The 101540-nt window shown below is 44.7% G+C and overlaps 2 protein-coding genes and 2 long non-coding RNA genes across 23 annotated transcripts; 1 reads left to right on the forward strand and 3 right to left on the reverse strand.

Annotated features, from left to right (window-relative positions):
• Positions 1-22621: 22621 nt before the first annotated feature.
• Positions 22622-46567, reverse strand: LOC144735501 (uncharacterized). Its single transcript, XR_013588643.1, has 2 exons — positions 42457-46567; positions 22622-40142 (listed from the first exon to the last, which is right to left on the reverse strand). It is a non-coding gene; the product is annotated as an uncharacterized LOC144735501 (long non-coding RNA).
• On the forward strand, positions 30908-69845 carry LOC144735499 (uncharacterized). Of its 20 annotated transcripts, none has more exons than XR_013588627.1 (9): positions 30929-31108; positions 32480-32594; positions 39553-39709; positions 40878-42140; positions 42481-44570; positions 50261-50415; positions 61414-61490; positions 62071-62355; positions 63622-69845. It is a non-coding gene; the product is annotated as an uncharacterized LOC144735499 (long non-coding RNA). The 20 variants fall into 20 exon arrangements; XR_013588633.1 differs by lacking the exons at positions 30929-31108; positions 32480-32594 and adding exons at positions 55660-55749; positions 58341-58399 and having other exon boundaries at positions 35165-39709; XR_013588630.1 differs by lacking the exons at positions 30929-31108; positions 32480-32594 and adding exons at positions 56011-56230; positions 58341-58399 and having other exon boundaries at positions 35165-39709.
• Positions 69846-72998: 3153 nt separating this feature from the next.
• On the reverse strand, positions 72999-86018 carry LOC144735498 (uncharacterized). The gene is made up of 4 exons (XM_078617896.1): positions 85895-86018; positions 83444-83612; positions 77711-81759; positions 72999-75372 (listed from the first exon to the last, which is right to left on the reverse strand). The coding sequence occupies exon 3, from the start codon at positions 81750-81752 to the stop codon at positions 81252-81254; it is 501 nt and encodes a 166-aa protein (XP_078474022.1). The 5' UTR covers positions 81753-81759; positions 83444-83612; positions 85895-86018; the 3' UTR covers positions 72999-75372; positions 77711-81251.
• Positions 86019-90690: 4672 nt separating this feature from the next.
• Positions 90691-99457, reverse strand: LOC144735497 (tripartite motif-containing protein 14-like). Its single transcript, XM_078617895.1, has 6 exons — positions 98632-99457; positions 97507-97602; positions 96763-96996; positions 95114-95136; positions 93819-94213; positions 90691-91736 (listed from the first exon to the last, which is right to left on the reverse strand). Exons 1-6 carry the CDS (start codon positions 99043-99045, stop codon positions 91132-91134), a joined length of 1767 nt encoding a protein of 588 aa, XP_078474021.1. The 5' UTR covers positions 99046-99457; the 3' UTR covers positions 90691-91131.
• Between the last annotated feature and the right edge of the window lie 2083 nt (positions 99458-101540).

Raw genomic sequence — 101540 nt, forward strand, 5'->3', positions numbered from 1 at the left:
ATATACATATGGCAGTGAATGCTCTCCTCCAGTGTTTCTTAACCTGGGGGGCACACACCCCCTGGGAGTGCAATATGCCCTTTCTGGGAGTGCGAGATATGACCAGATTTTTTAAAAAGGTAAATAATCGAAAACACAAATTAAGAACGGGCACGTAAGTAACAATTTAATTTGTTTAATTAAACCGTCATGTGTTTATTAATATTTTTTTAATGATTGAGAACCAAAGGGGTGCAAGGCTCCAGTAATGGTTAAATATATTGCATTACACCAAGGCCGTAATTATAATAGATATTGGGGGGACACTCCCCCCCCCCCAATATTCAAATATGCTCAAAAGTCCCCCCCCCCCCAATATATTGCTATAAAAATATAGCAAAAATTAATAATAATTGCTATGCTAAGTAAATAAAAACAACAATTTGCTGAACCTTGGCCACAATATCTGGACTTGTCTTCATATAAATCAATGCATAGATTTCTGTTTATGTGATTGTGGTTATGGTTGTACTTTATTAATCCCTAATCTCTGCCATTACATACAATAAAACAAGAAATGGTAAAAAAGTAAAAACAGAGCAATGTAATACAATAAACCATTAGACATTATTGTAAAAAATATTACCCCACGAGTTAGTGAATTTTGTTATATTTTAGGCAGGAAATGAGTTAAAAATTTAGATATTTTTCTGGGTTGGGACCCCCAGACATCCTGGAAGATTTGGTCTCCCCCAATGTTGACTCTATGGCTACGGCCTTGCGTTACACCATAACAAGTCGAAGGGTTTCACTTCGCATCACCTTCCTTAAACATCGTGAGTTGGTGTAGCTTAGCACGTACCCACTGGGCAGTGATGCATAAGGTCAGTTTCACAATCTGCATTTAGTTTCTTTCGTGGTGATTGATCGACCATTATATTTATCTGGATGCTGTAAGCATATTTATGATTTGAGCGGTGAAAACAAGAGATTGACGATGAGTAAAAACCATCACTCGAACACCGGTCATCATTCTCGCTGCATCGTGCACTTTCAGATGCTATATACACTACACGATACACTACAATATACACGTCACTATTCACAACTCTACACTATACATTACACTTTTGGCTGGCCATCGAACAAAGATGGTCACCGCATCGCGCGCTTTCAGATGCACTTCTATGGTCGTCTGGAACGCTCTTCCGATATTAGGAATCCACTGGAGCTTTTCACTTTTAAATCATATCGATTGACAAACTCATTTCTTTAGAACAGTTTTTTGCATTTGGTTTGTTGTCCTTCCGCTGCACCTGCGATTAGTACGGTTGGCTATATACGGTGCGAAAGATGTTCAATGTACATACAGTGAGGGAAAAAAGTATTTGATCCCCTGCTGATTTTGTACGTTTGCCTACTGACAAAGACATCATCAGTCTATACTTTTAATGGTAGGTTTATTTGAACAGCTAGAGACAGAATAACAACAACGAAATCAAGAAAAACGCATGTCAAAAATGTTAGGCAAGAAAGGAGTGGCTCAAGAAGAAGCACATTAAGGTCCTGGAGTGGCCTAGCCAGTCTCCAGACCTTAATCCCATAGAAAATCTGTGGAGGGAGTTGAAGGTTCGAGTTGCCAAACGTCAGCCTCGAAACCTTAATGACTTGGAGAAGATCTGCAAAGAGGAGTGGGACAAAAACCCTCCTGAGATGTGTGCAAACCTGGTGGCCAACTACAAGAAACGTCTGACCTCTGTGATTGCCAACAAGGGTTTTGCCACCAAGTACTAAGTCAGGTTTTGCAGAGGGGTCAAATACTTATTTCCCTCATTAAAATGCAAATCAATTTATAACATTTTTGACATGCGTTTTTCTGGATTTTTGTGTTGTTATTCTGTCTCTCACTGTTCAAATAAACCTACCATTAAAATTATAGACTGATCATTTCTTTGTCAGTGGGCAAACATACAAAATCAGCAGGGGATCAAATACTTTTTTTCCTCACTGTACATATGTACGAGCCTATAGAAATTCATGACGCGAAAATTAAATAATGTTGACAGAGAGGAAGGGTACGGGGAGCAAAGTAAACAGCATTCGCTACAAGTCTGCTGCAGGCGATTGCATGCAGATGTAGATGTCACACGACAGCTCATGGACTCGTTGGCATGTTGTATTTCCTGTGGTTAAAAATAATAAAATTACCATGGTCCAGTCCATCCGTCACCATCCCTCTCCCTGCCATACGGCATCGCACCCACCCATCACCCTTCATCCTGCGGATGTTGGGCCAACAGGACGGTTCCACGTAGCCATTTCGGGCTGGGCGCGACCGGGTTCCATGGGGGGGGGGGGTCACCCGGCCACCAGGTGCTTGCTGGCGAACACCACCCCCAGGCCTAGCTCCAGGGGTGTGTCCCCGTATACCTTGTCCGGGCGAGGTTCTCTGATTGTGCTATTTTTTAACCATTCATGAGGGGCTTTATTTTGGACCGTTACTTCTCTGGAACCTTCCCCAATACCTATTCGCCAATGGAATCCCTACCAGGAGTAGAAGACTCCAGTCGACATAGCTCTGAGGGTCATTGGAACACACGAACCGCACCACCACGATAAGGTTATGATGCTTCAGTTGTGGTCGTGGAACAATGGACCAGCTCTTTTCCCTCTCAGAGATGTTTGAGGGGTCATGGGAGTACTCTTCTCCAGTCGACCTCTGTTTTGTAGACTTGGAGAAGGAATATGACAGTGTTCCCCACAATGTTATGTGGGAGGTGCTGTGGGAGCATGATATTATAGACTGATACTGCCTTTGTATGCTAACCAGGACAAGGGAAGTCTGGACTGCCCTACTCAATATTCTGATGCTGAGACCCTCACTAGGACAAGCTGATTTAGAAACGAGCAAACGAATGATGAAGCAAAAAAGATAAGCTTTTGTAACACAAACTTCATGGCGGTAATGAGGAACGGGGCCACCGTAGTACATTCGCAAGTCATTGTGGTAGGAGAAATGGTCCTTTGGGTTTCCGTCTTGGTGTCTCTGCCGCCTGATTTTCTCTCCGTTTCTTTGGACTTCTGTCAGTGCGAGCGTTGAGATCGCCACATTCCTCGACGTCGCACGCAAAGCTAAACGTTAAAGTCGCGCCAGTTTCTGCATGTGGGGCAATGGCGCCACCATGTGGGCCGCGTGCATGGAGCGAAATGACAGTAGAGGAGGCGCTCTTGGTGGAACACGAGGTGCAGTCGGTGTCGTGCCTGTTTAGTCGCCTCTATCCTGCTTATGTTTGGTCGGATAGAGGGGGCTATGGAGGAGGCTTGTAAAGAACGCTACTGGACAGTTGGAGGCAGTCACTCTTCAACAGCAATGGAGGGCAAAGGAGCGACGCTCGCAACAACGAGCGGAGCGCCGGGCGGCAAAAATGCAGCAAGTTGGCACAGTAGAGGGCACAACTGGTGCATCTTCCAATCATCTCGGTCAACCCATGGCACGTGGGTCTATCCCGTAACCTCCTGCCAGCGAGCCTCCGACATTTCACGTGGCCTCAAAGTGCACCTGGCAGAGGCGAAGTGGGGACGTCACCGCCACTTCGTAGCAAATGGCGGCAGCTGTTGCGTGAGTTTCTTTGAGTGGAGGTGCCCTGCTGTGTCACGCCTCTGTGTGTTGGGACGCTGGCAAGTGCAGTTGTTTAGAAGTGGGCTTCGCTGGCATGTTCATGTTTATTGAACTTCTTTCGCACCGTACGTAGAAAACCGCCGTAATAGGGGGTGCGGGGGGAAGGACAACAAACTAAACACAACAGCAAGCAATTCTAAAGTATAATAGAGTTTTTGGATTAGATCGCGTAAATATATGAAAGTGTCGTTAAACCCACCACCACTCGACACAGCCAATTAGTAAGGGGTTTGTCACGTAAACAGAACGTGCCAATTCGTTACTAGTTATCTCGGCCTCGCTGTGCGCTGCGTTGCACCGCTAGTCGAGTAGATAACCTTGCGTTCAATAAACCCTCAGAGCCAGGATGAACGTCCAACTCCAATCGTCATGTATTGATTGTAACAAGGTAAAACTGGTGAGAAAACACAGATACAGCATCTGTTATAATCCGGAAACACCAACACAATGAACACCACAGCATCAGAACATTGTCTTAGATAACAATAGATCCTGGAAGGACCAGGCCCCTACATTACCCCTGAACAACTAGACAAGAGCACAAGCCGGTGCGTTGCATACAGGCACATCGTGTATTCATCCCACTGCACCCCAAATGTACAGCATTACACATAACACTAAACTGTGGATGAGATACTTCGTCATCTTTACTCTTAGGATCGCAACATAGGCACAAGTCTGACGCGACCTACTAAATCACAAGTAACATCCACAATAAGGAAAGTCGCAGGCTTCGTTACTAACTAGGCCTCGTATTTACTACTACAACTTAACGGCACCATAAAGGCATTTACATCACTATAACGGTCATTCCAACATTACAACAGCATTGCCAATATTATAGAAATATAAACAAACTTACAGACAATGCTTCTTAAGCTCCCACAATGGACAAGTGCGGCTGTGGTCTCACTGAGATGCGATGCGTGCCGTCATCTTGAATTATGAGTAAGATGGCCGAAGCCCGCGTGGTTTACTGTAAATCTAACATCGTGACTTCCTGGTCACGTGACCAAAATTAGCATAAAAAAACAGGAACTTCCTATGAACGTACGCTCCACATCTGCCGTGAGGCAAGACACTAGTCCAGCACTAACCGGTGTGTGGGAGAGCCAAGCCACAACATTTACAATCTTGAGTACGAAGTTTCGCCAGTAATTACATCTAGCTTCATCAGGCGACATCCAGATTTGTGGAGAAATCTTTCTGTTCCGTTCCTTAAATAGAGGCAGAGATTTCGATTTAAAGCTTTTGTGACTGCAGGGATTAATCTTCTTGGTTCTTTCGGTAAAGTCACGTAGAAGGTAAATGATAAAAGAATAACAATAAAACATAATAAAATAATTCTCACGACGTTTCGGCCACAACGCAAGCAGCCGTCCTCAGGTGAAGAACAGGTCTTTCGGAAAGACAGTGTCTGAATAACCCAAACGGCAAAGGTCAGACACTGTCTTTCCCACAGACCTGGTCTTCACCTGAGGACGGCTGCTTGCGTTGTGGCCGAAACGTCGTGAGAATTATTTTATTATGTTTTTAATTTTATTTTATTATTTCCCTTCTACCTGACTTTACCGAAAGAACCAAGAAGAAGAAGCAGATATGTGATGACGTTACTTGTGTGCCTTCTTGTGCTTAATGAATGCATCTAAATGACAATGGGTACCCATTGCCGTTTGGGTTATTTATATGGACAGCACCCTCTATCCCATTCTTTGCAATGCCTCGATCCCACATGGTGGCTGATGATTATATAACATGACTGCATCAACCAAGCAGGTATGTGCTCCATTGACGTTGCAGGGGCGGATACGCACCGAGTCAAACGAGCTTTCCGCCTAATGATGCTGGTTGTAATTACTGGCAAAACGTCGTACTCAGATTGGAAATGTTGTGGACGTTGCTCTCCAACACACAACCGGTTAGTGCTGTACTAGTAACGAATGGGCCACGTTCTGTTCACGTGACAAACCTAATTGGCTGTGTTGGGTGTTTGTGGGTTTAACGACACATTGACATTGACGCGATCTAACCCCAAAAAAAACCTATGTTATGGATGATATTGGTCGCGAAAGGCTCCGTGTTAAACTGACTGACCTCAATCGACTGATTAGGCTGCCTGCAATTGGCTGCAGAGGTGCTGCTGGTGTGGTCAAGGTATGCAGTGTATTTATATAACACCACCAATGGTCGTGACAGCGTTCTATTCAGACACAGGCTGGGAGCGCTGCACGGTGAGTAGTCCACTGGTCTCTCTAAGCAGTTGTTCAGTTTATTTTGAATGGCCCTTTGAGAAATTCAGGACTTACTGTACATCGGTGGTTCATCAACAACAAAAAACCACAACGACGCCGCTGCAATGAGTCACCGTAAAATAAATCAATGACAGATAAGCGAAAATATACAATAGATAGCAAATAATCAGAATAATTTTTTTTTAAAGAACATTTAAAGTTAAATATTGATTATTATCACATAGCACGCATGTATCTCTAGATAAAACAGGTCCATCGCATTTCTGTCAGCGGCTCACTGAATGGCAGGGGCGACGTCTCGTTGATGAATTAGCCAGAGGTTAGATTTAGATGGTATTCATTTCAGCAGCAAGGGGCGCAATGAGCTGCTCGGCTCTGTTACTTCACGGGGGCACCGCGACGTGGCAGATTCACGGTGCATACCTTGGGTTTGTAGATGTGTCCATTCGCGTGCTAGTGATGTCACGAAGCCAACAGAAGTGATTTGCGCACCTCTCACGCTTAGGACTCTCCGCTCAGAACCTCTGAAATGGGGCACGGTGGTGTTTGCCGAGGAGGTTTGGTGATGATCAGTAGGCGTCTCTCTGTGTGTTTGTGTGTAAAGGAAAACAACTGAAGATTCAACTCGGCAGTCACGCATCAGGTACGTGGATGGGGTAACTGGTCAATCACCATGGGTCGAAAACCTCAAAAGATTTGGTTGCATTTGTTCACGTAGCGATATGTCACAAACTTAACGTTTCCCAACTATGCGCTGTGATCAATATTTGGTATTTAGTTTGCAGGTGTACCCTTAAATATATTAATTCAGTTCATGAATATTCGTTATCACGTTCGTCATAAGTTAACTTTGCTTCGAATAACGTCTCGTTTGCTTCATTATTACGTTTTTGTTACTCTACGTTACCTTATTTCAAAAGACCGACAGTAAATGCAAGTTCTGTCGTGTTGTCCGTGCGTGCATTTTACATGGTTCCAGGATGCGCGCCTGGCTGCAGCGTTGCATAGCATCACCACCTCACCTACTGCCCACCGCTCACCCTCCCACTCACCCCTCCACCCTCACCACCTCACATGATCTGCACTACAGTTTCTAGTTAGTAAACTACAGTGGGCAGTATTTATTTTTTATTACCTGTCTAGTTATCATCCTCCATGAGTGTGCGTGAAAATATCTGGGTTTTGTTGAAAAGCTTTATTTTAGTAGGTTTCGGGTTCGAAAAAAATTGTTTAGGATCGCATCTTAGGTTATATAATGCGACCTTACGGGAAAATGTTTTGATACACGATTTCCACTTAACGCTGAGGTTTTAAAGTGAATGCCTGGATGATTGTAAACGTGTTTATGCCTTGATCATTGCAGTGGCGACGTGCCAATATTTTATCCCTATCGTGTTGTGTTGAGCTAAGGAGAAGCAAGCGTTCCGCCATGGCGGGTCAAGCACCCACGAACGCAGTCGTCAAGGGCAGCACAGTTTATGCGGTTTTGGCGGGGATGAAAACAAATATCAAGATTGCTGTGGAAATATGCAACGAATCAACGTACAAACTTAGTAAATGGAGGTGAGTATGGCTTATATTGAATAAGCATTGTCCCTTTGTCAATATTTTCAGTGTCAAACATGTGTTGTGTTGTGAATGACGACGCTGAGGCAGGTCTTCAGGTAAGAGCTTGCGCCGGTTTATTAACAAGGGTTGGGTAACAGCTTCCACCAGAGGTAGGTGTCCTACACTCGGTCCTTCACGTGGACCCTCGGCTCTGTCTGTCCCTAGCCTCGGCTCTGTTTCTTGGGCTCTCTCACTCGAGTCGTGTCGGGGTTCAGCCAACACCGACCGCCCGAGGAGAGCAGCACCTTTCATAACTACCGCCGGCTCCTACAGACGTCTTCAGCTCTACCCCTGGCTGTCTCTTCAAACGCTCTCCATCCTGGGCTCTCACAACAACCCCGCTTTCGTCACGGGGCTCCCCTTAAGCTTTCCCAGGTTACATGATGTCATCGCACCTCACAGCGCGTATGACGTCACGTCCCCATAATACTCCTCTACACTTGTGTGTACTATGTTTAACACGTAGGCTTTCACGACCACTATCCATAATACAAAACACACCGGTGTGCTGTACTCGACGTACTGACAGCACTGTAACTCGTGCCTTCGGATGATAGCTGCCAGCGGCCTAACATAGACATTGAATAAAAGTGGAGATAAGGCTGACCCCTGAGGAATACCATAAGGGGAGGGTCCGGCAGGGGACACATGGGAACCCAAGGCCACCTGCTGGGTCCTGCCCTGCAGAAAAGATTCAATCCACTGCAAGGCGGTGCCTCTGATTCTTGCCAGGTCCCGTAGGCACCACAATAAAACCCCAGGATCTATTGTACCAAAGGCCGCTGACAGGTCTACCATAACAGGGGCTGAAATACAGCCCCTGTCCATCACCATGAGAAGATCGGGTGCCACGCCAATTAAGCCAGACTCAGCTCCATGAAGCCTGATTGAGTGACATCATAGAAGAATTCGGCCTCAAGACATGACTCCAACTGGGAGGAAACAACCCTTTGTATTATCTTCCCTAGAATATTGGAGATCGGGCGATAGTTAGCCAGGATATCAACATCCAGTACCGTTTTATTTTTAAGTGGTCGCACTAAAGCCCTTTTCAGAGGTCTTGGGAACACCCCTTCTGAAAGTGAAGAGTTGACTAATTCAGTCACCATCGGGATCACCGGCTCAAAGGCCTCCTTAAGAAGCCAAGAGGGACAGGGATCTAAATCACAAGTGGTCAATTTCATCCATACAGTAGTCTGGATGAGGTCTGTAGGCAGGATCGGTAAAAAAAACCCTTAAAGATGAAAGGAGCCCTTGTGTGCAAGCTAGGATCAGGAATAATTGCTGGGCAGATACCCTCTCTACGGTGGTTGGCAAGACTAAGAGGGGGTTACGTTCCACGGCTGTGGTTGACACTCTCAATGAAGCCTAACTACGCATCCTATGGGTTCAGTGAACTTGAGAAATATGTACACTGTTATCGAACAAAAATACATTTTGGTAGTAATAGTAAACAAACATACATTCACAGTTCATCATCGGTTATCTGGCTTCCAACATTATCCGGCAGTCCCAGGCCAATCCGACGAATACCGGCAAAACCGCTCCAAAGGCGATCGACAGCACGATGTGCATGACAAAAAAGTATCTATGCTTGATTTCAGTGTCAAATATTATATACAGTACATTATACATGACAAACAATTTAAACAATAAAAATACTGCACGAATATACACTTATAACTATAAAAATAAAGATATACAGTGCGATACGTCAAACAGTGCGTTGTGTAATTCGGCGTTCACTGGACCATCACTCCAAAGGCTGTAACCAAGCCGGCGATCGCCAAGCACAAGGTGCTGAAACAAGAGCATAACAGTGCTACTACATCATCCCATGCAGAGTCTTAGAGATTAGAGTGGTAAATACGGTACAGTAAATAGGTAGCTTTGTATAGTAGGATATGGCTATTTGTTCGCTTACTTATAAAAAAATTCTGATGGTGATGAAATGTAAAAAACATATATATATAACACCTTAAACATGTCATGCAATAATGTGCAAAAATAAGCTATTTAAATCCTTTATATTAAGTTCGCTTGCTTGCTTGCTTGCGTGCTTGCTTGCTTAGGACCGTGCAAATCTTTCGCTCGTTTTTTAACCCACTTCCCGTGATCCAATCGAGCTGACATTTTCCACACAGACTCGTTGTGCGAGACAATTAATGTTCGTGGAAAAAAAATTCAAAAATTTTACATTTTTTAGGCAAAAAAAAATATTTTACATTTATTCAAATACAACTCATTCATGGCTTTGGCTGAACGTCACAGTGTAGGAGCCCAGAGCGTAACCCCTCCACAGGCCGTGGCGGAGTAGCGCAGTTGGTAGCGCCCTCGCTTCCCATGCCAAAGGTCGCGGGATCGATCCCCGCGTCCTCCACAGGCGAATATATTTTTTAATCCTTTATATTAAGTTCGCTGCCACGCATATAAAGGATTTATAGTGAAAAACTTTGTTTTTACGGGTTATACTTATTTTATAATTATTAAGTGATTATCCTGCGTTTTTTTTTTATTCCGGCGCCCCCTTCCCAGTGAAGCAGTCGGATAATCGATAATCTCCTGTATTTACCTGTAATATTGATAGTGACGTTAAGATAACGTTGACAATGACGATGATGATGATGTCGATGATGGTGATGTTCGGGGGTGGGGGTGGGGGACTTGCTCACACATCCGAGATGCTGTCTTACCAACACCACATTCAGCGGGGAACACCAAACCGTGGTTACGCAAAACTATATACCGTGGTTGGTTAATACGGTATACGTAATATTATGCTTGGAACCGTGGTTAGCGAGGGATGACTGGATTGTCAAGTTTGTGAACACTTTTAATGTCTGCCGGCCTTAGTTTGGGAAGTATGATTTGAGCTTTGCAAAGGTCCACCCCTTTGCCATGCGCCCTTCACGAGTCGATCACACAAAAGCAAATGTAGGTCTCTGCGAGCAGATCCGTTAAATGTGTAAAGTGGCCCTACATCTGCCCGGCGCATAGCTGTATAAGCCTACTTGTGGAACAACATGCAAGCAAACGTGCTCTGATAATTACGTACGATTTGTCTTTGAAACTGATTGGCCTACACCAGGACAGCCTTCTTCATGGCCTTATCTCAACATCAGTGTGAGATCAGGGAAAGCCAAATGACGAACAGTACCAAGGTCATGCCGACTTGATGCCTTACAATCGGCATCCAGATGGTGTTTAAACATCTTAACATCGCCCTTCTTTATTTCCAGAAAGGGTAAAGTCTATTCTTATTTCTTAAACATTGTTATATTGACAAAGGTCCCATAGATATGTATAAAATTCACATATTTAGAAAAAAAATATTCACGTGCTAAAATTAAGCCTGTTTTAAATGTATGTAATGCACAAAGTCTGCATACGGGGCTGACAAACACACACACAGCCCTCACTTCTTCATCTGTGCTGGTTACCCTAAAGTTTGGAGTTTAGATGAACGTAATGTTTGTATTGACATTTGCAACTAAAATCTACTTTCAGATATGCCTGATATATCATGTTTTATATCAGCTTTGTGCTGTTTTGATGAATGTGGGTATTTTAACACTACTGACTATAACATATATTCTAGGTTATATCTGGTCTCCGGAGTGGATGAATATCAACCACACCAAGAAATCAACCCTGGAGAAAAGCGCACTTGTGGCTTTCGCAAGCATCTGCTTGGCCCGTTCGGGTGTTATGGAGTGCTGTGTTATTCCATTCAGAACCAAAACACACGACTGAATATCATGTTCAGCAATCCGTATATTTCCATGATTAATACAAGACGAATGGCCATACAGCTACAGACCACCGACTATGACACAGTACCAGCCACACTCCTGACCGAGATGTACAAATCCGAAGAGTCATCAGAGTCTTTTCAAAAGATGAATGCTGGACCGATCACTGTCACAGTCACCGACGATGAATTGAAACTCAAAGTGACGGCCAAAATGATGAACGACGAAAGTTCCATCATCCGTGTACATCTGACTAATATTTGGGGGCCGACGTCCACCGCGTCCGCTCCCTCCTCCACTCCCTCGTCCACTCCCTCCTCCAATCCCTCCTCCAATCCGTCCTCCACTCCCTCCTCCACTCCCTCTTCCACTCCCTCCTTCAATCCCTCCTCCGCTCCCTCCTGCGCTCCCTCCTCCGCTCCCTCCTCCACTCCCTCCTCCACTCCCTCCAATCCGTCCTCCACTCCCTCCTCCAATCCCTCCTCTACTCCCTCCTACAATCCCTCCTACAATCTTTCCTCAATCCGTTCTCCACTCCCTCCACTCCCTCCTCCACTCCCTCCTCCACTCCCTCCTAAATTCCCTCCTCCAATTCCTCCTTTACTCCCTCCTACAATCCCTCCTACAATCTTTCCTCAATCCGTCCTCCACTCCCTTCTCCACTCCCTCCTCCACTCCCTCCTCCACTCCCTCCTCCACTCCCTCCTCCACTCCCTCCTAAATTCCCTCCTCCACTCCCTCCTCCAATCCCTCCTCCACTCCCTCCTCCAATCCGTCCTCCACTCCCTCCTCCACTCCCTCCTCCACTGCCTCCTCAATCCGTCCTCCACTCCCTCCACTCGCTCCTCCAATCCCTCCTCCACTCACTCCTCCAATCACTCCTCCACTTCTTCCTCCACTCCCTCCTCCAACCCCTCCTCCAATCCCTCCTCCACTCCCTCCTCCAATCCCTCCTCCACTCCCTCCTTTACTCCCTCCTCCAATCCCTCCTCAATCCGTCCACCACTCACTCCAATCCTTCCTCCACTCACTCCTCCAATCACTCCTCCACTCCCTCCTTTACTCCCTCCTCCAATCCCTCCTCCAATCCCTCCTCAATCCCCTCCTCCACTCGCTCCTCCAATCCCTCCTCCACTCCCTCCTCCAATCCCTCCTCCACTCCCTTCTCCACTCCCTCATCCACCCCGTCGAGCGGCCGCCGCAATGCCCCCGCCGACTGGGTGATCGCCCCCTCTGTGGGACATCGCTAGATCGCTGCCTCTCAGCGGCGCGGGGTTATTCCACACACGCGCACACACCAACGCTAATGGTACAGCAGCTGCGCTCCTGCGGGCGTTCCTGCCGTCAATTCTAAGACACGCACACCCCCACGGCGAACTCGACAGCGACTGCGCGAACACGTGCGCGCTGGAAGCTGGTTGTGCGCTGGAAGCTGGTTGTGCGCTGCCCCGCACCCGCACTAAGAAGCGCTCTAAAACGGCTGCGTGAACACTCGCGCGTCGGTGGGCGGTTGTATTACAAACCGCGTCCACACAAAGACCAACACTATAGTGGCAGCGCGAACGCGATTACTTTAACGAGCACTCGTGCTGCGGCTCTGTCCTCGCCGCTTGTCCGCCCACGCAGCTGCTCCACACACACAAATCACACTGCACCGATACTCTGTGCTAACGTTTATTCACGGCGCAAAATCCTGCACTTTCTGGAGGAAATATTCCGTGAGCAGAACCTATCCTATCACTTCCCAATTCCCCCAAACACTTACGCGCCCTGTTACGTACCTCGCAGCCGTTCTCACGGCATCGCTAGGACGCGGGTATAGGCGGAGGGACGGAGATCGGAGAGAACCTTGCCTATCTCTGTCTCGTGGCGGCACTCGCTGGCGTCTCACGGACGCTGCGAGCGGCTCGAAGAGGCAGGGAGTTGGTCTGGGCCACCGCACGGCTGGAGATCAGAAGACCCTTGAACCGTTTCGGGTTCCCCTTTTTATGCCCTGAGATTTAGAAAATCTAGGGTTACATTACATCATCCTGCTCAGCCAATCGTGTTTTTTCAAACGTTTCACTGCTGTTACCTAGGGCATTACGTTACGCTATCGCCTGGCCCATTGTCTCCGCGCCCGCATTCCTTACCCCTGACTCAGCCATTTTACCCAGAGCGGCCACCCGGCTGCCGAATACAAACCCGTGGATGTGCACAGGGATTTCCCTCCCACCTCCTCGTCTTTGCTGCTCGCGTAATATTTCACCCTGGCCCTCCCCGGTGCCGTGAGCCTCTCATTGCAGTTAGCCCGGTGAGCTTCTGTACGCCCATACCATTTTAAGCCAATTTAGGGGCACCGCAATGTAATTTTTCTTGTGGGGGCCGGCCTATCTCCTGGCACCGGGGAGCCGTGGGACTTCCCCTCTCGGGGTCATTCGGATGAAAACCCGTGGTGCCAGGTAATCCCCCGCCGGGACACTACGTGTGTGGGTGTGTGTTTAGTTGTGGGCGCCGGGAGGGGAGTGCGGTGTTTGCAGAGTTGCTCTGTGGTCGTGGCACCACATATTACGGACTCTGCTCAGTTGTTGAAGCCGGTCCTACATGAGTAGTAGATGTGTAATGTAGCTCTCAGAGACGCTGTCTTGTCTTCTGTATATTTATTAAGAATAAAGTCCAATGACAACTCAACACGTAACCGCGAGTGACTCCGTACACTTGGGTATTGACACAACTCTATTCTGAGACAACATAGCTTCCAGTCTCTTGATAACTCTTGCAGACGATGGAAACGACCCAATCCAAGGCGACAACGACGGCAGATCCCCACACCAAGCAGCCCCATTCAAATTAGCACAATCCAGCGTGTTTCAAAATGATGGATCCGATTTGAAATCGTTATATCTCTGCAACCATGAACCACCCATGAATTAAACTCTTACCACTTGAAATGGCGAGGCATCGAGTTTCAACTGATTACCGCTCGATGCCTCTCCCAGCGCACAAACAGCCCCTAGCCTCGGTCATTCGCAAGACGGCGACCCCGCAACACAAGGCGTTTTGCGTTCTGCAGTTCGGCAAGACTGAATCCGTAATTGCGGTGCAGTGTGCGTTTCATCACACCCTGCTACTTTTTCTTGTGGGGATATGTCAAAGACTGTGTTTTTGTGCCACCATTAGTGACTAATCTGGAAGACCTCAAAAGCAGAATCACGGCAACGATGACTTCAGTGGAAGAAGACACTTTGAGAGGCGTTTATGACGAATTGAACTATCGTCTCGATACTCTTAGGTTTTTTCGGTAAAGTCACGTAGGAAAAAAGATAAATAAATAATGAAAATAATACAAATAATAGAAACAAATAAATAATAAAATATAAGAAATATAAGAAATACTCTAATAAATAATAATGAAACAGTAAATTTAGCTGTGACGGTCCCACCTGATGACGGAGACTTGTGTTGCCTCCGAAACGTCGTGATTTATTATATTTCTATTATTATTTATATTATTTTTATTATTTATTTATATTTTACCTACGTGACTTTACCGAAAACACATAAGAGTATGAATCCTTGCAGTCACGAAAGCTTCAAATCTATCGTCTCGATGTCCGTACAGCAGGTGGAGGGCACATAGAGCATTTATAAAATGGTTAGTAAAACTTGATAACTCATTAAACCGTTTGTAACTTTTCGTGTAATTGTAACATGTTGCCATACACATAGCCCAGATCTGTCCCTCTGTCATTCTGTGACTGTGATTAACGCTCCCGGATTGGTTGAAATGTGTCACGTGACCTCGCGCCCCCGGATTGGTTGAAGTGCGTCACGTGACCGCGAGCTGCCCACTTCGTGTTGTGGTGCACCCCGGCACCTCGGAGGCCCAAGAAGCAGCAACATCACGGTCACAGCGCCGGAGACGCAGCCACGGAAAGCTGACGGTCGATCCACTCACACACGGCTCACTCATACACACAGCTCACTCACACTCACACACAATCGCATGCAGCTCAGAGGAGACGGGTGAGTGAGAGTGAGGCAGAGCCGTGCTCCGTCCACTGCTGCTCTGAGGGAGAGCCGTGCTCTGTCCATTACATTAGTACTCGAGTTTTTTTGGTGCTTAAATCCACTGCTGGATGAAGGCCCACCGCACGCTGTGCGAGTGGATCGTAAGGATTTACTTGACCAGTCTGTTGGGGGCCGCCGCAGGCTGTGGTTGTTGGGGGCGCCGCAGGCTGTGGTTGTTTGGGGCCGCCGCACGCTGTGGTTGTTGGGGGGCGCCACACGCTGTGGTTGTTGGGGGCTGCCGCACGCTGTGGTTGTTTGATATGTTTGATCAGGCATTGCATCGCACACACAAGGATGAGTGTGCCAGGAAAGGTTTTTTTTTGCTGCATGAAATTTAAATTACCAATAACTTGAAAAATGTGCAGCATAAAAAATATATGAAATTATATTTTAGATGTGTTGGTGTTCGGAACACATGATAGGAGCAGGAATGGCAATGAACTGTAAAAATGGCCACATTAGAAATAAACATAAGCTGGAACCATGCTTAAGGTTCTGTTGTTCGTTTGTATGTTGATGGTTGTTATTGACAATTTCCCAATTGTACTCCAAGAGCGTTTGCATTTGTTTAGTATCTACTCAAAGACGAATGTCCACTGCTTACCGGTGCAATAGTTACACACTGGACTTAAATCCAGAGGTTACTGATTCGATTCCATCTCCCTGCATGGCGATTGAAAAAGGTAGGAATTTTTCTTAAATCCCCCCCTCCCTTGTCCCCCACTACCAGAGGTGGGACAAAGTCATTGTTATGCAAGTCCAAGTCGAGTCGCAAGTCATCAAATTCATGACTCGAGTCTGACTCGAGTCCAAGTCACATGACTCGAGTCCACATCTCATAGGTGGGACAAAGTCATTGTTATGCAAGTCCAAGTCGAGTCGCAAGTCATCAAATTCATGACTCGAGTCTGACTCGAGTCCAAGTCACATGACTCGAGTCCACACCTCTGCCCACTACTGCCTACCCAGCAGTATAAATTGTGTAAACATCTGGCTTGACATGCGTATGATGGGGTAAAGTGTTGGTACTCTACCCTTTTTAAAACATCTCTTTCTAGAGCTTTGTACCATTATATAAAAGACACTTCACAATAGTTATGGATGGTTCCAGCGATCCTGATCACATATTAAATTTGGCAAGACGATTTCCTACACTGGTCTCCTTTATACACGCTTTCATTTAACTCACTATGTCTGTTGTTTTGTCGTTGTTGTTGTATCCTCAAATCTTGTAACTAAATTTTAACCCACTTCCCAATGTGGTATCGACTGCAAACTTGGTATACTTACGTCATAATTGATGACAATACTATATTCTATCATAAAAAATATATTTTTAAACATTATTTTTATATGTTATGTTTCGGCTTGGGTCTAATTGTCCACGGTAAACTGACGTTGGCTGTAATTGCCCACGGTCGCTTACGTTATGGCAAGCTTCGGGGCCACTTCCTGGAGTCGTGGAGTTCTTCCATTACCAGTACATTTAATAAAAGCGTGTTTTTAAAAAGTGTGTTTTTAATATTACTTATTTATTTGCAACAAGAAGCCACGTGAATACAAAAGGAGAGGCTGTCTGCTCCCATTGATCATTTAAAAGTTTTACGGCTGTGAATTTTTCAACTTTACACCACCCTGCAGCCAACCACTTTTGAAACATAAACTTGGGCAGTTTCTCTCATTTAATATCTTGATACTGGCAAAAGGGTCGCCGAGTTTTACTTTGGGCAAAAACAAACGAGGCATGACTGGTTCTTAAGCTTTTACAGATGTTGCCACTAGGTGGCAGCAGATGCACGTGTCCTTAAAAACCATGTAACTGTTCTTTGGTTCTTTCGGTAAAGTCACGTATAAAGATAAAAAAAATAGAGCAATTCCTGCAGTCACGAAAGCTCCAAAATTAAGACATGTAACTGTTACGTGAAATATTGCAACCGGTGCAGGAGGCCTTTCCCTGGACACGAGAAGAGTACCGGCCGTCCAATGGGTGCTGTCCATTCTTAGCCATTTTAACGGTACATCTTGCCTTGCTGAGCCTAGCTTTTTTAGTATCGTTGAGAAGCTGAAGCCATTTTCAGCTGTTTTTGTATGTTTACAATGCGTTCCTCAGACATTGCTTGTGTTTTGTTCTTCCCCTGCACCTCCGATTAGCACGGATGGCTACGTACGGTGTGAAAAGTTAAATATACATAAATGTTCAATTCACCTAAAAAGCTAGGCTGTGAATAAAACGTTTGAAAATAATGTTTTACTAAGTATAATTTTTATTCTAAAAGTAATGGTATCAATTATGGAATTAAGGGACCGTCCATAAATGACGTCACGCACCTAGGGGGGGGTCAGACATTTTTGACGATGTGTGACGAGGGGGGGGGAGTTTGAGAAATGTGACGTCACATCAAAATGCGCAACTTTAAATAAATACAGACAACACGTTCTACTTCATGAAATATTATTTGTAATATATGTTTTCTCCTACAACATCAGAGTGCAGCGCCACATTAAATACGCACTACAATTACAACAGTTTAAAGCGATTTGAAGCATGTTATATTTTGGGGGAGGGGGGGCAAAGCTTCGTGATGTCATATTTAAGGGGGAGGGCTGACTTTTTGTGACGCCGTGTGACGAAGGGGGGGGGGGGAGGTCAAAATCGTCCAAAATCGCGTGACGTCATTTATGGACGGCCCCTAAGATAAAATTGAGGAACAATCGAACCGGTTAGAGTATATAACTAACAGCCTTTTTGGCACTCAAAGTTTGGAAGAAGGCCTCACCACACTGCTTGTTGTTGTGTTTAGTTTGTTGTCCTTCCCCCCGCACCTCCTATTAGCGCGGTTGGCTACGTATGGTGCGAAAGAAGTTCAACAAACATGAACATGCCAGCGAAGCCCACTCCTAAACAACTGCACTTCCCAGCGTCCCCAACACACAGAGGGCGTTACACAGCAGGGCACCTCCGCGCTCAGCCCACGAGGTGGCGCTGCTGCTCCACTCAACAGCTGCCGCCAATCGATACGAAATGGCGGTGACGTACCCACTGCGCCTCTGCAAGGCCAGGTAAATGACGTCACGCGATTTTAGACAATATTGACCCCCCCCCCACTTCGTCACACGGCGTCACAAAAATCAGAACCCCCCCCCTCAAATACAACGTCACAAAGTTCTGCCCTCCCCCCCGCCCCAAAAAAACATGCTTGATGTTGTAGGAGAAAACATTTATTAAAACGTCTATTTCATTAAGTAGAACGTGTTGTCTATATTTATTTAAAGTTGCGCATTTTGATGTGACGTCACATTTCTCAACCCCCCCCCCCCCATCGTCACACATCGTCACAAATGTCTGACCCCCACCCCCCAGGTGCGTGACGTCATTTATGGACGGTCCCTTTGAGGCTACGTGAAATGACGGAGGCTCGCTGGCAGGAGGTCACAGGATAGACCCAGGTGCTATGGGTTGCCCGAGATCCTTGGCAGATGCACCAGTTGTGCCCTCTACTGTGCCAACTTGCTGCATTTTTGCCACCCGGCGCTCCGCTCGTAGTTGTGAGCGTCGCTCCTCTGCCCTCCATTGTTGGTGAAGAGTGACTGCCTCCAACTGTCCAGTAGCGTTTTTCACGAGTCTCCTCCATAGCCCCCTCTAACCAGCCGAACATAAGCAGGATAGAGGCGACTAAGCCGGCACAACAACGACTGCACCACGTGTTCTAAAGAGCACCTACTCTGTCATTTCGCTCCACGCACGCGGCCCACATGGTGGCGCCATTGCCCCACATGCAGAAACTCGCGCGACGTTAACGCTTCGCTTTGCATGCGGCGTCGAGAAATGCGGCTCTCCCAGATTACAGAGCTCCTCACCTGATCACGGAAAGTGAGCCTGGCAACCCTGCGGAGAAACTTCATTTCGGCCCCTTGTACCGGCGATCTCATCCTTTCGGTCATTACCAAAAGCTAATGGCCATCATAGGTGAGGGTGGGAACGGAGATCGATCTGTAAACCAAGAGCTTTGTTTGAGAACTCGGCTCCCTCTTCACTACCATGCAACGCTACAGTGCCCACATCACTGAGGATGCCGCACCGATCGGCTGGCTGATCGCCCGCTCCTACTCACCATCACTCGCGAAAGAGATCCCGAGGTACTTAAACTCCTCAATGAAGGGCAGCTGTTCACCCCTCACCAGGAGAGCACAGTCCACCATCTCCCAAGAGTCAACCATGACCTCAGATTTGGAGGTGTTGATCCTCATCCCAGCTGTGTCACAAACCGTTCAAGTGCACGCTGGAGATCATTGACTGGCAAGGCAAAGAGGACATCATCTTCAAAAAGCAGCGACGCCACCTCCATTGCCCCGTACGGGAAACTCTCCATACCTCGACCGCGCTTTGACATCCTATCCATTAAAATAACAAACCGGAGTGGAGACAAGACATTTGGCGGAGTCCAACACCGACAGTGAACGACACCAAGAATAAGGAACACCTCTCACTCTGGGAATAGAGGGACCGCACACAAAGGCGGCATCAGCCCATAATACTCCCACATCACCTCTTACAAGACATTGCGGGGAATACAGTCATATGCCTTCTCCAAGTCTACAAAACAGAGGTCGCCAGGATAAGCGTACTCCCATGACCCCTCCAACATCTGAGAGAGAAACGAACTGGTCCATTGTTCCATGACCACGACCAAAGGATCGTAACCGTATCGTGGTGGTGGGATTTGTGTATTCCAATGACCCTCAGAGCTATGTCGGTTGGAGTCTTGTACTCCTGGTAGGGATTCCGTTGGCGAACAGGTCTTGGGGGAGGTTCCAGAGAAGTAACGGTCCAAAATAAAGCCCCTCATGAATGGTAAAAAAATACCACAATCAGATAACCTCGCCTGGACAAGGTATACCGGGACACACCCCTGGAGCCAGGCCTGGGGGTGGTGTTCGCCCGCAAGCGCGCGATACAATGGGTGACTTTTCCAATTACCTGGCGATCAGGTTTTACTCCCACTTTCTGTGGTTTGTTATCATCTCCTGTCGTATCACACCTCAATGCAGTTATATTTTTACGTTCTATAGGTGTGTTAATTACTGGAGTGATGCTTGTGTTGTGTAATTAATGACGATATGGAGGCAGGTCTTCATGTAAGGGCTTGCGCTGCATGACGTCAAGTCCCCATACTACTTTTCTACATTTGCGTTCTACACCACATTATCAGAATTGATACTGGACGCATTTAGAGTTTCCCAATCATTGCTACCTTTCTGGTTTGCCTTGTCACTCGCAGCCTGCTTGTATTTTCCAAGGGGGCTGTGATTTTGCAGTAATTCAGCGGGCAGTGCTGTCACTGGCAGCTCATTCTCAATTCATGTGGGTGAGTCACCACGTGTTTGTGCCACATTTTGTAAATCAGTTGGGCCCATATTTGTTTCCTTATTTCCTGTTTCTCTACTCGCTGCTGGTATAGCCGGTGGGGGTATCAATGAGGAATGGGCAGGTTGTGTTTGACCTTGAGTGGGTTGTGGCATGGGGTGCTGGTATGATTCAGCTCTTGGCCTTCACACCCTGCGATCCCCATAATTACCTGTCTTTGTGCGCTTTGATCGCCTCAGATTTGTTTGCCAGTCTCTCGCTGGATTGTTACCTTGCCAGCTGTGTGTGGAATTATGTTGGTGGTTCGTGAGTGATTGGTCCTCTCTGTATTGTGGGGCTTGGTGTATTATATGGCTCACATGTGGAGTGCTGTAGCAGCTCACGTGATTTTACTTCCCTCTGGATGGCTGGGTTCATTTCTCTCTCCCTGTGTGTTTTACCCGAATTATGGCTCCGAATTCTATATAGCTATGCCGTGTGAGCCCTATTCTCGATGTTTTGTATGGAGGCCGTCTCTCTTAACTAACCAACTTTCTAAAATACTTCTAAACGACCATATTATGCAGCTCAATGGACCTAACAATGCTTTTCACAATCAGCTAATAGTTAACACACCACCTTAGGATGGTCCTTTTCGAAACAAAGATAACTATTGAAGCAATCTTATTAGTCCCAAAATGTGTGTTATGTGTATGTGGGTGTAATGTCTTCGTGATCAACTCTTTGAGTTAAGCGGGCGCCGAGGTGGGGCTTTCCTTGGACCGAGAATACCTCGGTTCCCTGCTGGGCGATGAGTCGTGTGTGGGCATGTCTTACACACGGCTCTCTCTCTTGGTGGCAGCTCAAGGCTTCTCCACTGCTGGATGAGTGTTGAGTAGGCAGGATGATCGCCTTCGGCAGTACCCAATAGCGCTCGCAGCTTGTCCGCTGGTCGCCAGCGCTGACACTCTTTCTTGGTTGCTGGTCACGCTCTCTCCCTTGGTGGGCAGCTACCAGCTTCGCGCAGGCACCCAGTGGTGCCTCACCCGCCCTTCCTTCAGGGCTGTGCTGGTTCAGGCTCTTTCCACTGCTCCGTGCTCTCTCCCTTGGCGTGCAGCTGACAGCTTCGTGCGCACTCAATGTAGAATAAACTTTTAGCGATACTCTGTCGGACCATGCCGAACTCAGCTCTTAACAATACATCGTCTCTTTCCCCTGCGAGACACGACACCTATGGTTGATCTCGAGGCCATGCCCTGGAGCCTGCCCCTCACAATACTAAATTGCGTGTTCTGTGTCCTTGCTTGGATCTGAAAAACCTCTCCCATCTGCGCATCTCTCGCGGAAGAAATATAACAGAATCCCTATGATTTCGTTCTCCTCCTGTGGTTGCAACTGCTTGGTTGTCCCCCCCTTCCCGAGTAGAACGACTGGATTTCCAATTTGCTGCCTTAATCAATCTGGAAGCGGGGGGGGGGAAGGGGGTTCCTTTTACCTTTGTCCACTTGCTTTTCCATCACCATGTTTATGTTTTGGTTTGCGTTTCCCCCGATCTTCACTCATGGCTGGAAATCCGTCCTGGTGTTTGCTATCTCATGGGGAGGCACCCTCCCTGGGTACGTAATTTATTGCTACCATGTGTTGTGTCCGCTTGCTGGAAGATAAAGGCGGTATGGAGGCTCTGATCCTATGGAATACATATTATCTTGGTCGTGTGTGATTGACCTATTTTGCCTTTTATCTCTTCTGAAAGACCCTAGGTCTAATATTTCATAATTATTATTTGGTTTATATTTAACCAAGATTTGTGATATACCATAGTTGTTACCACAGGTATTCCAAGGGTTTAATTAACTTTTATTCCCCGTCTGTGTTGCCAGGGATCCGTGCTTATTATTCTCAAGTTATATCTTTATGTTGCACACTCGAAATGAAGGACGTGGGCAGGTGCTCCAAATCGAGGACAAACACATTTATTGTGGTTAATCTGTAAAATGCAACAGCACGTGTTTCACACACAGCAATCCTTCAACCGAGTCGCCATTAACCATGTGACTGGTGTACAAGTGCGGTTATACTGGTAGGAACGAAGTGGACCAGCCTACAATAGATTATATCGTCCGTCCGTCCGTGTAGCAACATCGCCCCCTACTGCAAACACTTGGCATGACCCTACAAAAACCTTTAGACTCAGTGACGCTTTCCTGGCTAAACAAGTGTAACATTCCCTTATAATTCCCTGAGATAGCTTTTAATTAAAACTTTCAAATTAAAATTTAACTCACAGCGGCCTAAAGCCTACAGCTAGACCTAAAGCCTCGAGCAACGCCTCAAACTCTCCCTTCGTATCGTTCCCCCGCGTGTGTGCAAGGGAGTTAATGTTTAACAATGTTACATTCCCTGATGCTTTTAAATATAAACATTTAAATTTAAAGCTTTTACATCAATAATTAAAACATTTAAATTAAAAATTAACTCACGGCGGCCTAAAGCCTACAGCTAGGCCTAAAGCCTAGCACTAGGCCTCAAACTCTCCCTTCGTATCGTACCCCCGCGTGTGTGAAAGGGAGTTAATGTTTAACAATGTTACATTCCCTGATGTTTTTAAATAGAAACATTTACATTTAAAGCTTTTACATAAATAATTATAACATTTAAATTAACAATTAACGCACAGCCGCCTAAAGCCTACAGCTAGGCCTAAAGCCTAGAACTAGGCCTCACACTCTCCCTTCGTATCGTCCGATTAGGTGTAGCAACATCGCCCATTACTGCAAACACTTGGCAGGACCCTACAAAAATCTTTAGACTCAGTGGGGCTTTCCTGGCTAAACAAGTGTAATAATACATTATGTTTATATTCTTTGGTTATTCGTTCCTACCAGCCCACCCCGCAGGGTCCTGTTTTAATAACCCTGCCAGCCACCTACAGATCCAACTTAGTCATCATATGCTGATGTACACTCATGCATTGATGCACTGCACAGCACATCAGGACATTCAAAGAACCACACTTTATTTCCTTGCTTCACAAGGACATAATTGAAAGAGTGGTCCGTTCCTAATGTGCCACATTTATTTCCTGAGGTTGAAGATATAACTAAGTTTTGACTTAAACTTTCGTGGCTGCCGGAATTCAGATTCTTTGGTTCTTTCAGTAAAGTCAATAAGACCGAAGAAAAATATTATAAGGGGAATAAAAGTAAAATTTAAGTAATAATAAAAGGCACTAATGTGGACTGCAGCCTGGTTCTTAAACTGAGTGAGTGTACTGGCAGTATATAATGTCGACTTATTTTTATCGCTAAGTTTCGGACTTTTGCCCCTGCTGTTTGATCTTGTTTAATGGCGGCCTTGGCCCTGGTGGAGATTTACCAGAGTCCCATTAGCCTCCCTTTGTACAGAGGTTTTATGATTTTATGGCTTCTATCTACAGCTGCATTCTTGTGTCGTGCGGCAAGAGGTTGCGGGGTGAGGGGTGAGGTGTGACCCCCTTCCACGCCCCTGCACTACATACAGAAACATATTTTGGGCAGAATCACAATGATCGGTGGTCGATTGGCCACGGGTTATTTTTAAACAAAATAAATGCCTATTTCCATTATGAACCAATAATTGTTATCCTTAAGTCTCGGCTGCTATTTTCCTTACAACGCGGGCGTACTCATCACGAACTTAGCATGGTTACATTTGAAATAAGCAAAAAAATTATCAAGGCAACATGTTACATAGGTTCTTATCATTCTTTGTTTTTTTCGGTAAAGTCACGAATAAAGATAAAATAATTAATTAAATAATAGCATACGACGTTTCGATTGCAACACAAGCAATCATCATCATGTATAGTGAAATAGCGACATAAAATCTAACCAGAAAACTATAGACAGACATATAAGCAGACAGATATCACCAAGATACATAGATCGAGCAACACAGGTACAGAGAGGGGTGATCGTCTCTGTGGGGTGGCCTTAAATAGACAGAGGGGGGCGGAGGCAGAGAGAGGGAGGGGGTTAGAGAAAAAATGTACATGTCAATGAGTACGAAGGCTTAGGGGTAGAAAGAACACACTAAATTAAATAACCTAGCAAAGTATCGAAATGTTATGTAAAACGACACAGAGAGTCGGTCAACACACAATTAACGTTTACCTTTTTCTCTCTCTCTGGGTTTTTTGTTCGCTCTCTGCCTGTATATTTAGTGTAATCTTTTCAGCGTTTTCCCCCATCTTCACTCATGGTTGGAATTTCTTCCCGGTGTTTGCTATCTCATGGAGAGGCACCCTCCCTGCGTACGTAATTTATTGCTACCATGTGTTGTGTCAGCTTGCTGGAAGATAAAGGCGGTATGGAGGCTCTGATCCTATGGAATACATATTATCTTGGTCGTGTGTGATTTACCTATTTTGCCTTTTATCTCTTCTGAAAGACCCTAGGTCTAATATTTCATAATTATTATTTGGTTTATGTTTAACCAAGATTTGTGATATACCATAGTTGTTACCACAGGTATTCCAAGGGTTTAATTAACATTTTTTCCCCGTCTGTGTCGCCAGGGATCCGTGCTTCTTATTCTCAAGTTATATTTTTATGTTGCACACTCGAAATGAAGGACGTGGGCAGGTGCTCCAAATCGAGGACAAACACATTTATTGTGGTTAATCTGTAAAATGCAACAGCACGTGTTTCACACACAGCAAGCCTTCAACCGAGTCGCCATTAACCATGTGACTGGTGTACAAGTGCGGTTATACTGGTAGGAACGAAGTGGACCAGCCTACAATAGATTATATCGTCCGTCCGTCCGTGTAGCAACATCGCCCCCTACTGCAAACACTTGGCATGACCCTACAAAAACCTTTAGACTCAGTGACGCTTTCCTGGCTAAACAAGTGTAACATTCCCTTATAATTCCCTCAGATAGGTTTTAATTAAAACATTTAAATTAATGAGGCTTTCCTGGCTAAACAAGTGTAACATTCCCTTATAATTCCCTGAGATAGCTTTTAATTAAAACTTTCAAATTAAAATTTAACTCACAGCGGCCTAAAGCCTACAGCTAGGCCTAAAGCCTCGAGCAACGCCTCAAACTCTCCCTTCGTATCGTTCCCCCGCGTGTGTGCAAGGGAGTTAATGTTTAACAATGTTACATTCCCTGATGCTTTTAAATATAAACATTTAAATTTAAAGCTTTTACATCAATAATAAACACATTTAAATTAAAAATGAACTCACGGCGGCCTAAAGCCTACAGCTAGGCCTAAAGCCTAGCACTAGGCCTCAAACTCTCCCTTCGTATCGTACCCCCGCGTGTGTGAAAGGGAGTTAATGTTTAACAATGTTACATTCCCTGATGTTTTTAAATAGAAACATTTACATTTAAAGCTTTTACATAAATAATTAAAACATTTAAATTAACAATTAACTCACAGCCGCCTAAAGCCTACAGCTAGGCCTAAAGCCTAGAACTAGGCCTCACACTCTCCCTTCGTATCGTCCGATTAGGTGTAGCAACATCGCCCATTACTGCAAACATTTGGCAGGACCCTACAAAAATCTTTAGACTCAGTGGGGCTTTCCTGGCTAAACAAGTGTAATAATACATTATGTTTATATTCTTTGGTTATTCGTTCCTACCAGCCCACCCCGCAGGGTCCTGTTTTAATAACCCTGCCAGCCACCTACAGACCCAACTTAGTCATCCCGTGCTGATGTACACTCATGCATTGATGCACTGCACAGCACATCAGGACATTCAAAGAACCACACTTTAATTCCTTGCTTCACAAGGACATAATTGAAAGAGTGGTCCGTTCCTAATGTGCCACATTTATTTCCTGAGGTTGAAGATATAACTAAGTTTTGACTGAAACTTTCGTGGCTGCCGGAATTCAGATTCTTTGGTTCTTTCAGTAAAGTCAATAAGACCGAAGAAAAATATTATAAGGGGAATAAAAGTTAAATTTAAGTAATAATAAAAGGCACTAATGTGGACTGCAGCCTGGTTTTTAAACTGAGTGAGTGTACTGGCAGTCTATAATGTCGACTTATTTGTATCGCTAAGTTTCGAACTTTTGCCCCTGCTGTTTGATCTTGTTTTATGGCGGCCTTGGCCCTGGTGGAGATTTACCAGAGTCCCATTAGCCTCCCTTTGTACCGAGGTTTTATGATTTTATGGCTTCTATCTACAGCTGCATTCTTGTGTCGTGAGGCAAGAGGCTGCGGGGGTGAGGGGTGAGGTGTGACTCCCTTCCACGCCCCTGCACTACATACAGAAACATATTTTGGGCAGAATCACAATGATCGGTGGTCGATTGGCCACGGGTTCTTTTTAAACAAAATAAATGCCTATTTCCATTATGAACCAATAATTGTTATCCTTAAGTCTCGGCTGCTATTTTCCTTACAACGCGGGCGTACTCATCACGAACTTAGCATGGTTACATTTGAAATAAGCAAAAAAATTATCAAGGCAACATGTTACATAGGTTCTTATCATTCTTTGTTTTTTTCGGTAAAGTCACGTATAAAGATAAAATAATAAATTAAATAATAGCATACGACGTTGCAACACAAGCAATCATCATCAGGTATAGTGAAATAGCAACATAAAATCTAACCAGAAAACTATAGACAGACATATAAGCAGACAGATATCACCAAGATACATAGATCGAGCAACACAGGTACAGAGAGGGGTGATCGTCTCTGTGGGGTGGCCTTAAATAGACAGAGGGGGGCGGAGGCAGAGAGAGGGAGGGGGTTAGAGAAAAAATGTACATGTCAATGAGTACGAAGGCTTAGGGGTAGAAAGAACACACTAAATTAAATAACCTAGCAAAGTATCGAAATGTTATGTAAAACGACACAGAGAGTCGGTCAACACACAATTAACGTTTACCTTTTTCTCTCTCTCTGGGTTTTTTGTTCGCTCTCTGCCTGTATATTTAGTGTAATTTTTTCAGCGTTTTCCCCCATCTTCACTCATGGTTGGAATTTCTTCCCGGTGTTTGCTATCTCATGGAGAGGCACCCTCCCTGCGTACGTAATTTATTGCTACCATGTGTTGTGTCAGCTTGCTGGAAGATAAAGGCGGTATGGAGCCTCTGATCCTATGGAATACATATTATCTTATTCGTGTGTGATTTACCTATTTTGCCTTTTATCTCTTCTGAAAGACCCTAGGTCTAATATTTCATAATTATTATTTGGTTTATGTTTAACCAAGATTTGTGATATACCATAGTTGTTACCACAGGTATTCCAAGGGTTTAATTAACCTTTTTTCCCCGTCTGTGTCGCCAGGGATCCGTGCTTCTTATTCTCAAGTTATATTTTTATGTTGCACACTCGAAATGAAGGACGTGGGCAGGTGCTCCAAATCGAGGACAAACACATTTATTGTGGTTAATCTGTAAAATGCAACAGCACGTGTTTCACACACAGCAAGCCTTCAACCGAGTCGCCATTAACCATGTGACTGGTGTACAAGTGCGGTTATACTGGTAGGAACGAAGTGGACCAGCGTACAATAGATTATATCGTCCGTCCGTCCGTCCGTGTAGCAACATCGCCCCCTACTGCAAACACTTGGCATGACCCTACAAAAACCTTTAGACTCAGTGACGCTTTCCTGGCTAAACAAGTGTAACATTCCCTTATAATTCCCTCAGATAGGTTTTAATTAAAACATTTAAAATAATGAGGCTTTCCTGGCTAAACAAGTGTAACATTCCCTTATAATTCCCTGAGATAGCTTTTAATTAAAACTTTCAAATTAAAATTTAACTCACAGCGGCCTAAAGCCTACAGCTAGGCCTAAAGCCTCGAGCAACGCCTCAAACTCTCCCTTCGTATCGTTCCCCCGCGTGTGTGCAAGGGAGTTAATGTTTAACAATGTTACATTCCCTGATGCTTTTAAATATAAACATTTAAATTTAAAGCTTTTACATCAATAATTAAAACATTTAAATTAAAAATTAACTCACGGCGGCCTAAAGCCTACAGCTAGGCCTAAAGCCTAGCACTAGGCGTCAAACTCTCCCTTCGTATCGTACCCCCGCGTGTGTGAAAGGGAGTTAATGTTTAACAATGTTACATTCCCTGATGTTTTTAAATAGAAACATTTACATTTAAAGCTTTTACATAAATAATTAAAACATTTAAATTAACAATTAACTCACAGCCGCCTAAAGCCTACAGCTAGGCCTAAAGCCTAGAACTAGGCCTCACACTCTCCCTTCGTATCGTCCGATTAGGTGTAGCAACATCGCCCATTACTGCAAACACTTGGCAGGACCCTACAAAAATCTTTAGACTCAGTGGGGCTTTCCTGGCTAAACAAGTGTAATAATACATTATGTTTATATTCTTTGGTTATTCGTTCCTACCAGCCCACCCCGCAGGGTCCTGTTTTAATAACCCTGCCAGCCACCTACAGACCCAACTTAGTCATCACATGCTGCTGTACACTCATGCATTGATGCACTGCACAGCACATCAGGACATTCACAGAACCACACTTTAATCCCTTGCTTCACAAGGAAATAATTGAAAGAGTTGTCCATTCCTAATGTGCCACATTTATATCCTGAGGTTGAAGATATAACTAAGTGTTAACTTAAACTTTCGTGGCTGCCGGAATTCATTTTCTTTGGTTCTTTCAGTAAAGTCAATTAGACCGAAGAAAAAGATTATAAGGGGAATAAAAATAAAATTTAAGTAATAATAAAAGCCACTAATGGGGACTGCAGCCTGGTTCTTAAACTGAGTGAGTGTACTGGCAGTCTATAATGTCGACTTATTTTTATCGCTAAGTTTCGAACTTTTGCCCCTGCTGTTTGATCTTGTTTTATGGCGGCCTTGGCCCTGGTGGAGATTTACCAGTCCCATTAGCCTCCCTTTGTACCGAGGTTTTATGATTTTATGGCTTCTATCTACAGCTGCATTCTTGTGTCGTGAGGCAAGAGGCTGCGGGGTGAGGGGTGAGGTGTGACCCCCTTCCACGCCCCTGCACTACATACAGAAACATATTTTGGGCAGAATCACAATGATCGGTGGTCGATTGGCCACGGGTTATTTTTAAACAAAATAAATGCCTTTTTCCATTATGAACCAATAATTGTTATCCTTAAGTCTCGGCTGCTATTTTCCTTACAACGCGGGCGTACTCATCACGAACTTAGCATGGTTACATTTGAAATAAGCAAAAAAATCATCAAGGCAACATGTTACATAGGTTCTTATCAATTATAGTTACTGTGATGTTTTTTTTAGTTTTAGCTCCTGTGAAACACCAGGCAGCGTTTCGAACACGGTTGTGCATTGCCTTTTTTATGTTACCTCCCTGCAGTATATTTACCGAGTTACGAGTGTCTGCTGCTTTGCCACTTTTGGTTATGAGTGTTGCCTGCTTAGGATCCTTCTTTCACTCCTCTGTGGATTTAATTTGACATGCTAATTTCTACGCAATGTCTTTCAGATTTGGTTCTGTTTTGGTATTTTCATAATCATTATCAATAGTCTCATGGCCAGGCACGTTAGAGTAACCTATTGTCTATTTACACAATATCATAACATCATCCTCTTGGTTCATCGTTTCTATGGCTTTGATCAATTGCCCACGGTTGACTGGTTCGTTTTGTATTTTATGTCACTCTCTTTCCATGTAGAACTGTGTGGCGTGAAGTTGTGTTGCACATAACCAGAATCGGCGCACACCACGATTTTTCGTAATCGACTATGTCGGTTGCCATCCCCGGGGCAATATGGCATTTGTCGACTCGATGAGTCGATTCGATTCCGTGTCCCTATAGGTCCTCCTTTTTGTGCTTTTGAGTGTGCTGGGTTTCAACACATTTCCCGATCCATTATAAAACTTCCCTTCCTCCATTTCAACACTCTGATCTACATCCATTCTCAATATGTCAATTCACAATTTTTCATCCAAAGGCCGATGCTTGCATTCCTCAGGGCATGTCCCTGTATCACGTTCCTCTGCCCCATCCATAGTACAATCATGCAAATCCGCGAGACAATGGGCGACTTTTCCAATTACCTGGCGATCAGGTTTTACTCCCACTTTCTGTGGTTTGTTATCATCTCCTGTCGGATCACACCTCAATGCAGTTATTTTTTTACGTTCGATAGGTGTGTTAATTACTGGAGTGATGCTTGTGTTGTGTAATTAATGACGATGCGGAGGCAGGTCTTCATGTAAGGGCTTGCGCTGCATGACGTCACGTCCCTATACTACTTTTCTACGTTTGCGTTCTACACCACATTATCAGACTTGATACTCGACACATTTAGAGTTTCCCAATCATTGCTACCCTTCTGGTTTGCCTTGCCACGAGCAGCCTGCTTGTATTCTCCAAGGGGGCTGTGATTTTGCAGTAATTCAGCGGGCAGTGCTGTCACTGGCAGCTCATTCTCAATTAATGTGGGTGAGTCACCACGTGTTTGTGCCACACTTTGTATCTCAGTTGAGCTCATTTTTGTTTCCTTATTTCCTGTTTCTCTACTCCCTCCTGGTATAACCGGTGGGGATATCAATGGGGAATGGGCAGGTTGTGTTTGACTTTGAGTGGGTTGTGGCATGGGGTGCTGGTATGATTCCGCTCTTGGCCTCCAAACAATGCGATTCCCATAATTACCTGTCTTTGTGCGCTTTGATCGCCTCGGATCTGTTTGCCAGTCTCTCGCTGGATTGTTACCTTGCCAGCTGTGTGTTGAATTATGTTGGTGGTTCGTGGGTGCTTGCTCATCTTTGTATTGTGGGGCTTGGTGTATTATATGGCTCACATGTGGAGTGCTGTAGCCGCTCACGTAATTTTACTTCCTTATGGATGGCTGGGTTCATTATCTCTCTCCTGTGTGTTGTACCAGAATTATGGCTCCGAATTCTGTTTCGCCATGCCGTGTGAGCCCTATTCTTTATGTTGTGTAAGGAGGCAGTCTCTGGGTCCAAAACCATTTCCACAATTTTTTTCATCTCTGGACTCAAGGATTCAAAAAACATAATCTTGAACATTTTGTCGCCTTCGTGGTATTGATCAACATCACCTGCGTAATACGCTATTTTAAATCATAGGAGAAAATCTTGATTTGAATCTTTCGTGACTGCAGGAATCCATACTCTTGATTGTTTCGGTAAAGTCACGTAGGTATAAAATAAATCAATCACGGCGTTTCGGGCGCCACACAAGCGTACATCATCACCTGATACTTGTGTTGCGCCCGAAACGTCGTGATTTATTTTATTTTATACCTGCGTGACTTCACCGAAATAATAAAAGAGCATAGGAGATGATGTCGTGGATCCTCGTCTACGCACTGGGTTATTAATTTAGCAGCATGAAACCCATCAAACAGTGATGAATATTCTCCAAACTTCTTAATCACTGCCAGGCTCAGTTGTAACCTTGTATGGTATCGACTTTACCCACGATATATAATGTTCATGTAAACTTGTTTTGAGCAGACTTGCTTTCTCTTTCAACTTCCTCAGACCTCTGATCATTGCCTCGGCTTCCACTGTTGCAATATGAGTGTGTAAGTCTCTGTTCCTATTGCGTGGATCAAAATAGGGAATTCTAACGAGAGCTTTGTCCATCAATTTAAGAGTCTTAGTACTCAATGAGTATTCGGCAAGTTGGTCGTCGTCAGAGGAGTCAGTGTCAGATGAGCTATCACTCAAAGTGTGGTGCTGCTTAATATAACTTCTGTAGTGTCTTTTGTGCCTGTAACATGGTTCAACTTCGCCTGGTAATTCATGCCTGTCCCGTGACTTGTGTCCCTTATGTTTTCTATGTTAGTCTTGTGATCCTTGTTTATAGGTTGGTGTGCGTTGTCTCCTTGGCCTGTGCTCATGTGGTGAGCATCTTCGGGCCCGGCCTTCACGTCGCCCACTCTGTGTATGGTGTCTGCTAGGTGAGGCGCTTGTGTCCCGAGGTTCTTGTTTGGTGCTCGATTTATATTTGTCTCGTGTCTTGTGCCGATCGTGATCTCTGTGTCTGTCGGCTGTGGTCCGGATTGTTTTGTGTTGGTGGTTTTTGCGTAGCACGCGTCTCTCTGGTGAGCTGTCCCTGCCATCTGTGCCGTGTCAGTCGGTTTTGCGTGATGTGCGTCGACCTGCTGAGCGGCCCCTGTTGTAGGTCCCACGATGGTCATGCTTGCGTGTCGTGTGGCTTTCTAGTGAGTTGTCCCTGCTATCTGTATTGTGTTGGTCATGCTTGTGGGTCGTGTGTCTTGCTCTAACTATCTTTGGTAGAACATGCAACTCTGGTATTCTTCCTCAGAGTGCGTTTTTGTTTTACGCACGTTTACGATCACAAGGCAATATTAGTTAACAACAGTGATTCATTCCTTAATTCATGCATAAACTGCAGGAGATCCCGGACGAGCAAACCCCAATATGTTGTATATATTAGGTCTTTAAAATTTATATTAAAAAATATAAAAATTTAATGAAAATTAAAAATGTGTAATTTCCTAAATGTGTGGTAATTTATGTAATCATGCACATTTACGTGTTAATGCTAATGAGGCCTTGCTTTGTTGTTTAGGGGTATTACCCATCCTGATAATAAAATGAAGGTGTAATTGTTTGAAGTTATACAAGTGTATGTTATTATGCTAATTAGGCTCGGCTTCGTTGTCTAGGGTTGTATAATCAATCGTGATAATACAATGATTCTCGCTTTAACTTTAACTGATTATGTTTTAGTGTGTTTAATGTCAGGTCTCAAAATTCTGATCTTACCGCAGGATACAGTTCTTATAATTAAGATAATTATGCATGAAATTAGGAAGGCAGCACTCAGCCTCTTCTCTGTTAAGCAACTTTAATATCTAAGAACTCATGCAGCCAGCTATGGCTGCAGGGTTTTGGTAGTACATTTTGTTTATGTCATTTATTGTGAAAATCCCGACAAAGTTCCTATGATCACTGTTTCATTGCTTTCATGGCTTTATTTTGGTGATTTCGAAACGTTTTTTGGTTTGGCCATGTTTTTTGTTGTAGTACGGAGTAAGACTGGTGGCCTTAATCTAAGTTGTCTTGTGGTTATTGTTGTTTGACTTGCATCCCACTGGGATTTTTGCACACAGCGTTGGTGTACGGTGCTTTTTTCTGAAAATTTTGCTGTCTTTTCTTGGATTATCTGTTTGCACTTAGTCACATATTCACTTTAAGATGTTTTCTTGTTCATGTTTTTGTTTTTTGTTTGTTGCGGTTGCACCCGATTCAAGAGCTGAATGGCTCACAGGGCTATACCTAATAAATTAACTTGAACTTGAAACACTTAAATGTGCGAACTCTTATGCTAGGAATTGTCAACCAAGTTCTACTGGAGATTTCCTACTCATTGATCCATACAATTAACCCTCAATGGTTACGTTTGTTAACTGGGTAACAAAACAGTCGGTTAATTCCTCAGAGTAAAGCGACCATACACGGCAATAGGAAAACGCCTTAAAACTTAATGTGACAATATTCATACGAACAATAGTAAAGAAACAGGTGCCCAAGGAAAAAGTAGTTTTCAATGAATTCATTGGTAAGATTATGCAATAAACGAAATTCCTGGAAAAATTGTATGCGACAATGTGCCTAATAGATGGTTATCAATTGGCTAATGGGCTTGAATTGTTTCACAGGCAAGATTCCGTGATCAAAAGAAGGAATCTCAACACAATAGTGCGTAGATTCGTAACATAGATTCGCATAAAGGTATAGCGCCAATGATTTCATTGATAAAGCTATGCAATTAACTAACCGAATTACTAAAATACTTCTAAACGACCATATTCATGCAGCTGAACGGACCGAACAATGTTTTTCACATTCAGCTAATAGTTAAAGCACCACCATAGGATGGTCCTTTTCGAAACAAAGATGACGATTGGAGCAATATAATTAGTCCCGAAATGTGTGTTGTGTGTGTGTGTGGGTGTAATGTCTTCGTGCTCAACTCTTTGATTTAAGCGATCGCCGAGGTGGGGCATTCCTTGGACCGAGAATACCTCGGTTCCCTGCTGGGCGATGAGTCGTGTCTGTGTGTGTGTGGGCATGTCTTACACACGGCTCTTTCTATCTCTTGGTGGAAGCTCCAGGCTTCTCCACTGCTGGATGATTGTTGAGTTGGCACGATGATCGCCTTCGGCAGTGCCTGATAGCGCTCGCAGCTCGTCCGCTCGTCCGCTGGTCGCAAGCGCTGACATTCTTTCTCGGTTGCTGGTCACGCTCTCTCCCTTGGTGGGCAGCTGCCAGCTTCACGTGGGCACCCTGTGGTGCCTCTCCCGCCCTTCCTTCAGGGCTGTGCTGGTTCAGGCTCTTTCCACTGCTCCGTGCTCTCTCCGTACTCTCTCCCTTGTGCAGCTGCCAGCTTCGCACGCACTCAATGTAGAATTAAACTTTTAGCAATACTCTGTCGGTCCATGCCGAACTCAGCTCTTAACAATACATCGTCCCTTTCCTCTGCGAGACAGGACACCCATGGTTGATCTAGAGGCCATGCCCCGGAACCTGCCCCTCGCAGTACGAAATTGCGTTATTCTGTCCTTGCTTATTTCTGAAAAATCCTTCTCGATGCTTGCTATCTCATGGGGAGGCACCCTCCCTGCGTACGTAATTTATTGCTACCATGTGTTGTGTCAGCTTGCTGGAAGATAAATGCGGTTTGGAGGCTCTGATCCTATGGAAAACATATTATCTTGGTCGTGTGTGATTGACCTATTTTGCCTTGTATCTCTTCTGAATGACTATATGTCTAATACTTCATAATTATTATTTGGTGTATGTTTAACGAAGATTTGTGATATACCATAGTTGTTATCACAGGTAATCTGAGGGTTTTATTAACCTTTGTTCCCGTCTATGTCGCCAGGGATCCGTGCTTCTTATTCTCGAGTTATATATTTATATTCTGAGGTTGAAGATGTAACTAAGTTTCGACTTAAACTTTCGTGGCTTCCGGAATTCATATTCTTTGGTTCTTTCGGTAAAGTCACATAGATAGCAAAATTATAATTAAAATTTAAGGTGAATAAAAGTAAAATAAAAGTAATAATAAAAGCCACTAATGTAGACTGCAGCCTGGTTATTAATCTGAGTGAGTGCACTGGCAGTCTATAATGTTAACTTTTTCTTATCGCTAAGTTTCGATCTTTTGCCCCTGCAGTTTGTCCGTGTTTTATGGCGGCCTTTGCCCCGTGGAGATTTCACAGAGTCTCATTAGCCTCCCTTTGCACCGGGGTTTTATTATTTTATGGCTTCTATCTGCAGCTGCATTCTTGTGTCGCGAGGCAAGAGGCAGTGGGGTGAGGGGTGAGGTGTGACCCCCCTCCACGCCCCCGCGCTACATCCAGATCAAACTTTTTACAAAAAATTGGGCAGAATCATTCTTAATATAACATTTTTGGAAAAGGAACATATACAACAGCCTTCAGTTTGTTTGTAGAATGTTCCATTCCAGGTGAAGTATGTATTGGTGAGGCAGTATCTCACCAAGGCCGGTACATCAGCATTCAATCCTTGTTGGACCAAATATTCAATGATTGCCATGGTTTCGGGCACAGGAACTTTGGTGAACAAAGAAAAGATTTCGAAACTAACGAACAAATCACCTGGGGACAGTGATATGTCCTTAATTGACGATACCAGGTGGGCTGAGTTAAGTACAGAAGAGGTGGTCTTACCAGTGAATGGGTGCAAGGTCTAAGACAGATATTGGGCCAGTTTGTAGGTGGGTGAGCCAATGGTGGAGACGATGGGACGAATGGGGTGTATCCTCTTTTTTATTTTTGGTAAGCCATATAATACCCTTTGGTTTTTTCGGTAAGGCCACGTAGGTAAAAAATATATAAATAAATTAAAATTACTTTACCGAAAAAAACAAAGAGTATGGATCCTTGCAGTCCCGAAAACTTCAAATATAGAAGCCATAAAATCTGGGTGGCCTAGCAGCAGAAGGTTTTTAAGGAAAATATTTTGGTCTGTTCAATTAATGAAGCTGAATCAGTGATGATATTGTTCGTTTTTGTAACGAGGCTGTTGGTGGAATCTCTTTTATTTTTTGTGTAACTACCATCATTAAGTAGGTCCTGAGTTTTATTATTGCACGCGGTTTTGTCCATGATGACCGTGGCATTGCCCTTGTCGGCTGAGAGGATAACAATATCATCCCTCTTTTTCAATTGAGAACTCAAAACGCTAATCCTTACTGATGTTGCTGACTGGTATCTCAGCGCTTTTGAGGGTTGCAGTGATTTCAGATCTTGTCATGTCTGCAGCGATGTGTCCCAAACCCTTAAGAGCTACATCGACCTGGGCAATAATGTCATCCACTGGTATGTGTTTTGGGGTGACTGCAAAATTCAACCCTTTAGCCAAAACCGACTATAGACCATCGGAAATTGAGCTATTACTCAGATTAATAACAAACATGTCAACGTCTAACTTTGAATGTGTGAGTCTGAAAGAACCAGAATAAGTCTACATTATAGACTGCCATAGCACTTCCTCAGTTTAATAACCATTGCTACAGTCATTAGCTTAAATACCAGGCTACAGTCTACATTATAGACTGCCAGTACACTCACTCCGATTAAGAACCAAGCTACAGTCTACATTAGTGTTTTTTTTTTAATTTAATTCACTTTTTTATTATTATCATTTTTTTCTATCTATGTGACTTTACCGAAAGAATGAAGAATATGAATTCCTTTTTGGTTCTTTCGGTAAAGCCACGTAGAAAGATAATAATTTAATTTATTTTCTGAAAGAGTAATTCCTGCAGTCACGAAAGTTCAAATATAACTACACGACAACAAAGCACCTACAGATGATGCTTGCTTGAGCGCTCGCGAGAGTGGGATGTGCATGGACCCAAGAGACAACCACGTTTTCTCACGTCTCCACCATTTTGTCTGGCTCGGGCCACGTGACCCGACAACGTCCTGCCCACGTGATCGGGCTCAGCACCTCTGTGACTTGGCAGTTCTCCACGTTAGGCCCGCCAGGAAGCACGCTGGCACCAGCAAAAACCGACCAGATTGGAAAAAAGAACGCGAAAAAAAAACATTTATAACAATTTTTATTAATTTAAAAACGTAGGCACATAAAGTCCTCGCACACGTCAAGTTTACTGCTTACAGTACTTAACACTGCCTTTTAATGAACTCTATGGATTACATTTAATGCTTTAAAGATCTAACTTGGGGTAATGCATTCTCTGTTACGACAATATTAACAGTTACAACAACAATCACTGCAACATTCAACAATTACACTTGCCTCGTACAATTTAACTACACTTTACACTTACCGACTATTGTTTAACCTGGAAGCATTAAAACAACAGCAGCCACATTTTTCTTTGCCATGGGACCCCTCCCTTGCCAGTATCAAAATATAAGAATAGGTTTTACCCTTTCTGGCAATAAAACAGGCGTCATTCACCCACTAACTCACTGACTCACCCACCCACTCACACCCTCTCACAAAACTCAACCACCACGTTCCCAATCACCAACTCGCCCATTTCTCTCCTTGGGCAATGTCTAAAAGGCAATTAAAGTGCGTCTTGAGGCAAGATGCTTAGATGAACTTTGGGCTCGGCGTTGCACTTAACTATGAACACAAGAGACTCGTTGACTTTAGGGGTAACACCCTTAATTATTTTTTACTACATTTTACGTCACGGGGACAAACCATTGTGATTCAAATCTCATTTCCAAGCTAAACTAAATTTTTATTTTACCAGGTAATGCCTGCTGAGATATACAGCTCTTTTTCAGAAGGAACCTGGCTGTGACTACTGATACATCGATGAAGTGGCTTATCACGTGAAAATGTATAGTAGGTAGTTAATGCAGTAACATTATTCATTGCAAAATGTTTCAGTGTGGTGTTTTAACATCTTAACACGACTGTTTTATTACCAGAACGGGTAAAACCTATTCTTATATATTTTTTTGGGTCACTCAAAAAATGTGGCCAATTTAAGAAGCAAAGCGGGTTAGAATTTAAGCGCGTTTTTGTTGTTTTCATTAAGAACCATTCAAGCGTTCGTCAGTTTAAATATTATTTAAATGCCAAGGCTGTGTAAATATCGTGCACTTGCGTATATATTTTTTAGACGGCAGCAGCAGCCGGCAACTTTAAACTCGTTCTAACGCATTATTGTGAACTCCTTATCAGTGCCTACCATATTACAAACTAATTCAGACTTTATCGGTGCTCTTTATGAATCTCAAAGTTCATCTTACAAAGTCCCATCACAAAGGAGAAACACAAACAAATATACAAAGAATTATGTTACTGAACAAAAACTTGTATGTACTAATTTTGATAACACTGTGTAACATTTTTTGTTCCTGGGTAGTAAGTGTTATTTTCTAATTGCTTACGCACTAAAAGTACAGAAAATGGCTTACTTTGATTTTGTGACCAGGACAGTGATATTTTGAAATTTACCTATTTTTGAGAACATTCCAGATAGATTCAGTGCTGAGTAAACTTGGAATAACTTCCAGAACATTCCAGAACCTTCTAGTAATATGAAAAGTAGTATAAATACAGGAGCCTTAAGCCCACCAGTTCATAATCTTTGGTTCTTTCGGTAAAGTCACGTAGGTATAAAATAACATAAATCACGACGTTTCGGGCGCAATACAAGTCGTGATTTATTTTAATTTTATTTCATACCTACGTGACTTTACCGAAAGAACCAAATATTATGGATTCCTGCAGTCACGAAAACTTCAAATTAAGATCCCACCAGTTGAGTTTAGTTCCAGCTGCCTAAGTGGATACATATCTGCATTTTTCTGAGATGGCATCAAGAAGCAACACGCATCTGGAAGACGCATTTTGCTATGTCTGCAGCCAATTTATCAAGACAAGAGCGAAAAAATACTCTGTGGAAGCATCTGCTAAGATGTGTGAGGCCTACAAGGCATATTTCGGCATGCCTGTTGGGGATCAAGACAAACCCTGGGCACCTCATCTCACCTGCGAGAAAATGCATAAAAATCTCTGGAAGGTAAGATGGACAATTGTTGCTCGGAATTTTACGTTTTAAAATTTGTCAAACTTTTTAATTTTAAAATGTGTTACAATTTTCAATGTTATTTAAAAAAATAAACCATATATGAAAAATATATATTTATATTCTTGGTTCTTTTGGTAAAGCCACGTAGATAGAAAATAATTTCATTTATTTTCTGAAAGAGTAATTCCTGCAGTCACGAAAGTTAAAATATAACTACACGGCAACAAAGCACCTACAGATGATGCTTGCTTGAGCGCTCGCGAGAGTGGGATGTGCATGGACACAAGAGACAACCACGTTTTCTCAAGTCTCCACCATTTTGTCTGGCTCGGTCCACGTAACCCGACAACGTCCTGCCCACGTGACCGGGCTCAGCACCTCTGTGACTTGGCAGTTGTCCACGTTAGGCCCGCCAGGAAGCACGCTGGCACCAGCAAAAACCGACCAGATTGGAAAAAAGAACGCGAAAAAAAAACATTTATAACAATTTTTATTAATTTAAAAACGTAGGCACATCAAGTCCTCGCACACGTCAAGTTTACTGCTTACAGTATTTAACACTGCCTTTTTAATGAACTCTATGGATTACATTTAATGCTTTTAAGATCTAACTTGGAGTAATGCGTTCTCTGTTACAACAATATTAACAGTTACAACAACAATCACTGCAACATTTAACAATTACACTTGCCTCGTACAATTTAACTACACTTTACACTTACCGACTATTATTTATCCTGGAAGCATTAAAACAACAGCGGCCACATTTTTCTTTGCCATGGGACCCCTCCCTTGCCAGTATCAAAATATAAGAATAGGTTTTACCCTTTCTGGCAATAAAACAGGCGTCATTCACCCACTAACTCACTGACTCACCCACCCACTCACACCCTTTCACAAAACTCAACCACCACGTTCCCAATCACCAACTCGCCCATCTCTCTCCTTGGGCAATGTCTAAAGGCAATTAAAGTGCGTCTTGAGGCAAGATGCTTAGATAAATTTTGGGCTCGGCGTTGCACTTAACTCTGAACACAAGAGACTCGTTGACTTCAAGGGTAACACCCTTAATTATTTTTACTACATTTTACGTCACGGGGACAAACCATTGTGATTCAAATCTCATTTCCAAGCTAAACTAAACTTTTTATTTTACCAGGTAAGGCCTGCTGAGATATACAGCTCTTTTTCAGAAGGAACCTGGCTGTGACTAATGATACATCGATGAAGCTTATCACGTGAAAATGTATAGTAGGTGGTTAATGCAGTAACATTATTCATTGCAAAATGTTTCAGTTTGGTGTTTTAACATCTTAACACGACTGTTTTATTACCAGAATGGGTAAAACCTATTCTTATATATTTTTTTGCGTCGCTCAAAAAATGTGGCCAATTTTAGAAGCAAAGCGGGCTAGAATTTAAGCGCGTTTGGTTGTTTTCATTAAGAACCATTCAAGCGTTCGTCAGTTTAAATATTATTTAAATGCCAAGGGTGTGTAAATATCGTGCACTTGCGTGTATATTTTTTAGACGGCAGCAGCAGCCGGCAACTTTACACTCGTTCTAACGCATTATTGTGAACTCCTTATCAGTGCCTACCATATTAGTGATATTACAGACTAATTCAGACTTTATCGGTGCCCTTTATGAATCTCAAAGTTCATCTTACAAAGCCCCATCACAAAGGAGAAACACAAACAAATATACAAAGAATTATGTTACTGAACAAAAACTTATATGTACTAATTTTGATAACACTATGTAACATTTTTTTGTTCCTGGGTAGTAAGTGTTATTTCCTAATTGCTTACGCACTAAAAGTACAGAAAATGGCTAACTTTGCTTTTGTGACCAAAGCAGTGATATTTTGAAATTTACCTATTTGCAGTGCTGAGTAAACTTGGAATAACTTCCAGAACATTCCAGAACTTTCTAGTGATATGAAAGTAGTATAAATACAGGGGCCTTAAGTCCACCAGTTCATAATATTTGTTTCTTTCGGTAAAGTCACGTAGGTATAAAATAACATAAATCACGACGTTTCGGGCGCAATACGAGTCGTGATTTATTTTAATTTTATTTTATACCTACGTGACTTTACCGAAAGAACCAAATATTACGGATTCCTGCAGTCACGAAAACTTCAAATCAAGACCCCACCAGTTCAGTTTACTTCCAGCTGCCTAAGTGGATACATATCTGAATTTTTCTGAGATGGCATCAAGAAGCAACAAGCATCCGGCAGACGCATTTTGCTATGTCTGCAGCCAATTTATCAAGACAAGAGCGAAAAAATACTCTGTGGAAGCATCTGCTAAGATGTGTAAGGCCTACAAGGCATATTCCGGCATGCCTGTTGGAGATCAAGACAATCCCTGGGCACCTCATCTCACCTGCGAGAAATGCAAAAAAACTCTGGAAGGTAAGATGTACAATTGTTGCTCGGAATTTTACGCTTAAAAATTTGTCAAAGTTTTAAATTTTAAAATGTGTTACAATTTTCAATGTTATTAAAAAAAATAAACCATATATGAAAAATGTATATTCATATTCTTGGTTCTTTTGGTAAAGCCACGCAGAAAGAAAATTATTTAATTTATTTTCTGAAAGAGTAATTCCTGCAGTCACGAAAGTTAAAATATAACTACACGGCAACAAAGCACCTACAGATGATGCTTGCTTGAGCGCTCGCGAGAGTGGGATGTGCATGGACACAACAGACAACCACGTTTTCTCACGTCTCCACCATTGTGTCTGGCTAGGGCCACGTAACCCGACAACGTCCTGCCCACGTGACCGGGCTCAGCACCTCTGTGACTTGTCAGTTCTCCACGTTAGGCCCGCCAGGAAGCACGCTGTCACCAGCAAAAACCGACCAGATTGGAAAAAGAACGCGAAAAAAAAACATTTATAACAATTTTTATTAATTTAAAAACGTAGGCACATCAAGTCCTCGCACACGTCAAGTTTACTGCTTACAGTATTTAACACTGCCTTTTTAATGAACTCTATGGATTACATGTAATGCTTTTAAGATCTAACTTGGGGTAATGCGTTCTCTGTTTCTACAATATTAACAGTTACAGCAACAATCACTGCAACATTCAACAATTACACTTGCCTCGTACAATTTAACTACACTTTACACTTACCGACTATTATTTAACCTGGAAGCATTAAAACAACAGCGGCCACATTTTTCTTTGCCATGGGACCCCTCCCTTGCCAGTATCAAAATATAAGAATAGGTTTTACCCTTTCTGGCAATAAAACAGGCGTCATTCACCCACTAACTCACTGACTCACCCACCCACTCACACCCTCTCACAAAACTCAACCACCACGTTCCCAATCACCAACTCGCCCATCTCTCTCCTTGGGCAATGTCTAAAGGCAATTAAAGTGCGTCTTGAGGCAAGATGCTTAGATAAACTTTGGGCTCGGCGTGGCACTTAACTCTGAACACAAGAGACTCGTTGACTTCAAGGGTAACACCCTTAATTATTTTTACTACATTTTACGTCACGGGGACAAACCATTGTGATTCAAATCTCATTTCCAAGCTAAACTAAACTTTTTATTTTACCAGCTAAGGCCTGCTGAGATATACAGCTCTTTTTCAGAAGGAACCTGGCTGTGACTAATGATACATCGATGAAGCTTATCACGTGAAAATGTATAGTAGGTGGTTAATGCAGTAACATTATTCATTGCAAAATGTTTCAGTTTGGTGTTTTAACATCTTAACACGACTGTTTTATTACCAGAATGGGTAAAACCTATTCTTATATATTTTTTTGCGTCGCTCAAAAAATGTGGCCAATTTAAGAAGCAAAGCGGGCTAGAATTTAAGCGCGTTTGGTTGTTTTCATTAAGAACCATTCAAGCGTTCGTCAGTTTAAATCTTATTTAAATGCCAAGGCTGTGTAAATATCGTGCACTTGCGTGTATATTTTTTAGACGGCATCAGCAGCCGGCAACTTTACACTCGTTCTAACGCATTATTGTGAACTCCTTATCAGTGCCTACCATATTAGTGATATTACAGACTAATTCAGACTTTATCGGTGCCCTTTATAAATCTCAAAGTTCATCTTACAAAGTCCCATCACAAAGGAGAAACACAAACAAATATACAAAGAATTATGTTACTGAACAAAAACTTATATGTACTAATTTTGATAACACTATGTAACATTTTTTTGTTCCTGGGTAGTAAGTGTTATTTCCTAATTGCTTACGCACTAAAAGTACAGAAAATGGCTAACTTTGCTTTTGTGACCAAAGCAGTGATATTTTGAAATTTACCTATTTGCAGTGCTGAGTAAACTTGGAATAACTTCCAGAACATTCCAGAACTTTCTAGTGATATGAAAGTAGTATAAATACAGGGGCCTTAAGTCCACCAGTTCATAATATTTGTTTCTTTCGGTAAAGTCACGTAGGTATAAAATAACATAAATCACGACGTTTCGGGCGCAATACGAGTCGTGATTTATTTTAATTTTATTTTATACCTACGTGACTTTACCGAAAGAACCAAATATTACATATTCCTGCAGTCACGAAAACTTCAAATCAAGACCCCACCAGTTCAGTTTACTTCCAGCTGCCTAAGTGGATACATATCTGAATTTTTCTGAGATGGCATCAAGAAGCAACAAGCATCCGGCAGACGCATTTTGCTATGTCTGCAGCCAATTTATCAAGACAAGAGCGAAAAAATACTCTGTCGAAGCATCTGCTAAGATGTGTAAGGCCTACAAGGCATATTCCGGCATGCCTGTTGGAGATCAAGACAATCCCTGGGCACCTCATCTCACCTGCGAGAAATGCAAAAAAACTTTGGAAGGTAAGATGTACAATTGTTGCTCGGAATTTTACGCTTAAAAATTTGTCAAAGTTTTAAATTTTAAAATGTGTTACAATTTTCAATGTTATTTAAAAAAAATAAACCATATATGAAAAATGTATATTCATATTCTTGGTTCTTTTGGTTAAGCCACGTAGAAAGAAAATTATTTCATTTATTTTCTGAAAGAGTAATTCCTGCAGTCACGAAAGTTAAAATATAACTACACGGCAACAAAGCACCTACAGATGATGCTTGCTTGAGCGCTCGCGAGAGTGGGATGTGCATGGACACAACAGACAACCACGTTTTCTCACGTCTCCACCATTGTGTCTGGCTCGGGCCACGTAACCCGACAACGTCCTGCCCACGTGACCGGGCTCAGCACCTCTGTGACTTGTCAGTTCTCCACGTTAGGCCCGCCAGGAAGCACGCTGGCACCAGCAAAAACCGACCAGATTGGAAAAAGAACGCGAAAAAAAAACATTTATAACAATTTTTATTAATTTAAAAACGTAGGCACATCAAGTCCTCGCACACGTCAAGTTTACTGCTTACAGTATTTAACACTGCCTTTTAATGAACTCTATGGATTACATGTAATGTTTTTAAGATCTAACTTGGGGTAATGCGTTCTCTGTTACTACAATATTAACAGTTACAGCAACAATCATTGCAACATTCAACAATTACACTTGCCTCGTACAATTTAACTACACTTTACACTTACCGACTATTATTTAACCTGGAGGCATTAAAACAACAGCGGCCACATTTTCTTTGCCATGGGACCCCTCCCTTGCCAGTATCAAAATATAAGAATAGGTTTTACCCTTTCTGGCAATAAAACAGGTGTCATTCACCCACTAACTCACTGACTCACCCACCCACTCACACCCTCTCACAAAACTCAACCACCACGTTCCCAATCACCAACTCGCCCATCTCTCTCCTTGGGCAATGTCTAAAGGCAATTAAAGTGCGTCTTGAGGCAAGATGCTTAGATAAACGTTGGGCTCGGCGTGGCACTTAACTCTGAACACAAGAGACTCGTTGACTTCAAGGGTAACACCCTTAATTATTTTTACTACATTTTACGTCACGGGGACAAACCATTGTGATTCAAATCTCATTTCCAAGCTAAACTAAACTTTTTATTTTACCAGCTAAGGCCTGCTGAGATATACAGCTCTTTTTCAGAAGGAACCTGGCTGTGACTAATGATACATCGATGAAGTGGCTTATCACGTGAAAATGTATAGTAGGTGGTTAATGCAGTAACATTATTCATTGCAAAATGTTTCAGTTTGGTGTTTTAACATCTTAACACGACTGTTTTATTACCAGAATGGGTTAAACCTATTCTTATATATTTTTTTGCGTCGCTCAAAAAATGTGGCCAATTTAAGAAGCAAAGCGGGTTAGAATTTAAGCGCGTTTTTGTTGTTATCATTAAGAACCATTCAAGCGGTCGTCAGTTTAAATATTATTTAAATGCCAAGGCTGTGTAAATATCGTGCACTTGCGTGTATATTTTTTAGACGGCAGCAGCAGCCGGCAACTTTACACTCGTTCTAACGCATTATTGTGAACTCCTTATCAGTGCCTACCATATTACAGACTAATTCAGACTTTATCGTGCCCTTTATAAATCTCAAAGTTCATCTTACAAAGTCCCATCACAAAGGAGAAACACAAACAAATATACAAAGAATTATGTTACTGAACAAAAACTTGTATTTTTCGATTTAAAGCTTTCGTGACTGCAGGGATTCATCTTCTTGGTTCTTTCGGTAAAGTCACGTAGAAGGGAAGTAATAAAATAATAAAAATAAAACATACTAAAACAATTTTAACGACGTTTCGGCCACAACGCAAGTAGCCGTCCTCAGGCGAAGAATGAAACACCACCAAGCTTGGAGCGTATATTTAAGCTGGGTTAGAGGGGGGGAGGTGGGAAGAAGAGCGCCTAGACAAAATAATTTGCATATCAAGAGGAATTCAGCATATGGAAAATGAGTAGGAGGTGGGCGGGGGGGGGGGTTCCAAATCAATACTATGCCCGTGCATTATGCAGGATTAGCAGCATCAAAGGGGGGGGGGAGGGGGGTAGCATTAACAAAGGAAAGGAATGTTAATAGTATGTAGCTGCAGTTACTAAACAACTACGTAAAAAACTAAAGTATAAACTGCATAACAAACTAAAGTATAAACTACATAGCATCATCAGTATACTTACTATACTCTACAATAAGCTGAGTTACTAACAGTAAGTAATACTTAAAAAATTATACGTTGTAAAAAATTATATAATATGCTTCCATCTAAACTTTATTCTCTTACATCACACGCGTCTATACCGTACTATATACTGCCATAGACAAACCCAACATTAAATTACATACTGTATTGCTATAGACCACCCTATACCTTATACATTTTAATATAACACTATGTATTATTCTACCCACCCTAATGTGTATCGAAATGGTTTATTACGTCCTTCCAGTGATTGCTAAGCCAGAATCCATCTTCTCGGTTAAAATTGTCTCTGTGTTTGTATATGTGGATCGCCTCATGAACGAATCTCTCATGATAGCCAGATGGCTTGCAGAGAACCTCTGTCTTGGAGAAGTCAATGTCATGTGAGCCCACTGAGTTGTAACAGTGATCTGCCACGGCTGAGGTGTTTGTCCTACCGTGTTTCAGGTCAGCTTTATGTTCACGGATGCGGTCCGAGACATGTCGTTTGGTTTCCCCAATGTAACTGCTACCACAGAGGCAACTTAGTTTGTAGACACCAGGGTACTGTATGTCTGGAACCACATCTTTTACAGACGGTACCAGATCACGGATTTTATGTACTGTGTTGAATCGGACCTGGATCTTGTGTTTAATCAGGATTTTGGAGATCTTTTTTGTGACCCCAGCAATGTAGGGTAAGGTGATGGTCTTGAAAGTCTCCTCAACAGGATCCTTCTTGATGGTTGGAGTGATGGCTTTGCGGATTGTGTAGTCGGAGTAACCATTAGCCTTAAGAGCGTGGCGTACGTGTTTGAGTTCACTGGAAATGTGTTCCTGGTCGGAGATGCATTGGGCTCTATGATATAGAGTCTTGATGAGGGAATTCTTCTGGGATGGATGGTGGTGGGAATCCGGTTTTAGATAAGCATCCGTATGTGTGGCTTTCCTGTAGACAGAGTGGCTCATTGAACCATCAGGTCTCCTTTTGATTAGGACATCCAAAAAGGGTAGCTTGCCATCATTTTCGACTTCCATGGTGAATCTGATGGCTGGGTGTATGGAATTGATGTGGTCGAAAAATTGGTCTAGAGCAGGCCGGCCATGTGGCCAGATGACAAAAGTGTCGTCTACGTACCTCTTCCATAAGGTCGGGCGTAGAGTGGCAGTCTGGATGGCGTCCGTCTCAAATTTCTCCATGAAGATGTTGGCTACAACCGGAGATAGGGGGGAGCCCATTGGGGTGCCCTCAATTTGCTTGTAGAAGGTTCCATTCCAGGTGAAGTATGTATTGGTTAAGCAGTGTCTCACCAGGGGGGGTATCCCAGCATTCAGTCCTTGATGAACCAAGTCTTCAATGATTGCGATGGTGTCAGGCACAGGCACCTTGGTGAACAAGGAAACCACATCAAAACTGACAAGCAGGTCGTCTGGGGATAGGGCAATCCCCTTGATTGTCGATACCAGGTCAGTAGAGTTTAGTACTGCAGAGGTGGTTTTTCCAGTGAAAGGCCGTAGGATTTCGGACAAAAAACGAGCCAGTTTGTAAGTGGGGGAGTCGATAGTAGAGACAATGGGACGAAGAGGTGTATCTTCTTTATGTATCTTTGGCAAGCCGTACAATCTTGGTGGCCTGGCTGCAGAAGGTTTCAACGAGAACTGTTTGGTCTGATCAATTAATGCGGTTGAAGCAGAAATGATGTTGTTGGTTTTGGAGACGAGGCTGTTGGTGGGGTCTCTTTTTATTTTTGTATAGCTGCCATCGTTGAGTAGTTCTTGAATTTTGTTGTTGTATTCTATTTTGTCCATGATGACAGTGGCATTGCCTGTAAAAGATGTGGTTCCAGACATACAGTACCCTGGTGTCTACAAACTAAGTTGCCTCTGTGGTAGCAGTTACATTGGGGAAACCAAACGACATGTCTCGGACCGCATCCGTGAACATAAAGCTGACCTGAAACACGGTAGGACAAACACCTCAGCCGTGGCAGATCACTGTTACAACTCAGTGGGCTCACATGACATTGACTTCTCCAAGACAGAGGTTCTCTGCAAGCCATCTGGGTATCATGAGAGATTCGTTCATGAGGCGATCCACATATACAAACACAGAGACAATTTTAACCGAGAAGATGGATTCTGGCTTAGCAATCACTGGAAGGACGTAATAAACCATTTCGATACACATTAGGGTAGGTAGAATAATACATAGTGTTATATTAAAATGTATAAGGTATAGGGTGGTCTATAGCAATACAGTATGTAATTTAATGTTGGGTTTGTCTATGGCAGTATATAGTACGGTATAGACGCGTGTGATGTAAGAGAATAAAGTTTAAATGGAAGCATATTATATAATTTTTTACAACGTATAATTTTTTAAGTATCACTTACTGTTAGTAACTCAGCTTATTGTAGAGTATAGTAAGTATACTGATGATGCTATGTAGTTTATACTTTAGTTTGTTATGCAGTTTATACTTTAGTTTTTTACGTGGTTGTTTAGTAACTGCAGCTACATACTATTAACATTTCTTTCCTTTGTTAATGCTACCCCCCCTCCCCCCCCCCTTTGATGCTGCTAATCCTGCATAATGCACGGGCATAGTATTGATTTGGAACCCCCCCCCCCGCCCACCTCCTACCCATTTTCCATATGCTGAATTCCTCTTGATATGCAAATTATTTTGTCTAGGCGCTCTTCTTCCCACCTCCCCCCCTCTAACCCAGCTTAAATATACGCTCCAAGCTTGGTGGTGTTTCATTCTTCGCCTGAGGACGGCTACTTGCGTTGTGGCCGAAACGTCGTGAGAATTGTTTTATTATGTTTTATTTTTATTATTTTATTACTTCCCTTCTACGTGACTTTACCGAAAGAACCAAGAAGAAAAAACTTGTATGTACTAATTTTGATAACACTATGTAACATTTTTTTGTTCCTGGGTAGTAAGTGTTATTTCCTAATTGCTTACTCACTAAAAGTACAGAAAATGGCTAACTTTGCTTTTGTGAACAGGACAGTGATATTTTGAAATTTACCTATTTTCGAGAACATTCCAGATAGATTCAGTGCTGAGTAAACTTGGAATAACTTTCAGAACATTCCAGAACTTTCTAGTAATTTGAAAGTAGTATAAATACAGGGGCCTTAAGTCCACCAGTTCATAATATTTGGTTCTTTCGGTAAAGTCACGTAGGTATAAAATAACATAAATCACGACGTTTCGGGCGCAATACGAGTCGTGATTTATTTTAATTTTATTTTATACCTATGTGACTTTACCGAAAGAACCAAATATTATGGATTCCTAAAGTCACGAAAACTTCAAATCAAGATCCCACCAGTTCAGTTTAGTTCCAGCTGCCTAAGTGGATACATATCTGAATTTTTCTGAGATGGCATCAAGAAGCAACACGCATCCGGCAGACGCATTTTGCTATGTCTGCAGCCAATTTATCAAGACAAGAGCGAAAAAATATTCTGTGGAAGCATCTGCTAAGATGTGTAAGGCCTACAAGGCATATTCCGGCATGCCTGTTGGGGATCAAGACAAACCCTGGGCACCTCATCTCACCTGCGAGAAATGCAAAAAAACTCTGGAAGGTAAGATGGACAATTGTTGCTCGGAATTGTACGTTTGAAAATTTGTCAAAGTTTTTAATTTTAAAATGTGTTACAATTTTCAATGTTATTAAAAAAAAAATAAACCATATATGAAAAATATATATTCATATTCTTGGTTCTTTTGGTAAAGCCACGTAGAAAGAAAAATAATAATAAAAAATTAAGTGAATTAAAAAACACAAATGTGGACTGAAGCTTGGTTCTTATTTGGAGTGAGTGTACTGGCAGTCTACAAATAGACTGTAGCCTGGTTATTAAGTATGGTGAGTGTACTGACAGTCTATAATGTAGACAGTAGCAATGGTTATTAAGCTGGGTGAGTGTACTGGCAGTCTATAATTAGACTGTAGCCTTGTTCTTAACCTCGGTGAGAGTACTGGAAGTCTATAATGTAGGCTGTAGCCTGCTTTTTAAGCTAGTGACTGTAGCATTGTTTGTTAAACTGAGTGAGCGCTATGGAAGTCTATAATGTAGACTTATTCTGGTTCTTTCGGTAATAAAAAATAAAATGAAAACAAAAACCACGACGTTTCGATCCTAACACAAGCGGTCATCAGGGAAAGGGGTGTTAGTCAATAATAGAGGTATGTTGGTTTAGATCGTGTAAATATTAATGTCGTCAAACCTGCCACCACCCGATAACTAATTAGTAAGATTTGTCACGTAAACAGAACAGCCAATTTGTTACTAGTACAGCACACCGGTGTTGGAGAGTAAACTGTTTACATACAGTCGATCACCAATAATTCGGGAGCTTCGGGGGGTAGGGGGCGCCATATTTTCACAAACGCCGAAAAATCACTAAATCACCATTATTTCAAATGGCTTATTTTTTAACATTCTTGCATGACATGTTTTTCGGAGTTGGATATATCTTTTTCAGTGTTTTAAATGTGTTTACTGTATGAAATTGGCATAAATAAACATTCAAATAGACAAATCCATATCCTACTGTTAAAAGTTACTGTATTTACTGTACAGTTCTTACAACTCCAATCTCTAAGACTCTGCATGGGGTGATGTACATAGTACTACGCTTTTGCTTCAACAACCTTGCGTTGGAAGATCACCGCACTGATGCAGCCTTTAGACCGGTGCTCCGATGAACGCCGAATTAAACAACGCAACTTTTCGCTGGATCGTCCAGTATATTGTTTTTATTACTGTCATTATTAGTAATGAAAAATGTATATACGTGCAGTATTTCATTGATTAAGTTGTTGTATGTATTGTATAATGTACTCTAAATAATGTTTGACACTGAAATCAAGTATAGTTACGTATTTGTTAATCCAACACGGTTCCGATTGCCGGAATCAGAAATCATTTTGAAAGCCCGGGATCGCCAGATGTTGGGAGCTGGATAATTGATGATCAACTGTATGTGTGCTGCCACGACCACGGAGCCACTCCGCAAGCGCCGCGACTCCCCCTCTACACCCGCCCTGAACGCACACACGTTATGTTCCGGCGGGGGATCGCATGGCACCACGGGTTTTCATCCGAAGGGCCCCTAAAGGGGAAATCCCACGGTTCCCCGGTGCCAGGAGATTGGCCGCCTTCCCAGGACAAATTACATTGCGCCCCCCCTAAATCGGCTTAAAATTGTATGGGCGCACAGAAGCTCACCGGGCTAACCGCAATGAGACGCTCACAGCACCGGGGAGGGGCCAGGGTGAAAATATTATACGAGCATTTGAAGCTTTCGTGACTGCAAGGATTCATACTCTTAGTTTTTTCGGTAAAGTCACGTAGGTAAAAAATTTAATTAATAAAAGTAATAATAGAAATGAAATAATAAAAAGCACAAATTTTTATTATTTTATTCCTATTATTACTTTTATTAATTTCATTTTTTACCTACGTGACTTTACCGAAAAAACTAAGAGTATTATACGAGCAGCGCAGACGAGGAGGTGGGAGGGAAATCTCTGTGCACTCCGCGGATGTGTATTCGGCAGCTGGGTGGCCGCTCAGGGTACACCGGCTGAGTCAGGGGTAAGGAATACAGGTGCGGAGACAATGGACGGAAAAAATTGATTAACGTAATGCCCTAGGTAACGGCAGCGAAACGTTTGAAAAATCAAAAGGTAGGCACACGATTGGCTGCGCAGGATGATGTAATGTAACCCTGGGGTTTCGAAATCCCAGGGCATGAAAAGGGGAACACGAAACGGTTCAAGGATCTTCTGATCTTCAGCCGTGCGGTGACCCAGACCGACTCCCTGCCTCTTCGAGCCACTCGCAGTGTCCATGAGACGCCAGCGAGTGCCGCCACGAGACAGCGATAGGCAAGGTTCTATCCCATCTCCGTCCCTCCGCCTATACCCGCGTCCTAGCGACGCCATGAGAACGGCTGCGAGGTACTAACAGGGCGCGTAAGTGTTTGGGGGAATCGGGTAGTGATAGGATAGGCTCTGCTCGCAGAATATTTCCTCCGGACAGTGTAGGATTTTGCGCTGTGAATACACGTTAGCACAGAGTATCGGTGCTGTGTATTTGTGTGTGGAGCAGCTGCGTGGGCGGACGAGCGGCGAGGGCAGAGCCGCAGCACGAGCACTCGTTAAATTAATCGCCTACAGGTGCGCGAGTGTTTGTGCCACTGCTGTCGTGTTAACCGTGGGGCGTGCGCGTGTTAGAATACAAACGCCAGCAGGAGCACACGCGTTCGCGCTGCCGCTATAGTGTTGGTCTTTGTGTGGACGCGATTTGGGATACAACCGCCCACCGACGCGCGCGTTTCGCGCAGCCGTTTTAGAGCGCGTCTTAGTGCGGGTGCGGGGCAGCGCACAACCACCTGCCAGCGCGCGCGTGTTCACGCAGTCGCTGTAGTGTTAGCTGTGGGTGTGAGTCTTAGAATCATCTCCAGGAGCATCCACATGCGCTCGTCGGTTGTAGCATTATTGTTGAATAACCTCGGGAGGTTGAAATCCCACGGTCTAGTGGTCGCCTGGATGTCGTGGGCCTGGCGGCGGCCGTTCGACGCGGTGGAGGAGGGAGTGGAGGAGGGATTGGAGGAGGGAGTGGAGGAAGGATTGGAGGAGGGAGTGGAGGAGGGAGTGGAGGGGGCGGACATCGCGCCCCACCTGCCCAGCGAGGGCGGTGGGGTGGACGTCGGCTCCCACACATTTGTCAGATGTACACGGATGATGGAACTTTCGTAGTTTATCATTTTGGCCGTCACTTTGAGTTTCAATTCATCGTCGGTGACTGTGATAGTGGTAGAGGCAGCATTCATCTTTTGAAAAGACTCTGATGAATCTTCGGATTTGTCCATCTCGGTCAGAAGTGTGGCTAGTACTGTGTCATGGTCGGTGTTCTGTAGCTGTATGGCCATTCTTCTTTTATTAATTAAGCAAGTATATGGATTGCTGAACATGATATTCAGTCGTGTGATTTGGTCCTGAATGGAATAACACAGCACTCCATAACACCCGAACGTGCCAAGCAGATGCTTGCGAAAGCCACAAGTGCGCTTTTCTCCAGGGTTGATTTCTTGGTGTGGTGGATATTCATCCACTCCGGAGGCCAGATGTAACCTAGAATATATGTTATAATCAGTAGTGTTACAATACCCACATTCGTCACAACAGCACAAAGCTGATATAAAACATAATATGTCAGTCATGTTTGAAAGTAGATTTCAGTTGCAAATGTCAGAACAAACATTATGTTCATCTAAACTCCAAACTTTAGGGTAACAAGCACAGATTAAGAAGTGAGGGCTGTGTGTGTGTTTTCAGCCCCGTATGCAGACTCTGGGTATTACAGACATTTAAAACAGGCTTAATTTTAGCATGTGAATATTTATTTTCTAAATATGTGAATTAGTTTTATACATATCTATGGGATCTTTGTCAATATCAAAATGATGAAAAATATTAATAGACTTTACCCTTGCTGGAAATAAAACAGGCGATGTTAAGATGTTTAAACACCATCTAGATGCCGAATGTAAGGCATCAAGTCTGCATGATCTTACACTGATGGTGAGACAATGTCATAAAGAAAGCTGTCCTGGTGTAGGCCAATCAGTTTCAAAGACAAATCGTACGTAATTATCAGAGCACGTTTGTTTGCATGTTGCTCCACAAGTAGGCTTATACAGCTATGCGCCAGGCAGATGTAGGGCCACTTTACACATTTACCGGATCTGCTCGCAGAGACCGACATTAGCTTTTGTGTGATCGACTCGTGAAGGGCGCATGGCAAAGGGTTGGACCTTTGCAAAGATCAAATCATATTTCCCAAGTTAAGGCCGGCAGACCTTAAAAGTGTTCACAAACTTGACAATCCAGTCATCCCTCGCTCACCACGGGTTTGCCACTCGAGGTTTCGAGTATCCACGCAAAATATTACTTATACCGTTTGAAACCAACCACGGTATATAGTTTTCCCCGCTGAATGTGGCATCGGTAAGACGGCATCTCGGGTGTGTGAGCAAGTCCCCCATCCCCGAACATCACCATCATCGACATCATCATCGTCATTGTCAACACTATCTCAACGTCACTATCAATGTTAAAGGTAAATACAGATTATCGGACTGCTTCGGGGGGAAGGGGGCGCCGGAGTTTCAAAAACGCAGGATAATCACTTAATACTTATTAAAATTGCTTATTTTTCCACATTATTGCATGACATGTTTTTAGGTGTTATATATGTATTTGTAACATTTGTTCACCATGAGAAATTTGCATAAATAAACACACCGATGGGCTAAAGCAGTGAACTATTTGTCTTTTGTCAACGTGACACTTTTTTACTGATTGGCCGTGTCGGGTGGTGGAGGGTTACGACACATTTATAAATAATGCGATTTGAACCCAAAAACGTTGATTATAAATAAACATACAAATAGACATATCGTACTGTGAAAAGCGTCCGTATTTACAATTCTAATCTCTAAGGCTCTACATGGGGTGATGTAGTAGCACTGCTATGCTCTTGTTCCAGCACCTTGTGTTTGACGATCGCCGGATTGGTTACAGCCGTTGGAGTGATCGTCCAGTGAACTCCAAATTACACAACGCACTGTTGGCCAGATCGCACTGTATATTTTTCGCTTTTATTTTTGTAGTTATAAGTGTATATACTTGCAGTATTTTAATTGTTTAAATTGTATGTCGTGTATAATGTACTGCATATATTTGACCCTGCAATCAAGCATAGCTACTTTTTTTGTCATGCACATCGTGCTGCCAATCGCCGGACTGGTTACAGCCTTTGGAACGGTTTTGCCGGTATTCGCCGGATTGGCCCGGGACCATCGGATAATGTTGGAAGCCAGAAAATCGATGATAGACTGTGAAGGTATGTTTGTTTACTATCACTACTAAATGTATTTTGTTCGATAATACTGCATATATTCCTCAAGTTCACTGAAACCATAGGATGCGTAGTTAGGCTTCGATGAGAGTGTTAACCACGGCTGTGGAACCTAACCCCCTCTTAGTCTTGCCAACCACCGTTTCGACAAAAACGGGGTTTTCAGGAACCAAACCCCCGTGGTTGGCCAGGGATTGCTGTACCAAAGCGGCGTGTCCTGTGTGGTGGGACGCAACTCCATTTCAGAATGCAACTCACGTCCTGAAAATCTACCAGCTGATGGCTGGTGGTTCTATAGATCCTGGCATTGGTCTTGACTTCAACAGACTACTTGACGTGATTATACTAATGTGGAAGAGGAAAAGCAGAGGTGAGAAATCATAGAACGAGCAGCGATCCCACTCAGAGAACACAGTGGAAGTGAGGAAAAACAAGCAAGAGCATACAGAAAAAGCAAGCAGTAGAGGTAAAGAAACATAAACAGAATGTAAAAACTAACAACTAAAGTAATATTAACCAGTGTGTTTCATTTCATTCGGTGAATGAAGTCCCAAAGTACGGCTACCCCCAAGCTGCACCTGCATCCTATGTATTTTAAACCTTTTAGTTTATCTTAAAAGCTATTTAATGTTTATTAAAGGTCTATTATTTACCTTTCCTTGATTTCAACATTGTCGATGCCTTGCATTTTAAAATGACATTCATGTTAGTTTTACATTTGTTTCTAAGGCCTACCTTTGCCTTTTGGCCCTTCGACTTGCCTGAGCTACTGCTCTCGGGAAAACCCTAAGCTGCACCTTGACTCAAACTCAGGTCTTCTCATCTTTTGTTTGGTGCTTCAGCATTGACCACTGTCTAATGGTTCTACCACCACATCTGCCCGTCTTGGTCTGTGATCAGTTTGCTGTGCTCTACAACCAGCTTGTCTTGTCTAAACTAGGCTCGTCTCATCACCTAATTGGCACGGCAGGATTACCACCTGCATGTTCCGACTCTTGACTAGCCAGCCCTCTGCGGCCCGCACCCAGCTTGCCCTAGCTGAAACTCAGCCTCTTTCATCATCCAGTTGATACGGCAGTACTACTACTACTACTGATGCCCTTCCCCATCGGCCTAGTGTTATAATAAATCTGCCTAACAACATTTCCAGTGAGCTGTAAAATAGAAGTATCGGTGGTGAGAACGAGCCTGTAATGAAGTTTATGCTTAAAAACGCCAGGTCGGTCATGCAATGCGCCCCTTTAGTACTAGACAATTGCTATGGGCTGTCCCCACCTAGCTTTTATTACTGAAATCTAGCTTCAACCTGGAGTTAACCAACCTTTGGCTGATTTAGTCCCAGATAGGTATTCAATATTGATATTCCCAGACCAGGTAAAAATGGAGGTGGCAGTGATCTTTCAGACTGGTCTCATCTGTTTTATGTACCCTGGTCGCAAATTTGGGTCATTTGAATGCATGATCATGCACTGTGCCCTGAATGAGAATCAGGGTCTGTATTTCATCCTTGTTCATAGACCACCAGGAAGCAAAAGTGATTTTACATCTCAGCTGACCGAGGTGATCTCTCCCTTGTTCCTGGAATTCCCTTTCACAATTGGGTTGGGAGATTTCAACCCATGGATATATGACCTATCTGATAATTTGGCTACATACCTTTTTGGATACCATGGGTTCCATGGGATTTACTTAGTTTATTCAGGACCCAAACCATGATCACAGCCACACGATCGACATAGTATTCGCCCAGACGGTCTCAGTTGGGGCCATTACATTTTAATCCGCACTATGGACTGATCATAGGGTGATTCATGCTGAGATCAAGGGTCTTCCCACGCCTCTCCCCGTAGTCTGGGGAACTTCAGGGAGGCTGGGTTCGGCCAAAAATGGTAATGACCCCGTCTGGATTTTATGATGCCTTATCGGCCCATATTTAATCTTACTGTAACAGTGATACCACCAATGAAAGGGTTGATAAGTACAATTTAGTGCTCTGATCTGCTATTGATGATCTTACTCCTGACCGCTGTCTTAATGCTCAAGTTACCACAAGCACCCCCTGGCCCTGAAAGTACAACTTAGTAAAATGGAATGATGCTGGCGCAGATCTGAGCTCGATGATGATCGAACAACTCTTTGAGCCCGTCAATGGGCTTACACACGGGTTATCTTAATTGGGAAGAAAAGTACATCGCCGTGAGGATGGATTCTGCAAGGAACCGCCCTGCTGAGCTGTTCAGGGTGGTCAACAGTTTGATTCACCCAGACTGTACATCCATAAAGGTTGCTCCTTCTTAAGAGCGTTGCAAAGATTTCCATCAGTTCTTTGCTCATAAGATCGATCACCTTAGAGAGGGTATCTGCCCAGCAATTATTCCTGATCCTAGCTTGGACACAAGGGCTCCTTTCATCTTTCAGGCTTTTTTTACCAAACCAGCCTACATACCTCATCCAGACTACTGTGGGGATGAAATTGACCACTTGTGATTTAGATCCCTGTCCCTCTTGGCTTCTTAAGGAGGCAATTGAGCCGGTGATCCTGATGGTGACTGAATTGGTCAACTCTTCACTTTCAGAAGGAGTGTTCCCAGGACCCCTGAAAATGGCTTGAGTGCGACCACTTCTAAATAAAACGGTAATGGATGTTGATATCCTGGCTAACTATCGCCCGATCTCCAATTTTTCTTTTTTATGGAAGAATATACAAAGGGTGGCTTCCTCCCAGTTTGAGTCATGTCTTGAGGCCGAGTTTTTCTTTGATGTCACTCAATCAGGCTTCAGGGTCCATCATGGAGCTGAGTCTGGCTTGATTTGCGTGGCAGACGATCTTCTCATGGCGTTGGACAGGGGCTGTATTTCAGCCCTTGTTATAGTAGACCTCTCAGCGGTCTTTTGCAACAATAGATCCTGAGGTTTTATTGTGGTGCCTACGGGACCTGGCAGGAATCAGAGGCACCGCCTTGCAGTGGATTGCATCTTTTCTGCAGGGCAGGACCCAGAAGGTGGCCTGGGGTTCCCATGTTTCCCCTGCCGGACCCTCCCCTTACTGTATTCCTCAGGGGTCAGTCTTATCTCCACTTTTATGCAATGTCTATTTTAGGCCACTGGCAGCTATCATCCGGAGGCACGAGTTACAGTGCTGTCAGTACGTCGATGACACCCAAATATACGTCTCCTCATGTGACCCAGATGCAGCGCTCGCCTGCTTAACAGACGGTCTGGCAGCGGTAGCTGCATAGATACAGCAGAATTGGCTAAGGCTGAATCCTGACAAGATGGAGCTGATGATTGTAGGATCAGAGAGTTGGCTGCGGATGGGACGGGGAGCTGGATCATCCATTGATTTATACTCTTTGGTTCTTTCGGTAAAGTCACGTCGATAGAAACATAATAATAAAAATAAAGTGAATAAAATTAATAAGAACTAAAAACCACTAATGTAGTCTGTAGCCTGGTTCTTAATCGGAGTGAGTGTACTGGCAGTCTATAATGTAGACTGTAGCCTGGTTCTTAACCTTGGTGAGTGTACTTGTAGTCTATAATGTTGACTACCAGTACACTACCTTATAGACTGCCAGTACACTCACTCCGATTAAGAACCAGGCTACAGTCTACATGAGTGTTTTTTGTTTTTTATTATGTTTATTACATTTTAATTATTTTAATTTTCGTTCACTTTATTTTTACTATTATTTTTCTATCTACGTGACTTTGCCGAAATAACCAAATAATAGGAATTCCTGCAGTCACGAAAGGTTTAAGTCAAAATTCATCCATTAATTAATGGAGCACGCCCTCTCCCTGTAACAGTGATACACAACCTGGGTGTGCTGTTCGATGGCCAAAGCGATGTTTAATCACCTAAAAGTGCTCCGAGGGCTGTGACTCCTCTTATTCGCTAGTGATCTCAAAACGCTGGTTCACACCTTTGTGTCAACACATCTGAATTACAGAAATGCTTTGTATGCTGAGCTGCTTCGTGGACTGGTTCGGAAACTACAGCTGGTGCAGAATGCGGCTGCCAAAATGATTAGACGTGTTAGCCGTTTCGAGCACATGGGAGCAATCTTCCGTGATCTGCACTGGCTACCAGTCAGCTATCGCATACAATTTAAATTAGCTGTAATATCTTTCAAAGCTTTAAACGGCCTTGGTTCTCAGTACCTGCAGTCCCGTATGGCCCTCCAGACATCTGGTAAACGGGACTGCAAATGAATAGCTTGAAATTCAGTAATGTAATCTGGTGTGCGAACACTGAAGAGACAAAGATAGGCCATGGATGATTCTGACATAAATGTTTCTGTCTTGTGATAGTTTTAAGTTGCTGCTCTTTACCAACACTTCGCTGAAAGTATCAGCAGAGGATACATGACAGTACACACATCCATAATGCAGGTTTTTTTTAGATTAGATCGCGTACATATATATAAATGTGTCGTTAAACCAATCACCACCCGACACAGCCAATTATTAAGGGTTGTCACGTAAACAGAACGTACCAATTCCTCATTAGTACAGCACACCGGTGTTTTGTACTAGTGACGAATTGGTAATTCAACAAAAGTACAGCACACCAGTGTGTGCTGTATTATGGATATTGAACGTGAAAGCCTACGTGTTAAACAAAGCACACACATGTTTGACACTGAAAATATTGACAAAGGGACAATGCGTATTCAATATAAGCCATACTCACTTCCAGTTATTAAGTTTGTACGTTGATTCGTTGCATATTTCCACAGCAACCTTGACCTTTGTTTTCATCCCCGCCAAAACCGAACTAACTGTTTTTCCCTTGACGACTGTCTTCTTGGGTGCTTTACCCGCCATGGCAGAACGCTTGCTTCTCCTTAGCTCAACACAACACGATAGGGATAAAACATTGGCACGTCGCCACTAGAATGATCAAGGCATCAACACGTTTACAATCCTCCAGGCATACTCTTTAAAACCTCAGCGTTAAGTGAAAACCGTGTATCAAAACATTTTCCCATAAGGTCGCATTATATAATCTAAAAGATACGATCCTAAGCATTTTTTTTCGAACCCGAAATCTACTAAAATAAAACTTTTCAACAAATCCAGATATTTAAAAATACTGTCCACTGTAGTTGACTAACTAGAAACTGTAGTGCAGATCATGTGAGGTGGTGAGGGGTGACTGTGAGGATGAGTGATGGGCAGTAGGTGAGGTGGTGATGCTACGCAACGCTGCAGCCAGGCGCGCATCCTGGAACCATGTAAAATGCATGCACGGACAACACGACAGAACTTGAATTTACTGTTGTTATTTTGATTTTGTTTCAACAAGAAAAAAGGTAATGTAGATTAACAAAAACGTAATAATGAAGCAAACGAGACGTTATCCGAAGCAAAGTTAACTTATGACGAACGTAATAACGAATATTCATAAACCGAAAAAACATATTTAAGGGTACACCTGCATAACAAATACCAAATATTGATCACAGCGCACAGTTGGGAAACGTATAGTTCGTGACATATCGCTACGCGTGTTCCTCTAACTGGCAGTGAACAAATGCAACCGAATCTTTTGAGGTTTTTGAACCACGGCGAATGACCAGTTGCCCCATCCACGTACCTGCCGTGTGCCTGCAGAGTTGAATCTTCATCTGTTTTCCTTTACAGACAAACACACACAGAGAGACGCCTACTGATCATCACCAACACCACGTGACCAACACAACCGTGCCCCATTCCACCAGGTGAATCTCTCCCACAGAGCCACGCATTAAACACACTATTATATCTGCTTATTTCTCTTCGTCTGTAAGCCGGCTTCGGCATTTCGTGTGACTTTAATGTGCGAGGCACTTTGAAAAGGCAAGCGATAGAAGTCCTGAGCGGAGAGTCCTAAGCGTGAGAGGTGCGCAAATCACTTCTGTTGGCTTCGGTACATCACTCTCACGCGAATGGACGCGTCTACAAACCCAAGGTGTGCACCGCACATCGCGGTGCCCCCGTGAAATAGCAGAGCCGAGCAGCTCATTGCGCCCCTTCCTGCTGAAATGAATACCATCTAAATCTAACCTCTGGCTAATTCATCAACGAGACATCGCCCAGATTAAAATTAGTTTTTTATTTAGAGATACATGCGTGCCATGTGATAATAATCAATATTTAACTTTACATATTATAAAAAAAATATTGCGATGATAATGTGCTATCTATTGTATATTTCCGCTTATCTGTTATTGATTTATTTTACCGTGACTCATTGCAATGGCGTCGTTGCGGTTTTTTGTTGTTGATGAACCACCGATTTAAGAGCTGAATTTCTCACAGGGCCATTCAAAATGAACTGAACAACTGCTTAGAGAGACGAGGGGACGACTCACCGTGCAGCGCTCCCAGCCTGTGTCTGAATAGAACGCTGTCACCACCAGCGGTGGTGTTATAAACACACCGCATACCTTGACCACGCCAGCAGCACCTCTGCAGCCAATCGCAGGCAGCCTAATCAGTCGATTGAGTGTGTTGGAGAGCAAATCCACAACATTTCCAATCTGAGTACCACGTTTCGCCAGTAATTACAACCAGCATCATCAGGCGGGCAGCTCGATTGACTCGGTACGTATCCGCCCCTGCAACGTCAATGGAGCACACACCTGCTTGGTTCATGCAGTCATTCTATATAATCATCATCATCAGCCACCATGTGGGATAGAGGCATTGCAAGGAATGGGATAGAGGGTGCTGTCCATATAAATAATTCAAATGGCAATGGATACGAAACAGGAGCATTTCTCCATAAATCTGGCTGTCGCCTGATAAAGCTGGTGGTAATTACTGGCGAAACGTCGTACTCAGATGGTAAATGTTGTGGCTTGGTTCTCCAACACACCGGTTAGTGCTGCACTAGTAACGAATTAGCACATTCTGTTTATGTGACAAACCCCTTACTAATTGACTGTGTCGGGTGCAGAGGTCGCAAACGGGTTTTGATTCCTTACCCGTACCCGTACCCGGCCGCACCAGGGTCGCAAACGGGTACCCGTACCCGGCCGGGTACGGGTAGCCGGGTATCGGGTTGGGTACGGGTATCGGGTACCCGGTTGCGACTTCTGGTCGTGTGGTGGCGGATTTAACGACAATTTTATATATTTACGCGATCTAACCCAAAAACCTCTATTATATTCTCAGGTTTTTTCGGTAAAGTCACGTAGGTAAAAACATTAAAATTAATGAAAGTAAAATAAAACAAAACAAAAATAAAATTCACGACGTTTCGGAGGCAACACAAGTCTCCGTCATCAGGTGGGACCGTCACAGCCGAATTAGCTGCAGCTAATTCGGCTGTGACGTGACGTGACTTTACCGAAAAAACCTGAGAATATGAATCATTGGAGTCACGAAAGCTTCAAATCTAGAACCTCTATTATACTTTCAGTTTCATGTATTAGGTAAAGCCCTGTGAGCCATGCGGCTCTTGACTCGGGTGCAACCACAACAAACAAAAACATGAACAAAGAACATCTTAAAGTGACTACACGCAACAGAAAAATCCAGGAAAAAACAGCAAAGGCTTACATGTGATTCAACCCCGGGTTCTCAAGTGTAACAAGTTGATGGTCTCAGCCTGGTCATAAATGACAACACAAAAGAAATGTGCGTTAAATTTGAATGAAACATATTGTTTGTCCTGTGATGTGACACTACTCAAGTGTTGAAGTGGCTTGAAAAATGCAGCAACAAAAAACCTTTTGTGTGAACTAGAGGTCACTTTAAGGTACCTGTGGTATCTGCTTCCCTCAGATATTCAACAGATTTCTTTGCCTTGTGGTGAAAGATTGTGTTTTTCAATCGGCGTAACATCCCGTACACGCGTGCGTGCAGGTCAACCAGTGGCTGACTTGACTTGGCTGGAGACGGCTGAAGAAGACGAGTCTGAAGATGAGAATGCAGATTAAAAAGGAAAATGGGAAAAATAAATTCGAAAAAACAGAGACTAGTGAATAATTTCATATGTTTGATCAGGCATTGCATCGCACACGCACACACGACACACAAGGATGAGTGTGCCAGGGAAGGTTTTTTTTTGCTGCATGAAATTTAAATTATCAATAACTTGAAAAAGCTGCAGCAGAAAAAATATACGAAATGATATTTCGTTGATGTTCGGAACATAAATGATACTAGCAGGAATTTGCAATGAACTGTAAAAATGGCCACATGAGAAATTAACATAAGCTTGAACCATGCTTAAGGGTCTGTTGTTCGTTTGTATGATGATGGTTGTTATTGACAATTTCACAATTGTACTCCAAGAGCGTTTGCATTTATTTAGTATCTACTCAAAGACGAATGTCCACTGCTTACCGGTGCAATAGTTAGCACACTGGACTTAAATCCAGAGGTTACTGATTCGATTCCATTTCCCTGCATGGCGATTGAAAAGGTAGGAATTTTTCTTAACCCCGCCCCCCCCCCGTCTCCCCCACCACTGCCTACCCAGCAGTTGTGTAAACATCTGGCTTGACATGCGTATGATGGGGTAAAGTGTTGGTACTCTACCCTTTTAAAAACATCTCCTTCTAGAGCTTTGTACCATTATATAAAAGACACTTCACAATAATTATGGATGGTTCCAGCGATCCTGATCACATATTAAATTTGGCAAGACGATTTCCTACACTGGTCTCCTTTATACCCGCGTTCATTTAACTCACTGTTGTTTTGTCGTTGTTGTTGTTGTATCCTCAAATCTTGTAACTAAATTTTAACCCACTTCCCAATGTGGTATCGACTGCAAACTTGGTATACTTGTGTCATAATTGATGACAATACTATATTCTATCATAAAAAAATATATTTTTAAACATTATTTTTCTATGTTATGTTTCGGCTTTGGTCTAATTGTCCACGGTAAACTGACGTTGGCTGTAATTGCCCACACTCCGGGAATAGAGGACTGGATAGCAAACAAAGGCGGCATTAGTCCATCATACTCCCACAGCACCTCCCACAAGACATTGCGGGGAATACAGTCATATGCCTTCTCCAAGTCTACAAAACAGAGGTCGACAGGATAAGCGTACTCTCATGACCCCTCCAACATCTGTGAGAGAGAAAAGAGCAGGTCCATTGTTTCACGACCACGACCGAAGCATCGTAACCGTATCGTGGTGGTGGGGTTGGTGTGTTCCAATGACCCTCAGAGCTATGTCGGCTATAATAAAGCCCCTCATGAATGGTTAAAAATTACCACAGAGAACCTCGCCCGGACAAGGTATACCGGGACACACCTCTGGAGCCAGGCCTGGGGGTGGTGTTCGCCAGCAAGCGCCTGGTGGCCGGTTGACCCCCCATGTAACCCAGTCGGGCCCAGCCCGAAATGGCTACATGGTACCGTTCTGTGGGCCCAACATCCGCAGGATGAAGGGTGATGGGCGAGTGCGATGCGTATGGCAGGGAGAGGGATGGTGTCGTATGGACTGGACCATGGCAATCTTTTCTTTTGAACCACAGGAAATACATGCCAACGAGTCCATAAGCAGTCGCGTGACATCTACATCTGCACGCAATCGGCTGCAGCAGACTTGGAGCAAATGCTGTTTACTTTGCTCCCCGTACCCTTCCTCTCTGTCAACTTTTTTATTTTTGCGTCATTAATTCCTATAGGCTCGTACATATGTATGTACATTGAACATCTTTCGCACCGTATATAGCCAACCGTGCTAATCGCAGGTGCAGGGGAAGGACGACAAACCAAACACAAAAAACAGTTCTAAAGAAATTAGTTTGTCAATCTAGATAATTTAAAAGTGCAAATCTCCAGTGGATTCCTAATATTGGAAGAGTATTCCAGACGGCCATAGAAGTATATCGGAAAGCGCGCCAAAAGTGTAATGTATAGTGTAGAGTTGTGTATAGTGTCGTGTATAATGTAGTGTATCGTGTAGTGTATATAGCATCAAAAAGTGCGCGATGCAGCGAGAATGATGACCAGAGTTCGAGTGATGGTTTTTGCTCATCGTCAATCTCTTGTTTTTACCGCTCAAACCATAAAATATGCTTACAACATCCGATCAATCTAAACGAAGAACACTAAATGCCGATGGTGATACTGACTAAAGCCTCTGGATTATAGGCGTGCATGAGTGCGTGTTTTTCAGTCTACAAAGGCATGGCGTCTCGGTTGTCCAATGTAACTACAGACCAACCGCCACAGATTAATTTGAATTAACACAAATTTTAATTCAGGGTCAGAAAAAAAAATCCATCAATGCACTTTTGACTGAGACTATCCGTCCGAAAATGTATACAGATCTATGGAGCTGATAATGGCGAGTTTACGCATCACTGCCGCGTGGGTACGTGCCAAGCGACACCAACTCACGAAGTTTAAGGAAAGTGACACGAAGTTAAACTTTTCGGCTTGTTATGGTGTAACGCAATGTATTTGAGTAGAGCAGTGGTTCTTAACCATTACCGCAGCCTTGCACCCCTTTGGTTCTCAATAATTAAAACATGTATGTTAATACATACATAGAGGGTTTAATGAAACAAAGTAAGTTGTTACTTACGTGCAGGTGTTTAATTTGTGTTTTCGATTATTTACCTTTTAAAAAAATCTGGCCATATCTCGCACCCCCAGAAAGACCATCTTGCACCCCCAGGGGATGCGTGATGCACCCCAGCTACAGAAACACTGGAGGAGAATATTCACTGCAATATATATAGTGTATGCATCGTGAGGGTTATTTCACAATTCTTTATGACCTTGCAATGTGTGATTAGTGAAAGCGGGGAGCATAGAAGTTGGGGCGTAGTACAATACAGCAGTGGATGTTGCTGTACCGTACTTTGATGACAGTGTATGTCCACAAGACAACGATGTATAATTAATGTATGCCCATGGCCCCCATGGGCCACTTGCGGCCCCCTGGTCTTTAGTGCGCCCCTGACGTGCGCCCCCCCCCCCCCCCGACAATACACAAAGAGTGACAACGCCGCTCCATCATCATCATCGTGCTGCTGTCAAACCCAACCCAATAGTTTCAAATGCATGGCGGCCTCTTACTCACACACTGATCCATAATAGGTTTTTGGGTTAGATCGCGTAAATGTATAAATGTGTCATTGAACCCGGCCAACACCCGATACAGCAAACTAGTACGCGTAAACGGCCTCGCGGATGTGACGTAACAGGTGGGAGGAGTTAGGGTCACGTGGGGAGAGCTTTTAAGGGCAGGAACCGGAAGGGCTGGAGGAGAGTGTGGGAATAAAGATAGGAGGAGGCCACGCAGGGCAGGAGGTGGAGAGTGGCGTGATCCCCACAGGTCGGGACTCGGCACTGTTGGCCAGCGGTGTCCGGGCACGGAGGAGACGGAGAGCCAGCAGTGGGGCTGCATAGAGAGCAGCCGTGGGGCTGCAGGTCGGAGGCAGAGAGGCTGAGTGAAGAGCCAGCAGCGGGGCAGCATAGTGAGCCAGCAGCAAGTCTGCAGGGGCGACGGCAGCAGTGGGGCTGCCGAGCGGGAGACAGAGGAGACTCTGAGCGAGACGCCGTGCGGGCAAGGTTGTACGAACCACAATAAAAGACAACGGAGACAGACCAGGGGCAAACGTCCTTATTTACATATTTATGCGATCTAACCCAAAAACCTTTATTATGGACATTGGTCACAAAAGCCTACGTGTTAAACTCACACACTGATGTCGTCTTATCGGCGAAAGTGGCAACTCCTCTCCCCAAAGTCCCCCCCCCCCCCCTAAAAATGAGTGAAGAACATTAACTTAAGAGATTCCGAAACCCAGAATCAGCTCTTTCGTCATTGTGTGTGTTTGAGAGACAATTCCCGTAGCGGCCAGTTGAGTAAAACATTCCCATAGTCTTGTACAGGGAATTTGAGTTTTAGGTCTATCTGGTGTACAGCCGTTTCAATATGGGCAAACATTTTACATTGTCTATTTGTTTGTGTTTCTTCCTTGTGGTGGGACTTTGTAGATTTACAAGGGGCACCGCGTGACCAATAAGGTCTGAATTGGTCTGTAAAAAGGTAGGGCACTGATAAAGGGTTGACAGTTATAGTAAAATGTGCCCGACTTCCGTGACCTTCTGTGATCCTCCCCTCGCTTTTTTTCCCCGGCTGGTGTTTTTACCTAATAATTATAATAACCATGACATTTATAACGCGCAAGATTTTTGCAGACAAGTCAACAACTCAGAGGCGTGGAGCAGAGCTCAGGGCCGCTCGAAAGCCCTGACCCAATACAGACAGAGGCCCTTAGATGTTAAATGTCAGAGTGCATTCGATGTGCAAAGGGATATAGACCATCTTGATTTAAAGCTCTCGTGACTGCAGGAATCCATACTCTTTGGTTCTTTCAGTAAAGTCACATAGGTAGAACATTAGATTATGACGTTTTGATCGCTGTAGTGTATAATTATACACGATTATAATTAATTATAATCAACTGTGCAGTGGTGTGAAAAGTAGTGTAGTGTATTCTGACGTGAGGCTGTAACAGTTCGAGACCTCGGTGTCCGAAGCAGATGTTGAGTGACGCTGCGTAGTTTTCTACCGTGAGCTTCGTGCAAGGCGAGAGTTAGTGAGGCGAGGTATGAGCCAACGGCGTGCCCTCACTCTCTCGCCCCACACCTGCATGCAATTGCCGTGAGCAGGTTAAGAGCAGATGATGTTGTTTCAATGGACTCATCTTCAACCCTATTTGCTTCTAGAATAACATCTACACGTACGTTTGTCACGACTTTCCACAGGCTCGTCCTTTATCTCAATCTCTCAAAACGAGACAGATGCTCCTCATAGCCTTCACTTACTTTTGAGGCAAGTGCTGTTAGTGAGTAGCAGCACCTACAAAGGCCGGAACGGCTAGCGCAACGCCCGGCCGCCTTTGTCTGCTAGTGGGGATGTTTACACATTTGAGGCTCAGTTGACCTAGGGGAGGCCCAGGACCGGTTAAGATAATCGTCACCGATCTTGGCCATGAGCGGGAAACGAACATGGGTCGCTGGGTTTCTAGCACAGTGCGCTATCCACTACGCTGCCACTCCCCACTCAAACGACAAAGATCAGGACAACATATAATACGTCAATTCACACAAAGCTTCCACTGGCTAAAATAATTAAATTAATGTCATGCGTACACATCTACGGGGTAAGAAAAATAATATGTTAGCCCAGTGCTCACAGGAGACAATTCCATCCACTAATGTTTACAGATCCTGGCTGTCGATATAACGGAGCTCAGGTTTTATTCCATCACTACTAAGCAACGGCAACTCGCACAGGTTAAGGAAGGTTTTATCCATTGACAGTTTTAATATGTTCATACTGAATGGGGCTTTGGGTGGGTATAGGCATTACTTTAATGCGATGATTTTCTCTCGTAATCTGGCTTCTTAGCAAAACACTCCAAAGACAGAATGCCCAAATACGCAAAACATGACCTTCCTGAAAAAAACAATCAAGGTTAAAGTAAAATCACTTTCTAAATTAATTAACATCAGTATAATTGTTCAAGTGCGACTCTACTAATCACAGCAGTGCCATGCTCAACATACTATGAAAAGCCGAGGTAAAGTTCATTTGCCTATTTTCGCTAAAAATTACCAAAATTATTACTTCTCCATACCAAGTTTCCATACACACAATTCTACAATTATCAGCAAACAGGCACATAGTCAATATAAATATATATTTGTGGTCAAATTGACCTCATGCCCCTTATTGGTTTAGAACTTGGGGTTTATAGGTGTACATCACCATCAGTACTCTCAGCAGGTCGGCAGGCCTACAACCCTCGAAGATAAATCCCACACGTACGATTTTAGGAGACTAGGATATAAAGCAATCCTTTACACGAGTTGAATCCCATTTCCCACCTAATATGCTGCAATGCATTTTTTTCTTGCAATTCAAAACTCTCATTTGCAATTACTTAATGTCAGTGGCGGCTCCTGCAAAATCTCTCAGGGGGGGCAAATGTCTGGATGATTGATAAGGTCCACCCATGCAATGAATAAATTAACAGCTTAAGCATGTAAAGGCAACTTCACTTCTTTAATATTAATGAAAAATAAAGTGACTCTTACAATACATCTTGTTTGTTTATATACTCACTATTAAAACAAACCACTCAAGTTAATTGTATTAAAGATTCCACTAGGTGGCGATAAATTATATTGTTGGATGAAACGTGCTTACGTATGATGACGTTAGCACGTATGATGACGTAAGCACGTTAGGGCGAGCCCTCCCGGAAGCCATAGAGAATGCATTGCAGCGCCCCCGTTCGAAAAAAAACATCTTTGAATGTAAGTCTATGGGGCCACTCGGGGCGATTCTCAGCCGTAGTGAAATCGCCCAAAAAGAGGCGGTACTCCACAGAACGTGACATGACGCTGATTGGACTATATCCAGAGGCTGACAGTGACGGCTAGCGTGACTCTGTGGTTGAATGCCATTGGTGGTGCGTCGCCCAATCGCCCTAATGAAGAAACCGCCCCTGCTTAATGTATTAAATATCACAATGCAGTACATCTTGTACGGATTGAGCAATCACAGCCAGTGAATGCATAACTGAATCGCGTTACAATATGGAAACGCATTACTTCCACAAAACACTAATCTGTGCATACATCGCTCCCACGTCCCTATTTCCACACACACCAACATTTTTAATTAACGTACCTACAGCGTGACTCTAAAACACGTGGCCAGGCCATTAAGTTCGCACGTGCATGGGCTTCATAGATGACTAGGCCGGAGGCCATTAGAGCAACTCGTATGTTACACTAACTTCAATTTCACCACATGAGTACTGCACATAGGAGCGCTAACTACACGGCAATAAAGCACCTACAGACGATGCTTGTTTGAGCGCTCACTGGAGTGGGATGTGCATGAACTCAAGAGACAACCACATTTTCTCTCGTCTCCACCATTTTGTCTGGCTCGGGTCACGTGACCAGACTACGTCCTGCCCCTCTGTGACCTGGCAGTTCTCCACGTTAGGCCCGCCACGAACCACGCGGGCACCAGCAAAGCCGACCAGAATGGAACTATGAACGCAAATTCTCTTTGACAATTTTTATTAATTTGAAAACGTAGGCACATCAAGTCCTCGCACACATCAAGTTTAACACATACAACAAGATTAACATCCAAACATGTCTGTCACTTAACACTACCTTTTTAATTCACTCTATGGATTACACTTAACTCTTTTAAGATCTAACTTTGGGTAATGCGTTCTCTGTCACCACAATATTAACAGTTACAACAGCAATCACTTAAACATACAGCTATTCAACAATTACACTTTGCCTCGTACAATTTAACTACACCTTACACCTGAGCATTATTTAACCTGGAAGCATTACAACAACAGCGACAACATTTTTGCTTTGACATAGAACCTCCCTTGCCAGTATCAATATATAAGAAAAGGTTTGACCCTTTCTGGCAATAAAAGAGGTGTTAAGATGTTAAACCACCAAACTGAAACCTTTTGCAAGGAATCATGTCTGCTTTCACCACATATACTTGTTGTGAACATGCAAACAAAAAAACATGCTCTGATAGTATGATGCATTGTCTTTGAAACTGATTGGTCCACACCAGAGACAGCTTTCTTTAGAGCCTAGTCTCAAATGGTGTTAGATCGGACGACGCCAAAAAGCAAACAGCACAAGGACAATGCCACTATTAGGACATTGAGAGCTCGGGGTGAGCAGCTACAGTACATAATGGGACCTCCCTTGCCAGTATCAAAATATAAGAATAGGTGTTGTGTCCTTTCTGGCAATGAAACAGGTGTCAATCCTCGGCTAACTCACTGACTCACCACCCACTCACTCATCACTCACCCACCCACTCACACCCTCTCACAACCACCCACCTACCCTCTTAAAACCACCCGCCCACCCACTCAACCACCACTTTCCCAATCACCAACTTGCCCGTCTCTCTCCTTGGGCAATGTCTAAAGGCAATTAAGGTGTATCTTGAGGCAAGATGCTTAGATGAACTTTGGACTTGGCGTGGCACTGAACTCTGAACCCAAGAGACTCATTGACTTCAGGGGTAAGTGCTGAGTTAGTGAGCAACTATTAAGGTAGAACAGTTGAGTTAGTGAGCACCTATTAAGGTAGTACAGTACACGTGTTAAGACGAGTGGTGGTGTCAGAAATGTGTACAACACTGGCTAGCCATCGAACAAAGACGGTCACTTTATCGCGTGCTTTCAGATGCACTATTTGTGATCGTCTGGAATGCTCTTCCGATAATAGGAAGCCACTGGAGCTATACACTTTTAAATCATCCAGTTTGAAAACGCATTCCTTTAGAACTGCTTTTGGTGTTAAGTTTGTTGTCTTTCGCCTACACCTCTAATTATCACGGTTGGTTATGCACAGTGCGAATGAAGATCTAGACAAAGTCCCATCGGTGAGCTCCTCCGGCAGGCAAGGCTGCATGCCCAATCACCGCGTGCCTAAGGCTCATGAAGGATACTACTTGGCAATTGGAGGCAGTCGCCCTCCAGCAACAACAGAGGGCGGAGGAGCGACGCTCACAACGACGAGCGGAGCGCCGGATGGCTAAGTACATAAAGTTGGCACAGTAGGGGGTACATCTGATGAATCTACCAGTCATCTCAGTCGGTCGACCAAACCATGGCACCTGCTGGGTCTGTCCCGTAAACTCCTGTCAGCAGCAAGTCATGCACACTTCACGTACCCTCAAAGTGCACCTCGCCTGTCACAGGTGCTGTGGCGACGTCACCGTCACTTAGTGGCGAATGGCAGGTATTGGTGTACTGTGTGACCTATTGTACAGAGCCAATTGGTATCACCAGCACATCCCCTTGGTGTGGTGTCTGTCGACGCAGAGCGGCGCTCCGTGCCGCCTGCTCCAGGGAGCTGACTTCCACCAGCGGGGCCACAACCATGGAGAGGGGCACAGACACCGAGTTCTTGTGGTGCATTACCGCGCGCACCGCCTCGACTAACTTCGGGTGGGCCAACAACTGGGAGTTCGCTCTTTGAGGACCCCATTGGGGTGGCCTTCCCTGACTGGTGTTTGTGCTTCTACTGGGTTGTCTGGAACCGGTGGAGCGGACCGTTGCTCGTCACCGACCCACTAACTCTACTCTGTGTCTTTTTACCACACTGTCACTCGACCCATTAAATTCACTGTCACCTCATCCATCACACACAACACTCCCCTATACTTGCTCAAACAATGACGCCTCCCATACTCTGTTTATTCTTTTCCACCAATATACACTGTTATAGAATGACATGATATTGTTCGTTTCATAAGATCAAAACACATCGGAGTAAAATTTATCTGAATACACCACCGCTAATCACATCACCCCACTTATTCTTCTTCACACACCAACCCCAAAAATGTTCGTGAAAATCATCGTCCATACTTCTCGTTTTGTCCAATATCTGCACTGGACGTATTGCATGAACTAGCATCAATTAAGATATCGTCATCCACATCCACGGGAGAAGACGAGTTGCCTGCATTTGCGCTCGTGGCTGTGGCAGAAATCATTTATAAACCTTATACACAATTTAAACTTTTCACTTTTAAGCACGCATGTTACACATGTTATGTGTGCTCAAAACCGCGGCTGGTTTAACATATGTTTTTGGTTCGAACACTCCCTCTAAACAAAGGGATCCTGTAAGAGCAAAAAAACACATTTTGTACAAAAAATGTATATGATAGACCGGCAGTAATGGTTAAACTGGCTTGCTGATGAGACTCAAAATGAAGAAACCTATCACGATTTTGTTAAGACAAATACTACCTCATCATCATATGCAAACCCCTCAGGGCTTAATGGTACCCACAAGACCACACCTCGCCAGTTGATGTCATCCTGCGCTCATCGAGATTTCTGAGTGCAGGCCAAAGGCCATGATGGTGGTGGTGAAGATCGGCATCACCCACGTATTCACGTCAAACGACGCTTGTCCCGGAGTCGTCTCCAGTACCATGGTGTACCGTCGATGATTGTGCGCGCAGGGCTCTGGTGCGATCTGTGTGTGTGTGTACGTTGAACTGCTTTCGTACGTAGCCAACCGTGCTAATCGAAGGTGCGGGGGAAAGAACGACAAAATAAACACCGGTTGAGGTGTCCGACCGGGCTCTGTGTCCGAAGATCCAAAGTCTCCTGGCTCTTTCCGTGTTGGAACACCGATCGGCGTACCGCGTGTGCGAAGGTGGAACCTCCGCGCTGGTGACGTCCGTCGCTCGCTGATATCCATCTGCCGGCTCGGCGACGCTGTCGTTGACCGAGTCTCTGAGCCACACAGTAGTAGTAGTAGGGGAAGGATGTACACGCTGCAGAGGTGGATATTTGTTGCTGTTGGAATGCTGGAGCACCAGAGATATCTGTTGACCTGTCTAGAAGGCCAACATGCCAAAAGACTAATTACGCTACTTGCATGTGCAGGTGTAGAATGAAGAGCTAGCGCGCTGCTCTATGCATCTTCCCAACTAAGTTATATTCTCAGTCGTTATTATCTGAACCAATCCTGAGCCTCGGCCCATTCACCGTGGAGAAGTGCAGTCAAACGACCACGTATAACAACATAATGGGAAGGCCGTCTTTCAGAAACGGAATAACAAAGGGCTGTGCACCCACATACACAAGGTGGATACATTTTCTTAATTAACCAGAATGCTTGACGTTAGTACTTATTAGGCGTTATCAAAGAAAATCTGCACTGAACGAGCTCACTTTCACTATGCTCAGTTACCTAAGTTGCTGTTTTGAAATTTATCAATCAATTCACTGACTCCGGGATATTTTGTGACCGACTTTCTGTTTTGAGATGTATCAATCAAATTACTGTCGCTGCGATGTTTTGTGACCGGCTTGCTGTTTTGATATTTAGCACTCAAATCACTGATGATGGGATATTTTGTGACCTGCTTGCTGTTTTGAAATATATCAATCAAATCATTGACGCTGGAATATTTTGTGACCGATTTGCTGTTTTGATCTTTAGCACTCAAATCACTGTTGCTGGAATATTTTGTGATCGGTTTGCTGTTTTGATCTTTAGCACTCAAATCACTGTCGCTGGGATATTTTGTGACCGGTTTTCTGTTTGGAAATGTATCACTAAAATCACTCACGCTAGAATCTTTTGTGACCGGCTTGTCTGTGCCTTCGCCCGTGCCTTCGTCCGTCACCGTCATGTACACAACGGACTCGTCAGATGCAGACATAGCTGCCTTCACTTGAACCTGCAGCACTCTGCTCCTCACGGTCAAACAATTGCAGCCCGCGTACGAGAATTCGAACCTTTCATCTACCCTCACCACTTTCCTGCTCATTTCTTGTAGCTTCCGCAGGTCGATGTCACAAATGCCAGAGTTGTTCTCCATGGAGAGGGAGAACAATTTTCGCTTGTACGAGTACGGGTTTTTGAAGAGCAGCACAAAGTATTCATCGGTCCCCTGGAAGCAAAGGCCCAGGATGCCATGGCAGCCTTTGATGTCCGCCGTCATCTTTCGGAATCCGTACAGCGCATGCTTCGTTGGCTTTATGGATTCGTCAGATTTAAACTGGCAGAATCCTCTCTTCATAAATACCCTGAGCAAAGTCGGAAGAGGCGAGGTGATTAGGCACAACAAGGAATAGTTTTAAACTACTACTTTTAATCATTGTGGCAATATTTGATTACCAAATTTCATCCACCGTAAAAAATAAAGTGTATTTGAAACAAAAGTTTAAAAAAACACCGAGGGATGAATATGAAAACAATGAACCTGAAAACAAAAGAATCAAAACCGCAAAGTCTAAATACGAAATCTGGCCAGCCCCTAGAGTTGCACTACCTAGGATGCCACCACGATTAACTCCAAATAACTCAACCCAGATCGAGGTACGGGCATACCACTTACAGCGTTGTCTCTCACAGCACTCTTTCCTGGCGGTGCTCCTTTTGACCTGGAGGAAAAATTCCTGTGCGGTTCAAAATCCCTACGCGAGAACAGCAGTACGCGACGCTGCCCAGTTTCTCTTGAGCCCAAGGCGTGCTCTACCAATGAGAGCGGCGAATGCTCAGTGGCGCCAAGCCAATCGGCGCTCGCCTCCGCCCACCCATCTTGAACGCTTCCTGCAGAATGTGGATTTGATTATTTTTTTTATAGATTATTTAATCGTTTTATCATGTGTCCAGTATCATAGTTAAGATTTTACCTATACACCCAAATGAAGCCCTCATATATATATAGCTCATAGGTTGAAACAAAAAATAACCCTGTCGGTAACACATCTCCATTGGAACCGTGTTATAGTGACCTCTTATAGCGCTGTTTCCTACAGCGCTGTCGGTAGCGCATCTCCATTGTAACCATGTTATAGTGAACTCCTATAGCACCGTTTACCAAGAATGCATTCTGAGCGCTATAAACATAAAAGGGTACTACAGTACAAAAAAGAAAATACCTTTTTCGTCTGCTATAAAGCAAGAGGGCAAGTACTGTTTAGCGAGAACCTATTAAGGTCGGCACTGCTCGCGAGGTGGTGGTGTGACTGGTACCACGCCCTGCCAATGTTGTGTCCTTGACCGGGTATCAATGTTCACACACCGCACCAGGTTCTCATTTAAGGTTGTGTCGACATAGGCGTTAAAGGCTGCCTCATAGATAACTGGCAATTGATGTTAGCCATTACTGGGCATCGAACTCACGTCGCCTGCCTTCGTGCACAACCCACTGCGCCATAGCTGCCTACACACACACACAGGCTTGCTTAGTCCTAGATGTTGAACATGTTTTGTACCGTACATAGCCAACCGTGCGAATCTACGCCATTGTGGAGAGATGTTAGTTCCCTCGCTTGGTATAAAGGAGGTCGTGGGCTCGATCCCGATCCTGACACCAGCTGTATATTTGCAGTTTGCATTTTAACACGCAGGCTTTCGCGACCAATATCATCCATAATACAGGTTTTTTTGGGTTAGATCGCGTAAATATATAAATGTGTCGTTAAACTCGCCACCACCAGACACAGCCAATTAGTAAGGTTTGCACGTAAACAGAACGTGCCAATTCGTTACAAGTACAGCACTAACCATTGTGGCCTTGCTCTCCAACACACCGATCATTGCTGTACTAGTAACGAATTGGCACGTTCTGTTTACGTGACAAACCTTATTTATTATTATCCTTATCAGAGTTGCTTCTTTTTGTTTGCTTTATTGACTACTTGTGTTGTGGTCATTGCAAACATGATGCCTTGAATTAAGGTGTCAGTTTTGTACCAGTTAAAAGGGTAAAAACCTACCATTATATTTATTGGCTGTGTCGGGTGGTGGCATGATTAACGACACTTTTATATATTTACGCGATCTAACCGTAAAAACCTCTGTTATGGATGGAGCTTGCATGTTCTCCCCGTGGTTACGTGGAATTTTCTCCGGCCCCGGTGTTTTCTTCCACATTTAGAAGGACATGCGCTTAGAGCATTTGGCTGCTGCTATAAATTTCCACGCGATGATGATAATGATACGCCACTTCGTTCAGAGCTATTAATTGTGAGACCCAGGTCGCTTCTGAAAAAAAAACCGACATAGCTCCAGTGGTCATTGCCTGGTGAAATAAATACGTTGTTTAATTTACGGTCTCGCAAAGCTGTAATCTATTCAGCACACGGTCCCGTCTGATTCAATCGCTTCATCTCAGCAGTGGACGTCTCACGGGGCATGTTCCTTGGGTCCCCACTCCACCCTGAGTCTCGACCAATGACCATCATCCCTCGAGCAACGTGTCCTGCTCAAGCCCACCTGCTTGACTTACCCGTCTAGTTTTTATATATTAAAAAAAAGTTGTTCTGAAGTTCCGAAGATAATGGCGTAACACAGAGCACCTACCGAGCGTGCAGTGTGCAAAATGTCTGCTGTGTGCGTGTGTGAGCTCCCACTCACCGCGGCTCGCAGAGCGTGTATCTGGAGGCGTTGGTCACTTTGACAACGACCTTGCGCTCCGTCTCGAGCGCACGGAGCATCTCCTTCGCCTCGGGACACGACTGCGCCATCGCTGCCAGAAAAGGTTTCCACCCACGCGGCCCGTCGACCCTGCACGATCCTTCCGAGCCCGTCGCCTTTGCGTGTACACGGGAGGGAGCTGAAGGCGGTCTGCTTCGAGCAACGGCTCGTGACCGGGTTTTGCGTGTCACGGCGGGGTGATGTCATCTTCCTCGTCCGGTGGGCAGGAGGTCGTGGGTTCGATCCCGACCCTGACGATGCCTGCTGCTGTATATTTGAGTTTGTGTGCCTCTTTCTCATCATTATCACGGTGGCTAGGAGATGTTGACTACCTCGCCTGGCTCGCAGGAGGTCGGGGGTTCGATCCCGACCCTGACGGTGCCTGCTGCTGTATATTTGGAGTCTGCGTGTCTCTCATCAGCACAGTGGCTAGGAGATGTTAACTACCTCGCCTGGTATGCAGGAGCTCGTGGGTTCGATCCCCACCCTGACGATGCCTGCTGCTGTAGATTTGGAGTTCACATGTGGATTTCTTTTCGCCGGGTCCTCCGGTTTTCCCCTCCACAATTAGAAATGCGAGTTTAGATTATTTTTATTATTTTGCTGCAATAAATGTCCACGTGATGATTGATGATGAGCCACTTCATTATTACACGCTGCTATAATTATTACACGCTTTTAGTTAACTCTGTCTGTTGTCGTTGTTGTTGTATCCTCAAATCTTATAACTCAATTTAACCCACTTTCCAATGTGGTATCGACTGCAAATTTGGTATACTTATGTCATACTGATGACAATACTATTTTCTATCATAAAATATATATATTTTTAAACAATCTTTTTCATATGTTATCACTACTATACAATAAACTACGATACACTACACCACTATACTAAATTGAAGCTCATTTCTTTAGGACTGCTCGTTGTTGTTGTGTTTAGTTTGTTGTCCTTCCCCCGCACATCCGATTAGCAAAGTTGGCTACGAACGGTGTGAAAGAAGTTCAACATACACCACATACATTCAAGTGCCTATGAGCAGAGGAAATGCTATTATTCATTTTGTAGCTGTCTGAATAAATGTGAATCTCAAAAGTGAATGATCTCAGATCGAGTATCACCACAAGAATGACTCTTAAAAAGTGGTTGGTTTCAACAACTGTGGTTTGGCGATGAGCAAACTCAGACGTACGGCAGGTTTTAAGATTTTGAGAGAGTTTTAATCAACGAAACCCCCCAAACAATAACCAGAAACCCAACGTATTCGAACGACGTGCCAATAATACGTGAAATAACCATAATCAAAATTATCGCGCAGCAGGAATGATGTTTCACAGAAGTTATAGAAAAGGTTGGGTTTTTCCCCATTTTGGTTGCACATACTCTTAAATTAAGAGTCCACAAGCGCATCGCGCGGCGCTTCAGATGCACTTCTGCGGCCGTCTGGAACGCTCTTCCGATATTCGGAAGCCACTGGAAGCTGTGCACTTTTAAATCATAATCTAGATTGACAAACTCGTTTCTTTAGACCTGCTTGTTGTTGTTTAGTTTGTTGTCCTTCCCCCGCATCTCCGATGGCTGCGTACAGTGGTGCGAAAGAAGTTTAACGTGCAAATATAAATTTTATTTTTAATAAAAAGAGCACATTCACAGTGGGGTTTTTTTCTTCTCTTATAGAAGCAGGAAATTGTTGTTGGGTTTTTTTTTACCCCCTCTCCACAACACCGTACATTTTACACCTTTGCACATTCCACAGAGACTGACGACACAGACGAGGTTCGGCTTCGTGTCGCCGGATCGTCTCACGACTCGCGGGCACGTGGCACACTTCGACCTCGCTCCCTCTCGTCACCTCACACGTGCCTCTGCATGTGTATCGACAATTACGAACGCATAAATAACTGCCATTGATATAGCATCCACTAATATATTATTTCCCGGGTACCCACATATATATTCGCCCATCGTATAATGACGAAGTAGAAATCGTAATATTAGGCATAATCTGTGAGTGGCCATTAATAAGGACTCAAGCGCTTTTGTTAAAGAGATGCTAATCCACAATAGAAAACCTTCAAACCCCAATGCTATCGCCCATAAGCGCTATTGTGTTTTAAAATATATTCAACAATGTAACAGACACTCAAACCAAATTAATAATGTAACATCGAAACCACACGAGGCCCAAATAAGGCCCGATTATGTGCGCAGCCAACTTAACCCGAGCTCGGCCATATACAACTAGGCCTGAACTCAGGCGTGGTCATGCGTACTCTCGACTGGGACCGAAGCCCATCCACAAATGTGTCAATATCAAAACAAAACCCAACAAAGTGTACAATCATCTATGTACGTATGTTGAACTTCTTTCGCACCATATGTAGCCAACTGTGCTAATCGGAGGTACAGGCGGAGGGAAAAAGTAAACTAGGCCCAGGCGAACTATTAGCGGTGTGTGTGATCAAGTAGGCCTGAGGCCTGTCTGCACATTTATTTTTAGCCAATTTTCGCGTATTTATCTGCGCACATAACACAGCATTAACCTTTAACTCGGGAATTGAAGGAATATATCATGAACCAGGTCACAGACTCGGCACATTGCGCCCTTATTCCCGAACAAAAAAAAATCATGCCCCCGCTGTTATGATTTAAAATTCGTTTACAAACTGTGACATTTAATAATTTGCTATTACAAATAAAACATTGTTTTAAATTTAATCAATTCAAATATGTATGGTAGATAATACAGTAGATTATCAATTATCCACACATGAGGATGGCCGTAGATAATTTAAAATCCCGGAGAATCCAAATTTAACGCTTTTCCGCGGTTCTCTATGCCAAAAACTTCTAATGTAGGGAAAATTAAGAACGAATACTAACGATCGACCAATCGATGATGCGCGTGCTCAGCGATACAAACAATTTCTTGCTTCAGCTCAGCAGAATACTCTGCCCACTAAGTGGATAGCAGCAGACCCACGCCAATCAACATCAATCAAACTCCGCCCCACTGTTGTAAAAATATGGCAACTACTGTACTGTAGAGGCGATCTCGTGGATTTCGGATTAACCAGAGCAATATACTTGCTCGGTTTAAGCACGCCACTTGTAATTAACATTCCAAGAATAACAATGTTTAACTGACTTTTAGATTATTAATTTGGGCTTAGGGGAAAATCCATGACTTATTAATTTGTGTCAAGTCTCAGGTAGATGGTTAATCTGCAAATCTGATCAACCACATGCAAATAATCGAGAGTTTACTCTACATGTGCCTCCCGTTTGGCTCTTAGTTCAAAGTCACATGTTTGGTACGCTTGTTCACTATTGTTATGATTTTACCCAGTATTGTAATGCATTTTAATTCCATGTTTTCATTGTTTATTTGCTGTATAATTAGCGACCTTTTTTGGAATGGTCATTTATTACTCTTTTGCTGTATTCGTGAAGCATGCTATGTACGAAATCAAGATCGATTTAAGGCTTAGATAAGTAATGGGGATTCTGACCAAAGTTCGGGTACAACCCAAAATTGGCATTAATCTGAAGCTGCATTTGCACCGCCTGAGCAGACTGATCCATAACATCCAGCCACACGATGGACTCGCTGTCATTGAGCATCTTGGCGTTGACAGAGAGCATTACGGAGGGACACTTCACTGATACATCTGATGCCTGCGCCAGGGACCTACAGAACGTGGTGCCTTCGTTTTTAAGGTTTCGGTTCATCATCTCCTCGTAGAGCTGGGCCGGCGTGTTCTGAGGCATCCAGTCTTGCACCGAGACCGCGAGCTCCCGTTTGGAGATGGCCGGGTTGTTGAACATGAGGCACAGGCACTTGTCGGAATCCTTGATGCGGTAGATGAGGACTCCAGTGCAGCCGTACAAGCCGACCCTTCGCTTGCGAAAGCCGCACGCCCGCTTCTCGTTCGGTAAAATCTCGGTGGGAGGGCTGTACTCCACCGCGCCACTTTCCATGTACGATCTGTGGAGAATTGTGGTTCGTTCGTTCAACCACTCAATCACTCACCCATTCACTGACCCACACACTCACACTCTCGGAATCACTCACTCACTACTCAACCATCCACTCAATCACCCACCAACTCACTGACTCACCACCCACTCACTCATCACTCACCCACCCACTGACACCCTCTCACAACCACCCACCTATCCTCTCACAACCACCCACCCACCCACTCAACCACCACTTTCCCAACCATTAACTCGCCCATCTCTCTCCTTGGGCAATGTCTAAAGGCAATTAAGGTGTTTCTTGAGACAAGATGCTTAAATTAAATTTGGACTCGGCGTGGCACTGAACTCTGAACACAAGAGACTCGTTGACTTCAGAGGAAAGTGCTGAGTTATTGAGCACCTATTAAGGTAGTACAGTACACGTGTTAGGACGAGTGGTGGTGTCATCAATGACGGTCACTTTATCGCGTGCTTTCAGATGCTCCTTTTGTGGCTGTCTGGAATGCTCTTCCGATATTAGAAGGCACTGGAGCTATACATTTTCAAATCATCCAGTTTGAAAACTCATTTCTTTAGAACTGATTTTTGTGTTTAGTTTGTTGTCCTTCCCCTACACCTCTAATTAGCACGGTTGGCTAAATACAGTGCGAAAGAAATTCAACATACGTCATCCAATATGATCGTAACACCCTTAATTATTTTTACTACATTTTACGTCACCGGGACAAACCCTTGTGATTCACATCTCATTTACAAGCTAAAGTAAACTTTTTCTTTTACCATGTAAGGCCTGCTGAGATATACAGGTCTTTTTCAGAAGCAACCTGGCTGTCACTATTGATACATCGACGAAGTGGCTTATCACGTGAAAATGTATAGTAGGTGGTTAATGCAGACATGATTCCTTGCAAAATGTTTCAGTTTGGTGTTTTAACATCTTAACACAGCTGTTTTAATGCCAGAAAGGGTAAAACCTATTTTTATATTTTTATACTGGCAAGGGAGGTCCCATGATGATAAAGGTGCATTATCTAGATAATTCCTTGAACAAATCAACCAACATGAAATCGACCTTCTTGGATCTCAGAAGCCAAGCAGGCTTGGGTGCTAATATGTATGGGACCTTCTTTGCCAGTATCAAAATTATGAAACAATAAGAATAGGTTTTACCTTTTCTAACAATAAAATAGATGTTAAGATGTTCAAACACCAAATATACCTTGTGCAAAGCTCAACCAAGTGGCTTACGTGTAAATGATGCTGGAGACACAGCTCCACCTGTTCTGCAGTTGCGGGACTTTTGCCAGAGCCCCTCACCTGGATATTATCCAGGGGGGTTCCTAACAGAGCCTGATAGGCTGTCCCCTACACATGCACCCATTGCTAAGGTTCTACGACGTGGACGAGGGGTGGGGGGGACTTTAATCCTTTCCCATTTCCGATGACGTACTTGCACATCATCAGTTTTTTCTTCTGATTCCGTTCCGATGACGTCGTCTGGGGTGTATTTATCAAGAGGGTTCCTACCGGGGCCACCACACCATACTGCGCCCCTCTTAGGCTGTCCCCTTACACGCACACCCATTTTATTTTGTCGATATCTCACCCCGCCTCCCCCCCACCCCAATCTGTTATTCGTACCCAACACGCAACCACTCCCGCCCATACAGCCGCACTCACACACTCACATGGGCGCGTGCAGCGTGCGGCTGGAGTAGTTGGAGATCTCCACGGCCACCTTGCAGGCCGTGGGGGTCCCGGCGATCACGGCCTCCACGTTCACCCCCCCTGTACTCCAGCGGCGGATTGGTCCCCGTTCCTGCCATCCGTCTGGGTTCGTCTTCTCGGGAGTGACGCCTGTTACGAGATGAACTCTGCTCACATACTGGAGGACGGGGGGGGGGGCTATCGGAGAACTTGAGGATTGACAATGAAATAATGACGGAAGCTGTAAAGGGGCCGTCCATAAATGACGTCACGCACCTGGGGGGGGGGGGGTCAGACATTTGTGACGATGTGTGACGAGGGGGGCGGTTTGAGAAATGTGACGTCACCTCAAAATGCGCAACTTTTAATAAATATAAAATTGTTATAACAACACTAATTGTTATAACAACACTCCTACAACATCAGAGTGCAGCGCCACATTAAATACGCACTACAATGACAATAGTTTAAAGCGGGTGGGGGGGGGCGTCGTATTTGAGGGGGGGGGGGTCTGACTTTTTGTGACGCCGTGTGACGAGGGGGGGGGGGTAAAAAATCGTCCCAAATTGCGTGACGTCATTTATGGACGGCCCCAAAGTGCGCAAAGATAAGGTGCACACGAACTCCGGTTGTCATCCTCACAGCAACAGCAGCAGGGCCGGCTTTTGGCTGGCCGTCGAACAGAGATGGTTAATGCATCGCTCGTTTTCAGATGCTAAATACACTACACTATACACTACACTATACACGTAGGTATACCTACGTGACTTTACCGAAATAACCAAAGAATATGGATTCCTGCAGTCACGAAAGCTTCAAATCACTATACACGACAATATAGACTACACTATACACTACAATATACGCTACCCTATACACTACTATAGACCACACCATACACTATATTATACACTACATTACACACTACTATATGATACACTATACACTACACTATACCCTAGACTTTCCACGACACTATACACAACACTATACACTACACTATATACTACACTACACTAAACACTACTGTACACTACACTATACATTACACTATACACTACAATATACACGACAGTATACACTCCCTTATAGAACACACCATACACTACATTATACACTACACTACACACTAACACATTCCTGTGGAGGGAGCTGGTAGGAACGTTGGGTTGCTCGGTCAATGGCCAGGGTCAACGGCGGCGTGGTGTATTCCGCAAATATTCTCGACTGTGAGGGCGGGCACAAGCCGGCGTGAGTAGGTTAAACGTTGAGTTTTATAAGGGCACCACGAGGTGACCAGCCCCTCCCCACCCAGCCCCACCCCTCCTACCCCCACCCAGCCCCACCCTCCCCACCCAGCCCCTCCCCACCCAGCCCCTCCCACCCCACCCAGCCCCTCCCTGCACGACGGACCGACACAATAATCCCCTGTGGGCTGGTGTAACCAGGAGGTTCCTACCAGTACTATACAATACACTACACACTGCGCTATACACTCCGCTATACACTACTATACACTACACTTTTGGCTAGCCATCGAACAAAGACGGTCACGACATCACGCGGATCTTTCAGATGCCCTTCTGCGGCCGTCTGGAACGCTCTTCCTTCCGATATTAGGAAGCAACTGGAGCTATGCACTCTGAAATCACCTCGATTGAAAAACTCATTTTTATAGAACCGATTTTTGTATAAAGTTTGTTGTCCTTCCTGCGCACCTCCGATTAGCGCGGTCGGCTAAGTACGGTGCGAAAGAAGAAATTCTACATCCATACATGCAATCACCAAGATGATCTTACGGATAAGAGGCTAAAGACGCGATTGATATCGACTGTTCAGTCAAGCAGGTGGGCTTGAGCAGGACACGTCGCTTGAGGAATGATGGTCGGTGGACGAGACTCAGGGCAGAGTAAGGACCCAAGGAACATGCCCCGTGAGACGTCCACTCCTGAGATGAAGCGAATGAATCAGACGGGGCCGTGTGCTAAATAGATTACAGCTTTGCAAGATCGTAAATTAAACATTGTATTTATTTAACGTGAGACCCACCCAGCTGCTATATAGCTCTTTGCACGTTTGCGCATTAAGAGCATGTGCTGACGTTTAAGCTGCCTACCATAACCCCATTGTTGCTCCAGAGTTCTTACGTTCCACGTTGCTCTGTTTTGAATGTTTTTGAAGCTTTATAACTGCTTCTTGTTGTTGTGTTTAGTTTGTTGTCCTTCCCCATGCACCTCCGATTAGCTGCAGTTGGTTACGTACGGTGCAAAAGAAGTTCAACATATATACACTCCAATGCACACTACACTATATACCACACTATACACTACACTACAATACACACTACTCTATACACTACAATACACACTACACTCTACACTGCACTATACACTACAATACACACTACGCTACTAGACACGCACACATCTCACCTCGTCGAGCCGTGAAGGAGCGAGATGGACAATGACGCTCGCCCCCGACCTTGCGCTGGGCCCTTGCTCGCTCTGCGGGGTCACGCTCAGGGAGAAGGCGACCGCTGGACAAACGCTGAGCCCCCCCTCCTACTCCCCTCCTCCTCCTACCCCCTCTCTTCCTACACCCCCTCCTCCTCCCTCCCCCTCCTCCTAATCCCCCTCCTCCTACTACTCCCCCCTCCTCCACCCCCTCCTCCCTCCCCCTCCTCCTACATCCCCTCCACCCCCTCCTCCTACTCCCTTTCTTCCTACACCCCCCTCCTCCTACTCCCCCCTCCTCCTACTACCCCTCCTCCTCCACCCCTCCTCCCTCCTGTTACATCCCCTCCACCTGTCTCCCCCTCCTTCTCCACCCCCTCTTCCTCCACCCCCTCCTCCTCTACTCTCTCTCCTCCTCCACCCCCTCCTCCTCCACCCCCTCCTCCTCTACTCCCTCCCCCTCTCCCCTCTTCCTCCCTCCTTCACCCCCTCCTCCCCCTGCTCCCCCTCCCCTCCTCCACCTCTCCTCATCCCTCCTCATCTACCCCTTCACCCCCCTCCTCCCCCCTCCTCTCCCACCTCCCCCCTCCTCTTCCACCCCTCCTCCCTCCACCCCCTCCTCCTTCCACCTCCGCCTCCACCCCCTCCTCGCCTCCAGCCCACGCACTCGCTGGCCCCGAGGTTGACCGATGGGGAGAATGGCCACTCGCCTTGTGCGAGGGAGCGTTTTTGTGAGGAGTACTCCACTGCGTGTGGGGGGCCACTATGGGGAGCGGTGGCGCAACGGTTAGGGGCCGTCCATAAATGACGTCACGCACCTAGGGGGGAGACATATTTGTGACGATGTGTGACGAGGGGTGGGGGTTGTGAAATGTGAAGCCACATCAAAATGCGCAACTTTAAATAAATAATAACAGGTTCTACGTCATTAAATTGACTTTTTAATAAATGTTTTCTCCTACAACATCAGAGTGGAGCGCCATTTTAAATACGCACTACAATGACAGAGCTTTGTGACGTCATATTTGAGGGGGGGTCTGACCTTTTGTGACGTCGTGTGACGAGGGGGGGGGGGTCAAATTCGTCCAAAATCGCGTGACGTCATTTATGGACGGTCCCTTATGAAATATACGTCATTGTATCTTTGTTTTAGTGATAAGGGAATAAATACCCAAGTCGCTTGCTCTAAAGTAAAGTAACCTGAGTGAACATTGAGTTTGTTCCCTTACTAGCCGAGCTGTCTCAACACTTAGTAAATTATAAAATAATTAACACATTTCTCTGTACCAATGCATTTACTTTGCACACAGAGTCTGTAACTCGAGAGCCTCTAAAATGCAGTACAGCAAGAAGGTGTGGGCTGCCCCCACGGAGTTCAGTAAGTTTATTGTCACGCTCGGGTCTGTCTGTCTGAAAGTTCATCAACAGCGTGGCCCTGTCCTGCCATCTGGTGGGAAGTGTCGGAACCAAAACCTCAACACGTTCAATAACACCGCCGTGGCCTTCAAATGAAAACGAAATAATATTTTTTTAAACTTTTTTTTAAACACGCTTTAATGAAATGTACCGTACTAGTAATGGAAGAACTCCACAACTCCAGGAAGTGGCCCCGAAGCTTGCCATAACGTCAGGGATCGTGGCCAATTACAGCCAACGTCAGTTGACCGTGGACAATTAGACCCAAGCCGAAACATAACATATAAAAAATAATGTTTTAAAATATAGTGTTTTATTTTTAATGATAGAATATAATATTGTCATCGGTATGACATACGTATACCAAGTTTTCAGTCGATACCACATTGGGAAGTGGGTTAAAATTGAGTTACAATATTTGAGGATACAACGACAATAACAACAGACAGAGTGAGTTAAATAAAAGCGTGTAAAAACGTTATATAAATAGGCGACGTTTCGGGCAATGATCCTTCGTCATAGCACTTCAATAAACGGGCCAGTAGAGAGACAGAGTGGTTGATAACGAGTCGGAGACTCCATTTGCTCACACCGTGGGGCCTGATGAGAATTGCAGTCGACAACATGACTTATGACACCAGCTTGTTTAAATAGGTATACGGAGAGTCACACTCACAGGAGCTATTGAGTAACAGACGAACCCCTTTAAAAAAAAACGTGGCTACGTTTTGGGCAGATGTTTGATGTAGGATATTAAAATGCGTCTTGTTCAATGTTTGTTGCATAATGTGTGTGGGGAGCGGTGATGTAGCGGTTAGCTGCGCTACGAACCCAGCGACCCGAGTTCGATTCCCGCACACGGCCAACACCAGTAGACGATTATTTGAACCCGTCCTGGGCCTCCCCTAGGTCGACTCAACTGTGTAAACATGACCACTGAGGAGACAAAGGCGGCTGGCCGTGGTGCTGGTCACCCACTCCCTTGTGTGCCGTGCCGACTTTCATAGGTGCTCGCTAACAGCACTTGCTCCAACAGTCTGTGAAGGCTATGTGGGGGGGGGGTCTTTGATATGAGAATCGGCTGCTGTTATGATTGAGAGTTTGGGCTGGCTTCTGGACCCAGGTATTGAGATGCGGTTTTGTGACGTGGGGGGGGGGGGGGGGGGGGGGTCTCTGATCGCTATTGTGACGTAGGGGGTGAGTCTTTGATCGCTAATGTGACGTAGAGGGGGGGGGGTCTCTGATCACTATTGTGACGTAGAGGGGGGGGGGGGGGTCTCTGATCGCTATTGTGACGTAGAGGGGGGGGGGTCTCTGATCGCTATTACAGAGACAGCAATTTACCCTTCTGAAGAGGACTTTTTTAAATAAAATGTTACCTTGATTTGAAGCTTTCGTGACTGCAATGATTCATATTCTTAGGTTTTTTCGGTAAAGTCACGTAGGTAAAAACATAAAAAAGTAAAATAAAATAAAAATAAAAATCACGACGTTTCGGAGGCAACACAAGCTTCCGTCTTCAGGTGGTACCGTCACAGCCACGGCAGCTGTATCAAGTAAATGAGAGATTGCAGGAGTTACCACTGCGTTTATATAATGGTTGGAGAAGGTGGTGGGGCAAGGGCCGCATACTTATTATTAATATGGTAAGGTGAGGTTTGAGACTAAGAATAGACTGCATAACAAAGGCTGAGCCTTTATTATGGAGAGGTGCAGGATCCTTGGGACATTCTGTCTACAGGAAAGCCACCCACACAGATTCCTACTTGAAACCGGATTCCCACCACCACCCATCTCAAAAGAATTCTCTCATCAAAACGCTATACCACAGAGCCCATGGCATTGCTGACCAAGCACCACCTGGCCAGTGAATTAAGACATGTACATCGGGCCCTCAGGATGAACGGATACTCTGACCGCACTATCCGCCAAGCTGTCTCTCCACCATACAGAAACAGCCACATGAAACTCTGACCAAAACTATCACGTTGCCATACATAGCAGGCGTGACCTAAAAGATCTCCAAAATTCTAAACAAACATAAGATCCAAGTCCGATTCAGTACAGTGCATAAAATCCGTGATTTGATTCCATCTGTGAAGGATGTCGTTCCTGACTTACAGTATCCTGGAGTCTACAAATTGAGTTGCATTTTGTGGTGATTGCTACATTGGAGAAACGAAACGTCATGTTTCTGATCGTGTCCGCGAGCACAAGTCAGATCTGAAACACGGCAGAACGGATTCTTCGGCCGTTGCCGATCATTGCTACAACTCGGTGGGCTCTCATGAAATTGTATTTTCCGAGACCAAGGTTCTCTGCAAACCTCCTGGCTACCATCAAAGGTTTGTACACGAAGCCATACAAATATACAAACACAGACATAATTTCAACCGTGATGACGGTTACAAACTGAGTAATCATTGGAAAGATGTGATTAACCATGCAAAAAAGATTTAACTACACTTATTTGACAATCTTATTTGACAGACAACCATTACTGTTTAACCATGTTTAGTGGTGGTCTTCTTGTTACAGGTTGAGTCACAAACTGCACCTCTCCATAACAAAGGCTCAGCCTTTGTTATGCAGTCTATTCTTAGTCTCAAACCTCACCTTACCATATTAATAATAAGTATGCGGCCCTTGCCCCACCACCTTCTCCAACCATTATATAAACGCAGTGGTAACTCCTGCAATCTCTCATTTACTTGATACAGCTGTCGTGGCTGTGACGGTACCACCTGAAGACGGAAGATTGTGTTGCCTCCGAAACGTCGTGATTTTTATTTTATTTTACTTTTTAATGTTTTTACCTACGTGACTTTACCGAAAAAACCTAAGAATATAAAATGTTACCGTTTCCATACCTGTCAACCCCTTATCAGTGCCCCACCTTATTACAGTGCCCCACCTTATTACAGACCAATTCAGACCTTATTGGTCACCCAGTGACCCTTATACATCTCAACTTTCATCTTACTAATTCCCATGTTTAGTCTATGGGCAGTGTTGAGTCTGTGGTGTAGTGTTGAGTCTATGGTGCAGTGTTGAGTCTATGGGCAGCGTTGAGTCTATGGTGTAGTGTTGAGTCTATGGTGCAGTGTTGAGTCTATGGAGCAGTGTTGAGTCTATGGTGCAATGTTGAGTCTATGGAGCAATGTTGAGTCTATGGTGAAGTGTTGAGTCTATGGTGCAGTATTGAGTCTATGGTGCAGTGTTGAGTCTATGGTGCAGTGCTGAGTCTATGGTGCAGTGTTGAGTCTATGGTGCAGTGCTGAGTCTATGGTGCAGTGTTGAGTCTATGGTGCAGTGTTGAGTCTACGGGCAGAAGGTTGCAAGAGTAAGGCATGCACCAGTCGAAGTCAGGGGAGCACCACGGCTCTTTATTTGCCTCGCGAGCGCTCACGCGAAACACGCCCCCCTCACTCCGATTCCCGCCGAGAAGCGCCCCGATCGCCCCGCCCCTTCCGGTGACGTCACACGCCCCCCCCCCTTTTCGAGGCGTCTCCTACCTCTGTCGCCCCGCCTTCTCTTTCCTTTCCCTCGTGACGTCATCCTCTCATGGGAACCTCCCCCCTCACGTAAGTATCCGTGCGGTACCTCACGTAAGTATTACTATACAAGGAAGGAAGGAAAAATACAACGGGACAATTTGCTCCGTTCCCTATTCCTATTTCCCCTATCGATATCTGCCCTTGCGTACCTTAGTCAAGTGATGCGTTGTATTGTTACAGGGGCAGAGAGAGAAAGATGGGGGCGCGAACACAAAAAACCCCTCCGTAGTTCTACCGCGATTCTCACTTGAATTCAACTATCGACAGATTCCCACCGCCGACAAAACGTCCCTGGACGAGCTGCCCCTCGAGGCGGAAGGCGGGCAACAGGGGCTGAGCGAAAGTGCAGCGGAACGCGTGGAGGGGTGCCATCGTGTCGGCGCAGTGGAACGCGACGAGCCCGGCGTCCCAGTCCAGGTACACGCCGATCCTCCGCAGCGACCTCCCCGGCAGTGGCCTCCCCGGCGCCAGCGCCAGCGTCGCCGCGACGCCGTCGTGCCACGCCACGATCCTCTCGCCGTGCTTCTCCAGGCACCACGAGATGCCGTTCATCCCGAGGCGGCACGCGGGCCCGCTGCCCTTCCTCGCGATGGACGCGTACGAGACGCCGACGCGGCACGCGCGGCCCGCGGACGCCACGTCCACCTCCCAGTAGTGGCGGCCCGACGAGTAGGCGTCGGAGCAGAGCACCTGCTCCCACTCGTCGAAGCGAGCGGAGTTGTCGCGGCTCAGCAGGCGCCTCAGCATGACGTTGGTCTCCTTGGCCGCCAGCGTCGCCGTTTTGAGGTCTCCGGAGATGCGGAGTTCGCTGTGAGCCGAGTTTTGATCCAGGCTGGGCGATTTTCCATCTGCGAATTAATCAACGTTAATTTGTTGTCATGGTTTTAAAAAATATATAATTTGAGTGACTTGCTTACCACTTTCTCTATGTGCCTGTGTGTACTGTGTTTGCTGTGGGGAGCAGTGGCATAGCGGTAAGCGCACTGCACTACGAACCCGACTACCCGACTACCCGAGTTCGATTCCTGCTCATGGCCAACACCAGTGACGATTTATTTGAACCGGTCTTGGGCCTCCCCTAGGTCGACTCAGCCCCAGATGAGAACCTGGTCAGGCGTGTTGTTGGCCACCCATCACCTGATGTGTCATAGGTGCTCGCGAACAGCACTTGCACCAACAGCCTGTTAAGGCTATAGGGGTAATCTTTGTCTTTGTTTGTGTTTGCTGTTGTTGTAATTCGCTGACCCCCCCCCTGCCCCCATACTGGACATCTGCGTAAAAGAGCTTTACAGCTCATCGGATTCCTCCTGCGGTTTAAATAAAGATGAAGATTCTGATTAATTAGGAAGGCGCTGGGAGCTATGCACTTTTTAAATATAAATGCGTGTTTAGTTTGTTGTCATTCCCCCGCACCTCCAAATTAGCACGGTTGGCTACGTACAGTATGAAAGAAATTCAAGATACATACGTACATTAATGACCCTGATAAGTGATCATACTTACATATGCCATACGTGTGTGTAGATATTTATCTTTTTGAACAGCAATGCATCGTTGTTGTCTTTGTCACATGTAGCATGTAGGGGGAAACTGGAACATACACACAATAAACTAAACTATTTATTTTTTAGTCTATGTAGCTCTTTTTCAGAAGCCACCTGGCTACTACAAATATTAGCTCAACGAAGTGGCTTATCGAGATTTATAGCAGCAGCCAAATAATTTAAACGCATGACGTTCATTTTCAATTTGAAGGGAAAACCGGAGGACCCGGAGAGAAATCCATGCTACTACGGGGAGAGAAAGAGAGACGCAAACTCCAAATATATATATCAGTCGTCGGGATCGAACCCACGTCCTCCTGCATACCAGGCGAGGTAGTTAACATCTCCTAGCCACAAGAGGTCAGACATGGTTGACAGGCCCCTTATGCTACTTTCAAGGGCGTGAGACGATACTTGCAGCAACAACCTGCAATGGTTTGCTCGCACGACTTCTGGCAGAAGGGTCTCACACAAGAGGGAGATCTGGACGACTCCTCCAGATGGTGATTGGCCTACTCCTCCATGCTGGCGGGAACGGTCCAAGGATCTCCAGACTATGAGTTCATTTCTGCCATGAGCAGGTAAAGTCAATGGGGTTTCGAGACCCAAATCAGGGCCAGGATTAAGTCCGGGCCCTTTAATCTTGAACAGAATAAGTGGCACCCGGTCAAATCTGCTGTGGAGGTACCCTGGGACGGTTTTTTTTCCAGCCGTAATGATGTAGGCGTTTTAGCCGATGATTTAAGGTCTCCTACGGAGGTGACAACACTCGTATGAGCACGTATACTTTGAACAAACCTAATTGCGCTGTACAGGTATTCCCTCGTTTATATTCACGAACTTGGCTATCCGCAATCTTGGCTATCTGCTAATCGCATCTAGATCTATCTATATGACTGCTGGATCGAGAGAGAGGGAGAGAGAGAAAGAAAGTGATGAGAGATAAAGTGTAGTATCATCCTAATTTAAGGTAACTTCATTTATAAACTATGAATACTTGAATATGTATTTCTATTTAGGTTATCTTAATAATAACCATGTTTTGTGTTATTATGATAACTTTCAGATATTTAATAGTTATTTACTTATTTATTTAAGATAATTCCTTTTAAAAAGATATGTTTTCGAGAGGCCAATATTATTCTCAGCAAAATATGCTATTCATGACCATCTCCGGAACGTATCACCTCTCACAGCGAATATCAAGGTAACACTGTAGATACCAACACCAATTCTCGCCATTCGCCACTAAGTGACGGTGAAGTCACCATGGCGTTTGTGCCAGGCTATGTGCACGTTAAGACCACGTGATGTGTCGAACGCCCGCCGGCAGAAGGTCATGGGGCAGACCCAGGTGCCATGGGTCGAATTAATAAGATGACTTACATTTCTTAATTAGTTGAGTCCTGTTGAAGCAATCCGGCGTGACGTCTGACGGTCCATTCGTGCTGACCCTGGGCCCTGCTGCCGGCTGCACCACGTGGGGACCCTTCGGCCCTCTGGGCGGCAGCAGATCGGTCCGCTTGAGCGGAACTCTCGGCGGGACGCTCGGCCGGTCTCCGTCATCGCCTGCGACGATGTTTGGAAGTGGCGGTATTGGCGTTGGCGGCGGCGGCGTTGGTGGCGACGGGGAAGGTAGTGGCGGGGAAGGTGCGGGCTTTGCGGAGCCCGTATAGACATCCAGCAGCTCGCCGAGCCTTTTCTCCAGAGGAGCGGCCATGGAAAACTGGGCCCTCGGCGCAGGAGAGGGCTCCGGCGGAGCTTTCGCCAGGGCGCCGAACCTTGCGTGGAAAAACGTGGCGCGGTGGTGGGTCACTAGCAGTGCAAGAATATCCTAGTAGCAAAAGTAGCATGTGCTCCTTATCAGTGTCTTATTATATTAGTAGCAAAAGTATCAAATGCTATGACCCCAGCACTTTCAAGGGCCCCGCGCTAAATGCTTTCAAGCTATCAATTCCGTACTCTTTTGTTCATTCGGTAAAGTCACGTAGGTAGAAAAATTAAATAGAAAATAATATATCACGACGTTTCGATCGAAACACAAGCGGTCGTCCTCAGGCGGGAAACTTATCCAGCAGTGGAACTATTCTTCCTGGTTCAGCAGTTCCACTGCTGGATTATTTTGTCCGCCTGAGGACGACCACTTGTGTTGCGATCGAAACGTCGTGATATATTATTTTTAACTTTATTTTATTTTTCTACCTACGTGACTATACCGAAAGAACCAAAGAGTATGGATTCTTGCAGTCACTAAAGCTTCAAATCAAGATACTATCAATTCCGGTTCAGTGATTCTGCACTTGCTCTATTACTATAGTACTATACCACCTTCAACTTGTATGAATGCCAGGGTGTTTAAGGTTAGCGATTTGTCGTATTATCTGGCTGTATAGCAAATGGAAAAATACAATTGCTTTACTATGCAAGTAAAAAATTGTGTTTTAATATTTATGTGTATTTATAACATATGCTACAGGCCCTGCACTAGCTTTATCCGGCACTGGTCACTAGAACTGGAGTTTGGAAACTCCCCCGGTTTAAACTAAACGATTTTGTGAAATGAGAACGATCAATTCCCTCTGCCAATATCCCAGGGCCTACGGATCAGCAGCTGGTGGTGTATGAATTGGACGGGTTAATACAACATCTGCATGCCCATGACCTGCTATGTTTTACCTTACCTCTCTGAGTCTTGGGCGAACCTCTGGAATGGAAACAGTGTGAATGCACACACACACACAGGCACACGAACACGCACGTACACACAAAGCAATTAGCAAGGAGTGCGGGTTGTTTGCAACACGGTGGAGTTTCCACCACACGATTAGCATGTACGGCAAGACGACGTACATCGGTTAACGGCCTGGCTGACACGAGACAGCTGATCGTTAAGTGTTGACAAATTCCGAACGTATTATCCAGTTGTTGACTCATGCAGCCACACATTCACAGACTGTTGGGGCCAAGGCTATTCACGAGTAGCAGCACCTATGAAGGCCGACACGGCACACGAGGGGTGGGTGGCCAACTCCCCAGTGGCGATGTTTTACACACCACACCAGGTACTCATTTGAGGCTGAGTCGACCTAGGGGAGGCCCATGACCAGTTCAGATGATCGCTGTCACTAGTGTCGGTGGTGGTCTTGAGCGGAAATGGAACACGGATAGCTGGGTTCGCAGCGCAGAGCGCAGTGCTATCCGCTACACTACCGCTCCCCAGACACACACACACAGACATACACACAGACACAAACACACACAGACACACACAACAACCGCCATTCGCCACTAAGGGGCGGTGACGTCACCACAGCGCTTGTGCCAGGCTATGTGCACGTTGAGGGCACGTGAAGTGTTGAACACCCGCTGGCAGGAGGTCACAGGGCAGACCCAGGTGCCAGGGGTCGACTGACTGAGATGACTGGCCGATGCACCACCTGTGCTCCCTAATGTGCCAAATTGCTGTGCTTTAGCCACCCAGTGCTCCGCTTGTTGTTGTGAGCGTCGCTTCTCTGCCCTCCGTTGTTGCTGGAGGGCGACTGCCTCCAACTGCCCAGTAGCATCCTTCACGACCCAGTCAACGCAGCCTTGGCTGCTGGAGGAGCTCACGAATGGGACTTTTTCCAGATCTTTCAAGGATTTGTGAGCTCCTCACACAATCCAGCCTGATATCATAGGCCTTGACCAGGTCAATAAAGCAGAGATGTAGGTCTTGTGGGAATTCCCTCCACCTCTGCTGTAGCGGATGGACAGAAAATATGGCATCTGTGCAGGACCGCCCTTTTCTGAAACCCTGAAACCACATTGGGGCTAGGGGTCGGCACGGTTTGGCTCAAACCACCAAACCGCGGTTTGAACCGAACCAAATCGGTTTGGTTTGGCTCTGTTTGAACTGGTTCGGTTTGGTTTGGGGCTACGAAAACCGACTCGGTTTGGCTCGGACAGGGTGGAACCGGCTCAAACTAGTTTGGTTCAAGCCAACTTAAGAGGTTTGGTTTAGCTTAGTTTGGTTTGGTTTTGGTTTGGTTTGGTTCAGTCGTCGCTGGTTTGGTTTGGATTGCTCAATTTGAAACCAGTTTGAGTCGGTTCAAACCGTGCCGACCCCTAATTGGGGCTCCGCAAGCCTCTCCTCTGCGTGCGTGGATGCACCGATGCCGGAAGAGCGTGTTGGTAATTACAAGCCCATGGGTTGCACAAAAATCTAGCAGCCTCCTACCGTTGTTATTGAGCTGATCTGGCCCATGCCTTCCAATCACTCCAGACCAGGTGCCAGCATCACGATCAAACACACACACAGACACACGCACGCACGTGCGCGGCCACTTGTTACCTGGAGAAAATCCACTGGATCCTCGGTGACCTCCAGGTCCTGGATTTTCCCGAGCGCCTCGCGGAGCTCGAGCTGAGCTGCCCGTCGCCTCTCGATCTCGCGGCGAACCCCCATCAGCTTCGAGGCGAGCTCGTCGTCCACAGCCGCCAACGCCGACTCCCGGTCCCCGGCGATGAGATCGAGGAGCTCCGCATATCGGCCACTCAGTCTCGACTTGGTGCCCGCCGCTCCATCCTGGGGCCGGCAAAGGGCAATTGCGAAGAGTTGCGTTTTTTGTTGTTGTTTGTTTTTGAATGGTAACAAAACGATTGCGACGTTATAGTCCCAAGTTGCTCGTCACTTTTGTAGTGTGTAGCGTATTGTGCAGTGTGTAGCGAAGTGTATAGTGCAGTGTGTAGCGTAGTGTATAGTGTAGTATGTAGTGTAGTGTGTAGCGTAGTGTATTGTGTAGCATAGTGTAGTGTAGTGTATAGCGTAGTGTGTAGCGTAGTGTAATAGTAGTGTATAGTGTAGTGTGCAGCCTAGTGTATAGTGTAGTGTATAATGTCGTGTACAGTATAGTGTAGTGTCTAGTAGTATAGGATAGTGGAGTGTATAGTAGTGTAGTAGTGTTGAGTAGTGTAGTGTATAGTGTAGTGTAAATAGCATCTGAAAGCGCCACGCGATGCCGGTGACCGCCTTCGTTCGAGGGCTTGGCCAAAAAGCCGCACTCACTGACGAGATCGGCCAAAGCGAGGAGCTCACCTCCATCAGGCGGGTCGTCTGCTCGAGATCGGCGATGCCGGCGGTTATCGCCACGTCCTTCCCGCCCAGTGTCTCCTTGAGCGCGATCAGTTGGCTCTGCGGAAACGCAGTCACGTTCACCGTCGGCATTGCTGCTTGTCGCGAGCTTGGGCATCGCGCATTTGCCCGCGGCTGCTCGTGCCGCTGTGTGTCTGCACGAAGCTAGTCTCTGTGGGTGGCTGTGGGTGTCTCTATGGATCTGGGTGTCTGTGGGCCTCTGTGTATGTCTGTACGTATGTACGTTGAACGTCATTCGCACCATGGGTAGCCAGCCGTGCTAATCTGTGCATCTATGTGGGTGTTTATGGAGGTCTCTGAAGCGCATCTATGGGTCTGGGTGTCTGTGGGTCTTTGTGTGTCTACGTTGAACTTCTGTCGCACCGTGTGTAGCCAGCCATGCTAATATCTGGGTTTCTGTGGGTCTCTGTGGGTCTGGGTGTCTGTGGGTCTCTGTGTGTACAGTGCGTTTAGCATCTTCGCCGATTGGAAACATTTAGGCTGGCCTGCCTACGATCCATCCTGGGTTTAACAAGGCTGGATTGTGTGAGGAGCTCACAAATCCTTGAAAGATCTGGGCAAAGTCCCATCGGTGAGCTCCTCCGGCAGGCAAGGCTGCATTGGCAGGGTCATGTAGCCCGCATGCCCAGCCACCGCATGCCTAAACAGCTTTCGTTCGGCCGGATAGAGGGGGCTAAACGGGCGCGGCACGGGCTAGAGAAGAAATGGAATTATGTGGTACAGGAGGACGTGGAGCCGAGTGCAGGTTACGTTATGTTGTGTGTTGAGTTGATGTAATACATAGTGTTGCTCTCAAGACAACGTCTGCAACTCAGTTGGACTCGCTACACATTATTGACACTATACATTATTAACGCCATACATTATTAACACTACATTATTAACGTACATTTGTTATGTTTACAGTGTAGTATTATCCGCTTATTTTCCCCATTAAAAAAAACGACAGTCCCATAGAAGTGTTCACATTTCTTTTTGAAGCGCCCTGTGAATGGAAAAAAAATAGCTTTTTGATTTTTTTGCGTTCGTTCGCCCGCTCGTCGTCGTTCAATGCAAGTTTCAACTCACGCCCTTCGCCCGCCGCTCATCTCTCGCGGGCGCGATGTCGTGTCTGCTGTGCGCGCTCGTGCAGTCGACGCAGATCAACCGCCCGTCCGTCCTGCAGTAGAGACCCAGCGTCTGTCCGTGGCGCGGGCACCTCCCGGTCGAATCCTCCTTCGACTCCGCGCCGCCACCGCCGTCGCCCTCGGCCAGCTGCTCCAACACGTCGGCGATGACGATGTTCCTGCTCAGCGTGGGCATCGTGTAGTAGACCTTGCAGCAGAGAGGGCACGTGTAGCCACGGTCCTCTGACTGTGCTCGCCAGTGGCTCTCGATGCACGCCTTGCAGTAGGTGTGGCCGCAGTCGAGGCTCGCCGGCTCGCGGAACGTGTCGAGGCACACGGCGCAGCGGAGTTTCAGGTCAACGGAGGACTCGGCCATGATCGGAGTCAACGAGGAGTCGCTTTGCTCCGTCGACACTCCCGACCTCCCCCCAAAGCCTTTCACTATGAGAGGCGAGAAGAATCCGAGGAGAGGCGATAACACCAATAAAGGTTTCAATTTGAGAAGATAAAATGAAGATTAATTAATCGCGCGCGCGTTAAAAACAATTAACAAACTTGAAAACGAACGGCGGGTGACTTCTGCACGTCCGACTGGGTCAAGCGAAATCATTGTTCCAGGAACTATACTTTGTGAGAGATCAGCACTTTAACAAAAAATATATATATTAGGGGAAAAAACCCAGACTTTCCAGTCGGACCGCATGCTTCGTTCGAGTCCCATAACCCAGCGGATATATATAGACACAAAGCTCCCCCGTGTAGCCTTAACAGACTGTTGGGGAAAGTGCTGTTAGCGAGCAGCACTAGTACAGCACTAACAGCTTGTGTGTTGGAGAGCAAATCCACAACATTCACAATCTGAGTACGGAGTACAATCACAATCTGTGCGTTACTCGTACAGCACAAACCGGTTGTGTGTTGGACAGCAAGTCCACAACATTGACAATCTGAGTACTGAGTACAATCACAATCTGTGCGTTACTCGTACAGCACTAACCGGTTCGATCGGATGCATTTACAATCTGAGTAACGTGATTTGTTATCTTTGTTTGCATCGTTGGCGCATCTGTCACTCGTTCGTCAGTCAACCCGCGTGCTGCTCCACATTCCTCATCATTTCCACGGCACGGAGCTTACGAGCCTGGCCACCTGGGTTCGATTCCCGCTTAAACTAAACTGTGTTTTATTTGAGCAGGTAAGGCCCATTGAGCTGCTATGGGCGGGTGGGGTGGCACGTACCTCCCCCCCCAATGATCCGATCGAAATCCCTAATTTCGATCGGATCATTGGGGTTTATTTGTAATAAATCGGTATTTTGCGACCCCCACTGCCACTGCGAAGCATATTATTACGTGCCAGGAACTCTATGAGATGATAGGACAATAGTCTGAGTCCATAATTGGCAATAAGTAAAGGCAAAGCGGTTATAAGTGACTCACAGAATTGTGCACGGTTGCGTATACAGGACACGACTTCCCTGAAGGCATCAACACCTTCAGCGAGCGCGATGCCGATCACACAACGCGGTTCGAATTCGACCCTCGATCGATGGCCGCGCTATCGCCGCACACGCGTCGAATAAAAAGCAAGGGACAAGTCCATACTTACTAAGAAGTCCTTACTTACTAACAACTCCTTACTTACTAACAACTCCCTACTTACTAACAACTCCTTACTAGCAACTCCTTACTTACTAACTCCTTACTTACTAACAAGTCCCTACTTACTAACAACTCCTTACTTACTAACAACTCCTTACTTACTAACAAGTCCTTACTAACAACTCTTTACTTACTAACAAGTCCTTGCCCGCTAACAACTCCTTACTTACTAACAACTCCTTACTAACTCCTTACTTACTAACAAGTCCTTACTAACAACTCCTTACTTACTAACAAGTCCTTGCCCGCTAACAACTCCTTACTCACTAACAACTCCTTACTAACAAGTCCCTACCCGCTAACAACTCCTTACTTACTGGCAACTCCTTACTTACTAACAACTCCTTACTTACCAACAACTCTATCATTATTACACGCTTTTATTTAACTCATTCTGTTGTTGTCGTATTCTCAAATATTGTAACTCAATTTTAACCCACTTCTCAATGTGGTATCGACTGCAAACTTGGTATACTTATGTCATACTGATGACAATACTATATTATATAAAATATATATTTTTTTAAACATTCTTTTTATACGTTATGTTTCGGCTTGGGTCTAATTGTCCACGGTAAACTCATGTTGGCTGTAATTGACCACGGTACCTTGCGTTATGGCAATCTTCGGGGCCACTTCCTGGTCGTGGAATTCTGCCATTACTCGTACGGTACATTTCATTAAAGCGTGTTTAAAAAAAAGTATTTTTAAATATTACTTATTTAGAAACGACCTCGCTATGACAAGTGACAGTTCAACGTAGTGGCTTATCATCATTGTCACCGAGAAATGTATAACAGCAGCCAAATCCTCTAAACACGTTGAGACGTTGATTCTAAATGTGGAGGGGGGTGTGCAGGAGGTCGTGGGTTCGATCCCGACCCTGTAGATTTGGAGTATGCGTGTCTCTCTCCCCTGGAGAAAAACTCACGCCACCGCGGGGAGAGAGAAACGCAGGTTCCAAATCTACAGCAGCAGCAGGAGTCGTCAGGGTCGAGATCGAACCCAGGACCTCCTGCACACCAGGCGAGGTAGTTAACATCTCCTAGCCACCGTGATGATGATAATGAGAGAGAGACCCGCAAACCACATTACACTATACACTAAAATATACACAACACTATAGACTTAATACTACACTGTACACTACGCTACATACTGCACTATACGCTACACACTACACTACTATACACTACACTATACGCTACGC

The sequence above is a fragment of the Lampetra planeri genome, chromosome 55 (assembly GCF_965212315.1).
Source record: "Lampetra planeri chromosome 55, kcLamPlan1.2.h2, whole genome shotgun sequence".
Lineage (NCBI taxonomy): Eukaryota > Metazoa > Chordata > Hyperoartia > Petromyzontiformes > Petromyzontidae > Lampetra > Lampetra planeri.

What these genes read in the sequence shown, in the direction of transcription:
- LOC144735498 (XM_078617896.1), bottom strand. Translation starts at nt 81,752, where the DNA reads ATGGAAAGTGGCGCGGTGGAGTACAGCCCTCCCACCGAGATTTTACCG.
- LOC144735497 (XM_078617895.1), bottom strand. Translation starts at nt 99,045, where the DNA reads ATGGCCGAGTCCTCCGTTGACCTGAAACTCCGCTGCGCCGTGTGCCTC. An exon ending in ATCCAGTGGATTTTCTCCAG is followed by an intron (nt 95,137 to 96,762) that starts GTAACAAGTGGC and finishes TTTCCATTCCAG; the next exon opens with AGGTTCGCCCAAGACTCAGA. An exon ending in GACTCAACTAATTAAGAAAT is followed by an intron (nt 91,737 to 93,818) that starts GTAAGTCATCTT and finishes ATTAATTCGCAG; the next exon opens with ATGGAAAATCGCCCAGCCTG.